Genomic DNA, 143,192 nt, shown 5'->3' with positions numbered 1-143,192 from the left:
ACGTACCGTATTGCTATTGCTCCATAATATGAATTGACATTTAATTCAACAAGGTGAACTGAAACTGTACACAAATAGGCTCTAAATGTACAACAAAGTATGTTTTACTCTCTCTCAGGGGACTCATTACTTCTAACTAAATGCGTGCCACTGGCAGAGGAAATCTCCTTAAACATACTCTGTATCCTATAAAAGAGTGCAGTGTTGCAGCTGCAGCACACTGATCTATAGTATATATATATATATATATATATATATATATATATATATATATATATATATATATATATATATATATATGTATATATATATATATCACATATCACGTAGCTACTCGCTGTGGGCTACTACCCCCACACACAATTATTTCACATATTTAGCTGAATGCATTACCCTCAACATGGATTGGACAGGATTTTTAGGAACACATGGAAGAGAAATGCAAGGAGCCATTCTGACTCTATCTCAGACTTCTTTCTCACACACAATACAAAACAGTATCATTGTGCGACCTACTGCAGGTTGTGAAAATATTGACACTCAGTGACACACCGATTATGAATTAATCATTAAACAAATTTAGTAATTAATTATTTGATAAAATGGGACATAAATTGACTTTTAAGTTTTAAAATGTAGTTATTTAATCTAGCATTTATGTTTTGTTTATTTTACATTTATTTTTAAATGTATTTCTTTTTAAATGTATTTATTCATGTATTATGTTCCCCTTGCATTTTTTTTTTCTGTATGGATTTGTTTTCATCCATTTTGGCAGCATCTGTCGTCCGTATCATTAGAGCTGCTAAGGTCTCACATCATCAAAATGAGCCATTATTAAATGATTGGTTAATTCTACAGGTCTGTAAATTCTCAATACCGTAATTTCCTAGGAGTTTCCTGGAAAGAACTATGTAATTTGGTACTAATTACTTACCTGGCATGGTAGCTGGATTCTCGCGATATCACAAGATCACGCGACAATCACAGGATCACATATTACACAAAAATCCATCTTTTCAAGCTCCAACTTAATGAGTTTGTGTCTGAACAACCAGCGTGCCACACCAATCAGCGTCCGTTGAGGAACTACTGGCTGCTGTGGGCGTGGTTTACCATGCCTGATCGTTAAAAACAACAATGGCGGATGTGATAGACAGATGGTTTATCCATTCACCTGGCAGGTATTTTTTTAAAGTGCCTGCCCTTTCCCAAACTGTTTCCAATGACGGCTTCTCAGAAGGTTCTGTGTTAACAGAGCATCTGGCATGTCAGATTAACTAATTACAGGGAAATGAGACAAAATCTCTTTTAGTTTTTTTAATTATTACTGATGTTTCAGATAAAAATTTTAAATCAGATTTTAATGTCATGACTAAAAGAGTTGTCTTTCAAGACAAGGATTTAAATAACGATGCAAACTTTAATTTTGATCATAAAGCAGGTAATGTGGGTAAAACATGCTCTATACATTTTAACAGAGTTTTTCCCTCCAGTGCATAACTCGCAGTCTCAATGTGATGAGCTACTTTTTTAAATTGCACTTTGTTGTAACTAAGAATTGGCCAAAAACGATGATCTGTAGTCAGCACCCATAAGGTTTTAATGAGGAAAGCTAGCACTGCTAACAAGACACTTTTACAATGATAGCTGAAGGACAAATGTGAAAAATTAATTTGCATGGACTGTGTGTATGTGAAGATTTAAGTATACCCAGGCTAAAATAGGAAAGTCAAATACACGCACGCACATCATATATCATACAGTGCATACATACATGTACTTGCATACAGTGTGATGCTTATCCATAAATTAAACACCTTCTATTTTGCTCCTACCACCTAATTTAATTATCATCTCTGGTGCTCAAAATAAACTTATAACATGTCCTCAGCGCTAATGTGTGTGTGTGTGTGTGTGTGTGTGTGTGTGTGTGTGTGTGTGTGTGTGTGTGTGTGTGTGTGTGTGTGTGTGTGTGTGTGTGTGTGTGTGTAGCATCATGCATATCCCCACACTCAGTCCCATCACCACAGAAGTTTACTGCTTCTGTGTTTATTTTTCATCAAATCTTACCCTTCTCTTCCACTGGTTTCTCTGAATGAGGGGAAACGCACATTATTTTGTGGATGAGGATGATAATGACAGTGATGATGATGATGATGACGACAGTGATGATGATGATGAGGATGATGAGCTATAGACAGTCATAGACACACAAACATACAAACACTGAATGCAGTGTTTTCCTTACCCTTTTTGTCTGAAAAAGAGAGAAAGAAGAACCATTTATTAGAACATTAAACACTCTTTATAAGAAGCTTTTATTAAAGTATTAGTATTTCAGTGGTTATTGTAGTTCAACTGTATAATAGCTGATTACTCTATGCGTAACTCAAGATTAAATTGGATTTCTGGAGCACAGCTTGTGGGCTCAGATTAGATGTCATGAAAGCACTTACCAGCAGGGGCTGCTGCAGCCTTATCGCCCTTGGCTGCTGCAATTAAACAACAATTATGTAAAATAATTTGTACATCCTCATTATTTCATATCATACAACACCAGCAGCACAGTGTTTGGATAGTCACGGCTTCCAGAGCTGAGACTTGGTAAACTGTTTGAAGATGATTGTGATCTGAATCCTCAGGAGACAATAACTAATAATAATTTTTATACATAACTGAGGGCACTTGTTCATCACTCTATTTATCTGCATATATATATATATATATATAATCTGAGGAAGCACACAACATATAGACACTCTGCATTTCTACAAATAGAAATCCGGCACCTTTATAAATATACAAAACTGTACAAAATACAAAACTGCACTAAATATACATTTTATAATGAACAGGTCCATTTCAGTAACATAAACACACATTGACAAGTACCCACACAGGGAAACTACATTAAGGCAACCTTGTTTATGCATCTCTTCTTGATTTCTGTAGGGTTTGCCTCTGGCAAAAGAGAGAATACTGGATTTCAGCAGGGGAATAGTGCATGATTCAAATGAGGCAAGGTTTACAGAAACAGTGAGGCTGAGATAAATATAAGTACGTTTTTCAGAGATCATGAGGAATAATTGGGCTTAAAAAAATTCTGAAAGGGGCGGCCTCAAGACAAAAATGCTTTTGATAGGATAAGTACATCAAAGTTCCAGGATCCCAGATCTAGGTTACTTTAGAAGCTCAAGGGTGTCTAATGAGATGGTAGATTAGGCATGACTTTCTGTCTGCCAGACAAACTAAAGCACACAGCTGTTGAGTAATAATTGTACTTTGGCAGCATTCACATCTTAACCATCTAATTCAATAATTTCACAGGTCTGTGACCTCTTTAGGGCTGCCGTTTAAATGTTGAAGTAGGTTTTAGTGCCTTTATCCCTCCCTTTTTTGGGACGTTCTGTAGAGGAAAGCAAAACGTACATCAAAGGGCTGAGCCACATAAATAATAATTTTTTAGCTATCATCTCTCCAAACCACAGACAACAAGCCACAACTGCAGAGCAAGTGTCCCATGAGACTACTTAACAGTGGGTCTAAGATATCAAGGCCCGGCCTTGGCACTCTGCATGGGTTCCAGGCTGGCACACTGTCTGGCATACTGGCGGGGGGGGGCAACACTTCTATTTTGGATAAGGTTTGTTTTTCAGGGCGCAATCTGTTAATGCCTCTGTCAGCACTTCAATCCAAGAGGGGATTCGTGACGCACCAGGCAATAAAACCTTTCTTTAGGTTCTTGCTGAAGCATCGATCCCACCCCTCTACTGAAAACATCCCTCACCCTAAGACAACTGGGCTAATGTCACAAACTGGTTCTATAAAGCTTTTTCAATTTAAAAGTCCCAACTGTCATGAATACCCAGTCAGGGCCTTATGTATTGTCAGTGGAGCGGCTGCACATCAATATAAGATCTCAAATGAGAGTTTTGGTTTGTCAGTGTCAAGATTTGAGAGAAAGTTATTGACGCTCAGAAACTCTTATTTGACTGTCTTCAACCTTAGGAATGGTGTATATGGTGTGTGATATTTTAAACTATTTTAACAGTGCTGATTTAAGCGGTCACTGTGTCTGATGCCAAAATCCTGCAGTCTCAAAAAACTGTGCAAGCTCTCCTAAACAATACATGAATAAATATTTTGTTCCCACGAAAAACTAGAAAAACACCTTAAAGAGTTAATAGGAGATTAGATGTGCTAATTTCTGAGAGATGGTAAAAAAGCTTAATTCATATTCCAACTGACAACCTTTTTCTTTACATCCTAACTTAAAAATAATAACATATATGATGAGAAAACATCACAAACATAAGATGCAAGATCTGTCTACCATGCCTCAGGGTGCTGTCTCATTGTAAAGAGGTAAGATAAATAAGGCAATAAGGCAAAAAAATCTCGGCAATCACTGTGCAGTACTTCCAGCAATATTTTGTGTGCAGTAAATTGAGTTTCCACAAAATACTTTTTAGAACGTCAATGTTGCTGCTACCTCCTCTGCAGATGATAACACATGGATTTTATAGATGTTATCAGGATCATCCTTTCATATCTAATTTATAAGATTTCCACTGCAGAGTCTTGTCTATTTTTTCTGGTTTAAATAGTTTACAGCGTGAGGTTCTGTATGTCCCAGGTGAAAGATGTTATGCAGATGACAAGAGAAAATAAAATGCAAATTAATAAGCAACATCAAAAATACCACACAGAGAAAATATTTAAAGTCGTTCAAGGCACATTTTATGTTGGCAGTTCAAAGTGTGTGGCAAAAAAAAACACACTTTTCACAAAAGTGAATTTAAATATCCAGAAATAACAAGGACGAGATGTGATGTAAAATGCACACAAAACACTTGTATTTACAAAAGGATGGTGAGTCCGTCTCGTTTTCTGCTGTGTACGAGAAAGTTTGCATTTGTGCTCATTAGTTAATATGTTGAAAATGACATGCTTTGGCTGCTGTTGGTTTTTGAACTTTGGACAGTGTGTTTGTGTTATGCTAACATGCTCACATTGGCAATGTCAACGTGCTGATGTAAAACAGGTATAACATTTACCATGTTCACCATCGTAGCTTAGCAAGCAAAACTCAACATTGACTTATTTTAACTTACGTTTGTTACGTAACTTACGTAGCCTACTTAACTTACGTGAGTTAACAAACGTACTTACTTGAACCCAAACCACAATCTTTTCCTAAATAGAAAAAAGCCGTTTTGTTGCCTAAACGGGTTCTGGGCTTGCGAAGGCACCCTGATCCCTCATGTTGCTGGACATTCGTAGGATACAGTAATGCATGGAAAATTGTGCATAACTTTTCGTAAGATGGCATACAAACCACTGTATGAAGATACGTTGGGTATGTTAGTATGCTAACAATGGATATCTGTACAGAATTTCATGCCAATCCATCCAAATTTCTGCACGATATTTCACTCATAATCACAAATGTTAACCTGCTGGTGGTGCTAGAGGACAGGTTGTGGGATCACCAATGTCAGTAGGATTCATCCTCTGGGGAACATGAATCTGTGTAGAAAACTTCATCACGATCCACCCAATAGCTGTCAAGATAATTAAGTAAGTTGGACCAAAGTGATGGACCAATAGGAAAGGAAATGATAGAAAGTTTTGATCCGGATCACAAAAGGGCTGAAAGTTTTGTTTTAAGTTTCATCAGTTCCATACTCAACGCTCATATTTAATTTGGGCAGATAGGGCAAATCTACAGCATCTCAATTAGTGAAGGTTGTTCTCTACTGAAGCTCCACTTGATAAGATGTATTTCAAAAATGTATTTTTTCCTGTAATTATCCACAAGTGACCTGCTTCTCCTTCAGCCCACTTTATGAGGTCCTCTTTCTAAAATCTTCCTCTATCACAGGCCTGTCTGTCTGTCCTGCTTTGTGAGAAAAGCTGTAAGCAGCCGCTAAGTCACAACCAGGACAACTGTGCCCCTTCAACCCTTGGCGCTAATGCTGAAGGTAATGCACAGCTGATGAACACGGCGTCTGAGCGGATCCATCTCCTTTCTTATTACTGTCCACGCTTCAACGACGGTCCTCCCTGGCCTAGATCATTTCACTCTTCAGCCGTCTGTCTCCCTGTCTTCTAGGTATCTGTTAAATGGATAATGTCGCTTGCAGTCTCCATTCCTTCTTCCTATTCACTTAATGCAAATCCCTACTCTCAGCACTTTTTTGACCCACCGCTTCTTTGTCCTACTTTAATCTGATTCCACTTACTTCTGAAGAGAAGAAAGAAGAAAAAAAAGGAGTTAAGCAAGATGGTGAGCCAAGAGGTGGGAACTAAAAAGGGGGAGACAGAAGAAGAATGAGCCAGGCCAACAGGGGTCAAGGATGGTGTGAGGTCTCACGTTAAGAGCCTGAGGATTGGGTTCTTAAGTGGGCAAGATGAGACAGTTTATATTTAACAAATATGTGAGATGAATTTATTTACTCAGTTTTCGCTGACCCCGCCACTGTTGATACTTAAATACACATATTACTTGATGCTCTCTGCATCGTAATTATAGACCGTTTTTTATTTCCAAAAGCTTATCACTAATATGATTTTAAAGTTGAGGGTTTTAATGCCTTGCAACATGACTCTGGCCATAAACTGATTAAGATAAAGTAAAAATACCAAAGTAGAGACATAGGGGGAATTTTCTTTTGTGAAATAAGTATGTGTTGGTTTTTAAAACACTACCTGGGTTGAGGATTTGTTTCTGACCTATAGCTGAAAGACCTTATACAAAGCTGCGTAGATTTGTTGATTATAGCCGCTTTAGGAATCCCTGACATTCGCTGAGCCGTTATTATAGTTGGTACACTTGGAAACCAACATAGCCTCCGTTATTTATGATGCTATAATAGTGTTTGACAGAATGCATTTTTCATTCTAACCATATTCTCTAAAATGTTTTCTAATTATAGTGTGTAACTGTCAAAAATATGGAAATAGATTGAAGTTACTTCCAGCTTTGGCCACCACATAAAAACCCATCACCCCAAAACCAACATATTTAAGTGCTGTTCAGTGTTCATTGCTTCCCAAAATGCATCTGTCAGGACCAGGCACAACGTCTCTCCAGCCAACTTTCATTTATCACTATTTCTTTCATGTTATATTCATATACACATCATATCATATACTGTACAGCTCTACAGACATTTATTCATGAATTAACATGCCAGAGATTATTACAATAAGAACGACAACCTGTATTGTGTTTCTTTTGGACTATCTTACCGGAAAACAAACATCAGCAACACAAATACTGAAAAACAAAGAGTAGATTTACATTTGTGTGCTCATCGTCGCCACAGTCTCTCCCTCTCTCCCTCTCTCCCTCTCTCTCCCTCTCTTGCTCTCTCTTCAGTTTGCTTTTGAAGGGTAACCTCTGTGGAATGTGCTTCGTTAATCTCTCTTGACATTTCCCAGTCTTCCTTTGCTGCGTACGTCTCCTGCTTGTTCAGTCGGTTAAGCCAAAGGAGTCAGGCCAAGCCAAACATTAGAAACTTGAAATCTTTCCCTCTCATCGCTGAATGAGGCCAAAAAAGGGTACAATATCCGCATATGCATTTGTTTGAATCTGTGTTTTGATACCGAGCACCTGTGTCTTTAAAGGACGTCTAATGCTGCTGCTGAGGAATGCACCACTTAAGTGGTTTTGTTTCTGCTGGAGCTTGATGTTGGAGTAGCTACTGCTGAATAAATTAAGTCACTTAAGCGTGTCTACAACCGTAAGCTATGGCAGCAGCAGACGTGTTAACTAGAGAGTGGGGCCAGCACGGCCTCCTATCTGGCTGAGCACAACACCAATTGGTGGTAACATATTCGCACGGCTCACACTCTGTTAATGTAGCCCGCAGGGTGCCATTTTACAGAGCAACCCAGTTGCACCCCTCTAAACTGAACTGAAGTGTGACAGTCACAGGTGAAACTATAAGCTCATGTTACCATGTGTAGCTGTATACATGCATACCCAACAAGTAGCAGGTCGCAGTTTGAAGTTACTTCTAGGAGTCCAATCTGCTCCGGAGGCAAAATGTTTGAGGTAAACCTCAAAGTGCAGAGCCAAAGAACCAATATTAATATTTCCTTTAGATGCTAAAAGTTTATTTGTCGGCAGATGGCGACTCAGAAAAGCCGAATGAAGAGAAGCCCCGAGGTAAAGCAGAAAAAAAGGTTTGTCTTTTTCAACCACGCAAGAACATCTGTGCATCTTGACTGATCACACAACATCAAGCTGAAACCATCTCACATACACATGCGCTTATGTTCTATAAAAGTTAGTTCTCTCCAAGACCGTTTTCCACCAAGACACAGAATCAGCTTTTGAGAATCGATATCCAGCTGCTCTTTTTCTTTTTCACATTAAAGTAAACTGAAGCCCAATGAAAAAGAATAAATTGTAAGAGAGGATTATTTTTAAAGGGGCACGCCACAAATCAAGATTAACAGCTCGTATAAAATGGTTATAAAATAGCTTTGATTTCTCTGGAGCAGGCATTCAAAAGTTAGTAAAAATAACCCCAATGGTATCATCAGGATCATGTTAACTTGGAGCCTGCTATCAAGTTGCATTGTGGGAGGTGTAAGGTCCAGCATTTTTTGGAGCTTAACTAGGGACTGCATTGGTTTTAATAGTTCTATCTCTTACGAGTCCCCAAACTTTACGGAAGTACAATACTAAATTGCTGGAAAGCCCCTTTCAGCCTAGCTGTCTTGGTACACATAATTTAGCCATTAACTGGTTACATTTCAGAATTTGATTTCAAACTTAATAATGAACTTCAGAGCTGAAAACTGTCTCCACCTACTTAGGTTGAACTCAACCAATCAGATTGCTCCGCATTAAGAGCAGCTCTGCTTCTGAGTGATTATAATTTCTACGCACATTTAGCAGTGCTATTCAACAGGGAATCCCTCAATGCCTTAAAAGCACCTTAATCCCACTTTAAAAGCAACTCATTTTATTATTATGCCCCATGATCACATGTGGCCAAGCTGCTGCTGCTGCTGCTGCTACTGTACTTAAACCAGGCGATGACTGAGATGTGTTTTTGTATTTGCATAACATTTAAATATACATAAAAATGAGGAATATTGGCAGTGGAGCATAAAGAGAAGATTAATATTCAAACAATCTATTTATAAGGCAGAGTGTGTGGATGAGTATCAATGGTATTATTGGCACTTGGCTGGCATCCATTCTGGGGGCATGCATGACTGATGGAGTTTCACCATTTTATGATGAGGATGAAGAGCGGTGCTGTCGGCAGAATCGGGTACACTTAAGCCTCTGCCCTCTCCATCACTCAATCATTTGCCAAGTTAATTTGACAGTCTTGATGATCTGACTTGCATCATATCACTGCCTGCAGGAGGAGGAGGTAAGGGGATACATTCAGAGTCACGATTAAATATAGCTTGACATGCAGATTTGTAATGGTTGTTGTAAAACCAGATATTTCAGTAATTCCTTACTATAAAAAATAAAAGTGTAAAAGTGTCAGGGAGCTGCTTACAGTGTAAGAGCTCCCGGTTTTAAACACACTGACCAGGAATGGAACAGGAGAAGTGTTTGCATAGTTGGATGTGAAGGGGGTGGGGGGGGCACGTAATATTTTTCCTTTCCCAACCTCCATTAAAACTTGTTGGTTAAGTTGGACAAATGTAGAACACTCTGATCCAAATTGTCTATTCTATCCTGCATGGATTAAACCGTTTTGTATTGACAATAGAATTAACAGAGATATTGTTTATACAGTTTATAATTATAATTTCTTTCATGACAAATGACAGCTTAAAAAGTTTCAGTGACTGGTCAAATTTGTCATTTTATACCACTTTTTTGAAGGATTTATTTGGTTGAGAAGCTCAAATGTGAGGAACTGCCAGACAGACAAGCTCATATCATAATTGCTGTTTATGAAAATGCTTTGAATTTCTTCAGTCTGCCTCCAAATGTGACAAATGGGACTATTTGCTGTTTCTTCAAGCCTTCTATGGTAGCAAACTGAGTATCTGTAGACTTTGACTAGACTAGACTGTTGGTCGAACATAACAAGCATTCTGAAGACATTTTGTAGACCAAACGATACATCAATTAATCCAGAACATAATCGGCAGATTAATTAATAATAGAAAAATGTGTTTGTTGCAGCCCTTACACTGAAGGACACCAAACTGCCAAGATTTAATTGGAGATTCAGTCTTCAGATGATTGTTCTGCTGTCTTATCTTACTGATATTTTGTGTTTATTTTATTGTTACAGGAGGGATAGAATCCAAAACATATATGATACTATACTACTCTGTTTCATGTTGATCTCAGAAGAATACACTGAGCTCTGCAGATACCTCTCAAAGAAAAAGGTAATTAATAAAGTTTGTCCCACTGAGACAAGTTGATAAACCTTTAAAGGTGTTGACATTGCTGTTATTTAATGTATACTGTTACTGTCATGCAATAATAAACCTGTTGTGGCTGAGGACTGAGGGATTAGACACGCGCGCCCATGGAGGGAATGTGAGGGATTGGACGGCTGTATATAACACTGGTTATAGTGATGATGATAAGAATTATGGCTTGTTTGGATTCCACCAGTGATGTCTCTTTCCCCTCCCCTCCCCTCCCTCTCTCTGCCACACGTGAGGAGGAAGATTTATGGATGAACCAGGGAGGAGAAAAGAAAAGGATTTGGTAATAGGGTTGGTAAAAGGGTTGCCAAACTGAAGATTAGATTGTATGGCACTGCTGTAAACTTTCCTGGCGATTTGAATGAATTGTTATTATGTGAATAGAGCAGGCTCAACATGAGAAAAACAATTGCTAAATGCAACTCTAATTTAGGGATGAGGAAACTGTGGTGTTCAGTAAACAAAGGTGGCTTTAAATACCGTATTAAGCTGTCATTCACTTCAGCTTTCCATTCATTTCTTATGGTCTTCCAACTCGCATTAACGTAGCCTGCACTCCAAATAGGCCAAGGCCTCTCTCAAATCACAGAGGAAGCTTTTGGAATAAGGAATTCACTCTGGCTGTGTATCTGCTGCACAACATGCTACTTGGGCTGTGTTTAGAGAGACTTTGTTAATGATATATCAGGGCTCACTTTTCACCCTCTCTTTGTGGGACCTCATAGCGCATTCGCTTGACTCTGCATCTGTCTGTAATCCATCAAGTAGCGGGTGCATACTGTACCTGTGGGAACTTGATGATAGCCTCGTTATAAGGTAATGCAACACTGGACCAGTTGTGAGATGGTGGTTGTTGTTTTTTTTTTATAGGATGTCTCTTTCTAGTCTGCAGCCAATATGGTGACGGGACAGGAGGTTTAACCTTCCACTGGACGACTGCTACTCTCCAAAAACAAGATGATAGACTCGTAGATGTTTCACAGTGGGCTCAGTTTTACAAACATATTTTAGACGGGTCTATAGTGTGTCACAGAGATAGATTCACTCCAGATAGATGTCTAGATTCATCTGTTGGAAACTGTCTTGTTCTTCTAGATCTCATGTGGGACTAATTTGCCATAAATTCTGTGTAAATGAAGTCTCTTTTTAAACAAAAAAACATTGCTGACGGAGTAACCGCGTCAAGCCACTCAGCTCTGTTCACTCCAGCAGAAAATGTTACAAGACTTACACTTACAAGAACATTTTACTGGTAAAACTCATTGAAGACTGTGACAATACAAAAAAACATCTGGTAGTATAAAATCTCAGAGCAGTGCAGACGCGTAGCAGACCTGCTGTTGCTTCCTAATGTGGCAGGACTTCTGTTAACTCCTCACACTCAAATGACTGACGATGTCCCCGCTGCTGTATATTTCTAACAGGTTACTGTGGCCTCTAAAAACTCTCTCCCTTCTGATTACTCCACAACATTGTTCGAAAACCACAAATTTTGTCATTTGGTGCAGCTGGTCAGCAGGTGTTTCTGACACAGGTGTCTCTGATTGTTGATTGTTCAAAATGATGAGTAGTTGTTAATTAGAAGGTTATCTAACCCAAGTCCACTGCCAGCAGGTCAGTAAATCCTCTGTATCTCCGCTCGTGGAAAACGAAAGCTATGTATTAATCCAAATCATCATAGATATCCAAGGTGTGTAATCTATCCCGGAGAACGCAAAACAGCCGGTCACTCATCCTTTTCTAAAACGATGTGCCATGGAAACCATTTCAGCTGGTGCAACCCTGAACATGTTAGTAGCGCTTAAACTCCGACCTAAGTTAGAACTTACGTTCAAACTAGTTGAACTTACACAGCTGGTGCTGATTCAACCCATCTAATCTAAGGGAAAAGACTGGTCTAACACTACAGACCAGTCCATATTAAACTGGGCCTACAATAATGTGTAGGGCGGCCTAAAGCCTTTACACATACCTTTTTACGGTGCCCTACAATACTAAGCTATTAAAATAATAATTATTGACATATTCATATATATTTATACATCATGTTTTAATGCTAATCATACATATAGCACAGTGAATCCTTGAAGCTTGACTGTATCTGTGGATGGCTACCTTAACTACAGGCTAGTAAGCCTGTCATCAATACTGTGTAAATAAAAATAAATCACATTAGGCCGATTTAGCTTTGCTTTTAATATGTTGGACTTATGTTTATGTAGCCTATATTTTCAGACATATTTTAAGTTTGGACAACAAAAACAAAAAATGATTTAAAAAAAACACCTGCAGTAACTCTGAAGACCCACTAGGGGTCCCGGACCCCCTGTTGAACATCTCTGGTGTAGACAAACAATACTGACTTATTTTAAGCCTTAGAAGTTAGCCAACCTCAGAACTAAGAGCCATGCTTTCATGGTAACAATTAGTGATAATATACTTTAACTACATTTTCCTAATTACACACTTTACATTTTCAATGCAGGACTTTTACTTGTAGTGGAGTATTTTCACAGAGTGGTAGTACCAGGATCTGAGTACTTCCATCACTGCCTGCTGACCAGCGGCACCAAACGACAAAAAAAAATAGAAAAACATGCTCATAATTTGTGGTTTGCCAACATGTTGTCTAAAGCAATGTCTTAAGTTTCACTGTTTGATCTGAGCCATAGTTAAAGTCTGTCTTTGTGCAACTGGCTCCTGCTCCGCCCCGTCCTAAGAGGGGAGTGAGGGAGGGCGGTGTGTTTTGGATAGACATGCTGGCCTCTAGCAGTATTACTGGTAATTAAAAATTGGGTTGTTATTTCTGCACACGCTCAGCAATGGAGCCACCCTGGCACCCTGCAACTATCAGCATCAACACTGGTGCATGAGGTCTAATTATTGTACATCTGGCTCGTTCAAAGGAGCCCACTGGTTCATCACAAAAAACAAGTCAATAATCCATAGCTGTTTTGAGAAACAATGATTTTGCTGCGCTGTTTGTTTTCTGTTTTATTGGGTCAACTTGCCACTAACCAAGACACACACCCTCATACCCAGAGGCGTCTTTTCCTTCGTGGATCCAAAAGGCCACAGCCCCTACACTTGAGAACTATTCTTGTGACTGTTTATTTGGGATGCGTGCTTCTTCTTGATCCTCACGTCCCAGGGCGGCCTTAACCATGGAGAGCAAGACGCCATGGGGGGGGAGTCACATGAGACTGTAACCAGCTGATAGACAGGGGCAGAGGGGCTCCAAAGTGTGATGAAGTTCAAGAGAGGGGCAACGATTTGGGATGGGTGGAAACACAAGAACAAGAGGAGCCTGAGAGAAGGTACTAATGTGCTGTTGGAAATATGATATGTGTGATGTCAGGATGCTGGATTGGCGACACATTGGTAAGATATAATGAAATGTAGGGATGGAATTACTGCATGATGGAGAATAAAAAGGCAAAGGGTATAAAGTGTTCTGGAGGGGAAAGATTTCAGGTCTATCAAATGAACGTCTTTTATCACACGTCAAAAATGACGTGTGTCTCCAACGTGAAGGTTTAACTAAGAAAGACACCTTTTTGTTTTCAGCCAAATATACTTTTGATTTTATCCGGTGGAGTTTGAAATTGTTCCCTAAGCAGAAAAAGATGACTGCATTTCTTTTAGCCTATGACAGAGAATGTGATACCTTGACTGAAATTCACAAGAAAAAAAAAAGTTCTGACTTTTTCCACACAATAACAGTGATACAGTAAACTTCCTGCAGATTGGCAAGGGGAGATGGATGCCAGCGGAGGAGACAGCGTAACAGAATGAGGGAGGCAATCGGGGTCAGATAGATTAGGTGTCTGAGGTGCAGAGATACGACGCAAGGTAGTTACACCTGACTTGGCAGAGGTCCCTCTAACAAATCATGCTGCTCATCTCTCCGCTTTTATCTGTTACCTCCTCTCTGCCTTCATTCCCACCTCTCCTCATGCATGCATTTGTTTCTCGGGTTTCAAGCGAACAGCTGATTTACGGTGCTTTGAGGTCAGTGTTGACAAAGGCAGCAGAGCATATTTCAGACTGACACAAACATTACGACATGCACTACAGCCTGTACAGTTTAATGCCACATATTACGTTGTTGTATTAATGGCACATACAGTATATGGTTAGGTTATTAGGCTATGCTGCTGGAATCTCACATGTGTAGTTTACAGCGCAATGACGCAAGGGCGTATTAATGATGAAACAAGGCGTTTACTTACTTGTATACCCCTGTTTTTCATTTTATCAAATTGGAATCCTCCAATTTCATTCAATTGAACTGTTCCATCACTTTAGGTTAACAGGAAACTAAAAACTACATGCATAAATCAGCAATATGGCTTTTTCCGCACAACACATTTTGCAACTGTTGGGTCATTGGGTTCTTTTTGCAGCATTGGGTTATTCATACATGTTCAGGCCTTTGTACAAGATATAAACACAAATAATAACTAGGTTTCTCTATAAAACTTCACATAACTTAAAATCACATACAGCTACTTAATTTCTTCAGTTATAACCCTAACTTTACGTCAGACATTACAGAAGGCATGCCGACTTTTGCCCCTTCACCATTCCTGCTTTCCTCAGCTTAATGAACCACGAGGACCTGAGAGGATTCCCCCTCACACAACACATTTGTCCCTATATGAGCCTAAAAGATCCATTATCGTTACCATTAGTGGCTCCCTTTCTGAGCGATCCATACTTTTTGATGAACATTTAATTAAATGAAACAAATACAGAGTAAATACTAAAACCAATCACATCATCTTTTTACTCTCTTAATGTAATAAATAAATATTCATTTGTTCACACGCTGCTATCATCCTTTTGCATTTATGTCTTCATTACTTGAAAGACAGGAGTCTTTCAAGTAATGAAGAGTTTACGAAGACATGAGCTTGTCACTAACTACTGAAAGCTAAAACTCATACCACAGAGTAACGCTCATGCTTGACAGCTTTGATTCACATGCCAACTAATTAATTTTATATAAGACATATCTTGACTATAGTAGAGGTAGTAAAAGTCAAATGGTATCTTGGTTTTATGTCTGTATTACAAGTGAACTATAAACTAAATAATTACTAATGATCTTATAAATACTTGTTTAAAGCATAATGATGCAATTTTAGTCAAATTTGTCTACATTTCAAGCATTTCTTATCAAGAATAAGTTAAAATTATGGATTCAAATTGCTTTGTTGTTTTCTTTTTGACTCATCTGAACGTTTCACAGCATCGTCAGCTTCCACTTTTGTTTTTTGCTCACTGGGTTTTCGGTTATAATCCTACAGGTTGGACCATCTTACCTGGCTTCTGGGGCTCAGGCATGTCTTTGTCTGTATATAGCGATTCCTCTGATAGCGTCTTCCTCCCTCTTTGTCTGTGGATCTGCCTGCATTTCCTCCTTCATCCCTTTTTATCACTGCAACACCCCCCACACACACACACAAAAACCCCCAACACACACACACTACCACTGTCAGTGACTTCATCCTCCCCTCCAACCAGTGGAACAAGGAAGGAAGAGAGTGGCAGAATGACTGTCATTTGAAACCTTGGCAGGAGCTGCAGAGCTTTGAGGAGCAGAAGGAAGACACCATGACGGGTAAAAGCGGTCCACAGCCATAAAAAAAAGTCCAGCCCTCAAGGAAACCTGCCAACTGATTAACTAATTTGGCCCCGGGGCCGGAACATTAACAAACTGACTGATGCTAATCACCACTGACTGACAATTTGATGGAGTGATGCAGCAGCGGCTGAAAGTGCTCTGATATGTTTCGCGTTTAACTGACATGTTAAATTTCAATCTCTTTAGTGGACTGCACAGAAAGAAAGGAAAGTGGCCTCAGAGTTACTGTGGGTATTTTTGTTGTTGCTGAAGGGACGGTAATCAGATTTTTTTTGGGAGAGCAGAGGAGGTTCTTTTATTTATCCTTTTCTAGGGCTGAAGGGTTGAATAGATGCATTGACATTTTTGTGCATCGTGGATCAGATGCAGAGGAAACAATCATGTATCTGCATTAGGGCTTTATTTCCTTGTTTGTAGTCAAGCCCATACACTGAACATGTAGGCATGTGTTGGCAATTCATTAATGTGCATTGTCCTCATAAATAAATAATTCTTAAAAATAAATATTGAAATATATATATTAAAATATGAAGCTTGAAATCAGGGTTGAGTAGAGAAACTGGTGGAAATTGTGTTGCAACAATTTTTTCATGTCCAAACCAACTATCCATAACCCTGAGGAGGGTAAAAGTAAAAGTTAAATAAGGTCCCAACCCCAATAACTTTGTACAGTCCATTTCTGAAGATGATGAGATAGAAAAAAAACTCAGAAATAAAAATGAGAGCAAAGCAGCAGCAGCAGCAGCAGCCTTGCGTTCCATTAGGCTCTGACAATCCCATTTGTTCTCCAGAAGCCATAGCTGTCAACAGGGAGTATTTTATATGGGACCCAAAGCCCTCTGCAGCAATGTGAGGAACACCGTCAAAGACAGTAGAAGGTGGTCGCTGACCTTATGAATTCCTGGAGAGGTACAATACAAACTCCGTAACCCACAGACATGACTAGACACACACATGCATGCTTATTTGCCATATATTTCACGTGTTGTGGAATAGCCTAAATAAACAGTATAATTAGTATCGTAAAACAAGTGATAGATGGACGACTATGGCCTTTATCCTCCTTCTTTTGATTCCAAATGACAAGGCAGACCCAAAATAGGTATTATAAGCATCAGTGTTAAATTATGCATTTAAGCAGCTTTTTACTTTCCATTCATTCATCTGTATACAGCCGTCCCTATTTTTTAATTCTGCGCTCGTTTTCTTGCGGCACAATTTGCCTGGACTGCCATAACCTTGGCGACAACAATAAACATTCTTTGAGACTTTAATTTGGCAGAGAGAAGTTAAGTCAGAAAGAGAGGCAGAGATTGAAGAACGGCTATTTAAGGCAAGTGCAACTTGAGATTCAGATGTTCAAGGAGAACAAAATACCCTCAAGGATGATTATGGATGGCTTTTTGAATAGGACGTAAAAGGTCCTTGAGTCTGTTAGACCTACTGTATATCCTGACTTTACATTACACTGAATTGTCTTTAATAACTATTTTTGATGCAATCACAGTCATCATCTGTGGTGATGTATACTGTGACTCTTTGGAAATGTTAAAAATCTTGCATATTGAGTGGCTTTAAAGTGGATATAGGAGACTAACTATAGGTGTCCTACATGATCCAGTGATCCGCTGTCCGATGACACCAGTTATTTAACGCTTGCATTGGTTAAGCTTCACTGCAGTACACGTTAAGACAACTGAAGCAGGTCCTCTCCATCACATCGCTTTGACTTACGCACCAGTTTAGAGATGAAAGCAGTCAGTCTACAGTATTTTGTGTCGATATCCAACATTTTAAAGCATTTTTAGACTTAATTAAATTCAGCATTCAAACTGATTTGTTTTTATAGATTGTGGTTGTTAAAAGGAAGATAACAAATCGAAATGGTGCATGAACTTTTGTGCAAAAACCGAGGAAAACTTTTTCAATAATAGGCCTGATTTGGGACAGCTCCATGCAACAGTAAAGTTTATTTATGTAGCACTTTCCTCAATAAGACGTTACACAGTGCTTCACAATAAAAGATTAAAAAAAAGACGAAAAATAGAGACACAGTCAGAAAGTTATAAATAAAAAATAAATGAAGTCTAAACAGGTGGGTCTTGAGTTGCTTTTTAAAAGGTGTCCACCGATCTTAAGTTCAAGAGAGTCCCAAAGGAGCCACGACTTCAAAAGTACAGTCTCCTTAAGTCTGGATCGAAGAACAAGCACCGTGATCATAGGACCTTAGAGACTTGTGGTAGGTGCCAGACCATGCAGAGCTCTAAAACTGGTCTTCAATAGGATTCTGAATTAGATGTGGAAGCAGTTTAAAGGGATCAAGATTAGGGTTGTCCTGCTAAAGCCCGAGACACACCAAGCCGATAATCGGCCGTGGCTCGAGTCTGTTCGGTGTGTTCCGTGCCGTCGTCCGTCCAAGGGGCCGTCGGCCTTCATTTTGGCCGATTTGACATGTATAATTGGCAGGGCGGGCACTGCCGGCAGTCGGACTCAAATGACCCATCTGATTGGTAGAGTGCTAACCCGGAAACGGGGAGCGGAATGACAGTGACTAGAGTCTCTCAAAATCTGACAAAAATCTTTTAAACTGACCTTTTTCGATCTGAAATGAAGACAGATTCAGCAACTGCATGGCCTATTTCTCGCTTAAAATGTTTTCAGAAACACGTTTCGGTGAACTATTTTAGTACAATATGAGATCATATTCTGAACAAGCCGCCATGTCAGTTTGTCTTTGAATTTCCGGAGAAACCAGACCCACGTGACGCGTTCGTCCAATCAGCTGCCAGTTTTCATTTTTGGGCGACAATACAGATTAGCGCCGCCTGCTGTTATGGCGATGTATTACGTCTCGTCGCTTTGGTGTGTTCTGAGGCCCTTTTTTTACCAACTCAGGGCGACTGATCAGTCCAACTGCCTTTTCTGCCGAGGGTCGACCGTCTGGTCTGTGTCTGCAGCTTAAGACAGGTGAAGAGGGAGTTACAATATGGGATGAAATTAAAGAATGAATTATCATCTCCATCTCTGCTTAATACACAACAGGCCTGAGGTCAGTAATATTCCTCAGCTGGGAAAAAGAAAAAACAGGAGCAAATTAAACAATTTACTTGTCAAGAGATAGCGCCTGGTCAAAAGTGACACATACATTGCAGAGATTAATTTAACAGATGAGGCTAAGGAACCAAGACTTTTCTGCACCTTGGGGACCGCTGTAGTAGGTAGAAAGCAAAGAAACGAAAAGGATTTAAAGTAGAGTGAGACCTCTTCCTGCAGCTCTTCCTCTCCCCTCTTTGTTGCACGGGCGTATGCATGCACTGAACTCCTAAAGGAACACACTCTAGCTGTGTTCGAAACCGTTCCCTATCACAGAAATAGTGCACCATGTAGTGTGTAGTGTTTGCCATTTTGTAGTGATGTTCGAATTCTCCGTGGTAAATTTAATTCACTATCTAGTCACTATAAAATACCCACAATGCACAGCTAATTTGAGTGTACACACGATCAAAGATCCTTTATACTAAAGATAGCGCATTTCAAGCAGCACCAATGGTATGAAACGGTACACACTTCCTGTCTCCTAAAGAGGCGTGGCCTCGTTTGAACGTGTAGTGAACGTCATATGAATGAAAAGTTATATTTGAATAATTCATTAATATGTTCTTTTGCTAACGTTAGATATATATTATATATATTTAGCATCACAGAGATTAGTTTTGTTAGGGCGTTCAGGAACGTTAGCTGACGTTTAGCTTCTCTGCGTTGCCGAATCTCGGGAGAGTTTGGTCCTTAGACAGAAACAGGTCTCAAACTAAATAAATTTTCTCTTGATGTGTCTGTCTGAAAATGCCATTTTAGTGTCAGAATGTTCTGGAGATATGTGGCTTGTGAGAAATGGGTTCAAGATCTACTTTGGTGACTCACAATCTGTGTTCACTTCTCCCGTTGGAATCAATACACTCAGGACCTGCCGCTAGTCTCCTAAAGAGGTGTGGCAGCGGCGGTGCCCACGTGACACAGATACCGAAGGATGAGCCATTTTTGCACTTTGGTAAAATATTTCAAATAATTTCTTGTGAATTCCAGTAATTGGTTGACTCGTCTGATCAGTTATCAACACTACAGCATGAAATGTATTAACAAAGACATCTGTCTATACAGGCTGAGGAGAAAATGATTTTTCAGTGATTAACCCCAAACTTATTTAAACTTCAGGACATGAACGTTTGAAAATATGTTGTTGACTTTCTGTCTCATTTTTCAGAATGCTCCATTTTAAACAGCACACAAGCAGACATGACATGACAGTGTCTTCCTTCAAAGTGAAAGTCCTGTTGCCGATTCACATAAATATACATGCTTTCATATTTGACTAAGAATAGTAAGTTGACACCGTTGTTTAGGGCGGTGACAGAGAGTAATGGCCTGTCCCAGTAAGAGGGACTAGATACTGTATAGGCCTGCATATAGTTTCAAAGGCAGTGCCCCAGGGAATCGCATGCCACAGTCACCATATGCTCCATGCAGAGCACCCCCACCTTCAAGAGAGACACATTGTTTAATACAGACAGTATCATGATTACAATGATGCACATCCAAAAGATATATCCATGCAAGTGTAATTGAATGTTTAAAATAAGAGAAGAAACTGGTGTTTTTTGCTGATATCATTAGTTATTGTCTTATTTTAGTTTCTAATTTGTTTTATTATTGTTGACAGGGTTTCAAGAGGAGATTGGAAACTACTTTTTGTAGTTTAAAGGGACAGTTCACCCCAAAATCAAAAATACATATTTTTCCTTTTGCCTGTTTTTCCCTTTTTACCTGCTATTTATCAATCTAGATTGTTTTGGTGTGAGTTGTCTAGTGTTGGAGATATCGGACTTAGAGATGTCTGCCTTCTCTCAAATATGATGAAACTAGATGGCATTCAGTTGTGGTGCTTCTGGTCTATATCCATAATGTTCCACTTCCGGGAATTCCCCCGTATTTCACTCTTTTCGGCCGTATGTACGGTACCTTCCGCTTTCTTTGTGTTGGAATTCTAAACTCCGGTCGAGGACTATGGTTAACTGCTCCTCAGATCTCTGCAGGGTAAATCCAGACAGCTAGCTAGACTATCTGTCCAATCCGAGTTTTCTCTCGCACGACTAAAACAACTTTTTAATGTACACATGTTCCACCAAAACAAGTTCCTTCCCGAGCCTATTTTGCATTTTGCACCATGGCTCCGCCCATGCAGATTGTAATTGGTTTAAAGAAATTCCAATAAACCAGAGCACGTTTTTCTCCCAACCACGGAATGCTGTGTGGACTAGCCAGACCCTCCTCTGCAGCGCTGTGGAGGAAGGTCTGGCAATTCGAGACTATGGTGCTCCAAGCGCCAACAAATACATCAAACTCAACAACAATGTCTCTTTCCAGAAATCATGACCCAATTACTTATTCATGACCTGGTTAGATAATTCACAGACCTGGTTCTGAGCAGTTTCATGTAGGAACTACTTTCTTTCTACCAAACTACACCCACCAACCGTACAACGCCACAGAAGGGAGTGTAATCATGGCCAAGAAGCTTGTGATTTTGGGGTGAACTGTCTCTTTAAGCTAGATCTAGTCAAGCAAGAACTTTAGGACATGTGAAAAGGTGTATTTGTGCACATTTTTTTTAACTCATTGAGGACATTCCTCATTGCCAAATATGTTTAATATGTTGTCAGTGATTCTAATGTGAGCCAGATTGACATTAAATGTTGGGAAAGAAGTTAGTGGAGAAGGTGCAACACCCTCCAACAAAGTAGTTTTGCACATTGCACAAGTCTTGACTTCTTGATACTCTAAACTTTAAAGGATTAAAACTGGATTCAAAATTTCTTTTCAGCACTTTGATGGATAAATGTTCAAGTTTAAAATGATGGATGCCTTTCACTTGTATCCACAGAGGTTTTCTTGCATGTCAGCAGATCTCCTCAGCCAGGAATAAGCATTGAGAAATAAATCACATCAATCACATTTGGCAGAAACCTGCAGCTGCTGCTTCTCTTTTCTCTCTCAGTTGATACGTCTAAGTTTTGGGGCTCTTCTGGGCACAACCCCAGATAAGTGGAGTCATAGACGTTCTGCCCCTTAGTTGACCCTTGGACCGTTAACGGATTTGGCGCCTGGAAACTTAGCTAAATTAGTAACTGGAGCCAGGATCCATTGCACACAGGCCCAGAGAAACAACGATCCATAGATTCTGGTCTGGAGGTGCAAAATATTGGAGCCATGTTCACTGAACCTGTTGAGCTCAGGGAACGCTGCAAACAAACAAGGCCTGAGTCGTTGCCATATAACGAGGAGAAAACGTGTCTGTGCAACCCAGAGTTCTGAATGCTATACCCATTCTAACAATATTTTGGTACATTTACATTGTCAAAACGGATTGTCTAGTTTAGTACTAAAATGCATCTTGATCTGACCACATGTAGGCAGCTCTAAATACCCCCAAACCACTGGGAACACATTGGGTTCCCTGCCTTTAATTTTGACAGGACAGCTAAGTAAGAGAGGGGAAAGACATGCAGGAAATCGTCACAGGTCAGATTCGAACCCCGGACCGCTGCGTCGAGGCATAATACCTCTCAGTATATGTACGCCTGCTCTACCCACTGACCCAACCCAGCCACAGTTTTTTTTCTTTTTCTACTATTTTTTATTTAACTTGGATAGCAGGAAAACAAGAAACGAGCAGAGAGGCCCTGGCTGGATTCAAACTGGAAAATTGTAATTACATGGTCAGCATCTAAAGCCCTAGGCCACCAGGAGGTTCCTGTGTACATTACAAGCTTCTCGGACACACTGGGTTACAGTAGATGTGCCTCTGTGAAACAACTCAGACAAGTTTTTTTAAAGTCAGAAGCAAGAGATCAAACAGCCACTGCAATCCTCCTCTCCAGTTTTACAGCCTGTACTAACCGAGTATTTTCTCTGCTCAGTAGCGGCCACAGTTTTCCACAGACAACAAACAGCATTTGAGCAGGAAAGTCAAATCTGATCACAAGAGGTCATCTTTGTAGCGACAGTGCATCCCAGCTGGATGAAGACACAAAATAAATATAAGACGCTGATCTTGTGAGAAGTGCAACTGCAGTTTTTTTGCTCTGTGTGACTCAGTACAGATTTAGGACATTTAGGTAAATAAACGCAGACTAAGGTAGAACATAGAATGCTGACTTTAAGAGTTTAAAAACACAAACAATCCTTCTAAATATGTATTATTCAGCTAATAAAAGGCACTTTTAGAGGCCTTTGGAGAGGGGTGGGTGGAGAGGAAGGTTGAGGGTCTTTTCTGGTCTGTTAGCAGCCTCTGCTGGCCCTGGATTTGACAGTGCATCCATCAAGAGGAGATCCGTAGATATTCACAACTGGTCTGCATTATGTTCAGTTCAACTTCAGCTTGTAATGTCCAGAGGGCTGTTTCACAAAACCTAGATAGCGGATTAAGCCGGGATTTCCCAGTTATCCTGGCTCAATTTAGCCTTGAATGTGTTTATCAAAAGCAGAGGCACCTACAGTAAATTACCATCAGCTAGCACTAGCAGCTAGATTTATTAATCCTGGAGCCTTTTCTGTTCACTCAGCAGTGGTTTCACCTTATTATTATCAGTCTGCATAAAATAGGTGCATGTTGCTGTTCAGTATTGCTGTTCAGTTAAGTACTATTATTATTTAAAGTTGACCATTATTTTTTTTACAATTATTCATTTGACAGTCATCGTTACTGTTATATTGCTGTATGAAAACTGCTGTTCACATGTTGTTAGAAGTTTGATGAATATATTACGGCAGCTGTTGAGATAATTAGAAAAGGCTGATGATGTTGCAAATGTGTTTTAAATGAAGTCTGTTACTAAGGGCAATACATAAAATTATGTACATGTGTGTTTCTATAGCGGACCAATGCACCGTAAATTAATTTTTTTGTATTCTTTAACAATGAAGGATCATGTATGTTCCTCTTCCATGTGCATTGTATTTGGTATTCTTAGCACACAGTTTGTGTTGTCCAGTAAACTGGGACTATAATTTTGGAGGATTTTACAATTTTAAGAACATATCCTAATTGTCCAATGGCTTTTGACCTTATATTTTGCTGGGGGGAAATAACTGATGAATATACTCTGTTACATTCATGTTTATAGTGTGCATGGAATTTATCACTTAATTATCTTGATAGTTTCTAGATTTCTTCAGTGTCTTTCTTTCCTAGGTCCAGAGATACAGTCGGTTTGCGATCGTCTGCCACGCTTTCTCTTGCTGTTTCATTACAGCGGCCGTGTTTCTTTTTTCTTTTCTTTTCTTTTTTTTCTTTTTTTTTTTTTTTATTTACAAATAATGTGTTTCACGTTATCATACTTACACAATAAGCTGCTGATCACTCTGTATAAAGTATGAACAATGCATATTCTCCATTTTAGCATCAGTAAATCCAGTATCGACCTTTCGGTCTGTTAAGGAAAGCCGTGAACGCTCATCTATCTGAATTACTTCAGCCTGGCTCAACCTAGTCGCTCCTCCTCAGCCTGGCTTGGCCTTCGTGTAACGCACCAAGCCAGGCTGCACAGATTAGACTAGGTCAAGCCTCACTTTATCGGTTATCCTGGATTTATAAATTCTGCTTTTGTGAAACAGGAAATGTGTGAAATGGTGTGTTTGACGTATTTTGTTTTGGCTGACTGATATTAAACCAACAATACTGATCTATAAATCCTATACTTACATATTGCTCTAAAAATAAAGGGATAGTTAAATAGCTGTCCAAAAACAAAATGATCATATTAGCACATAGTTGTGTGGACTCAACAACTCATTATGTGTTTTTAACATACTTTGCTATGGCTAAAATTTAGAGCAACACTAAGCTGAAATTAAGACAGCCCAAATTAGATATTAGAAGCTCTTCAATCCACCAAGAAAAAATACACAAGACATTGCTGCTGACAGGTTACAAGACAGCAGCACACATACATACGCATACAGACCTGGTTCATTAGTTACATTCTGTCAACCGACAAGGAAACTAATGTAAACCCCAAAATGCTAAAAATACTAATTCAAGGACTAAATATGGTTCCTGTGTAGAAGCACTGGCAATAGCAGATGACATGTTCAGAAACAGACAGAAGTGAAAAGTAAAGTAAGCTGATAGATATTGAGAGGTATGCATAAACAACGCACACAAGTAGGTCAGCACATACCTTAAATAGCTCAGGATGCACATATTAACTGCGTATGTGCGTGTGTGTGTGTGTGTGTGTGTGTGTGTGTGTGTGTGTGTGTGTGTGTGTGTGTGTGTGTGTGTGTGTGGTGTGTGCGCGTGCGCGTGTGTGACTTTTAGCTTAAAATAAAAATGTTTGTTCAAACTCTAAAACTTATGAGGCATATCTTAACATTTTAACATTTGTAAGGGAAATTAATAATCAATAATAATTTGTAATAATTTGGTGTTGTACTACCTAAAAAGCTCCCGAATGAGCATTTTGAAAGAAAAGAAAAGACGATTTGCATGTCATGTATTTTAGAGACTTTTGAGCCTTTTGTTGTGAAAATACTCCGGAAGTGCTAATGTTGTTGTAGAACGCTTGACTGTCTTCTGGTGTCTATTTCTGTCAAAATGGCTCGTCCACTACCATTTAAAATTGCCGTTGTTTCCAGTGTTTTGTTTATCGTATGCACGAATTTTGTATGTTGTAATAACGGCAGAAAAGTAAGTGGGAAATTGTATTAAATTAACCCTACCATTTGACTGCGGTAAAGCAGAAGCTGCACCTGTTAGCCAAGCAATTAGCATTAGCTTTGACTCGGTGAAGGCTAACAATATGTTTTCTATTCAATTCCTATTCTTTTTGTTGTCAGGTTGGCGATGTCATGGACACTGAATTCAGTGGTTTCTCCATACCTCTTGAACACTCATTTGAAGTCGGTGAGGAAGTGTTATTATTATTTTATTATGTTGTAAGACACAGTATTGCTAAGCTAGCTAACTAAGCAGGCTTGTGCTTCCAGCGCTAACGCCATATCCGAATGGAGAAACCTACACACCAAACTTCATTCAAAAATCTGTCCGTTTAATCTTTTTGAGTATATCGATAAGTTAATTTACCTGTTTCAACATTAAGTGGAGATCTTCAGAACTGCCAACGTGTTCTTTGATACTCGGCATGTAGAGTAAACGGCAACATTATTTAATTTACATTATATCAGTCATTCATTCCGGCTATCTGGTCTGTTCTGTCTATTGTCCTCCTTGTTTCAGATGATGTAGCAAAGTTTCGAGTGCGCGGAACACTGGTGTTAAAAGCTGGAAGGGAGCCCAGCGTCTCGCTAACTCAGAGCCAGCTATCAGAGGAAGACAGAACCAAACTGAAGGCAAGATGATATGATACAGTTTACAGGATGTGGACTGACGAGTACTGTAGTGTAGGGCTGGGCAATATATCGATATTATATCGACATTGATATATGAGACTAGATATCGTCTTAATTTTTGGATATCGTGATATGACACAAGTGGTCTTTTCCTGGTTTTAGAGGCTGCATTACAGTAAAGTGATGTCATTTTCTGAACTTGCTAGACTGTTCTAGCTTTTCTATTATTTGCCTTTACCCACTTAGTCATTGTATCCACATTATTGGTGATTATTTATCAAAACTCATTGTGTTAATATTTTGTGAAAGCATCAATAGTCACACTACACACTACAATATCGCCACAATATCGACATTGAGGTATTTTGTCAAAAATATCGTGATATTTGATTTTTTTCCATATTGCCCAGCTCTAGTAGTTACCATTAGTTGTGTCCAAAATAAATACTACCAAAACCACACAGAGATGGTGTGTTTCCTCCTTTTTCAACAACAAATGTAAGCTCTTTTTGGACATGTTTTGCTCTCGGACAACCACAGACCAAAAGGCTGCAGCAAAACGTTGTTTCCAATTTTGAAATGACCACTGATAAGCAGATTTGAATAACAGACATAAAATCCTTGGTCCGAGAGCCAGAGGATTCAAGTGTGATCAGCATGGTATTATGGTATGGTGTGATCCAACCTGCATGTCTAACATCAGTTTGTTTTGAACCTTAGGAAGTGGCTGCAGTGGACGGTCTGTACAGAGTCAGAGTGCCTCGTGTTTTCCTGCAGGCAGACCGACAGACAGAGCGGCAGATGGAAGGTTACCTCACAGCATTTGTCAGAGCCGTATGTACAGTATTTCACTTACCTTCGCCATGAAATAATGTCCCCAAAAATACTGACTTAAAATTGCTCAATCAGACTGTATTAGGGAACTGAGAGAGTATTAGTACATGAAGAGTTTCATCAGTATTTTAGAAATCTATCCGCTCTGTGTAAGATGTGTGCCATCAATGGGACTAATTGAAACTGATAAAAAAAAAGGGTCCCGAGCTGCCTTGGCCTGTTATGTCAAGTAAAAGAAAGTTTAGCCTGCAGGTTGGTTTAACAGTTGGTTCTCGTTTTGTGATTGTGTTTTGATTTACACTGCATTTTTTATGTATTTTGTTTTGACTTTAAATTTAAAATTTAATATTAAATGAATAGTGTTGGGGTTTTTTTGTGTTAGTTTCCAAGTTTGTATTTGTCTTAGTAACTATACAATTATTGGTTATTACAAAACCAAGTGACTTATTGTTAAAGACAGTTCTTTAAATGACTGGATCCTCTACATTTTTCAGCTATTAAAGCAGAACTTTAGGCCTCTAGAGTTCATAGAGGGGACATTTTAAATTGTTCTCTTGTTTATGAACAATAGAATGATTGAACGATGAACATTTCTTTAAATGAAGCTACCAGCTTTTATGTTTTGGTAAACCAAAGACAATAAAGTTGTATTCTATTATATAGCCAGCCAATTATTATTTTGTGTTACCTTTTTCAATTTTATATATATATATATATATATATATATATATATATATATATATATATATATATATATATATATATATATATATATACACTCCACTTAAATTACGGTGATTTAAGAATAAAAATCATTCAGATTTGTGTGAAATCTGAAATATCTAGTTAATATTTTGAATTAATTCAGATTAAGCTGCATCATATCCATCATGTAATATGAATGTGTGTGATGCTAACTGGCTAATAGTGGTGTAACTCTAACATGAACCTTTATTCTGCTGTGATTCTCAGTGTGCCATGGTTGAGTCCCATCTGAGCGATGTCATCTCCCTCCACACTGACGTCTCTGGCTACCTCATTGGTGTCTCCATAGTGACGTTACCTGGAGCCTGCAGGGGCATTGAGGTTGAGGATGAAGTTGATCTTGAGGTTTTCAACACCACACTCAGCATCATGGCTCCTGTCAATGCACCAGGGTTGGTCCTAAATCTAGATTAGATATTATTATTATTTATTTTTTTCATTCTTCTTGGTACTTTTCAGTTTCTCGTTTTGGTTTTCTTCCTTCCAATCTCAACTGCTTGATAAAGCCTTATGGTAGCATATTGCTACCATCCATATCTGTAGCTGTCTGTGCATTAGTGAAATCCTCTTGGGTAGTTTTTTCAGATGTCTTTGATTCAGTTCTATTTGCCTTGGCGTAGCAGCTTTACATAATTTCCCCATAGGTAGAACAAGTCTCTCTGCACTGTTCTGCCTTTCAGATACACTTTTTTAGGGGTTTGTTTGAATACTAATTGCCAACTTTCTTTCAGACCTGAGACCGCTCTGTTCCTTGAGCGAATGGAAATGGAATCTGAGAAGAAAGGGAAGAATCCACAAGAGCAGAAATCTTTCTTTGCTAAATATGTAAGTACTCATACGGATACGGCCAGCAGGCTGTGTCTAAACTAAGATATACTCTCTCTGCTTTCGGTAATTGGGCTCTGATGTTGCAGTGGCCCATATACTTAATGGATACATGAAAATGCATATTAAACTCATCATTTTCTTTTGCTCCACCAGACCCACCTTAACTTTTTCTATGCTTGCAGCACGTTTTAAAATATAGTGTACAGGGCACATCAACACTGTGGTGCAAATGTATTTTTTTTCCCCTTCTATTTCATTTGCCAATATTTTTGGCAGAAAAGGAAGAATGTCTCCAAAAAAGTCAAAACGGTTGCATTTTTTTGGTTTGTTTTCACCCTTTTCACTTTCTGGTTTATTAGGGAAAATCCCCACACTCATGTGTGTAGTGTATATGTTACCGTGGTTACCAAATAATCTTGTAGTAATACAGGCTATACGTCGCTTATACAGATCGGGAGATCGCTTACAATTCATGTTAAAATCATATATATATATTCTCACACAGTCCAGTGGTTGGTCTGCTTTGCTTTCACACCATAAACCAATTGCATCAGAGTCTGTTTGGAACTGGTGCCAGACCACCCTTTTTAAGGTAGCCTTGGGCTCAAAAAGGGGGGCCCACACCAGAGTTAGTTTGACAGGTGTCACAGCAGCCCAAGCCCAGCTCTGTACTGCCATGCTGTCATAGTCCTCCAAGATTATTCTGCCCACAAAGTAAAACTTGAAAATCAGCCCTCTTTTAAAAGCAGCGGTGAGATTTTGTTTGTCTTCTGACATTTGGAGCAAGCTCCATGTTCTGAAATATTCCCACAGAGAACCCTGGGCTTTAGTCCGATCGCTTGGCTCGTCTGAGCTCGTTTTTATGATCTCTGTGTATCTTGCTGTGTTCAGTGACCTGTGGTGACTGTGCTGTGCTGCATCCAGTGACAGTGTGTTGACTTGGTGCTGTGCTGTGTTCCAGTGGTATTTGATTCTGGGAGGTGCAATCTTCCTCATGGTCACCAACTCAGCACAGCCCCCAGCAGGGGGAGGCAGAGAGCAGAGCTGATTCCCGCTGAAGTACTGTTTTCTTACTTGTGGCTTGTTCTGTCCTTCCTCCTCTGTCAACTTATTTGGTTAACTTCTAAGCAACATGACTAACTGAAATCCACCGCCTTGTTTCCCTCTTGTTCCTTTTTATCCAGTCTTTGATGTTTTTTATTCCCAGGTTCAATGCCAAATACATTTCAGACTGATAAATGACTGTCAAAGCTCGAGTTTTCTGAATTCAAAGTACTTTGTATGAGAAAGCCTCCATGCTAAACCATCAATCAATCCTAAATCTTAAGTCTTGGTGTGGTCATGTTGAGCATGTGTTTGGTGTTGACCCTGAGATTTCTTCTGTATTTACCCTCTTACCCACTTTTAACTTTTCTTCTCTTCTGTTCAGAAAATAAATATAACATAATTTGGATAAGCAATCTGGGACTCATCTCTGTGATTTGTTGTCTAATTTAGTAGTCTTGTAAATCAAATATTGTCGTATTTACTTCCATTGTTTTTCTTGTCCTCTCCAGTGGATGTACATCGTGCCTCTGGTTCTCTTCCTCATGATGTCTGGGGCTCAGGACCAATCAGGTGGAGGAGCCGGGGGCGGAGCAGCCAATGGAGGCGGCCGATGATCAACACGCAACAGCTTCTTTTTCGGTGAACATTTCCTGGACAATAATTCTCTTGAACAGATTTTAATTGCTGTACATAATGCTATTTAAGTAGTATACATGTCTGACACACACACACACACACACACGCTTAACTTAAACTTGTACATCATAAAGGAGATATTGTGCCCCGCAGATGACTGCATTTTTAATACTAATGTGAAAATAAAGTATTTATTACTTGAACTGCCTTTTTTGTATGTCATCAGACTGAAGAGTTTCAGACTCTTTAGTTCTCAGTCACAGTTCCTGTTGTACTTTGATGCTCTGATTTAGTTGTAACACCAGTACAGTAATCTAAAACTCTAAATGAAATATACTGTACATACCCATTCCACCCAGGACTCCTTCATGTGTGCAAAAGTCTTTTCTCCTTGGAAAAACAAACGAAATGAGTAGATTTGCTTATATTGCAAATGGAAAAAGTATGAAGACAAAATTTTAAAACGACAGGTAGTCATTATTCATACAATTAATTGGTGTTAACAGGTTAATAATGATGGCACATTTTTAGAGAGGTGAACCAACTCAAGGAAGTCTGTGATACAAACATATTTATTATGATTATATCAGATATTTATTTTAAGAACATTTCATGTAATTCAAGTCAAATGAAATAAAAAGGCCTCTTCCGGACTCCCTGATGAAGGAAACCTGAACCACTTCTGTGTCAGTTTGTCACAGTTGAACTGGAAAGACTCCACTCAGCTGTTTAATCCTTTTTAATACAGCCACAAGGTTTTCCCCGTTGGGGTAAGAGCAGCTGCTGCGGCCCCCCCAACAAGTGTCAACTGCTGTGGCAGTCAGTATTCAGTAAATACTGTTTATATCAACAGAAACGTCCTAATATTCCTCCAAATGCTTCATATCATCATGTATATAGATTGTTTCTACTTTCCGGTTCTAAAGCGCTGTGGTCTCTCCCATCCTTCCTTTATTCAGCATTCTCTAATGGTTTTGGAATTCCTTGAATACAATAATGATATTTTGAAAGAGTGTATTCAATATGTACTTTATTATACATAAATTATTTAAATGTATATGTATTTGATTTTGTAAAATTACTTGGAGAAAATATAAGAGAATTATAGAAACACAGTAGACTAGATCACAGTGTCAAGGGGAAATCTGTTGCTGCTTTACTTTTTTGTTGCATGTAATTTTAATTTTTTTTTCAAGCCAGGAGCCACTCAGGACCACACCATCTGCTTGTCGGCAATTTCATCGCTGTCTTTACTCTTTTAGGTTTCTGTGCAGAAAAAAAGCACCGTCTTTAACACGGGAATGCACATATACAAGTAAAAACAAAGAAGAAAAAATAGCATTGAGCTTCATACCTTTTAAGACGACAACCGTTATATATGTAATATAATATTGGTGATTTAAATGCAAGGTCATAAAGGCAAACACTAACATTTTAAATCCTACAAAGGCAAGCTAACAGTCCAAACTAAAGGGCAGCCACCGGCCTGCCTGGGATCCTGACTACAGCCATTTTGGGGAGCCAATGTGAACATCCGTGTCTCCGCTGCATCCTCCTGCCACCTATCTGTATATTTATAATCATGAGTCAGGAAGAGAGATCACTGATTCAAAACAGCACGGCTTTAGAAACAGAATGTCCCGAAGTCCCTGTGTCAACATCGCCTATCCTCTTCCTCATGTCAGTCAGTCAGTCTGGCTGTTTGTAGTCGCCGTGTCAAACTGTGAGGAAAATCCTCTTATTTTAGGAGGCTCAGCATTGAGCTTCAACACTTGAGTGCCCTCTGGCCCCGTCCAATCATCAGCCAGGCCTTTCTCAGAATGACCCACCGAGTCCCACGCTCTGTGACTGCTCTTCAATTGCCTCCTCTTGCTGCTTCGCTGTACAATGTGAGAAATAAGGTGATAACAACAGCTGAGGCAAACAGGAGAGTTGGACTGAAGTGAGCTGGACGACAAAAGTCATCAGTTTGTAAAGAGATCTGCTTCTGTCGCGTGGGGGCAGAAGTTAGGCCGCGAGAGGAGTCTGTGTGTTTTCATGTGTATCATCAGAGTAACACGATGAGCCATGAGAACATGTTTTAAAAGGTTTCCTACTAAAAGAAACCAGCTCCTTAGTCCACTTGACAAACCTCAACAATCAGCTATTCTACCTTCAGCGCAAACTGTGAGTCATGGGAGGCCTCTCAGCAGAGAATGTGATGGATGTTCTTCTACCAGGAAGCCGGAGGACACTGACACTGGAATCATGTGTGTCGTGCAGTTACACCGAGGCCCCACATACAGTGAACACATGCTGCTTTTAACAAGTGTATAACAGACTGCAGGCTAAAATTATCATTCACCTAAAAAATAACAAAGTTATAGCCAAGTAAAATGGACCCAATGACAAATTATAGTATTAGAATGGCATGCAATTTGAGTTAAAAAAAACAAACAGTTTTTACCAGCATGTTACAATTATAAGGTGCAGTGCTGGAGGTTAAATGTCTTAACATGAATCCAACATATTATTAGCAAATATAAATCCCCACTGATGATCGGCTTACTATAGGTAGTCACTAAGGTAGCCATTCACAGATACAGTTAATCCTAAGGATTCACTGTGCTACATGTATGTTTACATTAAAACATGATTTATAAAATCAAGCCAACAATTATTTTAATAGCTTAGTATTCTATGCAAAGAAACGGTATGTATAAAGACTTTAGGCCGCCCTACACGTTATTGTAGGCCCAGTTTAATATGAAACTTCATTTTATACATATGTAGTAGGGGGTCCCTGCTCCGTCTCTCTTTCAGTTGGGGTCCTTGGCTTAAAAAATGTTAAAGACCCCTGTTCTAATGGACAGGATTGCTGTTTTTTTTTAAATGTTGTTTTATATCATTTAGGAAGAACCTCTCCAGTATTGAGAATCCTACCACTCTGCCACAGCTTGTGCTTTAACACTTGACATGTCTGTTCTACAGAAAATAGAGGATGAAAACCGTGCTATCTATGCAGGTTTACTGACTTTACTTCATTTATTCATTCAGTCATTTACACATCGATTGGAATTCTGTATTTTAACATCCTGATGAACATGAGGTATGAAAGGTAGACTATGCCCCAACCAAAGTTCCCGTCTTCACGGATGGTCGTACACCCCCTCCCCACACCTTTTCTAGCATACCCCTGCCTTGAGTCAAATATTCAGTCTTCTTTAAAGTATTCATCTCAGAGATTTTTATTTCAATAAATGTGTGTTAATGTAAGTCACTATCGCTGAATGAAATAACAAAAAGGTGAGTGAGCCTGTGGCCCCCTAATTAAAGCCCTTGCATTTTCAGTATTATGAACTAGGTCTCCAACCCTAACCACTGTTTGGATCTCTGGGAAATGTGATCCAAAAACACACCTGCAATTACTGCTTATCGCCATAGGTGCTGCCAAAGAGAACCAAACGGAGATCTTCGAGATTGTAACTTGGAGATCGGTTTTGGTAACAACCAACTAGCTTTTAGAAATAGAATGAGAGTAGAACTGACATTCCCATTCAAATCAACATAGCAGGATGGTCAGAGCGGCGGCCATTTTTATGTGTAGTCTACTGTAGAACCAACCAACTTCCACATAAACTTCCATGTAAACCAACTTGTGGCAAGTCAAGGACTCACTGAGGTGAGATTTTGCTACAAGTAGTAGAAGTACGAAGCATGGAGAGGCATATTTTGTGCACTATGTCTGTTGGCTTGCTGCTAGAGAGGAATTGAGGATTGCTGAGTTTAATTGCTTCATACTTCTATTGATATGTCATCAAACCCTGTTCCTTAAATAATAGGCCAAAACACAGTTCTCAAACTAGTGACTGTGGCTGTGACACACTTTGTAGCCCACCGACGTGTGTTGTTACCATAACAACATACATTTTCTCCTGAGCTAGTCAAATGACCATGGCCGACAGTTCAGTGTCTGTTCTACTCACATTCTTCATTGTTCTAGCCTCTTTAGACACTAAATGTTCCTCTTTCTTCATCAGTCTGCAGAGATGGCTGTTGCTTCTCAGTGGGTTCAGTACTATGGAACTAACTGAAAACCTTTACCTTCACCAGAACACATTTTAATTCACTGTGGATGTAAACAAGAAAAAAGAAAAGTCATTTCATTTGGCTTTAAGTCATTGTGGAACCGTTTAATCACTGTAAATAAATTACATTGTGGTTAAAGTAGCTGGTAGCCTTGCTCATACCAGCAGAATTATTATTGGTGAGTCTTTTTCCTCCTCTTACAAAGTGAATTAAACTGTCTCTCCTTCCTGCCATTGCATCCTTGGCTTTACTGAAGAAAATAAACGTTAAATGATGCGTTGCCCTTCACTCCTGCCACACACCAGCAGTAGGTAGGCTACACCAGTGTCTTTAGAACACACCTTCCTGTGTCATAAAGGAATGCAGAAAGTGTGATAGACAAATGCAGAAGAGCCCAGCAGAGGCTATGAATCATTTCAAATGTAATGCACATCATTTGAAATGATTTATTGATATGATGCTATGTATCACCTGTCACAGTTAATTGACAAGAAATCCAAGTGCTCACATGGTTTTAACAACACGGAGAGAGGATAAAAGGTAAATGATGTAATGCAGAGAAATATTGCAGAAGAAAACATGATGGCAGAGAGTGGAGGGGGCTGAGGAGAAGAGAGAAACAGGCTTCCGCTTGCATAGCAGCAGTTACTCATAAATCTCATGGCTCTCTGTCACTTGGAAACCAATGTCATGGCATGACACCCTGATAGGCAGGACACCCCCCCATGACATCTCGTGATTTAGGAGTAGTTACAAGGTTTATGTTGCACTAAAGCTGTGGGGGCCCAGTTGATTTTAGCCTGTCGTTATCACACTGTAAATCTGGACACTTTAACTGCGCACGCTTTATTAAAGATGATTTATAACATAAATCAGTCATTTGCTTTATGAAATTAACGAATCCAAATGACAAATGCTGCTTCTTAGAGCTGCTGTGGTTTAATAAAGAGAGGAACTAAGAACATTTACTCAAGTACAATTTTGAGGTACTTGTACTTTACTTTAGTATCTCCATTTTCTGCTTTCTACTTCGACTCCACTACAATTCAGAGGGAAGTATTGCACTTTTTACTCCATTACATTTATTTTACAGTCATAGTTATTTACGTTCACATGATAAGCTTCTAAAATACAACACATTGTTAAAGATTAAATCATTGGTTCCCAACATTTTTGACTTATGACCAGTGGTGGAATGTAACTAAGTACATTTACTCAAGTACTGTACTGAAGTACAAATGTGAGGAATTATTAGGGCCCGAGCACGAAAGTGCAAGGCCCCAACGGTGCCTTGCACTGAAAGTACAAAGGAACCTATTGTTTTTCATCAGATTATTTTTCCGAGTCCTTCGTCGCATTTTTGAGGGGGTTAGAATGCACGAAAACTCAAATAAATTTGCACACGTCACAACTGGTGAAAATTGCAACGATTCAAAATAATTACTCATATGCACCACTAGGTGGCGCTATTGCAGAAAAAATAGCCCTATAACTCCCAAGCCGTACATCGCACATTCAAAAACCATATATCTTCGCATTCCCTGGATCCAGCTGAATCTCCTGATATAGGCCCCGCCCATTTCTGCCTAGACTTTTATGCGTGAAAAATCGCAATTTATCGAAAACCTACTTTGCCAAACTCCTCCTAGACCGTGCGACCGATCTGCACGAAACGATCTGCAGGTAGCATCTCCAGATGGACCTGACAAAAAGTTATCCAAAGAATTTTTATAGGATAAAAATTGCACATATTACGCACAAACAAATTTGTGTAGCTAAGTATGAAAACACCAACTTTGCCATATCTCGACCAAAATTATTGCTATCAACGCAAAACTTAAGATTCTTGTTTGCCATGACCCTCTGGAGATGCCCCACACATTTTACGAAAATTGGCCACTAGGGGGCGCTACAAGTACATAATGTTTATAGTTCATGAACGGCTCATCTGATTTTTACAAAATTTTAAGGGTACCATTTAGGGCCACTCATGAGGCCACCGCTACAGTAAGGTACTGATTGGTCAAAGTGGGCGTGGCCTATGGGACCCTAATTGGTTTTAGCCATTGGGCACATTTTTGACGGCCTCAATATATACGAAAACTCACAAAAATTGGCGCCCACATAAACACCTGGGAGCTTTGCGAGACTGTACAGCGATTTGGCCCAAACCTTTAAGTGGGCTCTGTAGCACCCCCTAATGCCTGGAAGGCCTTAACTTGGACATAGTTGCTCCGATCTTCACCATATTTAATGCCCATATTGCTCTAATCATTGCAGACATATTTCCCATTTACCTTCATTAGCTACGCCCAACCGGAAGGCGGCCATTTTTAATAAACGAAAAACCTTTCGTCAAACGGTGTGGGTGTGGCGTGGCGGTCATTTTGAGTGTTTAGCGATGAACGACAAAGTGTCTGTAATTACAGTGTACATTGTCATATCTGCTTGAAATTTCCCACAATCAACAAGAGTCCAGGCCTGAGGACATATACAGGATAAAATTGACTTTTGGTCATAGCGCCCCCTGCTGGCAACAGGAAATCAGCCTTATATGACCAGTGGCGGCGCCAGAGATGCTCTTTTGCTGGTGCTTTGGGGTTGCTGGACGTTTCAGTGAGAGTGCTCTGAAATTTTGAGTTTCCCTTGACACAAATAGGCTAACATTACACACACTCGCGCACCTCCGCCGCGGTTTACTAAGCGAGCGAATGAGAGAGATTGATTTAAAGTTACCGATACAACAGCACTATAGAACTCTGATTAGCCCACCAAACATATTTCAAATACCAGCCAACAAGCCAGTTTCAAACAATCATTACTGCAGCTCTCATACAGTGGCTCAGAAGATTAATGCAGCAGGCCAAATACACCACCCATAGCCAAGCACACACATAAACACACACGCGCATGTATCCTCACACAGTTTTCACACTTGCACGTATGGTCAAAATAATGTAGTCATATCTGTAGTGACTTAATATATCTAAATAAGCCACTGAGGGCGAACGCGTTTTCCGGGCTAAAAATAAACCGATGTCCAGTGCGCTGTATAACTTTAGATTCGGTGATCCATTTATTCACATTTCTGTAAAACACATGTTCACTGTAATGCTCTTCTGCAAGACAGAGATAAGAGTAAAGTTCTTGCATGGACCCCTTTCAGTTGACTCACCCACCGTGGCCTGGCTGTGCGATCCCCTGGTCTAATGTCATGTACAGCAGGGTGACGTTATAAGCATCCCCAGCAGCAATCACAGCCATGGTCAGATCACCTTCCTCCGGTCGCTTTTCTTCATCCCGGTTGTTGACAAGTTCACCATATCTCTCAGTCTCATTTACAGATTTTGATAAAGTCTCCACACCTTGACGTTTAGGGAGTAAAAAACTATCCATTGCTAGCGTTAGACTCACTTCTCTAATCCTAACGGCTCCAAATATTGAGCTCTTCTTCTTTGTGAATACGTTACTGCGGAAGTAAGGTCAAAAGTTCAATGTGTGCTGCACCCTTTGGTCGGTGGGTGGGTTTTTGTTACGTTACACACAAAGCTAACTGGCTATAGTTAGCCTGTATGTATGCTAGCAGAATTAGCTAACGTTGCGTAGCCAGCCAGCAGCTTCAGCAGTAGTTTCGGCGAGCTAACTACGACAGCTAACACATCCACGTGTCTCCATTTCAAACATCACTGCAGATTGACTGCTTTTAGCAGCAGAGGTTGATTGTGAGCGACAATACTGCCAATTGCCGAAGTTGCTGGCTGGCTACGCAACGTTAGCTAATTCCACTAGCATATGTATAAGCTAACTATAGCCAGTTAGCTTTGTTTGTAACGTAACAAAAAACCACTTATCTCGTAGGAGCTAAGCTTAACATTTAATTCAATAAAATTATGGTACAAAAGGAGCACTAACACCACAGGTCTTATGTTGAAAACATGGACGCAGATATAATCAACTCCGAAGGCAGTCTTAATATTTACCTAGCTAGCAGTCTAGGCTAACGCTGTTGCGCTAACGTTAGCAAACGTCGGCGTAGCTAGCTGTCTAAACTTGTGAAAAGCCCCCGTCCATGCTGTGTTTCACTTTCCCTCAGATATTATTATACACATAATAAAGACACATGGACTCAGTCGAGACCAAAAGCCATATTTTGCAAGACCATTGGCACAGACCATGACCATAGACAGTGAACAGAGACGGGTCTTTCGTCTGTCGTCTCCCCAACGTGACGTAATGCAATGCATTGTGGGGGAAAGGAGAATCATTGCAAACCGCTGTAAAATAGTACTACTTTTGCGTATTTTATTCCGTTTTGTGATATCCATTGTATTTGATGTTGTTGGGTAACAGTTTAAATGTTTATTACCAACAAGTAAATTGCGTAAATTCGTTAGAAAATAAACCCTGCAAGATGGGCTTTAAGGTAGAGTCTTATGTGAGTTATCAATGAACTCAGCAGAGACTTCCTTTTTTATTGGTAAAGGTTTGCCCCAACCCCTATGCTTTGGCCACGCCCCCTGTCACAGCTAATGAACTGTATGACGTAGAGTCTTGAGTGAGGTATCATTGAACTCAGCAGAGAGTTACCTTTTCATTGGTGTTGATTTGCAGTGTCTGAGCGCAAAAGTCCCCAACGTCTCCTCCCAGGCAGCGCGGCAATGGTTATGTTTAGGGTTAAGGTTAGGGTTAGCTGCCTGGAAGGCACCGTTGGAGGCAAAAAACTCCATTGAGCGCCGCACAAATGCACGGTCGTAAGGAGCGGCGACTGCCAGTGCCAGAGGCACAAGGGCCCGTCCATCGCTGCTTGCAGCTTTAATACTTTACTTGAGTCTTTTCTTTTCATGCCACTTTTCTACTTCTCCATTTCAGAAAGAAATATTGTTTTCTTTTTACTCCACTACATTAATCTGACAGCTTTAGTTACTAGTTACTTTACAAATTAAGATTTTTGCACACAAAACACATGTAGTTTATAAAATATGATGTTTTAATATAAATTAAACTACCCAATAATATACAAGCCTACAAGTCCAGCTGAAAAGATTAGACGATTAATCACTTAATTGATTGACAGAACTGTTTGGATCGTTTCCAGTTTCTAAAATGTGAGGATTTTTCTACACCTAGTACTTTTACTTGTAATACTTTAACTACATTTTCCTGATGATACTTACATACTTTTACTTAAGTAACATTTTCAATGCAGGACTTTTACTTGTAAAGGAGTATTTTTACAGTATGGTATTAGTACTTTTTACTTAAGTAAAGGATCTGAATACTTCTTCCATCGCTGCTTGTGATACTTTACAAGAAGTAAGTCTAGTTGTGTCTCCTTGGCACATTTCACCTTTCCCCTCTATACTTCTGCATTTAGAGGCCCATAAATGACAAATTATTGTTTAAATGTTATTTTCTTCCTTTCTCTCCCATTAATCATCTCACAACCCCTCAGATATATCTGGTGACTCTTTGGAGGGGCCCAACCCCTAGGTTGGGAACCACTGGACTAAACTAACTGTATGTAAAATGATTGAAACTAGCTCAACCTCGAGCAGCAACAACAATAAAAGGCTGCTGTGTAATAATATATATCAGTTAGGGACCGTTCGGTATTTATGGAATGGACCACCGGAGGAAAATAGGGGAGGGTCGTTTCTTTTTATTCTTTGCTGAGGGGAGGATCATCCAACATTTTTCAGTCCGGGGGGGGGGATCACCCAACTTTTGTATTCATGAAACAGCAAAAATTCAAAGTGGTTTGTTTGGTGCATATTTTTCCATGTAGCTCCATGTAGCTCTCTCAGTCTCTGCCCTCCTTCGCTACCAAATGGGTCTGACCCATGAGTTTGAGAGCAGCAGGACGCAAAAAACGAAAATGACTGTTGTACTATGTCTGGACATCTTACCGTGCCAAGGCTGCAATAAAGGTTTCCTAAATGCCACATTTGATGTCAGCTTACTAATTGATTGCGGGTTTTGTGTAGCTTTGGACTTGTATACGTTTATTCCACTTTGTTTAAACGGCGAAGTGGAGGAAGCCTAGTGACGAGTCCCAACCAGTTTGTGTGTTGAATATTACCCAGAGTGCTTTGCTGAATGGTCTCAATATTTTATTGTTTTATTTCATGTGAATACTAGTTTACTAGAGGAGTAACTTAGTATTTGAAGTAATGCAGTAATGCAGGAATTGTATTATTGTATTATAGGAATTATTTTGTTTCCACAACAATGTTAGTGAGTAAATCTACTGAAATGGCCACCACACCATAACAGAGGAGTGTGATGCGTCAGATCAGAATGTAGAGGTTTAGTCTAGTACATTATAGCTGTAAAAAAAACAAAAAACAAAGGAATGCTTTATGTATTTGCTTAAAAGCAAACCAGAACAGAATGTATTGATAAATTGTTAGTTGAGGATAATTTTTTTTTTCCAAATTGTTTTGGAGGGGGTCATTGAAATTATTTTACTGGCAACGGGAGGGTCAAGTCTTTTTTGGCTAAAGGTCTCAAAACTCCTCCAGTGGCCCCTTAAATAAATTATGAACAGTCCCTTATGGAACATTTTTATTGCAGTTATTTTTACTTTTAATAAAGTACATTTAGTTGAAATACTTTTACTTGATTTTAGATACAGGACTTTTACTTGTAATATAAAAATGTTTACATTGCTGCATGGGTTCTTTTACTGAAGTAAAGGATCTGAATTCTTCCACCACTGCATTGTTCACAATAAGTAAAAAACAACAGTTGTTTCCAAGACTTGAGTCACTCTGGAATAAATGTCAGAATGTGACTTTAGGCAGCTTTTCATTTTTGATCCCAACTTTGTATGTTTTGGTTATTGCCCAGTTTGAGTTGTAGTGGTGTGTGTATTTTGCATTTGGTTTTATTGATCGATGTGTTGCATGTTTTAATAGTTATTATTTGCATGGTTTTGTGGATTTGCTGTATTTTCTTAATGTTTGTTGGACTGGGAATCAAGGTTATGAGGATCAGCTGTGATTACCTGGACCGCACCCCCTCTACAGCTCAGGATTGGCCACAGGACAGTATGATGTGTTTGTTAAAGATGGATGTGAAACAGGTGCAGAGGAGAGGGAGGACAAAGAAAAAGAATCACGGGTGTGACCGGCTGGAGAACAGTTTTGTTTTTAGTATTTTTTATGCTGTGCAGAAGTAACCTGTTTTATTTCAAATCAAGTATTTAAGAATCATCCTGTGGAACGTTCGAACAGTGGAAACACTTTTTTGTTGGTATAAGAGGACCTAACACAACCGTGTGACATAAACACACTCCACAGTGTTCATACTGAGAGCCACTGAATAGGACAAAAACAGTGAGAGGGGAGTGAGAAGGAGGAAGCACCTGCCTTGTCAATCAGAGGAGAGCCCAGCAAACTCTAAGGAGAAGTCCCTGAAAAGCATCACAGCAGGCCTTCACGGATTACAGACTCACACCTATTGTATCCCCCACGACCAATCATGCTATACATGTCACCATAGCACCACCATGTTAACATGTAATGAAGTAACACAATAGGACATCTGATGGCCAAACTGGGAGGTAATGTACACTGGAATATTACATAGAGATAGTTGACTGTATAATGATATGCATAGCGCCCCTAAACACATCCAAAGGTCAGGCTACAATACTATTTAAGCCCTCTCACTGACAGCAGTAAGCAGCAGGTGTTGAAATGTGTTTCATGCCTCACACAGAGCATATCTGGTATTATAAGAGCCAACGCTAAGCAGGTAGTTACACTTCATTGAAATTCTTCTTCTAATAGCAGTGAGACAGTGTCTCGTGACAGCCAGTTATTTTTCTATTAACTTGTATCAATTAAGACGCGCCAGTAAAGGAAATCGTCCAAACGTTATCTGATTCTTTATTGCTTTTCATTTGGTGAACATGTATTACTGCCTGTGGTTGCTAATAACAAGGGAACGAGACATTTATTCAAGTACCGTACTTGAGTACAATGTTGACATATTTGTACATTATTTGAGCACTTCCGCTTTTTATTTCTGCTCCACTCTGACTATAGGCAAGGTAAGACAGCTATGTTTGTCTAGCACATTTCAACAGGCAATTCAAAGTGCTTTACATAAAACATCAAAGAGTGGTTAAAAACAATAATAAATGTCAAATTATTGTTTAAATGTTATTTTCTTCCTTTCTCTCCCATTAATCATCTCACAACCCCTCAGATATATCTGGTGACTCTTTGGAGGGGCCCCAACCCCTAGGTTGGGAACCACTGGACTAAACTAACTGTATGTAAAATGATTGGAACTAGGTCCACCTCGAGCAGCAACAACTATAAAAGGCTGCTGTGTAATAATATATATCAGTTAGGGGACATTTTACTGTAAAACAAGTATAAATACAGGACTTTTACTTGTGATATAACATTTTTTTACATTGCTGCATGGGTTCTTTTACTGAAGTAAAGGATCACATTTCAGCAGCAAGCAATTCAAAGTGCTTTACATAGAACATCAAAGAGTGGTTAAAAACAATTAAAATCATGTGTTAAAGGGAATATAAAAACAGCTAAAAAAGAATAAGACAGGTATGAAATACAAGAATAAATGTTACAGTGTGCTATACCAAACAGTATATAAAGTAGTTACAATTAAACAACCACCTACAACATTAAAATGCAACTTACAGATCATACTTATGTTGTCACAAAGTCCACTTCAGTTGTCTGATCTCTGTTCCTCCTGGTAGTAATCCAATAATATAAATGATGTAATACGAAAGTTTGAAAGGTTTCATTCTGGTTCATGAATACTGTCAGGGTTTTGGTATTGTTCTGTCTTATTGTGGTAGTCTTGTTTTTCTGTTATGTTCTGTTTCCTGTTTTTATTTTGTAGTCTGTCTTGTCTCCCTTGTCTTGTCTAGCTTTCTTCCTGTCTTTGTTTGTTTCCCGCCTTTTTGATTGTTCGGCCGACCCTGATTTGTTTCACCTGTTGTGTCACCTGTCCAGTGTTAGTCCTCGTTACCTGGTGTATTTAGTTCCTGTTCTGTGTTTGTCTCTTGTTGGATCATTGTATTTTGTTGCGTTCTGTTTGTGTATGTCGGATTCTGTGTTTCGTTTGTTTCCTGCCTGGCTACCTTCCGGAGGACATTTTGTGTAAGACTGTTTTTGTTTTAATAAATTACTTCCAAACTGCATTTGGGTCCAAGCCTCGCCACACACTTGACAGATCGTGACAAATACTTTTACTTTTGAGTTCCTTTATTGATAATACTTTTAGATCCATTTCATTGAGAGCGAGAGAAATGTCATCAACACCACCTGATAGCAGATGTTTAACATCCAAAAGAGTTGTTTTATGTCTGATTACCTGGGGTTCTGTTTTCCATTTTATCCTTAAGGCCTAACTGTGTTTTTCTTAGGTTTGCAATTGTTTAAGTAATTGCAAATTCATGCTTTTGTTGGACATTTGATTATATTTTTGAATGTGGTGCACACACGATATGGATCGTGTAGTAAGCAGTCCAACCAGATCTTGCTACAATCTCTCTTATCCAATCATATCCTTGCCGTCATCCTTTAAAATCAGTTCTCCTCACCGCTGCTGTCAGTTGTTATTTCCGCACAGACTGATGCCCTCCTCCATCCTTTCACCTCCAGTCTTCATCATATCAGCGACCAGTGCTGCTCCACATTCCATCATCCAGGTCTTCAGGAACTCTCTTCAACCCTCACCCCCCACTATGTCTAGACCCCAGGGGGAAATATCCTGAACTAATCACTACCCCCCTAGATCTATCAAGTCACGATGGGGGTCTAACCGCCATAAGACTCTTCTCTAATTTGTTTTGTCATGCAGTTGAATAAAAATTGATTGTTCACTCTAAATGAATGTCCTGAATTAAACGCATACAAAGGAAAGAATAGTGAACCACAACAATGCATTATAAGACATAAATTAAACTATTGACATGTATAACTGTTTTCCAACAAGATTTAAGAATTGCTCTTTTTTTTTTTTAATGCAAGTATGAAATGTGGGATGTGAAAGCCAAAATAATGACGTGCTCATTAAAAATGAATCTGTGCTCAATTAAAAAGTAGTTACTTGAGATGACTGAAAATGTCAGCAACATCTGCGCACACAGACTGGTTACAGGCTGTTATTTTCATGCTCTGACCACACCAGCACTTCGGTACACTTTGCCTCAACTTCTCTGCCAGAGTGCACTCCCAGCACTTGCTGATTGATGGGATCTGAGATTGACGACAGCTCTCTGGTGTGTAGCTAGTCGCCATCTTAAATACTGACCGCGCTCCCCACACAGACACAAACACCTATAGCTTGTGTCAGGGTCACTTTAAGCTGCGGTTTTAAAATCAGTGGCCGTTCATTCTTGGAGAGGGTCGTCAAGTACATGTACTGCACATATGTGAATTCAGTCGCCAAAATGTATGAATTTAAATATTCCACGCATGTGGGCACCAACTTCGACCCCCCCAATGCCTGCAAAATCATCTTTCCCTTAATGACTCAAATTAGTTTGTCATTTCACATGAATGTGTTGCTCAGATCTGGGGTGTGTGCATCAGGCACATGCTCAGTCCATGTGTATGCAAATGAGCATGCATACTTGGGATATACCGGGTATTTGCTTGTCTCCAACTATCTGATCCTTAGAAAGGAACTGGAGTGTTATGTGACAGGACCATCCCTTTGGGTGGCCGTTGCATCCAACCAAAACATATGTAAACCCCCGCCCCCCCCCCCGGGTTAGAGAGAGTCCATAAGAGAGAGCCTCCAGAGACGCACAGGCACACTATCACCTCCCCGTTTGATGCCAATCAGACCCGTGATCACCAAGGGAATCATGCCTGTGCCCAAGAAAGCAGGTAAGAAACCACTCACCTGAGTCTCTATGGGGACCTGTTACATATGACCATTGCATCATGTGCCATGAGAGTGAAAGCATCACCTGTTTGTCATTTATCATTGAAACTATACTATAATTTTCCTTTGCTACTATATTAAACAAAGTACAGCTAAGTTGTACTGATATTTCTTGGCAAATATAGAAGTACAAATCTATTACACTTTGTTAAAATTTAAAGATATATGTGTTGTTTTTTTATAATTCTGTGATTCAAATTTGGCAATTTCAATCTGAGAAAAATAAGTGCTATTTTCTGCCTTTGATTGCTCAGCACCATGTGGCCTCTAAACTTAGCTCAGTTTTTAATTTTAGTCGCCTTTCAGAGCTTTTTCTCCTTTTCTTCTGCACTGAAATGCATTTACAAATTAGAACTCTTTTCTCACTATTAGCAGCATTAAAGCATTAGGGTTTTGATATTCAAAATCACAATCATTATTTATTTTGTTCTCTATTTTGTCCAAATGTCACATTAAGATCACATCAATCGTGCAATAACTACAGGGCGCAGAGACGTACCATACTGTTATTTTAGCCATTTTTACTGTATTTAAAGTGTGTCACCACTTAAGCAGATACAAGTGATGTATTGCTTGTCACATTGTTTTATAATCAATTTATTCTATGTTACACGTCGTTGATTTGATGTTTTTAAGTTACCTCATGCTGACCATCTCTGTAAGTCAGCACCGAGCCAAACATCTGTCCTCACCTTGGATTCTGCCAGTTTTCTCTGGATCATTACTCATGTCAACAAAGTGCATGACTGATCATCTCCCGGGGTGGTTATGGTTTCTTCTGCACTTGTGCCGTCGCTTACGGAATTCCTCTTAATGTCAAAGCCAGCTGCAGTTTCAGAGCTCGGATTTCTGTCTGTCCACTCAACATGACACACCTGCCTCAGCTCTGTCACTACTGCAGGTAGTTCTTCATATGAACATCTATCATCCCTCTCCTGCTTCTTTTGGATATTTCTAATCTACGCTCAGTATTTCCTATTCCATAAAAGCTTCTACAACTCAGACCCCCCTCCCCCCATTCCCAGCCCAAATTATATTAATCCCTCGTCTGGCAGTCACAGTAATGAAGTGTGAAATGCTGCACAGCAATTCAAGTCACAAAATGCAAAAGCCCTGGCTGTTTGATTCCGCCATTATGTAACATACGGCACTGGTCCTCTGCACTTTGATGTCTCAAAAGTTTACTCTGTCACCATAACTGAAAGATAGTCTAATAAACTAATGTGATTAGCTAGTTGCACAAAATACACTAAACATTATTGAATAACGTTAATTTAATGTGGCGACTCTGTGCAGAAGCCCACAGGAGAGTTCACATTTTATAAATCGTACCAGGCCCTTTAAAAGGCTTTTCCTCTTGAATTCTTCCTTTTGCCAAGAATCCTTCATCCATCGGTCTATCTATGTGTTTTATTCCCTTCCCATCTACAACCTCAAATGTGCGCAGGGCTTCCAGCCAGGGAATCCTGACAGGAACCAGAGGGATGAGCCTGGGCCTATGCCAACTGTGCTCATCTCTCCCCCTCCACCTCCTCTCACTGTCTTTTGATCTTGCTGTCTCAGTGGGATGTTTCGAACCTGATCTGCAGATACTGTAGCTCTGTCCCACTGTGTGTGGAATCTGGGAAGGGAAAAAGTCTTAAATGGCCATCCAAAACAAACAGATCCAACGTTGACCTTTCAACAGGGTACTGCTGAGCTGTTGACTCCTTCAAACATGTGCTCAGGAGGACAAAACTCATGTTTTGTGTCTTGTCATTGGTGTGATTCCATACCAAAATCTAACCCACTTTCCTCCTTTTGAAATTAAACACAACTCAAGCTCAGTTACTTGACAGTTTTTGCTCAAACTCCAACAGCTTCATCACAAAAATGCATCCAATATTCCTGACTTGATTCATGAGGTGTGTTTTTTATGGTCCATCTGCCCTGACATATTTCAATGCCTCACACTTCACTCTTGCATCCCCATCCGTCTACTCCATGTCTCTATTGCAGTGATGTCAAGTCATCAATCTTTTTGACTCTTCTGTTTATCTCTGCGGGGCTTTCCTGTTGATCCCACTGAGCGTGGACCGAGGTTTAACCTCCACAGAGCAGCCGCAGAGCTCGCATATTCTCCAATCACCCACCACGCTTACTGCCAGCCTGATAGCTCACTCCGAGGTTACCCGAGGTGTTCGCCTCATTTCCCTTCAAAAAACATCCTAAAGATTTGAAGATGATATATAATATGTCTGTCTTCTAATCTATCCTCAGTAATTCCTCTTAATGCCTGGCTGAAACCAGCACTATTCCACAAGGCTTTTCTTTCATCGCGTCTCACCTGCTGTGCTCCTTAATGCACATGCTCAGAGAAGGAAGGGGAAGAAAGACAAATGAAGTGATCTGTCACCAGCGTCTTTTCTGCTCCACCAATTTCAAAAAGACGACCACGTGACCTTCACTCTACCCCTCTCTGTCCTGCCAAATCTGTCCTCCTCACACAGCTCGAGCAGGCTTGTTGCTGAAGTCTGTAAGGACACAGGAACAATATCCAAACTCAAATCTGCTCAAATCAGTAGGGTCCAATTAATATTCCTGCATGCCCAGTCAATTATCAAATTGCCAGGTCTTAGTGGCTTCAGTCAGGTAATTGTGTTTGACATAATGGTCTCCTGCACAACAGTAATACTGTATATATTTAGATTTTCAATCACAGCACAGTATTTAAGACTCTAAAGGAGGAGCCAAGGATCTCTGCCTTCAAAGCCAACAGTTTGAAAGTTGGCCCTCTCACAACACATTAGCCACACAGCAGGCCATCACAATTCAGGGAAGGCAATGCCACCCCTTCAATCACATCCGATGACTGCAGATGTTATACCAGACTCCAAGTTTATCCTCCTGGTCGTAATGTTGCTGCCATCCCCAGCGTAGGGGCCATGCAGGTCAGGGAGGTTATGTTTCCTCGGGCTCAGACATGTTCAGGCACATGAGCACAAGCAGTGCTGTGATCAAAGGCCAGCCGTCACGTTTAAAAAGTGCATTCAGTGCAATAACATCCATATTAATAATCCAATAGCACCATATAAAGGCCACACTTTACATACTGCATGTAAACACCTTAACATAAAGATGTCACATAACACTAAAAAAAAAAGAACAAAAAAAATGCAGAAACACAAAATACATTAAATAATAATAATAAAACTGCTTTCACATAAATGCATTAGTAATGATAATTAAATTGTAATAACATTTTTTAGTACATTTTACTAATAACACTTGTGTACTTTTACTTATGTAACATTTACAATTTACAATTACAGCTTTTAATTGTAACAGATTATTTTTACAATGTGGTAGTTCAGTTTTACTGAAGTAAATTATCTGAATGCTTCCTCCACAGTCAGATGAAGGTAAATGGAGTAGGCATGCCCATTAATACACTTGGCTTGCTTCTAAAGCTTTAAAGTTACTGTGATGTGTTCAGTATAAACTGCAAGATGTTTTTTGGTGTTTTACAAGAACATAGTAAAAATGATCTTCCCTCCATTATGTTGATCTATAAATTCAACTTTAATGTCTATTTCTTTATCTCCCTTCTGTTAGGGATATGGTTTTCTGTAGGGGACCATATTACTGCCAGTTCTCTGCAGCATGTAATTGCTTTGATTGGACTGTACAATAATATGGATTTTCACAAAAATGTAAATGTTGTGTAGTGGTTGGTGTTGCAGGGTTATCGTAGGTCATATAGCTTTTTAAAGTCTGTGATTTTTTCTTCCCATCTGCTCTTCCTGAGAGGACGAAAAGCTTTATATGATGGTATTTTATCCTGATTATCATTTGCTTCCATTCTGCTCAAACTGTAGTTACCAAATCACTAGTCTCGCATTGCCAGACCTTCCTCCACAGCGCTGCGGAGGAGGGTCTGGCGAGTCCACACAGCATTCCGGGATGGGAGAAAAACGTGCTCTAGTTTATTGGCATTTCTTTAAACCAATCACAATCCCCTTGTGCGGTACTAAGCTCTGCACGGAGCCGCTGCAAAATAGCCTCTGGAAGGAATTTGTTTTGGTGGAAGGTGTACGTTCAAAGGTTGTTTTAGTCGTGCAACAGAAAACTCAGATTGGACAATAAGTCTATCTAGCTGTCTGGATTTACCCTGCAGAGATCTGAGGAGCAGTTAACCATAGTCCTCAGAAATCCACCGGAAAGACATGCATCCTGCGGAATTTCCTGCGGCACCGGAGCAATCCTGGTAGTGGAACATTGTGGATATAGACTACCAAATCACTGACAAAGCAAACTGTAAGCAACCATAGTTATTGTTCCATTAACAACCCTGAACCATGTGGCAGTCCAGCATTGCGCCAGCAAATGGCCCAAACACTTTTTAAACCCCCAAATCATTATATACATTTCAAAGTTCAGAAATATATCAATTCTGTCCAACTGAAGTAGAGAGACGTGTATAAAATGACAAGCAAATGTAGAATATTCATATTTGCTGTTGTGATGTAGCCATAAAAATATGCAATTTTTGGTTCAAATATTTCTCTCAACTGAATCGACACATATCTTCAATGAGACTTTAATGAGTTTGAACATGCTGATACAGAATATATGTGTGGAATGTTCTCGAACTTAGTGGGAAAATGCTATTTTTAACATTAAAGGGAAAACGTATGGGAAACACTGGAGGTAAATACGTCACATAAAGCCTGTTACTACACAGCCATGAGCTATATGAAAATCATACTTTCAAACGCCCTTATATGGAATCAGGAAAATTGAGGCTGTTCTGTCTAATTTGGGCAAAGGACACTTGAAATGTGCTAATGTGGTGATGTAACGGTCTGATATGTGAGTAAGAACGATGAGGTCTGTGTGAAATGTGAGGAACAGTAACTTGAGCACGGATGACTTACGTACGCAGAGGGGGGACAGATGAAATGACTGGCCAGGATTGGATAGCAGTTCTCTCCGAATGTCAAAAGACTCACACACTGAAGGAGGAATAAACGAACAGAGATTATACACCAGCCCACAACATGACAAACAGCATGTAACAGCATCATTCTTAGAATGGGACACCCTGCTGTCAGTGGCCATGATGTGTGTCCTCAGATGTATGCGCTGGCCTTCGGATTCCTTATGTTAAAATCTAAAACCTAAATGAATCAGTGCTGAGCCGACATAGCACACATAAGTCTGGGTAATCTACTGTATGTTGAGAGTAGCAGGTGATTTACTGTCAATGCCTGACAGAAGCCTTATTGATGAAGGGAGAGGCTACAGAGGAAAATGGGAAGGTTTAAAGTAGCTGGCTACAGTTTCTTTTGTCGATGCCACCCTGAAGTCGGTGGCATTGAGAAGAACCTGTAACCTGTAAGAAGAGGCCATGAAACATATTCTATGTATATAGTGGTGGAAGAAGTACTCAGATCCTTGAGGACCCACAGAATGTTTTCTTTTTATACCCATATGAGCTTTATTCTATCGATGTGTTCTAGAGTGTGGTCTAGACCTACTCTATCTGTAAAGTGTCCTGAGATACCTTCTGCTATGATTTGACACTATAAATAAATTTGAATTGATTTAAATTTAAATTGTTCTCTGTTCTGAAACAGAAAATGTAACCATATATTCAGAACACACTCCTTGTGTCATCTAAAACATCTTTCCCAATTAATTGTCTATAGAGCAGTTTGAGTTTTAGCACTCTAGTTTTGGATTTGGGAGAGTTGTTCATGTTCACTAAATGTTGGACTGTCTAAGACCATAGCAATAACATGTTACCCTTTAAGTAAAAGTTAACATCTAAAAACACCTTGTTACAAATAAAAGTCCTGCATTAACATGTTACTTTAGGGATATTTTGCTGATTTGAATCCAGCTCTGTGTCATGGCAGTGTGTGCAGATGAACAGCAGAGGATGAATGAGCTCCCAGCTGAGCAGCTCTCAGCAGACCTCTGTGATGCGTTTTGCATTATTCTGCGGAGCTCGTCCGAGCGCTGTGCACTGGCATCACGGAGGGAAGTTAAACACCTTTCATCTGCACACACTGCCCACACAAAGATGGCACAGACCTGGATAAAAATAGGCAAAGTATCCCTTAAGTAAAACTGCAGAAGTATCAAAAGTAGAAGCACTTGTAATGCAGAACACTCCTGTAAGAGTAGTAATAGTAGTAGTAATGTTGTACATTGTCAATGTGTAGCCAATTTTAGATAACTTATGCACGACTGGTGAGTTTATAAGTAAAGCACTGTATCATATTTTATAAGCTCCATATATGATTTGTTTGTAAGAAGTTTTTCTGCAAAGTACCTAAAGCTATCAAATAAATGTAGTGGAGTAAAAAGTTTCTTTTCTCTCTGAAATTGACGTAAGTATACAGTAGAAATATCTCAGAATTGTGCTTAAGCACAGTACTTGAGTAAACATACTTAGTTACTTTTCACCACTGTATATATATATATATATATATATAGTATGTCTTTGTCTTATACATTATATTATTGCAGTGAAATGACAGACTACCTTTTTCTTTTGCAGGAAGAAAAAACAGTGCTGGGGAAGGTAAAGACCTATACATGCTGTATTACTGTTGGGAAGTCTCATTCATTAAATTAAATAGATGGTGCTAATTCTCTGGTTATCTCTCCCGTCTGTCACCTCAGTGAAGCCACTGCCATATGAGCCAAATATCCCTGAACCCACCACCAGAGCTGACTTCATGAAATGTGAGGCTTTTTTTAATTTGTTTAAATGTCTCACGTAAAAGAAAAAGAAAACAGTTTTGACACAAATTAATGCAACACGATATAAGTTCAAACTATAAATGGAAACTTGAGTGTGGAGTCTTTTAGTGTGCAAAGATAAATATACATTAAGCAAAATTCATTAAAACAATTTAGAAAGTAAACATTTAAATTCCGGTTTAAAGCCACAATTAATAAAAAGATAAATAAAACAATTAAATACAAATTGAGATAACTGTAATATCCCTTTTGTTTCTTGGGTCACTTAAACACAAATTGAAGAAGCCTAGTTAAATGTAAATATAATGTTCAATATATCTATTTATTATATATAAATATATAATTAACCAGTAAATAACATAACAATAATATTATCTATGATAATTAGACGACATGCTACAGAAGTGTGTTTTGGACTAAACTTCTTTTTCTTTTTAGAATAAATACATTAAGGCAGAATAAAAGTCTGCAGGATGATTAGTACAGTACATATTTTTGTAAATAACAAAGACATGAACACTGTGATACCTGTAACAAAGCAAACGTCACCAATACCACTAATTAATCTGTCTTCAATCAGTTTGGTCATACAGCGCTATGATGATAAGTCTGGCAATGCGAGACTACTACACTGAATTTTCAATGTATTCCTTTTTTACTTGATTATTCCCATCCTTTTGGCTTTCTACTCTTCAGATCCCATCCTCATGTAAACAATTTCTTCACTTTTAGTCTCCCATTTTCTGCTTGCTTTTCTCTTAGATTGGCTCCCGCTCACTCTGGATGATAAAACTGCACAGAAACTGTTGTGGATTTCAGAAGGTGGGTCGAAAGTGGCCCGTACGTCAGACGCTGTCTGCCCATATCCCAACAGGCCTGAGAGATATGAACACTCACCACAGGTAGGCCTGGCCTGAGTTTGGGGAGTAATCACAACTACAGTGTTGCTGTCACTGTCTTGATCGTATAAAAAAGTTATCTTTGTTGTATGTGTATTTCTTTTAAGTCACACAAAACAAAACAGCACAATTAATTTTACTTTAAATTTAGCTAAACACAATAGACTATTCAAGCATGAGAAACTCCTTCAGTGGTGGAAGAAGTACTCAGGTCCTTAAAGTACCAATACAATCATGTAAAAAAAAAAATAATACTCCCATTACAATAGTGACTACACCTGTTAAATAAGTGAAGTACAGTATTTCCCTTTGATATGTACTGGAGTAGAAGTAAAAAGTATCGTAAAATGGAAATACTCAAGTAAAGGATCTCAAAATGGTACTTAATTACAGTACTTTCCACCACTGGTCTCCTTATAAATACTTTTGGTATGGGTTTGGGTCGTTTCCTGCAGTTATTTGAGAATACATTTTCACTCCTCAACAATCTGCATTACACCTCAATGCAGATGTTTGGCATCCCATTACCAGTGGTGGAAGAAGTATTCAGATCCTTTACTTAAGTAAAAAGTACTAATACCACACTGTAAAAATACTCTATTACAAGTAAACGTCCCGCATTGAAAATGTTACTCAAGTCAAAGTATGTATCTTCAGGAAAATGTACTTGAAGTATTAAAAGTAAAAGTAGGCTACCTAATGTAGAAAACTCCTCACATTTTAGAAACTGGAAACGATCCAAACTGTTCTGTCAAGTGTTTAATCGGCTCATCATTTCAGCTGGACCTGTAGGCCGTTCTATTGTTGGGTAGTTTAATTTATAATAAAACCTTGAATTGTATAAACTACATGTGTTTTGTGTGCAAAAATATTAATTTGTAAAGTAACTAAAGCTGATTAATGTAGTGGAGTAAAAAGTACAATATTTCTCTCTGAAATGGAGAAGTAGAAAGTGGCATGAAAAGAAAAGACTCAAGTAAAGTACAAGTACCTCACATTTGTACTTAAGTACAGTAGTGGAGTAAATATACTTAGTTACATTCCACCACTGCACATTACTAATTAATACCGACTACTTCATCAATACATCGTTTTGGCTGTAAAATATACTAAACTATATTTAGTGTACTATCATATTTGCATACAAGGAAAAGCAACCAACCCTCACATTTTAGAAGATGGAACAAGGGAATCTTTTGCCTGAAAAATAATCAATCAATCATTTTAGCTGCAGATTAATTTCATGTCATCAATCAGTAATCAATAAATCCACTTGTGTGCCTCCTCCCTTCTTTAGGTGCTGTGTAAGGAGGCTGTGATGGGCTACCGGGGGTACTGGGAGGTGGACTACGATGGCTGGGTGGTGGTCGGGGTGGTCTTGGAGAGCGCACCCAGGAAGGGGAACGAAGGGCGCGGACCCTGCGGCCTCGGGGAGAACAGTGGCTCCTGGGGCGCAGGCTGGTCTGGCTCCTGCTACCAAGTCTGGCACAACAGCGAGAACGTGGACGTCCAGCTCCCCCTGTCCTCCACTATGGGCATCTACGTGGACCAGCCCGCTGGCATCATCAAGTTCCTCTCGGTGGAGGGAGAGGACACGAAGGAGGTGCGGCTGATTCACAAGTTCAAAGCAAACACCCAGGAGAAGATTTTCCCCGGGTTCTGGGTTGGCACAAATTCCTACTGCATTATTCGGAAAAAGGATCAGTGACAAAGTGGAGGGTTGAGCATGCGGGGAGAGGGGGGAGGGGGGGTATAGTGTAAATCTAAGGTGTTAGGGAGCGGGACTTGGGAGTTGGAGAGCTTGTGATGTTTGGGGATTGGAGTTGTTGTGACATCTTTGTAGATTGTGTTTGCTTTTTCTGGTTGCATGAATTACACATATTCATATCATATTATATCCAAAGATGGCTACTTATTTTATTTATGGTGTATCTATTTATGTATTTTATTTAACTTAGAATTTAATTTTAGGTGCAGTCTTGTGTATGTTTTTGTAACACGCAGGACTTTGCATATACCAGAGTGCTTGTTTAACTTAAGAGCCTGCATCTTTTTTTTATGTGCTAAATGTAGTCAATAAATTCAACTATTGTGTAATAACACTGATGTCGCATTATTGTTTTGCAATGTTGCATACAAGGGCTGAGCAGAAATCAGACCTTCACTTCAGTAGAGTGCTGAGGCCCTCCAGAGGCCTTCATTATATTACATCCTCGGGACACAAATATCACAAATACACGAGTCTTTTTTCTCTTGGTGTTGCTCCTTTATTTGAAACATAAAAGTACATAACGGAATATTTATCTGTTTTTTAAATGTCAGAGATGGACATTTGTTTCTTTTAAATCAACCCATTTCTCTTTCTCACACACACACACACTGTCATTCATTCAGTCATTTCAACAAGATATCTAAAGCAAAAAGAAAAAGAAAACACTATAACTCAGTATTGATTTACAATCATTCATTGGCAAAAGTAAAAGTACAAGTAGGCAGATTGTGAGGAGGGGCTGGTGTCCTCTGCTCACATTTTGAAAAGCCACAAGCTTCATGTTAAGTCAACCATTTCTGTGGTTTCTACCCCATTAAGGAATAGATTGGTGTGTTTTTTTGCGAGGGGTGGACAATGTCAACAACTGGCTTGTTGGTCATCTTAACCTGTAAACGATAGGAGCATGCAGGGAAAACATCCATGTGGTCCTGGGAGATGGCTGGCTCTTGTGCTTCATGCTAAAACGTAAGCATGTACTGAGCTAAATGACGGCAGGGCAATGAGCTATACCTTTGTGATGGTTAGCTTAGCTTAGCATAAAGACTGGAAGCAAGAGGAAAACAGCTGGCCTGGCTCTCTCTGAAGTTCAGAAATACACCTACCCACACTTTTAACGCTCACTAATTAAGAAGTTGTATTTCTTTTCTTTTTAAAAAAAAAAAGGAGCTATACACCGTTTGTATCTAATATAACTTGTTAAAAAGTATGTAACTTCGCAATAGTAGCTTCTCTGGGGTATTTAAATGATGTGACTATGAGGCTATCAGTTGTGGCAGCTGTTTTAAAGTCAGAATAACGGGTGGTTTTCTTGTTCTTACCAGTTTGTCCAACATTTTGTGAATGCAGCGTGTAGCAGGAGATGCTGGGTGGATAAACTGCCGATTGTCAAGAAAGAGTTACAGCTTAACTTGTTATTTTACATTTCTGCTTGTGTACCAAAACATGATGCAACATGTTAATTGGTGAGCTTTAGAGTTGTTGGCAGGTGTATTTTTGAGCTCCAGAGAGAGCCAGCATATCCGTTTTGCCTCCATTCTATGCTTAGCTAACCGTCTCCCAGGTCGAGCTCCAAACTTCACACGCAGACATAAGAGAGTAAAAGGTTAAACTATTTCCGTTAAGCTAATTTTATACCATGTTTCAGAATAGGAACCAAACTGCCACTCTTAGCCATATATCGTCTAGGGTAACTTAGCATTTAGTTTTAGAGCTACATTAAGGTTGATCAAAACGGTCTCTGCTAAGGCATTAGCATGCAGCACAGGAGCCAACAATCAACCAGGTACAGATGGCTGCTCCCCAAGTTCTCATCACTTCTCGGTAATTATACCAAAGGGCAAACTCTCCAAACCTTTTATCAGCAGCACACAAGGTGCGCAACAATTAGCCGTGCCAGTTCGACTACTATACACCCTGTTTTAGTTTCCTTGTTGGTCAGTGCAGCAGGGCACTACACACACATCTTGAGGTCCAAATCTAACGTAGTGTTCTGTGATGTGTAGTAGCTGGTATTGTGACATGTGTAGTGACAAGGTGTGTGTGTGTGTGTGTGTGGGGGGGGGGGGTATAGTGTTGAAAATGTTAGTGTTCATAACAACTTTTGTTTTCTCCTCAAAGCATGTGCCGTTAATTTCCGTTAGTGAGAAATAAATGGAGGTACTAGCTTTTACACCGTTTCACATACTGCACACCACATCTGCCAGCCAGTCCATCAGGACAACATTTATCTCTCCCTCTATCCCTTTCTCTTACTCCCCACTCGCCTCACTCTCTCTCAGTGCTTGAGGGAGAAATCCCCCGTGTTGAGACGGGGCCGAGGCAGGGCCCCAAACATTTCCGTCCCATCATTGGCTCCAGGAGCCAGCAGGGCCTTCATACTGGCAGCGATGTGCTCCAGGTCAGCACAGCCCACCTGAAGAACAAACACACAGGGGTCGTATGTTAGCATTGCACAGGAGGGAAAACATAAGCCCTGGTATTGTTTACACCCAAGCACTTTTATATACAAGGTGTAATCTGGACAAAAACGGAAATTGATGCCAACTTCTTGTAGGATTGTTTTTCATTCTCTAAGAAAATGGTGTTTGACATTCTGGAAAAAGTTATTTGTAAAATATTTGCCTGGCACAACCTCACACAATTGTCACACACACTTTCACGGTCACATGAACTGATGGAGCCGTTGTGGTCATTAGTTGGCGCATCAGAATACTGAGACTTGAATAGTTCCTTTGTTCGGTCTTCAGACAGCATGAAATATTGTCAACTGACATCCAAAAACAAAAAAACAACAGCTTTTTTTTTTTTTCTTCTAACTTTCAGGATGTCTGCTTTTGAATTTAAAATCAGGCTGATGGAACCTGGTTATATATATATATATATATATATTATATATATATATATATATATATATATATATATATATATATATATTATATATATATATTATATTATACTTTATTTCAGTGATCTGATTGGTCAATAGTCAGGCTGTTAACTTCTAAAGATACCCTGCTCCGGAGTAGGTTAGCCATGCAGAACAGGTTACCATGGTGTTCTACAACCGTTTCAAGTAAGCCAGCTTCTGAAATCTGAAAACTTGAGTTGACCCCAAAGATAGCTGCCTAACCCACAAATCTCCAAGAACATTTTAATCTCTGCAAGCAAACCAGCAGCTCTGTCCAATTGTACAATTATGTGTGCTCACCCGCTCTCCACTGTTGCTGTCTTGAGCTCGGTTTCCTCTGCAGCCCCACACAGGCACAGATACAGGTAGCGAGCGGGCCAGAGCCATGGGGTGGGGGTGGGCGTGACGAGCAGAGTAAGCAGCCTGGCCCATAGCCATGCCACGCGTCGGCGGAGGAGCATCCTCGCTTAAAGAGCCTAGGACAGGTAGAACAAAATCTATGTGGATGATGCACTAATGTGGAGGAGTGCTCATATGTGACTACTTTCAGTCGGCATAGCAAACTCTTACCATCAGTACTCTCCTCCTCCCCGTCGGACTCAAAGAATGGCTCGCAGTCCCGAGACAGAGAGTCCTCGTCCATGGAGAATACACCTGAGGCACAATGATGATAAATATTCTGAATGAATCGATTGCACATCAAAGCATATAGATACACAGATTAACTGCGTCGCGCCTCACCAGCACTTTCATTCCCATAGGGTCTCCTCTCATCCATGTCCTCCTCCTCTTCCTCCTCGTCCTCACACTCTTCTTCCAAGTCCTCAATCCTAGACCTCTGTCTCTCCTGCTCGGCCTCCAGTGCACACTTCTCCCGTTCCCTCTCTCCGTTGTCGTTCTGCCCGCCTCCCTGCCCGGTCACAGCTCCTGAGCTGTAGATTGACGGGTAGCTTTGGGAATACAGTCTGCTATTGGGACTGACTCCGCCCACCCCGCCGTCTCCTGTTAAGCTCTGGAACAACAACAAAATCCACCGTGTTATGGATGTGGACATTTTGAATGAGTATGATGAGAATGAGCAGTATGCAGCACGTTCAGGCCACTCACCGCCCTGTTTCCGGGGTCAGAGGTCAGGTCACCCACCAGCTTGGTTCCTCCCTCTCCCCCCACCTGGCGTGTGTGCTTTTGGGCTGTTAGCATGGTCGTGGAGTGCAGCACGCCGATGTCGTCCATGTAGCGACGCGCCGACTCGGCCAGAAACCCTTGGCCCCATACATTGTAGGAGAAATCACACTCCTTTGGAAAGGCACTGCTGCTCTCCAGTTTCCTCATCCCGTCTCCGCCTCCAGCCGATGACCGGAACTTCTTACACGCCGTAAGTATGGCCAGGTCGCAGCCAGACTTTTGGCAATACTTTTCCGCGGCAGAAAGTAGCGCCAGCCAGCTCTCTTTGTGGTTGTCTGGGATCTCAGGCTCGGACGACTTGGTGACGGAGGCCATAATGGTGCTTAGTAGTGTTTACAGCGTTATAATATGGACTGACCTGATGAGAGAACTGAGTAATGCTGATGTATGATGAAGAGTTTGGAAGTTTAGACTTTTAAGAAGCTTTGTTGGATTTTGGGGGCACCGAACTTAATACAGTATTAACAGGTAACTTTGGTAGCTGCGGTGTACCTGACTTTGCTCAAAAATGTTGAAAAAACTCTTAACTTGTGTTTCCTTTGTCCTGCTGGTGTAAGTTTTAGCACTGGTGAAGATACAGGGTAAAATAATGATCCATCGGGTGGAGAGGCACTGGGTGACTTTATGATATGATACACTGAGCGGTGTCCTTACACACTGGAGAGCCAGGGGAGAGAAGAGATGTTGCCAAGTTGCTGGTGATACCTGTAAAACATTGAAAATAAAAACAAAATCAAATTTAGCTGTAGACATTTTGAAAATGGCACTACATATCACTTATTGTAAATGGGTGCAAATATTTACGAGTTGAGAGACATTGCAAATTTAAATAAATACTTAGCCTTCACCACCTTCATGAGCTGCTTGACACCAATCTATGCTAAATAATGCTACAGCAGCTAACGTTACTGTAACGTTAGCTGCTGTAGCTTTAGAATGACTCTGCTCTCTATTGATCCCCTTTACTGCCATCTTTGCAATCGTTTCTGTCTCGTTTTTAAATGCATTCTACGGACTTCCCTGCACGGCTACTGTCGCTGCTGCAGCTGTTGTTTGTTGATCTTGTTGTTTATTCAGTGTTGTGTGCAACCTCCTTATGATGGAACCACATTTCACCTCCATTTTTCAGGCTTTAGCAAGAGCCGAGACGCGCAAGTATAAATTACAGAAACGAGGAAAGACGTTCACCTACCTTTTCAGTTTCTTTTTTCCACGTTGCCGGATGTTTATCAATCCTAAACTTTACTTCTTTTTGTCATAACGTAATCTACATTCTCCCACGGTTTCTCTCCCCTAGCTAAACTCGACACAGCACAGCAAACTAGCAAGGATTAATAACGGCTTTTCTTCCGGCTAGGAATTTCAAAATAAAAGCCGTGTCCATAAACGCGTTTTTGTGTTGCACGAATGCTGTGGAGTAACACAAAGTGTAGGGCAAAGCTATAATTGAAGAAAAGTATAACATTCAAATGAGAATTATGTCGTAGTTAGTTGAATATAAATTAAGATTCGTTTTATGTCTGAAGCAACAGTTAAATATGATGATAATATGTTCTGCTCTCAGCAGAAAATAAATCAGAAATTATACATATATAAATAAGACCTATTACCTAATGTTTTATAGATGTATAGACATTAGGTAATAGGTCTTATTTATATATGTATAATTTCTGATTTATTTTCTAAAAACTTCCAGAAAGTTTTCTTGAAAGAATTATGTAGTTGACTAATATTTTTGCAATAATGTGAGCAGGAATCAATTATTGTATTCCAGGTAGCATAATCTAGAGAGTAGGCCTATAGTCATAGCACAGGTCAGCTGAATATGCAATTGTAAAATATCTTCAGACAACCATACAATCCAACACATATAAAAAGTAAAGTTTTTTTAATTGGTTTAAAATGAGCTTTTTTGGCAAGAAAATCCTGTGTTCCATTTAATTAGAACCAAATTGATTAAATAGTTGTATTATTTAAATTTGAAGGCTAATGACATCTATTCTTATCCGGTTGCAGCTCTGACGTCACATGTTACTGACTTCCAATCGGACGCACGTCGTACACGCACTACACGCACTACACTGTTATATCCATAAACAGTATGGTTATATCACAACCTTTACGATGGAACTAACGCACATAAAGTGTAACAATAAGCATATTCGCCGAATTATTCAGAGACACAATACATGCCAACGGGCAAGTTTTTGTAGAGATCTAAAATTGAGAACATAAATTGGAGAAGGGCTTGCCTTCTATCGTATAAGTACTGTGTTTCTAATAAAGCTAAGGAAGTACACTTCAAAATGTTACATAACATATACCCTACTAATCATCTTGTTGCTAAATTTGCCGACATTGACTCTTCCTGTACATTTTGTAAACAGAATATTGAAACAATCTCACACAATTTTGGACAGATTTGGAGTTTTACTTTTTTGAACCCACCAACTTCGTCTACACCTTTAACCTTAAAGATATCATCAGTTTCTATTCAGGAAATGGTGCTCTCGAGTATCTAATTAATTTCATCATTCTGTATGCCACATGTTATATTCACAAGCAGACATTTTCTAATGAATCCCCTAATTGTGTACCTTTTCTCATAAAATGTAAATTTCTACTGATTTTTGTTCTATCTAATGATTCTGTTATCTCATCGTTTGTATTGCTTCGTATGTGTTTTATTTTTAATCTTCATAAGTTTGTACACTTGATATTCATGTGCTATTACTGTTTACCTGATTCTCTGCATAATAACAAAAAATTTAACACGTGACTTAGCTCCATGTGCGGGCTCTGACTCGCCTTGTTCTCCTACACGTGTACACCCCACCTACTTCTGCACACCAATCATAGACATACATATATATGAGCCCACCTGCTCACAAGTCATATGAGAATGGTATTAATAGTCATTTTAATAATAATAGTCGTCCTATGATATTAATTGTATACACTTTGTTTTCAAACGATTTGAACCCCTGCTCAATGTAATTCATTCAAAAACACTACATACAACAGCCCTGCAATACATACTGTGAAATGCTGTTTCATTAGGCTATTATTTTGAAAGTTTCTCACTAATTCTATTCCAGTAGTGAGAAAACCTCATTCAAAACACCATTGACATCCTTAGCTATATTCTAATAACTAAAAATCCAGCATATAGAGCATTTCGCAACGTGATGTAGCTCGCTCAATAAAAACCCGAGATAAAAAAAACCCGATCTAATATTGTTTCTGTTTAGTATTTATGTTTTAGCCATCATACTGGGCCCTATTGTGTAATCTCTGTTATCTATTGTTGTATTATTTCTATACATGATGTACACATATCCTTTATACTTCATACTGCGGACTTTTGCACATCCCCTGGTCAATATATATATATATATATATGTGTGTGTGTGTGTGTGTGTGTGTGTGTGTGTGTGTGTGTGTGTGTGTGTGTGTGTGTGTGTGTGTAGTCTCGCATTGCCAGACCTATCTCCACAGTGCTGTGGAAAAATCTGTACAGCACATAACACTCTCTGTCCTTCGACCCTCCATTCAGATAAGGAAAACCTCAGAACCACCGAATAACAAGCATAATGAAGCTATAGTCAAGACCATCAGGATGACTAAATTATAGATACATTGTAAACACATTTAGACTATGTTTATTGTTAAGCACCAAAACACAAAGGCAAATGTATTATATGTATAAAACAAATTCAGATTCTTAACTAACACCATTTCCTGTATAGTATATAAACTAAATACCTACGCTGTAATCTTGTGATATGCTTCTGTCAAATTAAATGTGGCTAAACTGAAGCAACAGAAACTAATATTCCTATTTTTTTTTATTTATTTTTTTTAGAAAATATACTATACATGTAAATATACTATGCTGACATTAAGCGGGTTTGAGTGTCTTTTAAAATGGTATTATAATAACAAAAACAAAGCAGTATATGCAGTCTGATTGGCTCGCGGTCCTGCCTTGGCGTCTCTTGTAGGGGCGGGGCTATCCAGAAGCAGGAAGTCTGACGTAGCTTATTTTGGTAAAACGAAGTCGAGACAGAGGTGACGGGAATAATGGAGCAAAACGTTGAGGATTACAAGGTATTTACAGGTTGTTGTTTTTTTTTTACAATATCTTACTGTCAGTTTTTTAATTTGTGGATGTTGACATTTTCTCCTGTATCTCGACTGTGACATTGTGGGTGAAACCACTCGAGCTTGCTGTCAGTGATAGCTTGTTGTAAATACTTGAAGCTAGCTATCGGTTCTCAATAACGCTCGATGAAGTAAAGCACACTGTCAGCTATGTGTTTTCATCTGGCTGGATACAAGATGTCGGACTCTGTTGTGTAGCTCGACGATAGCGGTATCTATAACCATACAGACATTAAAACTTGCCATACTGGGTCATCATACCTATGTTTTCGTATCTGTTTGGCTTTTCACCGACTGACCGGACGCACCGAAATCACATGATATGCTTCAGGCATTTACAAGCTCTTTGTTATCTGATTTCACTAGCCTGCCACAGGTTATAGCTGATGTGCCACTTTAGGCCTAGGCGTATTCTTTTGTTTTATGTGATCAGTAATGTTACATATACAGATGACCTGATTTATTTTCACCATATTCAGATGGTAGTTAAGCCATATAATATCAAGCCAGGGTCAATCTGGCCAGAGACCATCCCATAAATGAGCTTCACACGTGTGAGAATTTGTTGCTTTTCTTTGTCATATAGTATACTGAATATATTTGGTCAGACAAAACAAGCGATTTGAAGATCTCATCTAAAGCTGTGCGGTGGAAAAAATAGGATTTCAGAAAGTCATCAGCAGATTAATAGTTGATGAAAATAATCATCACTTACCAAACATGTTGTGAGCCATCCTATCTTTATTTTATTTGATATTCTGGAACTCTTGTTGAAGATTCTCTTGAAGATATGTATTTATCTATACATCTTTATTTAATCTTACATTTTATGATTGATTTGGATGCATTTATGTGGGGTTTTCTTTCTCCTCCCTCAGCTGATATTTGAGAAGGAGGGAGTGTACCTCCACACAAATGCCAAGAGGAGCAACCAGGACACCACCATCCCAGGGTTCATCCGAATTGTAGAGCGGGTAAGCAAATCTGTGTGAGTTGTTCAGATACAAAGAGGGGAAATCAAACCATATTAACCATGCGCTTGTTTTAGGCTGGTGTGCCAGCTTTAGAGTGGAGCCCACTTGAGGATGAGGGTCGCAGTGCCCCCGCTGTACTCTACACCAAAAAGGTCAGTCATCATCTGCTACACATGAAAACCATAATTAGTAGTTAGTATTTTCTTTCTACCTTAAATATAATTTCCATGAAACCACTTCATCCTAATTAGGATGGAGAAGGAGGGGAGGAGGATACAAACTTTGATCCTGGGTATGAGCCAGACTGGGCAGTCATCAGCACGGTGAAGAAAGATCGAGAACACGTCCCAGTAAAAGACTCAGGTGCCGTTTACATGTCTGTCACTTTGGGCAAATAGTTACCTCCACAAAGGGTGCATGAAACCAAATGTCGCCTATTTCTCCTGCAGGTCAGTGGTCGTTCTCTCTGCCTCTGTCAGAGTTATACTCTCTTCGGAGGGCTCGGTTCTCCTTGGGCCGAAACTTCCTAGTGCTGACTAGTAGAGGGGGCCACCCACTGCCTGCTCTGCACTTCCACAGAGGAGGAACCAGGGAGCTGTTTAGGGCCCTACAACGTTACATCATCCTGGACCAGTATGTATCATCACCCTAATTTCTAGCAGCAGTTTCCGTCTTGTTGTTACTGTGTAACATGTTAGAATTCATCCAGTGGCTGTTCTTGAAACAGCTGATGTACAGTCTCCTGACAGAGCTGTTTACATCTTTATTGACAAATCACATGAGCATGGAAAACATCACGCGGTTTCTGTTGGTATCGCCAGGTCGCCGGTTGAAGGGCGGCTCTTCCTCGCCTACCCTCATGACTCCGGCGCTCTCTCTCAGTCCTTCGATAAGCTGCAGCTCTTCGATGATGGAAGCTCGGATCTTGTTTCGGTAATTTGCTTTTATTTTTAATCATAAAATCTTTATTATTAGCTTGTTGATCAATACCAATGACTCACTGATCAAAGTCCCACTCCAGCCCATACTCTGTATTGGATTGCAAACGTACAATCTAATCACTGAAGTTTCCACTCCTAACCTCCACTCACAATCACTGGGAGTAGATGAAATCTATCAAGCTTGTTGCAATTCTCACTCGGTGTAAAAAAAAAAAAAAAAAAAGTGATCCTGTCCTCTCTCTACCTGCACAGAGATTTATTCAGGACCCATATGCCACTACATTTGGTGGATTCTCCAAAGTCACCAATTTCTTCAGGGCGGCACTTCGGCCTCCAGGGTCCCCCACTCACCTGCGAACTGCTCAGGATCCAAGTTTGCCCCCGCAGTCTGATGAAGAGCCCGGCTTCGAACTCATCAACTGTGTAAGAAAAGGAAACAAAAAAAGAACAATTTAAAGCACACAGTCATGTCTAATACATAAAGACTACGGATTGTTAAAATGTTAAGAGACATGATAATTTTTCATTAAGGGGGTAGAGCTTGGTCCCAGACCAGACGTAACCAGGGGAGAACCCCTGGACAAATGGGAAGAGTTTCTGGACCCAGAGGGGCGAGTGAAAAACCCAGAGAGGATCAAAGAGCTCATATTCAGAGGGGTGAGACAGTAAATACAGTGACAGTATACCTCATATGTGAAAGGCATACTTTGTTTCCCTTTTCAACCCTCTATCTACCTGATGTGTGTTTTTACGCCATTCTTGTCCATTGCAGGGTGTCACACCATCCCTGAGGAAGGAGGTATGGAAGTTCCTCCTTGGCTTTTATCCATGGAACAGCACTTTCAAGGAAAGAGAGGACATTCTGCGGGCCAAGACGTTAGTGGTTTTATTACTGCACATCTCCTTCTAACGCTTTTTGATGGTTAAAGGAATAGGCTGACATTTTGGGAAATATGCTTATTTGTTTTCTTGCAGAGAGTTAGCACTCTCATGTCTGAGAGTGGTATCGATCTTCTCATCTAACTCTGTATAATGTCCCAACTATTCCTTTAACGCAGTCAGCTACTTAAACTCCTTTCTGTGTCTGCAGGGACGAGTACTTTAGAATGAAGGTGCAGTGGAAGTCCGTCAGTGAAGAGCAGGAGATGAGGAACTCCCTCCTCAGAGGATACAGAAGCCTGATAGGTCAGCCCTCCAATCTGTCATAAAACAGAAGATGTGTTCATGGTATCAGGCAGCTGCCTGTGACAGCCGCTATAGAGGTTGAACTTTAAAGTGTCTTTGTTCTGTTGTGACAGAGAGAGACGTCAGCAGGACAGACAGACACAATACGTTCTTCTCTGGGAACGACAATCCAGGACTGACTCTGCTGCATGATGTGCTGATGACATACTGCATGTACAACTTTGATCTTGGTATGTTGGCAAACAGGTGCACCAATACTGAAAAAAAAAAAAAAGTAAGAGTCTGTGTCATGAGGGGTCCCGGGCCTTGCTAATGAGGCCCCCACTTGGGAAGAAATTGTTTTTGTGGCATGAGGTTTTGGTCCTGATGATTGTTGATGATCAACAATTAAGCCAAGATAGTGGTTTTGGTTATACTCGCGCGTGCCCGGGCCTCCGTAGATTGCACACGCGCTACGAGCATGCACATTTATGCTCAACCTAGTCTCGCATTGCCAGACCTTCCTCCACAGTGCTGCAGAGGAGGGTCTGGCTAGTCCACACAGCATTCTGGGATGGGAGAAAAACGTGCTCTGGTTTATTTGCATTTCTTTAAACCCATCACAATCGTCTTGGGCGGCGCTAAGCGCCCAAAAGGACCACGGTGCCGCTGCAAAATAGCCTCGGGAAGGAACTTGTTTTGGTGGAACATGTGTACGTTCAAAAGTTGTTTTGGTTGTGCAACAGAAAACTCAGATTGGACAGATAGTCTGGCTAGCTGTCTGGATTTACCCTGCAGAGATCTGAGGAGCAGTTAACCATCGTCCACATGAATCCACCGGAGTTTAAAATGCCAATGCAAAGAAAGCGGAAGGTGACGGACATCCTGCCGAAATAAGGGACATCCGGCGGAATTTCTGGCGGCACCGGAGCAAACCTGGAAATGAAACGTCGTTAGGGCTAAACCCATCGATCTTGGCAGTATTCTCCTAAACACGAGGGGGCCTACAAACAAAATCATCTGAGAATAAGCAAGAACTAGTAAAGAAGAAGAAGAGAGTGGAAGTAAAGGAATGCAGGCTGCCTGGCAACAGCAGTAAACACATCCACGTTTAGCACAGACGCCCCGCCAAACATTACATTTATCTACTCCAATTATTAACATGACTGTCGTTTGTCTCCAAATCGAAATGACTGTCTGCCTCTTACACTGCAAGAACACTCTTTCCATGAAGCCGTTTTTTTAGCTTTGACAAAGATCTCTCTCATGTTTTTCCACACTCTCCAGCAAAATGCTTCTTCTTTTCCCAGTGTGGTGTCTCTCTCTCTCTCTCTCTCTCTCTCTCTCTCTCTCTCTCTCTCTCTCTGAACGCATGTGGTTGGTACATGAAGAATCATACAGATGTTTTTAGAGGCGAACCTGCTCGCCACGACGAGTTGCAGAGCCTTCGCGCTGGAAACGACAACCGTGGGGACGTCCTTTTATGGCTCGCACACCTCATGCCGGCAACACCGGGGCGACTATAAACTATATATATATAGTTTATACTATAAACCTGGCTGTTTGACATAACTTTAAACTATACCAAATACATTTCTTTTTGTCCTAAGGCATTAATTAGTTTCTACATCTGGGAAAGTGGGAAAACTGTAAAATTCCCCAAACTACTGTATCTTTGAACTAGCTCTATAACAAAATCACACAGATTTAGGCCAATTTATGTGTCTGTGTATCTTCTTTTGATAACTTATGGACTATTTTTTTCACTTCCATTCACTGAGCCTCCCATGAAGCCGTTTGATGCCCCCCTGGGAAAACCTCTGTTTCAGATCATCTGAGTAGCTGATGATCATTCAGGCAGATATATCCATGTCACCCTGACATCTGTTTCCATCTGTCCAGGTTATGTCCAGGGGATGAGTGATCTCCTTTCTCCTCTCCTGTTCGTCACCCAGAACGAGGTGGAGTCCTTCTGGTGTCTGACCGGCTTCATGGAGCTGGTGGTGAGTAGAAAGAATGCTCTTTTTCTAAGGATCTTTGAATTTCAGTCAGAAACAAGTTTAGTTTGGGTTGCTCCTTTCTCTACCTACATTCAGGCTGTACAGCTGTGATAAGCGTGATTTATGCTTCTGCGTTAAATCTACGCCCTGGCTTTGTGTGTAGATACGTGGAGACACGGACCCTACGCCGTAGCCTGACGTGCACATCTCGAAAAATGTAGCTACACGTCACTCGGCTGTGGCTTGGTAGCGTTGCATTTCCCCCGACTCATTTCCTGGTTCTCCTTCTCCATAAACAACATGAACTCAAGAGGAGGGTTAACTTTTCCTGCTACAATATTTCCCACCGTGGTCAGAAAGCACAGGGGAGACACTTTGTTTCTCTCACTATGACTCTAGAGTTGGCACTCACTCCGGAGCTAATCACCGTCACTCTCTCACTCGCACTACCACACACACACACACACACACACACACTCACACTCATGCCGGCCCGGCTATTCTCTTAAAAGGTGCTGTAGGTAGGATTGTGAAGATCCAGGACTTAGCCAAAACATTTAACATTAACAACTCAGTCCCTCCCCCCCTTTCTGCTAAAGCCCAAACGGTCTCCTAAGCTCCTCCCCCCACGAGGGAGAATGAATGTGTCTGCCTGAGCAGTGATTGACATGCAGTTAGACACCCCCCTGGCCCTGATTGGTGGATCTGAACAGGGAGCTGTGGATTTTTGCAAAACGCACTACAGGCTGTAGGTGGTGCCAGATGAGCCAGATTTTTTTTAAATGACCTGCTTCATGTAGTTCTACTGGAACATAGGGTCAGTTTCAGCAAATATGACAGAAAGTTAGTTTAAGGCTTACCTACTGCACCTTTTTAAAAAGAGATCTACGCACATACCAACGCACAAGTATAAACTTCAGGCCACTTACATAGGCTACGGCGAAAGGTCTGCGTGGAGTCTCCGCAGGACCATAAACCACGCTTTACTGTGGACAGGTACAGCTGGTTACAGCTCAGCAGTGACACAAACCAAAACAAAAAGGTGTGACTCAGACGTTTGATGTGCACAGTGACTTTACAAGTCTTTTCTTTTCCTCTGCAGCACCAGAACTTTGAAGAGTCTCAGGAGGCCATGAAGAAACAGCTCCTTCAGCTCAGTATCCTGCTGAAGGCTCTGGACCCGGAGCTGTGTGACTTCCTGGGTTAGTCAGCTAATGCTCACGCAGTCCGACTGGTTTAGATTCAAATAAAGTCCTGAGGCAAAGCTGCACACAAATTCTTGAGGATAACGCAACAAAAAGTAGGGCAGAAACTAAAATAAAGCAAATTAGATATTTCACATGATGTGGCCTCAAGGACATACATTAGAATCTATTAATGATGACGTATAGACGTTTACAAATTTATAACTTCTGCAGATAGGGTGCACATCAGGTGGATATGCACGATAAGCATGAAAATGCATGCTAAATGAGAGACAATTCATGAATTTCCAGGATACAGGGCATGCAAAATATGCTTAAAGCCTCTAAACCATCCACACAGGTGATTTCAGTTATTGTGACTGAATAGACCTCGGCTCAGGTTGAAGCCAGAGCTTATGCTACGTTTACACGTGGCCGGCTATTTTCATAAATGGACATTTTAACCTCTCTGCTTTCAAAAATAACATCGTGCACAGCTATCAGTTTTCAGAAAAGTGTTTGTTTACATGTACCCGTGTATATATGCCGTCAATTCCGTCGAGAGCATGCCAGACCTGTAGGTGGCAGTGTAACGAGAAGCTCAAGCCCACGTTGGCCAATCAGAATCCCGAAAATAGCAATAACAGCAACGAATCGCAACAAATCACTTCCTCTCGCTTCTCTTCCTCACTTCCTCGGCTACCTAAACCTCCGTTTGTCTCAGTTTACACGCAAACGTGCAAACAAAGTTTTCCAAAATCTCCACTCTGGCCGGAGGTTTTTAGAAAGACTCGTTTTCAGAGGTGAATTCTCCGTTTGCGTGTAAACGAAGGGCACAAACGAAGGGAAATGTCTCCGTTTTTCAAAATAACCATGTACGTGTAAACAGGGCCTTAGATGGGAACTTATTATGTCACATATCTTTTCTACCAATAAGAATGGTAAAGCTGTCATTTGTCCTGCCCTAACTGATGCAACACAGCTCACAAGAGGCTCAGGAAGATGTCAGTCAATCAGTTTAAACACACCCACACAGTCATGGGAAGGGGTCTATTCAGCCAGATTCACTTAAAACACCTGTGTGGGTGTTCAGGTCCTTTTTAAGATGTAACTCTCGATATTAATTATTTAAAAGCAGCTCATTCTTTTTCTCTTGGTCACTAAACTAAATTAAAAAAAGAAAAATTTCTTTTGTCCATCAGACTCTCAGGACAGCGGCTCTCTTTGCTTCTGTTTCCGTTGGCTGCTCATCTGGTTCAAAAGAGAGTTTTCCTTCGAGGACATCCTAATCATGTGGGAGGTGAGTGCACTACAGCTGCATTTACTATATATATATATATATTGTCATATTCAGAATAGTGGAATAATGGTGTGCATGTAAATGTACTCCGTGTCAATAGTAAAAACACTCAAATGACACCACAGGGGCATTACAGGTGTCTTCTTGATTTTAAAAGTGTTTTTTTTGTGAAACTTAAACCTAGCTGCAACATGTCTGAAGAAAAGAAGAGGTTTGTTTTTAGATATCATACTATTGAGAACATAGAATGTAATAGAAAGCCTTTATTGTCATTGTACCAAATACAGCGAGATTAAGAGCGCTACCCCTGATCAGTGCAATAAAAAGACACAGGAAAACACCACAAAACAAACTTAACTAGCAAACCAACATCGAAAATAGTTAAGTTCAATAAATGAATCCACAAGATCCAATAAAGCACAAGATCCAGTAGGTTTTCCCTCTGTGCGTAACATAGTTTTTCCTGCGTGTCACTACGACGTGTAACGTTAGACAGCCAATCCCAAACATGATTAGATCTTGGTAGAAGCATGCTGCATGCTGATTGGCTCACTGACGCTGATGAGATTTACCCCTTACGGTATTGAAATTGGGTATTGAATGGCGAGGCATTTTTCGATACTTTAGAGGCAATTCGGTCGGTGCCTAACAAGTATTTCATTTCGGTACCCAGCCATACTACCAGGGAGGTGTTTCTGTGCGGTGTTAATGACTCTCTGAAGCCGGCGTACCACACTGAGACAGATTAAACATGACAGTGTGTCTTATCTAGCTAAATGGGTTCACAAATAATGTTTTGTAACTTCCTTTTTTTCCTTCCTTTTTTCCCTTCCTCAGGTCCTCTGGACTCGTCTGCCATGTGACAACTTCCACCTGCTGATCGCCTGTTCAATCCTCAAGTCCCAGAGAGGAGAGCTGATTGGCTCAGACCACGACTTTAACACTATTCTAAAAGTGGGTACTGTATACGTGTGTATTTGAGCCAGAATTTGAGTTACTTTGTCTGTAACTTTACACTCATCTGTGCAACTCCTCAGCACATTAATGAGCTGACGATGAAGTTGGACCTGCAGACTGTTCTCCAAGGAGCGGAGGCCATCTACCTACAGCTGACTGCGTGCAAGGTGAGACGTGCTTCATAAGCCAATAAGATTCAGTGTGGAGTCCATGGAGTGTCTCAGTGGTTGTAATGAAGAGCAAAGATGAGGCAAATGCTTAGAACTACACATGTATTTTAAAAAGCAAAATCTAAAAAAAAAAAAGAAGCATTTCTAGAAGCTGTAGGGTCAGTGACACCTCTACACCAGTGGTTCCCAGTGTTAGGAAGGTTACTTTGGAAATGTAACAGGTTACCGATTACAAGTAACCCTATTTAAAATGTAATAGCAGTGTAACTATTCCCATTACTTCATCAAAGTAATGTAACTTATTACATTTCATTAATTTTTGATTACTTTTCTAAATTTCTAATGAAAGTTTTCAACAGTTAAACCTGCCAGTATTACCTTACAGTAGTACGCAACACTGACTACCGTCAAACTCTTTTTAAGATCCTTTATCACATGAATTAGGATTATAATAATTACATTTTGAAGAACAGCCACCACAAAGTCAGACTTCAGCACCTCTTTTCAATGCACCAAGTAAAATATGGTGTTACAATATGTCTTCAATACGCATAAGAAGCCCGGTGAGTCACACAGAAGGTAGGCATGTCTTCCCTACTTTATTTAATTTGAGTGCTTGCAGTTACTGTAAGCTATCTTAATTTTCATACCGGCAGATGTTTCCTGAGGTTGGACATCGACATATTTTTGACATCGATAGTATTTTGATCGCTTTTTTTTTTTTCCCAAACTGTGGCTGGAAATGGCAAAAGAAGACATTGTTCATATGCAAAGCAGCAACATTAATATTATTTAACATACAGCCTAGCTTTTTACAGATACAATTCAGATGTAACCCCCAATGTAATCATGAATGTTTTCAGAGGTAACTGTACGTAATTAAAAAACATTCCCCAGTAACTGTAATGGATTACAGTTACCTTTATTTTGTAATTAAATTATGTAACACTGTTACATGTAACTAGTTACTCCCCAACACTGGTGGTTCCTAACCCCCTTCCCCCCTCCCTTTCAGGAGATTCCCATGAAGGTGCAGCAGGTCCTGGGTCTCTACACCCCCTCCAGTTCTGAGGAGGACAGCCCAGACTCCCAGGCCAGCGAGACCCAACGCCTCCTCAGCCAGTCCCAGGCAGGAGCAGCTGCTTCATCTAACTCAGCATGCGCTCCCACCTATCCTTAAATCTGCACTGTTGCTCTGGACTGTTAGTCATCAGGAAGTGTATGGACAAACTTTATATATGAACAAAACAAAAGAGCTATATGAACTCTATATGATCCAATGAGAAGGAATGAAGACTGTTGTTACTATTTGTCAGAGGCAGGGGGCGTTGTTGAGGCTTGTTTTTCTTTTAAAGTACCCATCAATGTTACAATTTAAGATGTTTAAACACTATAGCAGCCTACTTGCAGTGCTCCTTTTCTTTGTGTATGTTGTCATCCTCCTTTTCCATGACAGCTTGTCATTTGTTTACATGTCCTGTGTCTTTGCTGAAGAGTATTGCCCCCCTTTCTACTCTCCATCCTCCTCTTTTACCTTTTCCCAAGTTATTTAATATCTACCTGTGCTTGCCACTTGTGAAACTGTACTTTCAGTGCATTTTGTCTTGCGTCCCCTCGCCACTGTTCCATAAGAAGGGAAGAAGATGAAGGATAAACTCACTTGCAGCACCTTGTTACTACAGTATGATGCCATTCCAGCCCTATGCAAACTCTATTGCATGCCTTATAGTTTCCACATGTGGCGTGGTAGTATTTTAATCCTTGTTATTATCGACACAATGTCATAACATTTTCATCCGCTGATTATTTCCAAATAAATGTTAAAAAAACGAAGCAGGGTATTCAAACTTTATATTTTTTCCTTGCACTTACTAGTTTGTAGTTAACCTCACCGCCAGGATCTGATGTATTTATGTACATAGCACAGACCAGTGTCACATACCACTACATTTAAACTCACCAATCTACAATCTACCCTCATTGATATCAACGGGGTGAACAAAATATTAGAAACACCTCTCTGTGTAATGCAATACAGTTCAACAACACCACAAACTACATCTTTCAAAACTACCATGAAGTTGACTCAACACCGGTTTTAAACTGAACATTAGTTAAACCTAGTCCTTAGATGGGGTCCCTTATACAAAAACATGCAACTCACCAAGAAAATACATAGAAAACAACACAAAGTCAAGAAACACTTACAAAACAGCATAAAACAAAACAAAAAACCCCCACAAAAATCAACAAGGAAACACCTACAAAACAGCCCTAAACACAAAACTCAAGAAAATGTAACAAACAAGACAAACTGCACAAGTCAACTTGAAAATGCACATAAAACATAAACAATGATTCAAGAAAATTACCATAAAACTCAATGACGAGCACCAGATCATTCATTTAAAATGATCCCAGTAATGGTCTATTTCGAGGTGGATAAGGAGTCATCGTATCATTCCTCCGAACTGAGAAAGTCGTCTGTCCAAACGGGCCTGAGCCAGAAGCACCGTGTCACTGAGCACTGAAGGAGCCTGGGTATTAAAACATGAATGTATGAGTTTAATATAAGCAACGTTTAATGAAATGATCAAAACTCATTAAGGGAAACACTTAATTTTACCTTCCCTTTTAAGCAAAGTTTTAATAATAACACACTATATTGTAGTTGTAAGCAGCTATAAGGTTTACTGTATATCATTGTTGAAAATATTGTACATTAATAATCACTTACAATGTCCTTATATCAGCTTAAAACTACATTATAATGTGTTTAAAAAAAAACAATTATACTGCTTAGATGATGGAGACTCTGAAAAATTATGATTCCAGTGTAACAGACCAACTGTTTGTTTATGTAGTGTCTTAACTTGTGAACTGGTTAAACTTTGGCCTCTCCCCCCTCCTCCCCCACTGGACAGCAGGTGTCTGTGCGAGGTGAATGGCTGAGGGGAAAATAGGACCTCTGTTCTCCACTGTCCCGGGAAATGAGCTGGAAAATGAGGGGCGGGGAACCACACCCCTTTCTCAGGACCTCTTTCTGCTCGCCGCTGTCTCTTTCCCCCTCCGTCCGTGTTGTTTGAATACAGCTGGGACGTATGAATTTAGCAGGGTGCTTAAACAGGCCGCCGATCTGTCACCCTGTGTCTCCTGGCCCCCTCACTCACGTCCACCCCAACCTGACCTCACTTGACTGGCAGAGCCAAACTTACTCAGCCCTTCATTCAAACTCAATCTGCTTTCAGCCCCTCTCAAAGCCTGTTTTATTGGCGACGGCCTTGTCCACAACTTTAAACCCCATATTCTCTCACTAATGCTACAATCAACTAAGTGTTAGAGGATTAGGGCCTCTTCATGTTGTCATTATGCTGGGTGTCTTAGAAAAGCTGTTATCTGCAGTAAATGATGTTGCTGAAGCCCTGCCCCATGGGTTTGTTTACAAAAATATGTATGACACTTTATATTTCTCGTGGTGTGTTATTATGTGGTGCGTTTTACAGGTTTTGTTATTATTTAGTCACTAGTTTCACTCCTGCTTCATACTGTCTTTTATTTAAATGAACTTAAACACTCTCACAAGAGTTATGAAGACAAGTATTATAAATGACGTGCTCTGTTTCCACACATTTTAATGTGCAGTTCACCATCTTTTCAGGCTGATTTACACCTTTATAAGAGTATTTTAAAGGAGAAACATTTAGCTATGCAGTGAGATTATCGGTGAGCATCCTCTCAGCACTGTCAGACAAATAATAATAATATATAATAATTCTTCTTGCAGAAGGTAAACAGATACCTGCCACCTCTCTAATAAAGAGTTGCGCTGCTTCCTTTAGGGCGACAAGTGTAAACCAGGATAAATAAGTTTAAACATTAACAATAAAATCTCTTAATTTGCATGTCCACCCCTAATGTTGTACCCTTTGTAGTTACCAAAAGACTGTGTCCTTGTCTAATTGGATTGATTTGTTTTTATTTACTGGTTTTACCTGTTTTAGTTTTTTATGGTATTTATTGTTATGTGTGTTCCTCTTTCTAAGTCCTATTTCTTTTTTAAATCGGTTTAACTGATAGATGAGTCTGTTGTTGCTGCAAGACAAATTTACCATGTGGGACAATAAAGACTGAATTAAACTGAACTGCTGCTGTAAGTCAATATCTGCACATAAACATCAGATCAGACCATTAAGACATGAATTCATAATGTCTTCAGGTGGCACTTGTTGGAATTTGTCTTTATGCTAACGGAGTTTTTGTTTTACTGAACCCATGTGTTTGTAAATCAAGCAGGAATCCCAGCTATGCATCACAAAGTGTGCCCATATGGCAGTCTGTTCTGTTATTCCGTGTTCAGTGCTACTCTTTATTACTATTATAATTAAATCATTTTCTTTTAGTGTGCATTTTCCATTTGTAAAATGTGAAATATAGTTAATGTTGTTAACCCAGCTCCACTGACTGCTCACTGTTACCTTGATATATTTATGTCTGCAGTGGAATGTAAGTATATTTGTAAGTACTGTGCTTATGTACAAATGTGAGGTACTTGTACTGTACTTTAAATGTTTCCATTACCATCCACTTTATATTTCTTCTTCTTGACATTTCAGAGGGAAATACTGCACTTTTTACTAAGATATGATGGGTTGTTATAGATTAAACAACAGAATGTAAGATATGTTATATTATAATGGTAACAGCTTCAGTCCTATAAATGACAGTTAAAGCAAAGTAATGTAATCATCTTTCTATTACATGCTTAACCATGTTTTGCTTAAATATTATGTCCAATTAAATGTATTCATTTAGTTACAAATAAGTTGAAATAACTTTTCCCTCTATGTATATGAACCTGAATCTCCTCGTAGTCATAGTTAGTGAAAACGGCCACCAGCTCTACTTTGAATAGAATGAATAATTGATGCTGAGCTGAAATCATGCTGTCAGTGTGGTCATCCATTTAACTCCAATCTGAAACATGAGCTGCCATTAAAGCCCTAATGTCTGAAGAGCCACCTGTAATGACTGTCAAATACAATCTGTATTCTCCACTGGGGAGTGCGACCCCTTTGTGACCACCAGAGGAGTCCCCAGAGAGTGTGTGAAAAGTGTGTCTACCCCATGAATGTGTGAAGTGTGTGAGGAGCCAGCAGCAGGCAGAAGGCCAGGGGCTGTTGTCTGACACTGATTTGTAAAGGGAGACAATACGGCTCATTGACCTGCCCGGCTCCACTGTCTGTTGCACATACCTCGCCCAGCCCTCCCCGGTGGCTTCGCTGCTCTTTAAACGAGCAGCAGATTGCCCCAGGCGCAGGCGGGGAGGGGAGGGGAGGGGAGGGGGGCAGCGGGCCACAGGTTGCTTTGACAATGAGAATCCTCAGAGAACAGAGGGGGGGGGGGGGAGGCAGAGCCAAAACTTTGATAAACACATTCATATTCTACAAATCTTACCTTCAGATGCTCGCAGAATCAGTGACATCTTTAAATCACTTTCTTTTTTAATTCTAGCATACAGATTTATTTCTAACATGTCTTATCTGTTTTATTATGGTTTTTATCTTTATTTTATTGTTGGGTATTTTATTCCATTAGAGTTTTGTATTATTTCAACTGTCTGATTTCATTTGTCTCATTGCTTTCCTGAAATGTTTTAATCTTGGTTCAACCATGTAAAACACTTTGTACCTTTATTTTGAAAAGTGCTGTATAAATAAAGTGTATTATTATTATTATTGTTGTTATTATTATTATTACTATCTTTCCTTATCTAGCCTTATCCTATGGTAAGAAATATATAGGATGAATACAGTATTAGAGGCCAGCTCATATAGTGTTTCCACTTGTGGTTCCCAAACTTTTACAATCCTACAACTCATGATTATTTTCATTATCGACTGCCAATCCACTTGATCAATTGATTCATTGTTTGGTTTATATTTGTGGGGTTTTTTTTGCAGGTTTTGAGGTTGTGTGCTGCACTTTTGGAAAGTTTTGCTATTGTTTGGGTTATGAAAAGTCAGAAAACGGTGAAAGAATGTCTGACATAATTTTCCAAAGCATAAGGTGATGTCTTCAAATTGTCTAGAAAACATTCATTTACTTAACTGCCCTATAAGAAAAACTGAAAAGAATTTAATTCGAGAACCAGAAATGTGGGTAATTTTTCTTAATAATTAATCAATGATCAGAATTGTTGCTGATTAATTTTCTATTTGATTGAATAATCGATTACTAATTATTTCAACTCTTTTTACCGTAACAGATTGTTGTTAATTTCAATAATTTGGTCTGAAGAGGTAAAACTATCCAGTATTTCATAGGAAAAAAAGTCAAGATTGGCGAAATGTTTAAAATAATATGTAGAAAATTGTCATGCCGACCCTGACGAAGTTTGAAAAACCATGATTTGGAACATTAGTAGACACTAAAGTAGTGGAATTATTAAAGTAGTAAAGAGTAGTTGATTATCTCTTAAAGACAAATTAATAATAAATGGTAAATGTAATAAATATCAGTACTTGAGGATCTTTATCTAACCACAGCAGACGTTGACATATTTCCTCTGGTGCTCACGTTGTAAACAAACCCTCCTCCTTTTGTCATCCATTCCCATTGTCAGAATCTGTATATGACCTTTTCTCTCCCCTCTCTGCCTCTCACCCCTCGTAGCCTTTTCTTTTCCTTCCTTCTCTCTTTCACTGTCGAAGACAAGCTGTTGCTCTGTCCCTGCGGGCCACTCCCTCAGTTGTCTGCTCCTCTCTCTCCCCCCACCCCCCCCCCCCCCCCGCCTCCCTCTCTCCCCTGCTCTCCTTCTTTCTCCCTCTCCCCACCTGTTGAAGCAATTGTTGCACAGACCATATTGTTGTCTTCTTATTATTTTATGTCACTCACGAGGGTCCACGCCCCTTTTTTTACACTGTGCCACTCCCTCTCTCTCTCTCTCTCTCTCTCTCTCTCTCTCTCTCTCTCTCTGTCTTTGCTGGGTATAAAAGTCAGAGACGAGAGTTGAGCAGTGATATTCAACAGATCACCACAGGAAGCCCAAACTACTTCAACAAGGAAAAAGGATTTCCCAGCTTCTGTTTACCTGCAGAACACCCAGCTTCCTCAGGTGACAGAGGGACATTAGCTGCCGCCTTTCTTTCCCATTTGGACGTAAACGCGTCGATATTTTACCCAGCAGGCTGTGCAGATGGACAGAGGCATGTCTGTGTCTCTGTGGTGTGAGGAGGTGGAGGACCAGAGTCAGGACCAGAACCAGACTGAGGCCCAAACCCAGGGCCACATCGTGGGCTCGTCTCAGCTGCGAGCCGCCTGGGACCCCACCGTGTCCGGCCATCGTGTGATCCAGAGGCTGCTTCATGTGGAGGAGAGGTACATGCCCTCCATGCTCTACATCACCCTCATCCAGCGGGAGCCAGAGCGCAGGGAGGAGCTCGCCAAATGGGCCCTGGAGGTATGAAACTCTTTCACGCTCCAGTTTCCCCTCGTGGTGCAGGATGAGTTATGTCATCACGGCAGCTGTGATGCTGATGCCTCACATCTTTCTCCTTCTCTCCAGGTGTGCTGTGAGTGTGGCTGTGATGAGGCAGTGTTCCCCCTGTCTGTCTCTCTGATGGATAGGTTCCTGTCAGACTCTTTGGCTCTACCTGTGTCACCATACTGCCTGGCTGCTGGCTGCATCCTCATCGCCTCCAAACTCACAGAGTGTGACAACGTCACCGCAGACACTCTCTGTGCTGCAGCTGAATACAGCTTCCAGCCTTCAGACCTGAGGGTGAGTCAGTCACACAGCATCCACACGTGGGTACAAATGGGTTTCTTTGAGACCTCACAGTCAGGGCGGTAGTGGAGTCTGAGCAGAGGTTGGGTCGTTTCCAGCTGTGGGTCCCTAATATCATCACCGCTTTTAACCCCACTTACAGTTGCATTGAGCATAGGTCTTAAGGGTTAAACTCAGTTAAACTCAGTTACACCTTGGTTTTAAAAGTAGAATACCTTTCACCTTTTTACAGTGTTCTTACTCTAAAGATTTGTAGCAACCATACTTTATCAAACTAATGCAAAGATAGGATGTTAAAGTCGTGAGGGAATTTATCTACTATTTGTGATTAACTTAAAACCTTAATTTACAATCCAATAGGGCAACAAATAACTTTTTTTAATTAGGCCTACTGGTTTTTCTATCACTTATATTTAACTGATTAATTAAATACTTTAAACTGTAAATTAGATGAAATGACAACAGATGCCTCATAAGTTACAAGAGCCCCAAATGATGCATGTGGATGACAATGACAAAACAATTAGGGCTGTAACCAATGACTATTTTCATCATCAATCGATCTGCCAATTATTATTTTTGATTTATCGATTATTCGTTTGGTCTATGAAATGTCAGAATATAGTGAAAAAAAGTCCAATCACAACTTCCCAGAGTCCAGGGTGATGTCTTTATACAGTATGTCTTGATTTGTCTGACAAAAAGTCCTAAACCCAAAGGACTTCAGTTTATTATGATGTATGGTGAAGAGAAGCAGCAGATATTCCATTTGAGGAGTTGGAACCTGAGAAATTCAGAAAGAAAATCTAAATTTTTGCTTAATGAATGAAACAATGAATTAATTATCAGCATATTGCCATCAATCGACTAATCGACTAACCATTTCAGCTAATTTTTAATCAATACAATCCAGTATTGGTGCTTTCATCTCATGCCCTGCCCATCCCATTTAGAATTTAAAATTGGGGCAACTGACTAATTGTTATTACTGAACTCACTGAAGTCGAATGCATGACTTCAACACCATATTTAAGATCTATCACAATGTAACAATAACTAAATCCTCTATAATATCTCACATCACAATTTCTGTATTATAACAATGTTACACAATTATGTCTGACTGCTACATGCACCCATCTTCCCTTCATCAGGAGATGGAGCGTGTCATCCTCTCCACCCTCCGATGGGACACAGCAGCAGTGACTCCGCAGGACTTCCTCCCACACTTTCTTGCCTCCGTGGAGGAGAGAGGAGATGGAGACAGTGGTGACTGTGTGGAGGGGGTGCTCTCCACCCTGCGGCGGCACAGCGACACGCTGGCTGCCATGTGTGCCTGTGACTGCCGCTTTCTGGGAGCTCCACCGTCACTTGTTGCTGCGGCATCACTGAACTGTGCTCTGAGGGGTCTGGGCAACAAGGGCCCCGCTCAGCTGGCTGTAATGAGTGATGCACTGGCCGAGCTCTGCCAGGCTGATCTGGTGAGTACACCTGCAAAGTCTGAGGCTGCACATAGGCCTATTTATCTGATTTTTTTTGTGATTAACAATTTCTATTTTATTTTTCAAACAACACACAAAACATACAATTCGCCACATGAACATATCCCCTCTCCTTCGTCATCACCACCCACCCGGACAAAAATCAAGAAAAGATGACACAGTCACTACAATATTCCAGACAATTCAACAAAATAGTAACAAAATAGACAATAAACCAAATAAACATTTGTATAAATGACAACACCATAAGCCAATCATACACGTCTCTCCCCAGCACAAAGCTTCTCAGGAGTCCTACAGAAAGCTCAGGTACTTTCCCCATTTTCTAGTGTAGACATCCAATCTGGCAAACCGTTTACTTGACATTTTTTCAAACGCCGCCACCCTAGCCATCTCACAAGCCAACTGCTGGAGTAACCCTTCATTCTTCCATCCTTTTAAAATAATCTGTCTGGCTATCATTAAACTAGTCTGGAGCCAGCTTCTTATGTGCTTATCCATCCCGCTTAAGATAGACCCATCTCCCAGAACAAATAATATTGGGCTGAATGGAACCTGGCTCCCTGCTATCCAACATAGGTCATCATGTATCTATTTATCTGATTTGATTATTCAGGGTTTTTTTTGTTTTTTTTGCAGGAGTGAGAGTTGCAAAAAGAATCAGTTTTAAGCAACAGACTCAGTACACTTGTGTTTTGAGGGACATGTTTGTTTTACAGGCATGCCATCATTTATATATTATTATATTTATATTGATATTTATTCTCTCTGTGCCTTGCATCCCAGGTAGTGCTGCAGTGCTACAGTGACATGATCGAATATGCCCTCCGACAGCGGCTGAGGAGTGGGCTTCAGCAGGGCCCCATGGAGAAGGATGAAGAGGTGGAGAACGAAAGACCCGGGACACCTACTGACATGAGAGAGATTGATTTCTAAACACTGAATCAACTGTTGCATTGAAAGTGTGAATCAATCAAAACCTTTCATCAAAGTTCATCAGTCAAACTGATTATATATATATATTGATTATGACCTCAAAATGATCTGACATGTTTTTATATTTTTAAATTATTTTATTGAGTGACTGTTAATTTATTTTTTTATCTTTATTTATTAGTGAACAATTTTTGCAATTATGTGTTTCGCATGTGCCATATTTTATTATCTATTTCTATCAATTTTATTGTAGGCCTAGATGTTATTTTGATGCATAATATTTATACTTTTTATTTATTATCACGTGCAATTGTTGACTCTTTCGATGTTAATTTATTTCAACTTGCCATGACTTTGTGTTTGTGTACTGAATTAAATATACAACAAATCTATTTTTCAAAGCAATTAAACGTTTAAAACGTTTGTACATATTTTGCATCTGTGTGTTATTTACCAATGGGATAATGCTGCGTTCACTTAGTATTCATAGGCTAGTACTTACGAAATATAAGCTTGTGTTACAATTCATTCTACTTTTGGTAGGATATAATTACCCCCTTAAAGTACAGCTACAAGAGCAAATGTGTTAATGGCTGATTTATCTCTTTAAATCGTGGGTTTCTGACCTATTTTAGGCTGTTGTACGAAAAAATAAACATGAATAAACTATTTCCGACAGATCATGAAGGCAGCATGTTGGAACCAAAGCTGCAATCTCATGACGTCAAATTTATCCGACGCGAATACAGACCGCTCTGAGCATCCGATCCGATCGGATCAGATAGCTAATATAAATACACATGCGGTAAGAGAGCAGCTATTAAAAGATATTGTGTTTTATAACACATTTTAATTGTCGTTTTTTTATCGGCGGAGTTTAAAGGAACAATTTATAGAACATCGTGACATACTAAGAGCTACAACGCAGGTAGAAGACGTCTCTACAGCTCACGGTAAGGGATACTCAGGTTCTGTTATATCACCTCTAAAATGACCTTTTAAAAAACGAATAAGGTTTAAATGTTATTAAAACCAAAACGTAATTCACTCAAGCTATATGTTTAATCTCACAGGTGGTTCCACGTATGCAAATATGTTTTTTTGTGTTGAGACCTCCTCTCATCCGCCTCCGTGTTGTCCCTGTTTTAAGATAGCTAGTTAGCTAACGTTAACCAGCTGCAGACACGAAGGATACCTAACTTATAATAGTAATGTGCTATTTAAACCGTCTTATTTTAACCGTGTTAAGTAACACTTCTGGTGTTAAAAACTAAATGTATGTTGTTAATTCAGCTCGCCAACTAGCTAAGTGTTCCTGCTCAAAATGTATCGTTTGGCCAAGCAATCCACCTAAGAAATCTGATATTATGTTTTCCTCTTCTCGGTGAAGGCGTCTACAGAAATAAAATAAAAAAATCAGAGTTTTTACAACTCTCTAAAGTCTCCTGGTAAATTCGGCATGCAATGTTTACTCCAGAGACAAACTAATTAGACTTAAATCCGAAAATGTTATCAATGACTCTGTTACTCTGTTAGCGTTATCCAGGGTCGGAGTTAATTTACTATCTTTCCAGGTGTGTTTCGGACTTGAGTCATGTAGTAGTTAGGGAAACATATTGTGATTAACACGGTCTGCACCTTTAAATGCAAGTCAGACACTGGTCATGTCGAGGATAAATTAAGCGGCCGTCCCGTGTTGCCCTCGTCTACCGTTACATTGAAGATATCTACATAATAAATGCAGTAGTGTTCAAGTAACTATAAACCAAACTTGGTGCAATACTATACTGCTCAGTTACAGAATTGTTTTATAGTTTGCATGTGAACATAATTTAAAACTTCACACGAAAAATGCATCTTGTTTAGTTTTTTTTATGGTCTAAATGTGTATAGTATGGACTGTGGCAAATAAAAGAGGGAAGTGGATTATTTTTGAAGAAAGCTTTGCACACCTGTTACAACACGTTACAACACATCGATCGCACGAGATCTGGTGTCAGCTATTATGTTGGAGAACAACTGACACTCACTCGAAGACATTTATCTTGGTTTTTATTTTTCACACACCCTTGCCTCTTGTTCTTTTCTGTGCTAAAATTGTAACCTTTCAGTCAAAGCTTTGCATGCAGTATTGTAACATACGTTGTTGTTTATTTTGAAGGAGGATGACCTTAAAACCTAGCTGGCTGCTGCTTCTATCCATCTCTGCTGGGGTCTGGTCAGTGCCTATCGATCGCAATGGAGACAACCAGGAAGCAAAAGAGGACGTCCCGGAGGAGAACACGGTAATGACCTTAGTAGTCTCAGTCATGTAGCCTACTGTAGTTTAGATTCAGTTTGTTGCCAATAACCCGTCCTTTACAACACACCCTTGCAGGACACAGGCCTGTACTACGACAGGTATCTCAGAGAGGTGATTGAGGTTTTGGAGACAGACCCTCACTTCAGAGAGAAACTGCAAACCGCCAACACAGAGGACATCAAGGTCAGCGTCCATTTCTCCTTCATTCATGCCCGATACCGGGAAACACTGCAAAAGGTTTCTGGTATACCTTTTACAGGTGCCATTTAATCTGTTCCTCTCACCTGTATGTCTTGTGTTGTCCGTCAGAATGGCCGTCTCAGTAAAGAGCTGGACCTGGTTGGTCACCATGTGAGGACGCGCCTGGATGAGCTGAAGCGTCAGGAAGTTTCTCGCCTCAGGATGCTGCTCAAGGCCAAACTGGATAGCACCAACACACAGAGTGAGTGGACTCATTCTCCTGTTGACCACTGCAGAGGGAGAGGGAGAGTCTTTGGATTTACATACCTCTGTAGATAGATTGTATCAGATTTAATTTAAAGATCTCCGCTGGAAAAGTGGATGGTTGGTGTATCAAAGAAAGACAAATGACAAATACTAATGTTTAAGGTGGTATTGTCTTTTTTTATAAGTAGTTTATTATGTACTAAATTATAAAATTATAATGTATGTTATTTCCTGCCTAAAATGTCATATGTTGAAAATGATCTGTCTTCAAATCTTACTAGTAAATAATAAATACCACATTTGATCTACATTCTGTACTGTGTGAAGCAATAGGTTTGCATTTGTGACAACTGTAACCGTCAAGTTTTGTTACTTGAAAACTAACTAGAGTTATTAATTTAAAAGATTGACTTTACTTACTTACTTTAATTACTTGTTTGGTCCTTCAACTAATCAACAGCTATACTAATTGCCACATGCCAGTAACCGTTTCAGACAGGTTTTAGCAGTGTAAGCGTTGATAGATGTTCATGTAAAATATTGGCTAAAAATATACACATGAATAGAAATTAGTAAGGTGTGTATTGAGAGAGAAATGTAGCCCCTCGGGCACAGAGATGTGTTCAGTGTGTGCAGGACATAATGGAAGTCATGTGTGTCAAAAGTCCAGCATGTGTCTGTTAATTGCTGTGTCTGCTGTGAAGGCCTGCAGATGGACCACGCCTCCCTGCTGAAGCAGTTTGAACATCTGGATCCCCACAATCAAAACACCTTTGAGGCCAAAGACCTCGAGCTGCTAATCTCGACGGTAAGATCCTCCAGAGATACTCAAAAACTGGATTTTTTTTTTTGTTGACCCCAGAGACTGAAAAATCAGTCGGTTGGTTTTATGTTCTGACAAGATTTGAATTGGACACGTGTAAGTGACGAATCCTGTCACAGTCCAACAGAATCAGAATTACACTGATCAGACTCGAGGGTGCTACAATTACAGGTCCAAACGTGATGGCAGACCTGCTGGTAATTGTTCCAGACACCATATGTGACCCCTCTTTGATTTCAAGATGACAGCCCCCGTCTGGCGCTTTGTTCTAGGCCACCAAGGACCTGGAGAACTACGACGCCGAGAGACATGAGGAGTTCAAGCGCTATGAGATGCTGAAGGAGCACGAGAGACGCGAGTACCTGAAGGGCCTGGACCAGGAGAAGAGGGAGACGGAGGAGAAGAGACTGCAGGAGCTTAAGGACAAACACCACCAGCACCCTAAAGTCAATGCTCCGGTACGCACAAACGCACCCACATTGGTTATTCGGTGGAAAGAAGTGGAAGTGAATCAGAATCAGTTTTATTGGCCAAGTATACTTGCATACACAAGGAAGAGTGTAGAGAGTTTTTCAATACATTCAACAAATAGACATGTAGTAGTAAACACTCAGTAGACAAATAGTAATATAGACACATAATGTACAATAGAGACAACAATATACATATAGGCACATATCAACATAATATACAAAATACAAATAAGACATACTATCAAGACAAGTACACATGGAGTGGGATGTAAAGTGCAAAAGGTAATAGTGCAAAGTAGTGTGCAAGATGCATATTGCAGTGATAAGTATCGAAGTATAGAATGTTCTCTTACATGTTTTGCTGCATTTTTCCCATATACAGGGTAGTGTCGCTCAACTACGGGAAGTTTGGGAGGAGACAGATGGACTGGATCCTCAAGAGTTTAACCCCAAAACATTTTTTAAACTGCATGGTGAGTGACGCCTCTTGTTTTAACCCCTGTCCTTTATTCGTATCACGCCAATAAGTTCAACATGAATAAACTTCTTCTCTGCCCTGTTTAGATACAAATGAAGATGGTGTTTTAGATGAACAAGAATTGGAGGCTCTCTTCACCAAAGAGGTAAGGAACCCTACATTATATCGTAGCTTTAAAAACAAGATTTGGTTTTACAATGAAACTGCTTAAAATGACATGACAGAATATCAAAAAATGGATGATCATCTATTTGAAAACACAGCTGTTTTGTCTGTGTATCGCAGACTTTTTAAAAGCAGAAGTTTTCAACCTGACCGCAGTGATATGCACAGCAGCCCTGTAACATCTGTTTCATTTCTCTTCCTCCAGCTGGAGAAGGTCTACGACCCGAAGAATGAGGAAGACGACATGATGGAGATGGAGGAAGAAAGGCTTCGGATGAGGGAGCATGTCATGAAGAATGTGAGTCTTAATCATTTACTCTTATCTGCTCTTGTTTGACTCATATGCCGTGAGTCACTCTCCACTTTTCTCTCTGCTTTGCTGCGACTGATGCAGCGTACGTTTCTGTGTTAAAAGGTGGACGCAAATAAAGATCGTCTCGTCAGCCTGGAGGAGTTCCTGAAATCCACCGAGAAGAAGGAGTTCAGTAATCCCAAAGAGTGGGAGGTAAAGAGGCCAGAGGTGGTCTGAAAATCTGCAAAGTGGGCGGGTGATTGGAGGGGCTGTGGTTCAAATTCCAGGACAAGCTGGGGAAATGTGTATGTGGGGAAGTTAAATGGGTAACGCAAATCTAATCCCTTATCAACTCGCAGACCTGAAGTGGCTGCTGGGAATAGATGTAATGTAGTGTAATGTTGCATTTAGTTAAAAGACCAATTTAGCACTGCGCCGCTACAACACCGTCAGATTTAGGATGGGCAGTTTAGAAAAAAGATTTAAAAAACAATTCAGCAGAACCAGAAAGATTTTCATTTTTATTTCACACGTTACTCTTTCTTTTCAAAACATGGCGCCTACAATACCCACAATGCTGTGTTATGCTAGTAGCGGCTAATGTAGCCTTGAGCTTCTAGCATTAAGAAGAGATAAGGAGGTGTGTGTGTGTGTGTGTGTGTGTGTGTGTGTGTGTGTGTGTGTGTGGAGTTTGAAAATATAAATAAAGTATAATATTTGTAGTTTTTATAATATGGAGCTAGCAGTACGTCTTGTATGACTAACGTAGCTTTCTCCTCCAGTAAGGCAGGGGGGTAATAATTCTGTGACATAAAGAGCATCTGCAAAGCCTACAACAGTGGACTATATGCCTTCCTTTTAGTCTAAAGCATGTTTGTATAATATATACATTTGCATGCAAAGTAAAGATCCAGACAGAAGCAGAACCAACTCGTGAGTTTATGTGCATGAGTATGGTGAAGCCTTTACAAAACCATACAGTTTCAGTAGTGGTATGAATACATTGCATTACATCGGTTCCCACTGCTGTCTCTGTAGACTCTGGAAACCAGACCGGTGTACACCGAGGAAGAGCTGCAGCGATTTGAGGTTGAACTCCGGGACAAAGAGGAGGAGCTGAAGAGGAAGGCAGAGAATCTGCGTCAGCAGCAGGACCTGCTGAAGGAGAGAGGCAAAGCCCTGGAGGCCCAGAGGAGAGAGTACCAGCAGGTAACTGTTCCGCCACGTCAGTCACGGCTTTACGTATGTCGTCTGCAACGGGGTTAAAGAATGGATCCCATGACATCATCATATAGCGGTCAAACTTGAATTATACTAACCCAACAGCCAGTTTTCAGCCTGTAATAACACTGAAGCATGTTCGAATGATAATTCAATTGCAATGTTTCAATTTCAGGCAGTATTAGAGATGTCCCAGAGACAGAAGGAACAGCAGGCAGCAGGCGGGCAGCCTCCTGCAGGTCCTCATGGAGAACTACAGTTCCAATCAGAGATACAACAAGTGGAAGATAAAGGTAAGCAATTTCAGATATGGTAAATGTCTTATTGGTATGGATTTATTTTGTCGTGGATCTTTGTTCTCACTCACTCTCCCTCTCCCTCCCTCCCTCCCTCCCTCCCTCCCTCTCCCCCTCCCAGAGGCAAAAGTCCCAGCTGAGCACCAAGCCGAGCCCCCGAATAATCTGCCTGCAGAGCCTCCACAGAATCTGCCTTTACACACTTGATGCAGCACGCTCTGACAGCCTTAACACACACACACGCGCACACACACACTCTGATTTGCACTGACACAGATATCCAGATGGGTTCCTCAACCTAAATTACGTGAACTGTATGTATAAATTGAGACAGACTTGGCTCGTGAGCCGTGACCTATCGTACTGTGTGTTCATCTTTGTGGTCTACGTTACATTTAAAGACCTTAAATGGCCTTCAGTGTAAAATTATAAACATCTTCAAATAAAGTCTTAATCAAACCAAACTTCTTGAAATCAATCTATTTTGGGGGCCAGTGGCCGGGATAAATTTCCACTGTATACACTCCAGCTTCCTCTTCTCACTGCTACCTGTCATTTCACATGCTGCGTGAGATTGTATTTCTGGAGAACGGCATCGTCCTCCATGCAGGTCAGTCAGAAAGCAGCTACCTTTCTTGAAATTCTGAGTACTGGGTGACACTCATTAGATGCAGCTTGCTAAATCTGAAATGCAACCTTTTTAGAGAATCAAATGATTATAAAAAAGACTGTAGAAAAATCTAAAAGTGAAAAAACTAAAATGACATTAGTGGGCTGGTTGTAACAATAAATTCTGTACATGTTGGGGGGGCTTATTAATTGTCTCGCCAAATCTGGCACATGAGCCAGCAGATGGTATATGTATATGCTGTAATGTAATATTGTATTTATATGTAAGAGCGGTTAGATACAAACTACTATAATAACAGCATACATTACAATAAAATAATATAAGTAATAATACAGTATGGAGAGAAGTGGGTAAGAATGGAAGGTGGTTGTGTGTGTGTCATCCTGTTTGGAAGTGTTTTTGTGCCTCCACCCGCACCCCACCCCCCTCCTCTGGGTGTCACTGCAGACCTGGGCCTGTTGTCCACTGTCATGGCTCCCCAGGGACCTGCTGATGCTTGTTGTTGTCCAGCTGATGAGATGCCGCCACTCAGGGCATTCCTATCAGCATTCCTCTAACCCGCTGACCTCCCGTGACCCGCAGGGCCCCTCCTCTCCTGTTGTCCATGCAGCTGCCTGCTGTCAGTCACCGCTGTCATATTGGCCAAATAAAGACGTCTTCAGGAAGCTGCCTGGATCATCAAGTCAGTGTTTATCATGATGCAATCACTAAAGTTCAGACACAGTAGATTTGTTTTGGAATGCTCAGTCCTGTGGATATAGAAGCAAATACAGTGTGTTATTGAGCGTAACCGTGACCTTTTTAGATGCACAAACCTTTTATTTTTGGATATTTTCCAGCCTATATCAATACATAAAATACACTTGTGTTGTAGTTTTAGCACAAATACATAATGCAAAACAGGTAGACCAATATAGATGTATTCTGTATTCTCAACTCTTAATTCATAATTAAGTGTTGTATTAAAGGACAAACTCACAGTGAAAAAGTGCCAATTCTGCAATCAGTCCAATGTTATTTGATCTTTGCACTATTCTTCTTCAGTGTGGTTACGTTCGTGTACTGCTGCTATAACAGAACATTCCCCTCTGGGGATAAATAATGTATCTATATATCTTTGTCAGCAGTAGAATAATACTGGAAGATACCAACATTGTATTTTAAAGCTGATGTTGACGGATACAAATAGCATACCGAGATACATAATTAATGTGTCTGTAATGCAAAAGTGAGAGTATGGCAATACATCTGTTTGATGCTTTAAAAAAATTTACCTCCTTAATTTAAAACATTCCAACAAGAGTATTATAAACTAAAATTAGGATGGAAACTCGCTGTTAAACCCAATTTTGTACGCTAAAATAAAAACACAATTAAGACTAACTTTAAAATGCCTTTCAGAACTGAAAGAAATCACGAAAAACTAAGCTGAAGTTGAGGTATGTACCTATACGTCAATAAAAGCATAAAGAAAGAATTAGACATAGGGATTTATTAAATTGTGCCTGTGTTCTATTAGCCAGTTTCCTTCGAGATGGGATTTCCTGTGAAACTTTGAGCTCTGTAGTTGAGCTCCCTGTGGGAACTTTAACAGGTCAGTGTTGTGTCTGTTGGTCCGCGGAGGGCATCATCCACAGCAGCAGCAGCAGCTCTGACATTTCATCCAGCTGTTTGCAAGCAGAGGTGGCACTGAAGCTGTCAACACACTGTCAGTGGGTCTGTTAAGGCGTCATGGCAGGAGGCCGTGATGCAGTGTGATCTTGTGAGTGAGTATACTGCATTAAGGGGAGTTTTTAAGGTGCCTTTGTTCAGATACTAAGAGATCCTGATACTTTACTGGATAACTTCCCAGATTGTGAGACTTTTTTTCTCCCCTACTTTGTTCTTGAAATGGCACTTACTGGTAATTTGGCTGGCCAGTTTTAAATTACGCCTATGCATTTACGTGTTCAACAATAAGCAATAAGTTGCAGTAACATTTACGTGTCATTTAGCTGACGCTTTTATCCAAAGTGACTTACAATTGCTATATATGTCAGAGGTCACACGTCTCTGGAGCAACTAGGGGTCAAGTGTCTTGCTCAGGTAACGCAGTGAAAAGGAAAAGTCTTCACTAAGAGACATTTTACTTTGATATTTAAGATTTTACTGCAACGACACTTCAACTTAAGTAAAAATGTAAAAGCAGAGTTTTAGTTTTAATGGGGTATTTTTCCATTATAGGGATATTAATACTTGAAGTATTAAAAGATAAAGGATACAACTCATTGACTGTGGCCTCTGTGACTTGTGCAATCCCTCAAAGAGGACCAGACAAACACTGTCGTTCTGTAAATGGTGCGTCGTCCTCCTCCTTTTGGCTGTTTCAGTAGTGACGTCTTTCAGCTGCTTTTTCCAAATCACGCTGTGTCTGTGTTGGTCCGTTCCTTACTGGTCTCTTTGTGTTTTCACAATCTTAGATGAAGTTGCTGTTTGAGGCTGACTTGTCTTCAGGTATTTGCTGATTGTGTTAAATATTTGTGAGGCAGTTAATCAAGTCTGTGAGTCTGCTTATTCACTGACCCTTGTCTGTCATTTCACTTTTACAGGCATTGTTCTCAGACGTGGTCAATATGACATAAAAAATATAGTACAATAAATAAACAGAGCACAAGAAGTAACATTTAATAAAAAAAGTAGCCGTAGAATCAGCACCATGATCAATTAGCAGCACTTTCAGGTGATTTTAAAGGGCATATTTACAATTTTAGACTATTTGATTCTAACTGATTAGTATTATAAGTAACATTCAAACTAATTGTATGAACTGGTTCAGTGTCAGACAGGACGTTGACAAGTACTTTAATGTACTTGTACTGTTTCGATGTTTTAGATTTTTAAGCTGCTTTGCTGAGAAAAGAATAACTGAACTGTAAATGATCAGATTCCGAGACAGATGCAGATATCGAGTTGTTTTCTTAAAAATAGTCCCAATGTTTCTCAGTAAAACCATAACCTGCAGCCAAAAAGAGTGTGTAAGTATTAGAACTTGTCCAGCCAGCTTTGATCTGCTGTTTGTCATCCCAGACTTTCTTCCTTCTGTTCGTCTCTAAAATGTTTGATTTTTGAAGTTAAATTTGGATGCACTTTGAATCTCACTGTACATCACCCTCTCTGAAGAGGACATTACGTCACCTCCACCCTCCCTCCACCGCTACTGACACCCGCCTCTCCTGCGATCTGATTGGCTGACAGACCAAGCCTTTCAGGACTGGTGATGGTGACAAAGTTTTACTGACATAAGTAACGGGTGATTTAATTATAATGGTAAAAAAACATGTTATTCAATTTGTTTGAATAGAATAATCCCTAATACATCCCCCAAATGACTCACCTTATGAACTTGCAACAGCAGTTCTGGTTATTTTAAAGTTGTTTATTGCTGGTTGACCTTTTTAAAGTTCCTCAAACTGTTCAGTTTCACACAAAAAAACTGCGAATCCATGATGGTTGTTTAAAATCTAGACTTTTGGGCTAAAAAAACAAAACCCTGTGATGGCAGTGCATTGCAGTTCCCGTATCGAGCCGCTAGAGGGTACAATTATTTAATTATTTTGGCAAGTTCCATGCCACTCACTGTGAGGATAATTGAGGAAATAATTCTCATTCTAATGATGTCAATTGGTTTTGTTTTTAAAGGTATAAAACTGCAATAAAGTGCAGTTAGAAGTAAGTTGTGAGCATAGACTGTAAACATAAGCTTGTGAGGCTGTGAGGAGTTTACGTGGTGATGTGTTTCTTTAAGACCCAGCATCTTTACCGAAGAGGAGAGATGAGGGAAGATGAACGATGGGAGGTCGTCAAGGTACACAGAAACACACAGAAACACGCAGACAGGGAAGCGGAAGCACTGTTATTTCTCTTCAGAATTAAGTTTCAACTTGTTTGTCTTTATGTTTTGGGTTATATAAAGAAGTGATTTATCAGTCATTACCGTAGACTGTAAATATGACCCTGATATTTACAGTCTATGGTCATTACTCTTTTTTTTTTTTCAACAAAAGATACACATCCACAAGGCTTGTGTATTTATTAAAGATTTTAACAAGATTCACGGGTTTTATTTGTTGCGTCATGCTCATACAAAATGTGCAGTCAAAGACAGGTTAGCATACCCTTAAGGCAACAAGCTAGTGCAATAAATAATAATTGTTTAATTACTTTTGCTTCATTTATCTGCTATTATTGACTTGTGAAGTAGCCTACTTTGTTACATCTTTTTTATTTATTTATTTATTATTATTATAAATTATATATTAAATGATAATTTGAATAAAGGGAACGATAAAGGATATAATTTCAATTATAAAACATTTAAAAATATGTAATTCAATCCATGTACTGTATCTTTATGGTTCTCAAGCGTTTTATAGACGTGCATGTTTTATTCTGAAAAGTCCTGACCGGATGTTAGCTGTGTTTTCTGCGTGTAACTTGCTTGGCGCCGCGGCTGAGCCGAACCGTCGCTCCCTCAGCTGAGAGAGGGAGGGGATGGGGCAGGCTGGTAACCGGGCTGGAACGGGGAGAAGCTGCAGCCTCCGTCTCTCAGGTGCTCTGATGGAGTGAGCCGGGCAACGATGCGCCTTTACTTCCTTTCTCTGTCGACCATGGAGAGGGTAAGACACACAAACCCGTTGGTGGCGGCTGAAATCCACCGTGATGTTCGGTACACAGATCTAGCTGTGCGTTCGACCGTCCAGCTGTTTTTATGGGTGGGGGGAGTGGGGTGGTGCGGGGAGGGGGGCAGTGGGGTGTTGATAGGAAATAGACGCCTTGCAGTCGGAATAAAGCCAAGGCGGCGCTCCGTTTTCCGACGTTTAGGTTTATCACAGCACTAAAAATAATCCAATTGAATGATATCTTCTGATTGAATGTGTTAATTAGGCCTACATCATTTACAGCATGATTGGCACCTCCTGCCATGATGCCGGTGTGAGGCTATATATCCTGCACAGCCCTACATGCATTAAATGCATGTGTTTCGCCTATTTAGGTCATTTATTATGTTAAGACGGCAATTCATTTCCCGTCCTGACACCCTGAGGATAATAAGCCTCCTGAATCACCCAGAGTATTTCTACAGATGGGTTCCGGAGCCGTAGAAAGGAACCCATTTCCGCACGTAATTACAATTCATGATGACACCCTTTTTTCTCACATGAATGTATGAAACAGCGCCGCATCTTTCTGCTACCTACAGGCCTGATAATTGTTCTGTGTTTCCGTAACGACTGCTGAGGGAAAGGTACCATTCACGACTCATTTCCGTTTATCATCCGCATTCATTTTCACCATTATGACTATGGACGTTCGGCTACATAGAGCCAAGACATGCACTGATGGGTGAATTAGCCAATACGTTGAGTATCGCGATGCCAGTCAGTGGAAGAGAGAGAGAGAACGCTGCTGCAATAGCAATGGCTATTCTTTCTTTCTTTGAGGTCTGGAGAAACGCCTGAGAAAGGTATGCGTGTGTGTGTGTGTGTGTGTGTGTGTGTGTGTGTGTCAGGATGGATCATATATGTGTTATGTTATGAGACAACCTGGTGGGAAATACAGTCTTTATTATATTTCTATCATCATCTTGTGTCCCTCCATTATTTTTGTAATATCAGATTTAACTCACATTTGCCTAAAAATATCCTCTCCCTTTTTTTCTTCTTCTCTTTGCAGGTTCATCTCTCATCTCAGTGAAGCCTGGGCCGGGGGGTCAGAGGTCATCCACCAAACCTGCACTTCTCCCTCTTACCCCTGCACCCCCACCCCACCCTTCCACCAGACCCTCAGCACCTGTCACCCTACATTGTATCCCCAAAAACCACACTTTTCTCTCACGTGCACATTCACAGAGCTGCCCTGTTGGTCTCACCCCCTGCACTTGCCTCTTTGCCTGCCACCCAATTGGCTTGCGAGGAAATTCCCCCTAACCAACGAAGCAGCTGTTGGCCGTTTCATGACGAGTCAGTGGCTCCTCAGACGCTGTGCTCAAGTGTCCTAGACAGCCTCTCAGATAACGCCTCTCACACCCAGGCCTCAAGATGATGTGCGAGGTGATGCCCACCATCTCGGAGGACGGGCGCAGCGGCGGAGGAGGCGGCTCGTCTTCCCCGGCGGGGGTCGGAGGAGGGGCGGGCGGAGGGATTGGAAGCATCGGCGGCTACGGCAGCAGGGATTCCCGCGGTAGTGCCGGTAGTGGTGGCGGCAGCGATGAGGGGGGCAGCACTGGCAACCTGGAGTCGCTGATGGTGAACATGCTGACGGAGAGGGAGAGGCTGCTGGAGAGCCTGAGAGAGACCCAGGACAGTCTGGGGACAGCACACCTACGCCTCAGAGATCTGGGCCACGAGAAGGAGTCACTCCAGAGGCAGCTGTCCATCGCCCTGCCACAGGTACGATGACTCAGGGGGTCAGGAGGTGGAGCTGCTCACACACCGCAAACAATCTCACCAGTTTGGATATCACATAATGCTGTTTCAGTACTGTACTGTACGGCACATCTCTCAGCTTTACTGCTTATAATCCAGCCTTATTATTATTGCACTATATACCTAAATTTGGAACAGGTCATATTTTAGTGTTGCCTTGTCAATGTCCAGTTGGAGGTGTGAATGAAGGAAGGTTTCATCAAAAAGGTATCTGTGCAACTGGCTTGAAATGCTATTGCATGTAAGGCTGTAGACAAGTTCAGTATATGTGCATTCAGTTTTTACTCTGCATGTTTGACTTAAAGAAACACTTCACCCCCATAATTAAGACTCAGTCAGAGTAAAATGTCTTTTAGATTTTGTATCCAAATGCAGTGCATGGTGGATTGAGTACAAGTGCAATATTTCCCTCATTATCTCCGTTTGTTACTCAAAGTGCTGACAGACGCATCATGCACATCCTACAGTAGCATGCTGGGATACATTGCGCTGCACGCATGACTGAAGCATTATCATTGAGGAAAATAGAGGAGCTGATTCAGTGAATATTGGATACCTGGACACGTTTTTTTATTTGTATATTTACAAAACATGCAATGTTTTGTTAAGAAGCTGTTTTAAGAAAGTTGCTTGGTATTTTATGCTTTCATTAGAGCCGGAAATATACTATTAGCTGTTAGCTTTGGGTGACCGTTCAGATGGAAGTATTGGTAAGTATTTGCTGTATGTTTTGTGGGTATGTATGCTGACTTCAGTGGAGTGTTGACACGTGGGTGTGTAGTTAGGGTGAACTGCACCTTTAAAATCAGGTACTAAATTAAATTGGGGATGTGCATACAATATAATATAATATAATGAAGTTAGGCATGTTATTATGAAAAGGGGAAAACAGGCATGCTCAGCTCAAATATTTTACCTTTTAGGTACCAACTAAGAAAATGGTGTACATTCACATAATATATAATATATATATGCTTTATAGCAGCAACAAAGGTACATGTTTCAGCACTTAGACAGAGCATCAGTGTTACTGCATAGTGGTAGTGAGTGAGACATGGTTGTTGACAGCCTAGTTCGATATTTTAAATCAGCCGACAAGTGCACTCAAGTCATCTAAAAAAAGAAAATGTAGCAATCATATTAACAGTATATGTATGGTAGTTCCAAATGATGCTATTTTTGTTGTTTTGTTGTTATTTTAAACGAACATCTAAATGCAGTAAAAGAAAAAAAGAATACAAAAAGAACTTGAACTTGAAGATTCATCGTTGTGAGCAGCAGAGTTGGACGAGTACTAAAATAAAGACCTTAGTGTATGTAAAAACACCAAAATCAAAATGGTAAAAAAAAATAAAATACTCCATCACAAGTAGATATCCTGCATTCAAAGTATAATCTTGTTCTGTATCAAAAGTACTGGTAGTGAAAATGGTTCCTTTCACAGTGTTGAATTATTGATGCTAACCTGTTAGCAGGGTTATAATGTTGTAGCCTCTCCAGGTGGCGCTGAGTCTGACTCCTTCATTGTTCTGCTGCGGAGTTTAAAGTACAGCAACAGTCAAATGTCCGACATTAACATCATTCTTTCTTTTCTTGCATTAAAGCTCTTTAGATGATGCTACAAATATGACATTAAAATAAGGCTGTAGTGTAAAGTCGTCAAGAGAAATAACAGTGGTTAGTTAATGAGCTCTATAAGATTTTATTCTGCAAAGTAACTACAACCAGAGTCCCCAAATAGAAATACTTAAGTAACGATACCTCAAAACTGTACTTAACTGTAGTACAATTCTTTACATAATTATGCTGGATGATCAGTCAGTAACCATGACTACTGAGTGTAGTTGGTATGTTGTTTTTAATGTATATTTAAACAAGCTGCTTAAAACGTAGCCCCAGTTTGTGCCCCTTTGTATTACTGTTTGTATTCAGAGCTCATCTGATTTTCTGAAAGACATGGCTATCTCGATCTTTCTGCTGTTGGACAGGTTCTTCTGTTTCAGTTGTACAAATTGAGCAAGGAGATATGTCATTTAGGAAATGCAGTCACAACGTGAGAAATGAGCTAAAAATCGTATTTATCGTTCAGCTGTTGGAATATTTTTTCATCCAGGATGTTAGAAGAGCCTTTGAGGATTGTGGAAATACTTTCAGAGCAGCGGTAAGAGCTGTTAAACAAAGATTGTTATCATTTTTGGATACTTTGTGATTAGAATGTGATGGGAGAGGTACAAACTGATGATTGCACAATGTTGCATTTGCCCCTGTAGTGCAGGAGCCATTTATTATATTCTCCCACATCCCAGTGCCCGAGAGCTAATCATTTTGTAATTCCACTCAACATACAAGGGCTCCATCTCTATTTTCAGGCAGGAGTCATTGTAGGATGCCTTGGGCGGCGTTGATGCCTCCCTCATTGTTAGTGCACTATTTCTCTATGGCGCAACGCCTGAACGATCAAAATGAAATAACAGATGTAGCGGCGCTGCACATTCTAACAGTGACTGGACATTAAAGGGCCATATTACCTCACTGAGAGGAGATCAATATGGTGCACACATCTACAGAAACACACACACACACACACACACACACACACACACACACACACACACACACACACACACACACACACACACACACACACACACACACACACATACAGCCAAAGGGACACATGGAGGGCTATGAAACATTCTACAGTAGATGAGTTCACAGAGTTTGCCTGTGTTCGACGTTGCCAAGAGAGAAAAATAGGAGAGAGGATGGAGAGAGTGACAACATGGCACACACACACACACACACACACACACACACACACACACAGAAAAAAACCTGGTGATATGAAACACACAGAGACTAACAAATCAAGGCCATTTGCATATTGCTGCATGCTAATGAGGTGGCTTCTAGAGTCTGTTTTAGATGTGGTGTATCATGACAGGGGGAGATTGAAATGGATGAAGGGGGAGCGTGGCAGAGATGGGAGAGAGTAAAAGAGGGGAATGCCAGAGCAGAATGATTTGCATCGACCAAAATGACGGCGCCCGAAAGAGACAGAGGAATCTAGAAAGTGATTGGTACCTGCGGTCCATCTCTTGCACTCCATTTTTTACATGAAATAATCACAGAAATATGATATCCTTTAGGCCCAGAACATGCCATCTGTACACAGCATTTCCTCCTACTTCCATCTTTTTAAATAAGCTTCTTCCTTTCACGTTTTTTTCCCCCTCATCCTCCCAGTCAGCTCATGAGCCTAAAACCTTGTTACAGACTGTACATGCTGTACTTTTTAAACACATTTTGGCTGGGAGAGGGTGTGAGGTAAGGCACTTGTTTGCTGCCGTGTGGGTGAACTGATCAGTGTTAACACCGAGCAAAGATAACAGCAGCATGCATCGGTGCCCTTAAATGTCTTGTTTGCATTTTTTTTTTTTTTTAAACACGATTCGGCGCACGCACACGTGGTCGAGGACAGTGTCGTGTGTGCATCATCACGTCGCCATCACACATGAGCAGAGTGGACAATCAGTGCATGGACGAGTGCTCATGCTATAGTATGTGTGCATAATGTGTTCAGTGGAGGTTACAGCTGGATTTTTGATAATAAAGAGGTGTAGTTTACTTCATAGGCTGTGTACTTGTGTTATTACATTATCTGGGTCACATAACAGTGATATAACCAAAAGGCGTATCCTGGAATTCATTCATAACTTTAATTTGTTTAAAAAAAATAATACATAAATAAATATTTTTAAATTTGACTGAGAGACTATTCTATTCTAATTCTATTGTAAATCGCAATTATTTCTGAGACAATGAATTGTGCAGCAACATTTGGAATTGTCACAGCTCTAGTGGAGGGTTGTGATGACAGAAACTAAGACATCTCTGCTGAAAGTTCTGCTGAAAGTGCTTTATGACGTCGCTCATCCTCTCTTTGTTGATTTGTTGTCATAGATACCGTTTAGTTTGACTAAAGGCAACAGATATTTCTTCATAACTATCATGTAGCTAACCTCCCATTATACATAATCGGATTAAATTACACAAAATCACAACAATTCAACTGGACACTGCTGTCAGTTGGAAATATTAGACATTATACTGCGCTGGCCTCATTCCAGCTTCTCTCATGCTTGTTTAAGCTCCAGGCATTTGTTTTAATGACAGGCATATGCACAGCCAGTCCTGGTTATTGAGCAATTAAACCAATTTCAGGTGCAACACGTGCAATAAAGCTGGTTGTTATATTTTACATCGAGGCCTGGTTTAAGACTCCCAGTGGCCATTAACTGTGAGCGCTGTGGTAGATATGGCAAAGATTATACTGTATGTGCTGTGTGGAGCGGTTTCCTCTTTCAGCCATAGCTGCCTGTCTGTGCATGTTAAATTCTGTGAGGTTGATTGTGTGAGTTTGCTAATGAAATCAACATTTGTCCAATTGTTCACTGTAATTAAGTGTGCTGTGTGGGTTAACGGAAAATATTGGCAGTACACATTAAACGTTTGCAGTTTTTTTCTTTGTTCTTATGTTTAATAGTATATGGTTCTTTGGGATAACTGGCCAGAGTCAGAAGAGGTAACCTCATGCTGAGATGGTACCATAGAGTTTGGGGAAAACAATGTGTTGACTGATTTTCATTTGTTGGTTTCAGACCCTCTGACTCAACATTTATCAGTCATACGAGGCAGTAATCCATTAAGGAAGCAACAGAGCAACAGAATAAAAATGTTTTACTGACAGTGCAGATTCAATGCAACACAGCCATAAGCCATAGGACCTGGAAAACTTCACTCCCTAGTAGGGCTGAACCATTAATCCTTTTCAAATCGAGATTTAAGAGAAGGGGATTCGTTTAGATCGTGAAGATTGCGATTAATCGAATGTGCAATATTTAGTCAAATGTTTATTGTAACATTTGGTTTAGCATTTTTTATTCCTAATGCTGGAATAATGTTACATATCACAGATTGTTTACAGAAATGTCATATTTTCAGGGGATTTTATTTTTTATTTCTTTATTTGACATGATAGAAGGTACCATATGTAAATGCTGCTATTAAACTGAGGCAGATCAGACATTTCAGTTTACAGGAGAGTACTGATATTTTCTATTGGAATTGTGTTTTATTATTATAACTTTAGCTTTTGTGTGAATGCTCTGTGTGTTACTGTTCAATGTTCCATGTTTATTAAAAGAAAAACACGTATTGCTGGTTTTATCTGTTACACACTTCAGCTAAACATTTTTTTTTAAATCGCACATCGAATCGGAATCGTAATATTTGGCAGAAATTTGATTTTTTTCCCCAGATCGTTGAGCCCTATTCTCTAGCCACAGCAGGTTTGGGGAAAGTGAGAAAGAACAGCGCTTCATTCTAAAATAGTCTCACTTTGCCAGACCCAGGGTCTGGCGAGTCCACACAGAAATCCAGGATGGGAGAAAAACGTGCTCTGTTTTATTGGCATTTCTTTAAACCAATCACAATCGTCTTGGGCGGTGCTCGCGGCAAAATAGCCTCGAAAAGGAACTTGTTTCGGTGGAACGTGTGTATGTTCAAAGGTTGTTTTAGTCGTGCAACAGAAAACTCAGATTGGACAGATAGTCTAGCTAGCTGTCTGGATTTACCCTGCAGAGATCTGAGGAGCAGTTAACCATAGTCCTCATGAATCCACCAGAGTTTAGAATGCCAACACAACGGCAACGGAGCAATCCCGGAAGTGGAACGTAAAGGATATAGACTATTCTAAAATAATGTGTTGCTACAGTTTGCGGAGTGTGTGTGATCCTGACCTCATGCAGCAGCATGGAGTCAATAACAGCTCCCTCTTGTGACCCTGCAGGAGTTTGCAGTGCTGACCAAAGAGCTGAACCTCTGCCGGGAACAGCTGCTGGAGAGAGAGGAGGAGATAGCCGAGCTGAAGGCAGAGAGGAACAACACACGAGTCAGTACACTTATGTCTGTTTAACATTATCTTCTTTTGTTATTTGGTTAATTAAAGTTCTGGTCTGATTCTTTTGGCATGAGTTTGTATCTGTTCTGAAAGAATTCCCAGCGAAATGTGAACTCTAATCATCTGAGACCGTTTATAACCGATACGAGGTGCACCGTGGGGAGGCTTTATTGTACAGTATGTGAACCACATGTGTTTCCAGCTGCTGCTGGAACATCTGGAGTGCCTGGTGTCCCGTCATGAGCGCAGCCTAAGGATGACCGTGGTGAAGAGGCAGGCCCAGTCCCCAGCCGGGGTCTCCAGCGAGGTGGAGGTCCTAAAAGCCCTCAAGTCCCTGTTTGAGCACCACAAAGCTCTGGATGAGAAGGTCAGGGAAAGGCTCCGGGTGGCTTTGGAGCGAGTGGCGTCCCTGGAGGAAGAGCTGCAGTCCTCCTCTCAAGAGGTGGGTCCACGTTTCGGTGCTTGTTTCTCACAGGTGTCAGTGAATGAGTCTCTCCTGACCTTTCTCCTCTGCATTGTTTCAGGTTCTGTCTTTAAGGGAACAAATCAAGCGACGGCAGCAGGGACTAGACAACGGTAAAGAGGTAATGGGATGCATTTCTTATACAATTTCAGAAATGTAAATGCCTCATAAAGAACTTTGACATCCATGATGGACCTGTAGTGCTATCAGAGTGACAGTAGAAACCCAGAAAGGTGAACTTCCCACCTACCTAACATGAGAAAAGAGTCAGTGTAAAGTAACATCAAGAGGTCTCTGAGGCTGTAGACATAGCGGTGCTTTGAGATGAATGCTAACCATCAGCATGCTAATGTGTCAAACCATTCTGAATTAAGTATTGTGTTGCTGCAGAGACGTCCCAGCCTACAAATCATATCCTACAGACTAGATCCTCGCTAAAATCACATTATAATCATGTGAATTTTAATATTTTTCAATGAAAATGAGAATAATGATACCAAAATGAACATTCCATCCGTTATCGGGAACTATAAAGCAATCGCAAAATCACTCAATTAGATGTCTTCCTCATTTCGTGCAGCCCCTACCATTAATTTAAGGAAATCTTTTCTCTTCATTCAGAAGCTTCCCAACGGACCTTCCTCCATCCTGGATGACGCAGACATCGACAGGCAGCGAGAGGGCGAGATAGAGCGACAGAGGTCCGAGCTGGGACAGCTGAAAGAGAGACTGGCCCTCATGTGTAGACAGGTACCCGATTCGGAGGCAGTCTTATGGTCTAGTGCTTACTCCAAAACAAACCAAATATCACAAGCCAGGAGATGCTAACAAACAGAAAATGACGTGTGCTCGCTCAGCCTTGTATCCCCACACTCTGGCTTCCCGTCAGGTCGGGGAGATCGAGGAGCAGCTGACGTCCGCCAGGAGGGAGCTGGCCCGATCGGAGGTGGCCAACCAGAAACTACAGAGGGATGTGAAAGAGGTGAGACTCGCCGAGCTGTTGACAGACAATAAACCACCACTATGTGTGTCTGTCACAGTGGCACAAAGAATCTATTTTGCTCATACTCACAGAAATATTTACCAGTTTGCTATGGTAACAAAGCCATTTGCCTACTTGGCAGCTGTTACTGTACGCACCAGAGCCTCTACCCTGTAGCCATGGTGACAGTGCCATCGGTAATCAGTCAATGTAGCTGTTTGAAAGGTGTGTGGGGGGCATTTTCAAACGAGAGCTAGTCGAAAACAGTTTACTCAGCAAACCTTCTTCCCTTTATGTCTACCCCCGGTCTAACTGCTTCTCCTCACTCGCTGTTCTTTTATCTTCCCACTGTCTCCCCCCTGCTCTCCCCTCTCTGTCTCTCTTTGACTTGTGCAACTGCATAAGTGGGTGCTTCTGAAAGCTGTCAACACCAACTATTAACCAGTCATTATCATTCTTCAGCTAATAGCTGTTCGAGCCCAGTGAATTCCCTTTGATCAACACCTACTTGTAAACTTGACATTTGCCTGATCCCACTTTCTCTGTCTGGTCTTCTTCGATTTCTATTTCTACATCCGAATCTTTACATACACTCAACAATGTTTTCTTCACTTTAATTCTTCCAGGCACTCTGTCAAAGGGAAGACATGGAAGAGAGAATCACCACGTTAGAACGCAGGTTTGTGTTTCTGTCCTTCCGTGAACTCTCATTACCTTCTTCCCCAAGCGTGCTCCGCTCACTGCTCCGTCTGTCTGCCGCTTTTGTTCCATTATGCAGGTACCTGAGTGCCCAGAGGGAGGCGACGTCTCTCCACGACACAAAAGATAAACTGGAGAACGAGTTGGCCAGCAAAGACTCGCTCTACAGACAGGTGGGGGAAGTCCATGCTTCTGCTGTTGACTCGCATCTTGGCCACGTTTCACGTTGGCACACAGAGCGTGCCATTAATGTATTTTCTTTTTCTCCCCCGGTGGCTTTAATGATGTCTGCGGCCCTCAGCAATCTTGCGCTCCGAGTTTCACCTCCACTCCCTCTCATCCTTGTTTTCTTACAGAGCGAGGAGAAGAACCGGCAGCTCCAGGAGCGTCTGGATGATGCCAAACAGAAGCTGCAGCAAACTCTGCAGAGGGCCGAGACACTACCTGAGATCGAGGCCCAGCTTGCACAGAGAGTGGCAGCACTCAACAAGGTGTGTGTGTGTGTGTGTGTGTGTGTGTGTGTGTGTGTGTGTGTGTGTGTGTGTGTGCACATGTGTGTGCACGTGTGTGTGTGTGTGTGTGTGTGTGTGTGTGTGTGTGAGTGTGTGTGAGTGAATCGGAACACAAGATATCAAATGACTTGATGAATACCAATTGTTTTCATCAAGCGGTGCCAGTAATTCATAATCAAACGATCTGAAGATGAAAGCCAGCTCATGACACACAGCCAGCTCAGCTATTTGATCCTTGGGCGCTCAACATGTCAAGAACTGCATGCGCATAAATTCTTCATGACTGACTGATTTAATTGCTTGAATGTTAACCTCCAGCATTCCTGTAAACACAATACTCACTCAATGCCAAAAAATAACTTAATTCACTCTCCTCCAGGTAGCCAAACCTATTCAATGGCTACACTTACTTATTGCATGTTCAGCCAAGATGACTTCCTCGGAAGGATAAGATGAATGGACACAAGCAAACAAAGTGTTTTGTTACGCTGTGATCTGTACAGGCATGTAACTAATTGGTAAACTCGGTCAACAAGCTGTTTCCTTTGTGTTAATTTGTATTAGGCTCTAACCTCTTCCTTCCTCTCCAATCACTCAGGCAGAGGAGCGTCATGGTAACTTTGAAGAGCGACTGCGACAGATGGAGGCGCAACTGGAGGAGAAGAACCAGGAGCTACAGAGGGTGAGTCATGCTTGCTTTTCCATCTCTCTTTCTCCTCCTCTGTTTTCATCCTCCCCCTCTTTAATGCCGTTCCTTTTGTCAGCCCTTACAAAGGCACACTAAACCATCTATTTAACCGTCCACATTCAGATAGAAATCTTTGCCTCTCACTCTCAGTCAAGCAGAATGCTTGTTCTTAACTCCCCCCCCTTCCTCACACTTGATTTTTTTTCTTCTCGCTCTCTCCCCCTCAGGCGAGGCAGAGGGAGAGGATGAACGATGAACACAACAAGCGTCTCTCCGACACGGTGGACAAGCTGCTCTCTGAGTCCAACGAGCGGCTGCAGCTCCATCTGAAGGAGAGGATGGCCGCCCTGGAAGAAAAGGTGACCTGCTCAGACTCAAACCACAAATCACAGCCTCTCTTCATTTTGATCTAGACCTCCTAAATCTGCAACAGAAAATGTCTCAATCCCCCCCTCCCAATCAAGACCCTAAAGGTGCATCTCTTTAACCCAAAATAAACTCTCGGTGTCAGGTATGTTCACCTGGCAGCACCTCCCTGCCCTCCAGGAAGTGAATTCCCAAAGTGTCTCAGAGCAGCTGTGAATCCTACATCCAGAACAGTGGTGGAAAGTAACTTTACTTACTTTAAGTACAGTACTTAAGTACAGGTTCGAGGTACTTTTACTAGACTTGAGTATTTCCATTTCAGACTACTTTATACTTCTACTCCACTATATTTCAGAGGGAAGTGTTGTACTTTTTACTGCACTGCATTAGTCTGACAGCTACAGTATAGTTGCTTTAAATACAAAACATATAATCACATTATACAATCTAATGCATCAATACAGATTAAACTTCCCAGCAGTATGTCAAATATTTAGAATAAGTTCCACCTTGACCAACTGTAAAAATGCTACTTACACATTAATGCTATGATAATAATAATAATAATAATTATTAATCTCATCGCTGGTTCCATTTTTTTCTTTACCTACTTCCTACACTTTATTAACAACTTCCACCTATTTTCTTTCTCTTGTATTTACCGGAAGCATTTTCTGAGCAGTCAGCATCTCAAAAGGAGCATGTTTACTGTAAATCACAGAGATTAGTGTCTATTTGCAGCAGGAAAACCTAATTTTGAAGGCACAGGGACATAACATATGGGTGAAACTAGGCTTAAACCACTCTGTTCCATTTGAACAGTCTGGGTTAAAAACCGAAAACTGGCTGGCTTATTAAACATTGCAGTGCTGTGTGTAGGTAACTGATGTCCTCTTACAGGATTTCTGGGTGTTTCCCAGTTCTCCTGTGTATAATCCCACTGTAAGACCACTTCACTAACCCTGCTGTCCAGTTTCTCATTCAGAATATACTGTTATTTTCCAGTAATAAACTTCTCATTCTTCCACCTCCAGAATGCCCTGTCTGAGGAACTATCCAACATGAAGAAACTCCAGGATGATCTCTTGGCAAACAAGGTGCCTGTGCCTCTCAGCTTCACTCTTAGTTAAAGCTAAAGATGTTCTGGTACCATTTTTTCCTTCCCCATACCGATTCCGATACCTGAACTTGCGTATCGGCAGATGCCGCGTACCCATCAGATACCAGTGTGTAAAAAAAATACATATATTTATGTATATATTATTATGTTTTAACAGCAGTATACTACTATCCCTGTATGAATGTGATATGATTGCTATCTTTGTTGTTAAACTCTTTGTGAAACATGAACAAACACAAACAATAAATGCCACAGAACTTTCTTTTAAAATCCAGTTTGGCAGTCAGTCGTAACGGAAACAAAGAACATGAATAAACTACTAAAAGTAGATTTTCTTCTGGGCTAAATTTTGTTGTATGGGATCGGTGCATAAACTCAAGTACTTTGCGATACCTGCATTTTAGGCAATATCGGAGGCTTTTCCATTGCTGGTATCGGAACATCTCTAGTTAAAGCTAGTAGACATATGTGTTTTTTTTCCCGCCAACTCTGTCTGTTTCCCACCCTCAGGACCAGCTGATAGCGGAGCTGGAGCGGATTCAGCTGGAGTTAGATCAGCTGAGAGCGAGGCCCGGGGGCTCTTATTCCAGGTTTGTTACTGTTTAGACACAGAAAGAGTGAAACTATAGACTGTACTGTATGGACAGCGCATGTGTGACATCATCCATTGGTTTGAGATCTGCTATCTGTTGTCGAGTTTGCCGTTACGGGCGCAGCCATCCTGGTTGCGGATGTGACGATTTTAGACGAGAGGGAGGAGTGAGGGAGGAGCTGCTTACACTCTACGTTACGTTACACACTTTCACTGGCAATCACATCATAGCCACGCCCTAAAACACCTCCTGCTTTATCGCCGATTTTAAAATCAACGAGACCATAATTAAAAAAATTAATGCAGAATTGCAGAAGACTTAAAACTAGCGATTGAGACCATAAACTCATTAAATAAATAATAAATAAATAAATATTGATAATATTGATTGAATATTGATAAATAAATCAAGTGAGAAGTGGGTCACTTTCTCATAGACTTCTACAGAAACCGAACTCCTTTTGCAACCGCGTGTGTCGCCCCCTGCTGGAATTCAGATAGAATGCAGGTTTAAGGCACTTCCGCATTTGCAGCACTTCGCCGAACCGGATGGGTTGTCCATTAATATTAACAGTCTATGAGTGAAACTCTAAACATGATGAAGAGTCTCCAGCGTTGTCTGGCTGTAAAGACGCCAGTGTTGTGTCGTGTCTCTTATCTTGTCAGACATTGTAGAGAAATCACTCCACGTTGGAGGCGTTGAACACTGTGAGCTCTCACAGGGCTAAAAACAGTGTTGATATGTACAAACACTCATTGACTGGGTTCCCACACACACATACATGATCCAACACTTCTAATTAGCACATTGTCGTCTGCACATCTCAACACTTGTAGCCTTCTGTAAACCTGTTCATGGGAATGTGATGCACTAAAATCACCAGTTTTCTTCATATTTTATATTCTTTTAGTTTTGTTATGACCAGATGTGTTACGTTTGTGTTTTTCCGTGTTCCGCCACAATCTTATCCACCCTGCAGGGATAATTACCATTTCCTCTTATCTTGCATCATCTTCTTTTTCCCCCCGTCTCTCCAGTCGCTCTCTGCCAGGTAGCGCTCTGGAGTTGAGGTATTCCCACGGGAGTGGTTCGCTCCCAGCAGGCTCGACCACTCACCTGGATCCCTTCGGTAACGCCTCGGCTGGGGGCGTGGTCAGGCGAAGTCACCGGGCCCGTTGGAGCTCTGCCAGAGAGGACTCTACCAAGGTGAGAATCCAACAAACCCAGATTCATTCTCATCCATTTGCATCTTGTTGCAATTGTTTCCTCTTAGAAGCATCAGTTACACAGTTACTTTTCTGTTCAACAACAAAACATGGTAAAATATGCGACATTATCGTGTATACATATAAGTGTAGTGCTGCCACGCCTGAAAAAGAGAAACATATCAGTATAACATTATTATGTGAAGTTGATGGTAGTAACAAGATGTTTTCATGTTTTAACAAGATATTTTCACGATATATCAAGATATTTTCACGTTGCGTTATAACAAGATATTTTCACGTTGCGTTATAACAAGATATTTTCACATTGCGTTATAACAAGATATTTTCACGATATAACAAGATATTTTCACGTAATAACAAGATGTTTTTCCGTTTTAACAAGATAATTTCACGATATTTTCACGTTTTAACAAGATATTTTCACGTTTTAACAACATTTAAACTTATCAAGTTATAACAAGAAAATGTTCTTGTTATTACAATATACTATTAATCACTACCATTTATCAATAATGTGAAAAGTTTCACGTTATAACAGTAAATTATTCACATGATAATTTATTGTTATAATGTGGAAATATCTTGTTAAAACGTGAAAATATCTTCTTATAACGTGTAAAACATCTTGTTATTACAATAAACTTTTCTCGTAATAACGTGATACTGATAGGTTTTAGTTTTTCAGGCGTGGCAGCACTATGCTTCTGTATCTAATACCTTTACATCAGGAATTGGGAAAAATGTGTTCCATCTGAAGCGTCGTAAAGCCCTAATTTTCTCATCATTCTTTCTCGCAACAAAATCAGTTTTTTGTTCTTTCCACTTGAAAAGAAGAGCTTTTCTTGCATTTCTTATGTAAGCTAGTTAAGTGTGAGAGAAGTTGAGTAATAAAGTCTAAAATCAAAATGAGGTCTAATTTTTGGATTATTTAACTGCATCCGTTACCTGCAAGTTCATATTACATTTATCCTGATCTTCTATGACTTTCTTATTTCAATGAAAAAAAAAAAAAACATAAACTAATGTAACATTTTGTTTTTTCACTGAAGAACTACAGTAGTACTCTCTGTGTACAGTACCCAGACTGGGAGAGCGGGGCTCTACTGGGGACCGGGTTCGAGCCGGGCTTGGATGTGGGCTGCTCCGACGATGAGGACGACGGGGACCCTCGATTTGGCTCAGAGCTGCTGTCCCCCAGCGGACAGACGGACGTGCAGACCCTGGCCATCATGCTGCAGGAACAGCTGGAGGCCATCAATAAGGAGATCAAGTAAGGAAGCTTGGAGGGATGTTAGAAATACCTCGTCTGATGACAGCAACACATAACTACAGCCTCAAAAACATACGTATCAACACCTCTCTGACACTGTTTGAAGAAAAACTGCAGTGGTGGAAGAAGTACTCCGATCCATTAGGAACATTATTGATAAAACTAGAAGCCCTGCATTTAAATCTCTATTTAAGTAAAAGTACAAAAGTATTATTAGCAAATTTGATTTAAAGTACCAAAAGTAAAAGTACTCGTTCTCCAGTGACTGATATATACTATTATATCTGACATTAATACATTGTTAATACTGGTGCATCAATGTGTAAGCAGCATTTTTAACTTTAACTTTGGGCAGAGCAAGCTAGTTTCCAGTTTCTAGGATAAACTAAGCTAAGCTAACTAACCGACTTCTTGCCATAGCTTCATATTTATCGTACAGAAATCTGAGTCTGAATCTAACTCTCAGCAAGAAAAAGAACGTGCTTATTTTCCAAAATGAAGAACTATTCCTTTAGCTCTATCCTGATCTGTTCAGTGTTGCATGAACTTCACACCAGTACAGTATTTTAACTTCATCATATCGTCCAAATGTTTCAGTCCCTCTTATTCTACTCACCCTCCACTTTCCAACCCAGGCTGATCCAGGAGGAGAAGGAGAACACAGAGTTACGGGCCGAAGAGATCGAGAGTCGGGTCAGCGTGGCTTTGGACAGTCCGCCCATTCCTCCGTCCTCCCTGGGGAGAGACGGCACAGGACGGGGCTTCATCCCCTCGTCCATCACATCTTCAACCCTGGCCTCCCCCTCTCCCCCCAGCTCTGGACACTCCACCCCTCGCCTGCCTCACTCCCCGGCCCGCGAGACTGATAGACAGGTACGGCTGCTATTCCCGTCCCTTTTTTTTTTTTATCTCGCCTCTGTATTTCACCTCCCTGTTTATGCAAACAGCTCCTCCAGACAGTGAGTCGTGTAAATCATGCAGACAGGGTCAGAGGAGTGCAGTTATTCTAACTAACAGCTTGTTAGGTTGGGTGAGGTTGATTCAAATAACTTGTAGGATGGTATGACGGTTGGTGCCAGACACGCTTTTGGTTCCAGCATTTCTGAAACGGGCGGATGGATTACAAAAGATGGTGATTTAAACACCAAACATGCAGTCAGCGGTGATTGTGAAAGTAATAATGTTAACGTGGGAGTTTAGAACAGAATAGTTCAAGTGATGAAGCAGGAAAACAAAAAACAGCTTAGGACAGAAATTGAGCTTAAAAGAAAAATAGCTCTTGAGGTCGCTGATCATCCATGCTGCACACTACATGAAATATTAGTTTTTGAATATCCCTCTTTTCCCATTTCGTTCTTCAGAACAGCAAAGACGATGACCGTTCTCTCGCTCTTCTTGACTCAACGCCTCCTTCCACTCCTCGTGCACTGCGACTGGACAGGATGACCCTCACCCATCCAGGAGCGATGCTTGACGACCCCCGGGAGTTTCGCAGGTATAGAAGCCGCACATTAAATACAAACACAACCATCCTTTTTTATTTTCCCTCAGTGATTTCCCTTTGTCCCTTTCCAGTCTCTCGGCAGATGGCAGCAGCTCCAACAGCAGCCAAGATTCTCTCCACAAGTCCAGTAAGAAGAAAAGCATCAAGTCTTCCATCGGTCGGCTTTTTGGGAAGAAGGAGAAAGGAAGGATGGGCCAACCTGGGCGGGATGGATCTGCTTCTCTCGGTAAACAGATGGAGGATAACACTGACTTTTTATCAGTCATCCACGCTGTCAGCATTTTCATTTAAACATGTTTGCTCTGGCTCACTGATTCGAGGTATTCATCTCTATATTAGTCTATATCGACGACATTTCACTTCCGGGATTGTTCAGGTGCTCCCCAGAAATTCCGCCAGTTGTCCCTCATTTAAGCCAGGATGTCCGTCACCTTTTGCTTTCTTTGTGTCTTTGTGTCTTTGTAAACTCTGGTGGATTTCTGAGGACTATGGTTAACTGCTCCTCAGATCTCTGCAGGATAAATTCAGACAGCTAGCTAGACTATCTGTCCAATCTGAGTTTTCTGATGAACGACTAAAACAGCTTTTGAACGTACATAGGTTCCACCAAAACAAGTTCTTTCCCGAGGCTATTTTGCAGCGGCACCATTGCTCTGTCCGGGGCTTAGCGTCGCCCATGACGATTGTGATTGGTTTAAAGAAATGGCAATAAACCAGAGCACGTTTTTCTCCCAACCACGGAATGCTGTGTGGACTAGCCAGACCCTCCTCCGCAGCGCTGTGGAGGAAGGTCTAGCAATGCGAAACTATCTCTATATTATCTTTCATTCTTGTGACCTTTGACCCCACTGTGTCTCTTCCAGCATCTACACCCTCTGAAGACATTGCCTCTGGAGACCCAATGGGGATGAACAAGACTGGGACTCTGGGTCCAGCAGATAAAGACCGCCGCAGCAAGAAGAAGTTCGTGAATTATGTCTCCTCTTTTGTTTGGTTGTCAGAATAATATTTTGATCTTTCTCTTGAACGGCACCAAATATGAAACTCTTCCTCTTCTTATCAGGCATGAGCTACTGGAGGAAGCATGTCGCCAAGGACTTCCCTTTGCATCCTGGGACGGACCCACTGTTGTATCTTGGTTGGAGGTACTGTGCAATCACAGAGTCCTAAGGAACGGGAGATAATAACTAAAGAACACAATTTGGATCCATCTAACATTCTTTCCTCATATGTCCTCTTTTATTTAATCTGTTGTCTGCCTCCTTCCAGCTGTGGGTGGGAATGCCGGCCTGGTATGTCGCAGCCTGTCGCGCCAACGTGAAGAGCGGCGCCATCATGGCCAACCTGTCGGACACAGAGATCCAGAGGGAGATCGGCATCAGTAACCCGCTTCACCGCCTCAAACTGCGGCTTGCCATCCAGGAGATGGTGTCCCTCACAAGCCCCTCTGCCCCGGCCAGCACCCGCTCGGTGAGACTCGACTACATTTAACATTCTCATTCAAAGAAAAGTGAAGGAGTTCAAATACCTTGGGGTCTTGTTCGCGAGTAAGGGGACAATGGTGCGGGAGATTGGTCGGCGATTCAATTCAAGTTATCGCACCGTTGTGACGAAAAGAGAGCTGAGCCAGAAGGCAAAGCTCTCGATCAACCGGTCAGTTTTCGTTCCCTCCCTCACCTATGGTCATGAAGGGTGGGTCATGACCGAAAGAACAAGATCCAGGGTACAAGCGGCAGAAATGGGTTTCCTCAGGAGGGTGGCTGGCGTCTCCCTTAGAGATAGGGTGAGAAGCTCAGTCATCCGTGAGGAGCTCGGAGTAGAGCCGCTGCTCCTTCACGTCGAAAGGAGCCAGTTGAGGTGGTTCGGGCATCTGGTAAGGATGCTCCCTGGGCGCCTCCCTAGGGAGGTGTTCCAGGCATGTCCAGCTGGGAGGAGGCCTCGGGGAAGACCCAGGACTAGGTGGAGGGATTATATCTCCAACCTGGCCTGGGAACGCCTCGGGATCCCCCAGTCAGAGCTGTTTAATGTGGCTCGGGAAAGGGAAGTTTGGGGTCCCCTGCTGGAGCAGCTGCCCCCGCGACCCGACCCCGGATAAGCGGACGAAGATGGATGGATGGATGGATTCAAAGAAAAGAGAAATGATATCCACAAATGGTCTTGTGTCATAACCCAGGCAGCTTCTCTATAGGTTCAAAGGTAAAGAAGCCTTTAATTTGAGAACGCTAAGATCTTAAACACCTTCTTAATAAGGCCGGAGGTATTCGCCATGCTGAGCATAGACTCTGTGCTGATAATACACAAATGCTGCATTCATATTATCAGTATGAGGTACAGTACATGCTGAACCAGGTGTTTGTAGTTTTGAGATCAGTTAAAATGTTAATGATCCCTGGGAGATTTGCAGCAGAAACTACAAAACGGATACAGAAATAATAATAAAATGTAATTGACAGTATATAATATGAAATAGGGATGATGTCAAATGAAAAGCAGATTTTGTTAAATGGAATATAGGACATGTAACGTATCCTGCATGTGATAAATGTCAAAGATAATAAAAATATGAGTGTATTTTCCATAGGAGGACAGTAAACTGCGCTGGTGCTGATAAAGTTCCACCTATTTCACCTCAAAACAAAACTTGGCAACAAAAGCCTCACTTTCCCAAATTTTGTGTTCTCACACAGTGTCAAAGCCAAACCACATGTTGAAAAATGTCTTAAAACTGTTGCACGCACATGCGTTTGTGCTCCTGCGTTTTAATGTCTTCCTGTTCCAAGAAAGATAAAGTTGCAAATAACCAAAGACTCGATTTTGGGAGTTTGGAACAAATGCCAAGTTTTGGTTTGCCTTGGCTTTCCAAATCCTTTGCTTGGCTTGGTATTTATTTACACCATGAATCATATTAATGAGATGAAATGTTTAAAAAATGATCACTCACACACAATTTTACCAGATTTCACTTCACGTAAACCGGTTGAACCTCTTCTTCATCCCAATCACCATGGCGACGAGAAAGCAGTCTGCTGTTGTGGTTGGCCGACGTCTCGTAATGTGGCAGCATTAATGTACAAGCGTTGAGTCAGGGCTTTAGGCATGCGAGGCAATATGTGGTTTCGTCTCACCGCTTCATTTTTCCTCTCGTTCACAGTCGACCAGTAACGTGTGGATGACCCACGCAGAGATGGAGTCCCTAAACGCAGCCACCAAGCCTCCGGTTAGTGCCCCTGCTGTCCTGTCTCTGTCTGACCCTCTTTTTCTTTTCTTTTTTTCATTATTATTTTTGAATGATTTTAAGCATCTCGTCCGGTCTGAATCATGTTGACAAGTCTCTCCCCTCCCTCCCCTTCCCCTTCCTCTCTCTTTGTTTCTCTTTTTGAATTTCTACCTTTTTATTATCTCTTTCTTTGTGTGCCCAGGACATAGTGTTGAGCATCTTCTTCTCTTCCTCTGGTTGCTGTTTCAGTGTGAACTGCTTCCAACTAATTACCCGTTCACTAACACACTATTCCTTCCTTTTGTCCTCTTTTCCTGCTGCTGCTGCTGCTCCCTCCTCACCTGCTTCTCCTCCATCATCTCTCCATCCGTCCACCCTGCTCTTGACCCCTGCTCCTCTTTCCCTCGCCACCTCCACATCACTCTCTCCGGCTCTCTCTCTCTCTCTCTCTCTCTCTCTCTCTCTCTCTCTGTCTCTCTCTCTCTCTCTCTCTCTCTCTCTCTCTCTCTCTCTCTCTCTCTCTCTCTCTCTCTCTCTCTCTCTCTCTCTCTCTCTCTCTCTCTCTGTTTCTCTGTCTCTCTCTCTCTCTCTCTCTCTCTCTCTCTCTCTCTCTCTCTCTCTCTCTCTCTCTCTCTCTCTCTCTCTCTCTCTCTCTCTCTCTCTCTCTCTCTCTGTCTGCCTCTTCTCTCGGTGCTGCAGGAGCTCAAAGAGTTCAGCTGGGATCAGGTAAGGATCAACTGACAAGTCAGAATTAGCACAACACGATGCATATTTGTCCTCATTTTCTATCTCTAGTGAAACCAACCGTGAGTCATGAGCTGCTGATTTGCGCTACCATCAGATGTGAAGCCGAGCGTGAATCAGCGTTGATCATCTGTGGTTGTCCCCTCCAGATACTGGCCTATGGCGATATGAATCATGAGTGGGTGGGCAACGACTGGCTGCCCAGCCTGGGCCTGCCACAGTACCGCAGCTATTTCATGGAGTCCCTGGTGGATGCCCGCATGTTGGACCACCTCACCAAGAAGGAGCTGAGAGGACAGCTGAAAATGGTGGACAGCTTCCACAGGTAGAGCTCGGCTTCGACGTGGCCGCTCCCGCCTTTTTTTTCCTTTTCTTTTCACAGCCATAACTCACGCTCTTTTGTCACTTCTCGTGTTTTCACTCTCATTCTTTTCTGTTGACTATGTGCTTGTGTGTGGCGAGGGAAATTAGGGCTGCTCGATTACGGGGAAAAATCATAATCCCAATTATTTTGGTCAATATTGAAATCACGATGTTTTACCACGAGTACTCATTGGCTTTTGGAAAGATCTTGCATTTAAGAGATGTTATTAGAACATATGGAACTTAAAAAACAGTGAAACAGTTAAACAGATCAACAGTGAAAACACTTTGAGCTGTGAAATTTCCCTTAAAGTGCTCATATTATGCTTTTTGGCTTTTTCCCTTTCCTTTATTGTGTTATATATCTTTTTTTGTGCATGTTATAGGTTTACAAAGTGAAAAAAGCCAAAGTCCACCCCAAAGGGACTTACCATCTCCAACAGAAAACACTGTTCACCAACTGCTCCAAACAGCTCTATTGTAGTCCAGCCTTTACTTCGTGATGAACGTGCGTCACTTTGTAACTAAAACAGAGAGCTCAACACACAGGGTGAAACTAGGAGCTGCAGCAATGTGTAGTACATCAAAAATATGGTGTTTTTTTAAAATTAAACCATGTTAACCTATTCTGATATAACCTCTAAATACAATTATGAACCTGAAAATGAGCATAATATGAGCATTTAAATACTCCATTTTTAAATTCCCCTTCAGAACATGAGACAAAATAAGAGTTTACTTGCAGAATTACATTGTTTTTGTGATTGTTTGGAGCCAAAAAAGGGAAATATGAAGGCGTTAAAAGACGTGTAGGGAGAGTTCCTGTTGTTGTGAGGCCAGGCCCTCTTTTGAGAGGGTCACAGGCGTTGGATTGTGTTAATGCTTTCTGAGTAGAGGTGAGAGTGGAAACACGCTCTCAGTTAACCTGCTTCCAACCCTCTGGCACTTTGACCTCTCCCAGGGTCAGTTTGCATTACGGCATCATGTGCCTGAAGCGTCTGAACTACGATCGCAAGGAGCTGGAGAGGAGGAGGGAGGAGAGCGTCCACCACAACAAAGGTGAGCTCTTGTTTTACTGCCATTATCTCATTACTCATTAATTATTTACACAATTATTGCTGTTGGGATTTTAACCCTGTGTAAGCTGGATAATGTGTATCGGCCGCTTAAGAAAATCTATCAGAAAACACCAGTCATAAGAATGGAAAACATTTAGTACTCATCATTAAAGACTGAAAACAACTTAAGAATAGCTTAATCTGATGCAACAATAGCTAAATATAAAGAGTCACAAATTAACATTGTCTGACTTCTGTACAGGCAACCGCCGTAATGAAAAGAACACGAGAGGGTCATGATTTCTTGCGTAACTTACGTAATTAGCAACCGTATTCGCGTAGCTGGTAACTATACACTTTAATCTGCACAGTCTCACAATAAGGAATTCACAACAATTGCAAAGTTTTTCTTCTTCTTATTATTATTATTATTATTATTATTACACATTAATACTGTATCTTGCTCTGTCCCTTTTATTTATTTGTATATCTGTTATCAGTTAGTAATGTTATTTATTGAACCATGTGCATACAAGTACCCTGCTCACATGGACTTAAAAGACACCAACATATCAGATATGATCATAACTCTTATCGCTCTCTTCAAAGCCACCAGACTCCCCCAACAGTCATTTTTACCTCGCTAGTTCTCTCCTGTAAACTTAAACAGGGCAGTCTGACGGCAAGGTAAAGCAGTACATTGCTTAGCTCCCGTGTCGGTATTCCTGCTTCTCCAAAAATGCCGTCCGCCATCTACTGTAACACACTGCCTATGGATAAGTACCTCATAAAACCCCACTTCAAAATATCTGAACTATCCCTTAAATATTGGCAAACAAAACAAACATTTCCTTTGATTTCTGCAGTCGTCCCCATTGCTGGAAGATGTTTGGACCGCCCCTTGGTTATTGCTCCCCCTCTCCTCATACTTGGAAGAGATTATAAACCACAGCTTTCTAGTGCAATTTGGCTGTTATAACGATTACATAACTGTCAACAGCCTCAGTCATTAGACAAACCCAAACCACTCGCTCTCCCACCTCTTCGCCTTGGGATACACATGTTGTACATTTACAGTCAGTTCATCTTGGCTGATTTCTTCACAGAAGAATTTCCTGAGGGAGTAAATCTGTGAGTTTTTGTGAGTGTCTCATGTTTATCTTGACCTGCGCAGTCCATGTCAGAGAATAAATCGGTAAAGTGGGAAGATTTCACTATTTCTCCTGATCACTCATCAGTACTTAACAGGTAATTTAACCCCCTCAGAAGACCATTAATAAGCCTGCATGTTTCATCCAGCTTCAGGAAGTGAGCAGAATATTCAGAAACCTTATCTGGCTTTTAAAAAACAGCGAACGGACAGCTTGCTGTTTGCAGATGGATGCCTTCTCTCCCTCCCTTCACCTTCTCCTTCTCTCCTGCCAGATGTGATGGTGTGGTCCAATGAGCGTGTGATGTGCTGGGTGCAGACTATCGGTCTGAAGGAGTATGGCGACAACCTGCGTGAGAGCGGCGTCCACGGGGCTCTCCTGGCTTTGGACGACACCTTTGACTACACTGACCTGGCCCTGCTGCTGCAGATCCCCAATCAGAACACACAGGTAATCCACTTATGAAGAGGAAGTACAATAGCGAGAGAAGAGTTGGTTTTAAGGGCAAATATTTTTACCCCCTCCAAGCATGTTTTTTAGATTATATTTTTTTGTGTGGCATTTTTTCTTTTTTAATATATTTGAGAGCCGACAGCAAAAATGGAGAGTGAATCCGGAGGGGAATCATCAACATTGTAGTTATGTGGTATGAACCCTAACTGCTGAACACAAGATGTCTCCAAGCTCACTGGAAATGTGAGCTGGAGGCTTCGAGTTTCTTCATCACACTCGTTTAAGTCTAAGTTGCGTACCGGCTCACGATTGGCTACCAAACTAGTTCTGAGATTTAAAGTAAAGGCAGAGAAACTTTCCCTCTTTCAAAACACACTTCTAGTGTCAAACTCTGCACATGCATCGTGCATCACTCTGCACAGTGATCAAACATGAGGACTTTAAGTTACCGCTAAACAATATCTTGACAATCTATTTCACAATTTTCCATGCAGAACAAAGCCTTTTTTACTCCCCTTCAGGTTTTCTTTTCAGTTTAAAAAGCGTATTTAATAGCATTTCATTTTTGAATACAATTCACAATCATGATTAGTCTTTATTTACTTCAGCGGGGAAAAAATGGCTTTTGTCAAGCAAGGGCTTTATCGATGTTGACGATAATAGGTGGGGGGTTTTGTAGGTGTTTTTTTGTAGAATACATAACTTGCTAACTACTTTATTTCTCTGACATTATCTCATTACTCATGCTATTATTTCTCTGACCCTGTCCACCCAACTAATTCCTCTATTCACACTGTGCTGTTGTCTCTTTCAAAGCATACCTCAGTGGTTACTATATAAACACTTGCATTTATGTCCAGGTTAATTTACACAATTATCGCTATGTTTTCTTCTTCTTCTTCTTCTTCTTCTTATTATTATTATTATTATGACACATTATTATTGTATCTTGCTCTGTCGCTTTATTTATTTGTATACCTATTATTTGTATTAGTTAGTTAGTAATGTTATTTATTAACCATGCATGTACAAGTACCCTGTTCTTTTTGTAGAATACATAAGTCAAATTCCCTTTGATTCTATATGTACTATATGTGTCCATAACCTTTCAAAGTAACACGCCGGTGACCTTTGTTGCATCTCTCTTCATCGCTTCCTGTCTCCTGTCTGCTGTCTATTATAAAGGCTTGAAATGCCTTAACTCTTAACAATACCAAGTCACACCTGATATTTTAGAGTTTCAACTGTTCTGGTTTGAAGCAGGCATGATATTTCAACATAAACTAATGAATAGCAGCAGAAAATGTGCTATCTGCAGAGTCTCAAAGCTCTTGGTCGCCTCTCTCCTGCAGGCCAGACAGCTCCTGGAGCAAGAGTACAACTCCCTTATCTCCATGGGAACCGAGAGACGACCTGAAGAGGTCAGCATGCTAAATCATCTCGAAGTAATAAGTACATATTTGACTAAGTGATGGATTGTCTGAGCGGCCATCTTTCTGTTCACACGCTCTGTCTCTGTAGCAGGACGGAGCGAAGACGTTCACCCGCTCGCCCTCCTGGAGGAAGATGTTTCGAGAGAAAGACCTTCGGGGCGTGACGTCCGACTCCGCCGAGACCCTGCCTGCTAACTTCCGTGCCTCAGCCATCTCCACGCCCTCCGTTACCCTGAGAAAGGTTCAGAGTGATGGTGAGTACCACACGTGACCTCTGACACCTCCGCTCTCATATTCACATTTTTTTCCGGCTCCTCTGAGCCCTCGAGGCGCGTCTCCATTTAGACGATATGTGAAGACCTGTTACTCTATATGGCATTACTCACATGAAAAGCATGACAGGAATCAGGACACAAGTTCTGTCATAGCTGATCAGGTATTCTGCACGTAATAAAGGTGTTAACATCTTGGTTTGAAATGAACCTTGAACAGAAACATTAGTTTTCAGCCAGCAGTGGAGGAATGTAACTAAGCACATTTACTTAAGTACTGTTCAAATTCAAGGTACTTGTACTTTACTTGAGTATTTCCATTTTAAGCAACTTACTCCACTACATCTCAGAGGTAAGTAGTGTATTTTTTACTTGTCTGACAGCTTTAGTTCCTTTCAGTTGACAGTTTTCCATCCCCTTCCTGTCCAGTGAAAACCACAGATCTCAAGATGTGTTGATGTTGATCGTGTTCGTGTTCTTTTTTGTGTTGAGAAAATTCTCCTACTTTTTAAGCTAAATAAAACCTTTAAAAAAGCCTCTTGGATCAGCGGGAAAATGCATCGTCACAAAGCTGGAAACGGCTGTTTTTCTGACACCATGAACAGTTGACTTTTTAGAGATACGTGGTTCTCACTGGACAGCCACGCTACAAACATATGATGATCTCATAGAATATGATGCACTGCTGTAGATTAATCTACCCAACAGCATATTAAGGAGTTCAAATTAGCACGACGTCAAACATCTACAGCAGTAAAAACATACACATTAATGCAGCAGTAATGTTAATCAAGAAACATCTGATATAATAGGAAAACACTGACAGGGAACATTTTACTGCACAATGAGTACTTTCACTTTTCATACATAAGTACATTTTGCTGATTATACTTACATACTTTTACTTGATTAAGGTTTGACTGCAGGACTTTTACTTGTAGTGGAGTATTTTCACAGTGTGGTATTAGGACTTTTACTTAAGTAAAGGATCTGAATACTTCTTCCACCACTGTCAGCCATGTTATATAAGCCGCTGCACATGCACAGACAACTGGTTTGTTTTCATGCAACGTAATGACTTTTTCCTTTAGCAAAGGAACTGGCAATAACAAGGAGCAGACACTTCAAAGTACAGAGAAGGCCTATTATCCCTCATTCCACTTCTTAATAGCAATGCCTGTGGAAGGTCAGTGCTGTTTAAGGAATAGCAGTTAGGATAATGACCCGTCTGTGTCTGTTTCCCGGTCTCCAACACAGCCAGCTCTGGTGCCCGGGGTGAATCTGCCTCAGTGAGGACGTACTCCTGTTGAGGCGCTGAGGTGAGAACACTCATAAATGAAACTGTCTAGTAGTGTTGTTGGGTTTTATCTGTGTGGTGAGACAAAACTCTTCCGAGATGCCGTTCACATGTGCTGAGCACATTTCTTTGAACTTGGATGTTTTATGTATTTGTTTGTCGAGTTGGATTGGCTTGAGCCTGGGATTTTAGGTATTTAAGTGGTGGGTTTTGTTGGTGGGGATTTAGGCAGAGTTGAATTAAGGCCATGGAAGCAATGACATGCGAATAATGCTGTTTCTCTCCTCAGGGTGCTGACTGGATTGGGGCTAGAAAACCCTCTCGCTGATCCACGGGGAAAGAAGCAATGAATATAACCATTTAACTTAAAAATAAATCTATCGGTCTGACCATTCTGCAATAACAGAAGCAAAAGGAATAAAGGGGAAAATGACATGAAGAATGTATGGATGCATTTTCCGATCAGACTGGGAAGATTGAGTGGGATCAGCTGTTTTCTCTCTGTGTCTCTCGCTTCCTGTCGCTCTGTCTTTGCTTTTCCTCCCTCAGTGCGGCTGCGCCGCGGAGTTAATGAAGGGGCAACACCGGTGTTGGTCGCGCGGGTTCCCCCCCCCCACCTCTCTCTCTTCATTCCTGTCAGAGTCTGCACACAGTCAGCAGAGTTGGCAATATCAGGGCTCATTTCCCTACCTACAGAGGAAACCACTACTCGCTGCCATTTATTCTCTTACAGTTTGAAAACAACTAAACGTGTCGCCTTATAACTTCTGCTTGACAACAGGTGTTTTTAATGAGAGCCGGGGCAGAAGTTAACCTCACCGTAAAGTTTAGATTTGAAACACAAGAGGAATGACTGGAAGGCTGTTAAATTGTAAAGTGATTGTGGATAATGGCCAGGTTATAACAAACCGGTTATAATAGACAACACCGGTGTTCTCCTTTGTGCTCATGGTGTCCGGTGTCAGCCATCATGGCTCTATTGTCTGCTTCTGTGGTCCCATCAGGGGTGTCTTTAGTGTCCCCGGTTGGTTGGAGTGGTGTAGTAAAACAGATCCGAGTTCCGACCACTGTTTGGCTCCGAGCAGATCAGAGGGACCCTCCTCAGGCTTTGTCTATTGGCACCTTGAAAGCCGATAGGCTGGGTAATCTCTTTTGGAGGGACCCTATTATAGAGATCAAAGGCCCAGAGGTGGATGGGACAGGGTGAGCGAGGCCATAGAGGCATTGTGTTCAGGATGTCCATGGCAGGAAATCCATAAAGGTAGTGTTGGTACCACTTTCTCAAACGTTTATAACTTTTAAAGCGGCACTCTGCTGTCTGTTTTTTTCACATGAAGTTCAGTTTGCTTGTTTACATGAGAAGAACTACTCGGCCTGTAAAAACCGTTGTATAGTGTCTTCTCTGGTGCTGGATGAGCTTTCTAAAAATAAACTACTGAGTTGCATTATGGGAAATGTAGGATTCAGCGGGGGGGTTTGCGCTTCATTATTCTGGGAACTAAAAAGTCAGGATATCTCCATTTATAAGTTAGTAAAAAAAAAGAGCTGCTAATAAAGACAAGTTTTGGGTTGCCACGTTGTGAAAAATCCATTTAGATGGTGTCAAATTTGTGTCCACTAATGGACAGCTTTAACACATACGTTACCTCCTGGAAGAAAGGTTTTCATTATCCACTTATCAACATCATTAATAACTGCAGCATTTGGTAGATAAGTACGAGGAACTTCATTTAAAAAAAAGTCAAATGTTTTCTGTCTTAATAATGAGCCATTAGAGCTGTTGTCCAAAATGCAGTTATAAAGGCTTTTTCTACTACAGAAACTGTGTGGAGTTTAAAAAGTTATTGTTAATAAATGGATTAAAGAGCTAGCTAAAAAGATAAGGCAACAGTCAAATGGATTTTTCACAACATTGCAACCCAAAGGTTATTTTTAATAAAACAGTATCTTATTACTGGCCGATAAATACATACAACATGAAATGAGTTCATAACGTAGGGGATAGTAAAGTATGTCCTATTAGAAAGTGGTACCAAAGTGTTATATATGTATATACTTAGGAAGGCATGACATTATCGTCAGACTTGGAACTCCTCACCAACCGTCTACGATGTGACGTGTACAGTAATCATCAGCTCAGGATCTTGGGTAATCCTGATGATGGGAGACGGGGCGGAGAGACAAAACAGCGACTCACAGGTAGGAGAGAAAAAACTGAAAGGATGGACAGAAGCCGGTCATTTTACTGCACAGACAAGCCATAACAGAAATCAAGAGCTCTCTGGGGGGAGGGGTGAGATCAGAGAGAGGCAGGGAGAGAGGGTGAGCCCGAGGAAGTCCAGGAAACAAAACCTTTAGCCTCTGTGTTTACGATGCATGTCAAACAAACGACAATGACCTACAAACATTTTTTTGGTGGTGAAGATGATATGAGGTGTCTTTAAAAAAAAATATATATATATATATGTATGATAAACCTACAGGGGTTGGGGGCCTGGGGATCAATTTGTAAAATGTGTGTATTTTTTTCAGTTGTATTTTTTATTTTTTACGATATCTATTTATTTTCTTTAGGTATGTATTGGATAAATGTATGTACGTGTTTTGTTCCTTCTTGACTTCTTTTGAACTAGTTTTAAAGTAAATATGAAACATTGAAAATGGTCATTGAAATACACTACTGTATGTGTACATTTTGAGAACAAATTGTGCAATGATTTAACAGATTTCCATGATTTAAAGTGATAGTAATACAAATTGAAAATATCATCTGGAAAATAAACAACAATGATGACGATGATGATGACAATGGTGATGTTAAATAAGAACAAAAAAATAAAGAGATCCAGGTGGATCTGCTGATCATCGCAAACTTTCTTCTTTATTTTCTTTTCCCCCTTGATTTGTTCTATTCTTTCCCTTCTGCAGAGTCACATGTGTGCAGAGGTAAGTGTAACTAAGTACATTTACTCAAGTACTGTTCCTAATTACAATTTAAAGATACTTGTACTTGAATATTTTAGGCGTCTTTATACTTCTACTGCACCTAATTTATGAGGCAAATATTGTTCTTTATGCTCCACTTTATTTGATAGCTATAGCCACAAATTACTTTGCAAAGTAAGATTTTGAAGACAAAATATGCAGGACTTTTACTTGTAATGGAGTCTTTTTAAGGTGAGACATCGTTTTTTCATGCACTGGTCAATTTTGAAATTCCAGGCTATTTCGCTTCCATAACATGTTTTTTTTCAGACTAGAAAACTACAGAAGAACTGAAGAACTAAAGAAAACATCCAAAATACATATTTGGGTGTTTATTTTACTACACTGTCTATTGTATCTGTAGATTCCTCTTAAATTCACCAAAAGTTAGCGTTACATAATGCCTCATTTGCATATTTAAACATACATTTTCAGAAAAGTTAATACAATACAATTAAAACAATTGTCTTAATGTAAGTAATCAACTAGGGAAGTTTCATGGTGATATGTATAATATATAATACATATTGTTAAAGGCTGTTTGTTTTTCCTCATACTCTGAGCCAGTATGTAACACTTACATACACCAAACTTTCCACTTTCATTCCTATCTATATTCTGAAGGTTTTTACAGAGGAGGTTGTTCATATATCATTCATAGCCTGATTTATAGAACATTGTATTCCTAAAAGTATGGCGTAAATTGATCTTTTTATGTCTGTTTTTCAGATTCATGAAATGATACAAGAGATATCCAAAATCCCCTCTGTAAAAACCTTTGACTCTAATATGTCAACCAGATTAAACAAGAATTTTGAACCTGGCTTTATCCAATGTTCAGATTTCTGTTCTGGAGATGTATGCAAATTAGCACATATTTAAAAAGAATGCATCATTTGCATATTTAAACTTAAAAAAATTTAATTTCAAAAAAATTTAATCCAAAAAAATATTCTCTTAAGTAAGTAATCAACAGGGGAAGTTTCATGGTGATCTCTACGAGTTAAAATATTTACCCTGTTCACCTGTAGGGTCTCCCCTTAAATTATGGTATTGTTACTTATGTGAAAGTAACAAATACTTCTAACGTTGACTGTGTTTTATGAAGCTCTATTTTGAGGAAACTGAATCTAATCAGCAGATTGCAGCAGTAAAAAAATCGAAAATGTACTACTTATACTACTGATAACTTATCTTTTCCAAAATAAATCCCAGAGTGCTTTGAGAATTCAATTCTGCATGTTTACATCAGTTACGTTCTGTGGAAAAGAAATAGCTGAGTACAAAGATCCTTTATTACCACGTTTTGGCAGGCCAACTGAACAAACCAGGAGATGGTAACATTAGCTTGTTTAGGTGTCATATAATTCACATTCATGAACCACATTGAACAAGTTCCACACTCTGTGATGTTTCCTGTCACATCATCAGCCTGAGTGAAACCATGCTAAAGTGTGCCCATGTTGTAGTTTTGGTATCCAACACTAAACGCACTGTCACATTCATGGTAATAATCCATATGGGAACAGTGTGGAGCAGTAAAACGGAGCCTCAGTAGGTGGCGCTCCTTCCTCTTAAAAAAAAGAGCGGCCCAGAGGCTGGAATTATCATCAGACACTGGAGAGACCTAACACTCCATGAAAACGTCTTCTATAAATACACACAGATATACATAGCTTCATACAAGAAAGGTATACTGGTGTCATATTGTACACATATATAAAGGAATATATTAATATCAAAGACATACACATGCTTACATACTAATCAAAAATAACTTAGATTATGAAAGATAAACCATACAAAAACAGAACAGTACTTTTGAAAGTAAAATATCTATATATATATATATGACAATTTTCCCTAAGATCTAGTATTGAGGTCTTCTTGTTTTTTTCAAAAGTCATTTGAAATTGTGGTGGAGGGAGGGAGGAAGAAAGGGAGGGATGGAAGAGAGAGAAATAACCAAATCCATCATGTTTAAGGAAGTGCACACAGAAGAATGTCACAGCTGCTCTGCTCTGTGTCACTTTCTACTTCTTGCCATCTCTCTTCTCTCTATCTCCCCCCTCCTCTCTCTCTCTCTCTCTCTCTCTCTCTCTCTCTCTCTCTCTCTCTCTCTCTCTCTCTCTCTCTCAGCCTCTCCCCTTCCTCGTCAAGACCTCCCTCCCCAGCGCCTGGTTGACTCTGGACAGCAGCACGCACACGCAGGACGAGTCGATGCGGATCCACCTCCATCCGGTTCTGTTGTTAACGTCTTTGGTGAGCGCTCGGACGTACGACTGCTTGGCTTTGCACTCGCTCAACCACTGTTTTGTATCCACGCCAAAGCAGCCGGCACCGGCTACGCCTGTCCCGACAGATTTCGGAGGCGCGCCGGCCCTCGGCGTGCCAGCCCTCGGCGCACCGGCCCTCGGCCTGCCGGCGTTGCTGAGCTGCTCGGCCTCGCGACAGCGAGTCTCATAGAAGTACTGTTTGAGCGGTCCCGTCTGGGTCTGGATCTCCTGCAAGATGGTGACCTTCTGACCGTGGGAGTCGATGGCGGTCTTCTTGTCGGTAACCCAAACACTTTCCGCCTCGCACACCGACTTCTCCCCTCTCCTTCTATCAATCAAGTGCGAGCGTTTATCCCTTTTAACAGGATGGGCGACCTCAGCCCAGCTCAGAGTGGTGCTCCTGTCGATGGCCCGGTCCCCGTGACCCTCGATGTGTCCGTCCACGTCGTCCTGATCCTCCCTGTCCCTGTCCTCCTCCAGCAGGCCGCTCTCCAACATGAGCAGGAGAGGCGGGTGTTCTGGAGGCGACGGCGAGGGAGAGAACAGGACTCGCGGATGCGCGTCCAGAAACATCTCGTCTCCTTCTAAGATAGTGTCCAGCCCGGTCTCCAGACCCAGCCCTGCCTCCAGGTCCAAGCTCACAGCCCCCGGTGTCCACGTGCTTCCTGTCCCGACTGTAGGCGCATCTCTCAGCTTCTCCGAGGGAACAGTTGGTTCTGGTCCTCTATGACCCCTTAGATTAGCAGTAGGACTGACGGCAATAAGGGTTTCCGCTGTAGGAACCTGCAACAGTCTTTCTGTGGAGTCCTGATTATTGTCCTTCTTGGAAAAGTCCACAAAACTGGAGTAATCTCGCCTGCTGCTGCTGTCAGCTTTGTAGTCCTTTGGTAGAGAATTATCCTGGGAAATATCCTCGGTCCTGAGCGTTCCTCCTTCCGTGGGAGCATCCACACTGACGCTGCTTTTGTCATCGCTGCCTGAGTTGCTATTTGATTGGTAGGTTCCTTGATTCTCCACTTTGAACGTGGAAGTCTCTTCATCTGCGGAGGATTTCACATAATCCCTATGGTACTGGAGGGGTTGTCGGTTGCTGTGTTGGCTAAGAGCAGCAGCCATGTTGTAGTCCGTTTGTGAGGCATTTCCGTGGAAGTTGTAGTCCACAGGGGGAGCTGCGAGGCGAGCAGCCGGGTGCTCTCTGCGGTCGTCAAAGCCCGGCTCTGTCGTCGCGGCAGCAATCCTGGACACGGGGTTGTGAGGGAAGGGCAGGGCCGAGGCAATCACCATGGCAACCAGGGGAAGCCAGTGCATCACTCCCAAGACGTATCAGCTGGTAGATGAAACAGAGGTAATAGATGGGAGAGACCGAGAGAACAGAGAGACAATGTTATTTTATACAATGCAAATTGTGGCTTATGCAGTTAACCTAAGAACCTCAATTAAGATGTAAAATGAGAGGTTTTACTAGTGGCCCGCAGCTTTATGATCCTGGTGCTTTAACCGCTGAGGTATGGCTTTAAAAACTTGGCAGAACTCGTGGAAAAATAGGATGAAGTGCAACAAGATCGACCTTTTCATGTGGGAAGATGGAGTTCAGCTACGGACGCTGTAGAGTCGGAGGGGCTGCCCTTCATATAGAGACACTGACAACCCGGTATGTATGCAAGTCAGAAACTTTACAGCCAGAGGAAATAGATTCAAAAGACATCTGCAACCAGAGAAAACAAGCCTCCCCTTTCAGCTTTTAAGGGCATGACTTTTTCCTCTCTTTTTTTTTTTTTGTTTGGTTGTTAAAGCTTTTTTTCTAGGATCCAAGAATCTGGGAATCTGTTCAACAAACATATGGTTTACCTCAGGTCTACTTGCAAAAACAGACAAATTAGAAGAAAAGCATCCCAGTACTGCTGAGGTAAACCTCAGATATTCTACCCAATCACACCTGGACTGTGGGGGGGGGTTTGTTTCCTTTGAAAAGAGGATGCCTCAACATGATACAATACAACTGCTGCTTTCAATTGAAAGATTTATGCAATCCATTGTAAACACCCTGTCTGCCATAACCTGCATTATTTTAACTTTGTGCAGCTTGTTATAACAAAAGGATTAGTAGTTGATTTGTGTAGCAAAACTATGGAACCAATACTGCAGGAATCTTTGTAATAAATCCTCTTAGGGCTGGAGTCATACAGCAGAAGGTGACCGTTAAAACAGTACGTTATTAGAAAGTGTTGAGCATGTTACTGAGATGTTATTCAAAATTTATTTTAGAGCTGCAACGTTTAGTCATTCGACAGAAAATGAATGGCTGTTAACTATTTTGATAATCGGTTAATCATTTGTAAGCAGGAACGCCAAACATTGAATACTCAAATTTTTCTTGTCTTATGTTATAATAAATTAAATATTTTGGGGTTTTGGACTGTTGGCCGGACAAAACGTGACATTTAATGACATAACTTTGGGCACTTTTCATTGTTATTTGATGTTCTCTGACCAAACAAATCATTTTTATTAATCGAGAAAATAATGAGCAAAATAATCGATAATGAAAGAAATCGGTAGTTGCAGCCCTAGTGTATTTGATTCATTAAATTAAATGATAGAACATTTGACATTTGAGTCATTCGAATAATTTAACTGAATTAATATTTGAATACAAAAATGTTAGTGACACAAAACAAATTCAAAAAGTACGCAATTAAATAAAAATGATAACATTGATGTCATCGGAGTGAATGACAATCACATTTTTGCCAGATTTGTCAAATTTGTGTTATTCATAACTTGAAGATACATTATGTTTAATGGTGACACAAAGAAAAGTCATAATAAGAACGGTTAACCAACAAAACTGTACAAAACTCAGAACAAGCACTCCCTCGTGTAAGCCAAATGTAAACACATCATGTCTGACACCATCATGAATCACAAGTCCGGTAGAGGTGATTCATTTGTATTTTAAAGTAGGGTTCACCTGTGACTTACTGGGAAAAAAAGATTCCAGTCACCCACCCATGTGGCGTGTGCAGTGGGATAGCATTCAACCAGCACGCCGAAGAGGTGAGCGTCAGTTTAGTCGTTTGTTTGAAAGCAGGGAGGAGGTCACTTGGAAAGAGTTAAAATAGGTGGAATGATCAGAATGTGAGTGATGCGGCTTTACTGGCACGGCTCCTTCACGGTTTCTTCAGGCAGCCAAGAGGAGGGGAACAAAACACGTAAAAAAAAAAAGAAGTGGGAAGGAGTGGGTGTCACCACTGTTTGTGTGTTTGTTTGCTTGTGAGGGTGACTGAACGGACGTATCAGCGGCCATCAGTGATTGTGTGTGAGCATGTGAATGAGACATGACAAAAGTAAAACCCTGTCGGTGACAGGACATGTCCTCAGCACGGCCACACCCTGCATACAATGCAGAAGCAACAAGGTTTGGTCGACGCATCACTCAAGCAGTCACCTCGGGCGCTCAAAGTGTCTGCTTGCCATGCTGACAATAAATAACATCAAAGTGTGCTGCGCTTCCTGTTTGCTATGGCTACTGATCCAGGCACTGGGCCTGCCAAAAAAAAACCAGGTGCTTAGAGTGATGAAAGCCAGTTAAACAGTAAACGGACACGGAGAGGCCAGCCAACAGCAGCTAAAGCTGGAAACAGAGTGTGCAGCAAAGGTGAACACTAGCAGGTGTATGTATCATGATTTTTAATTTCTTAACCCAGAATCCATATATTTTATTAATTTTTTTTACCAATGATTCACCTAAATATTTTCCGTTTATGCGGTACCGCCGACGGCGACTACATCACATCCGTTTCCAGCAAAACAAAGCGAAAGCAGAACATGCAGAAAATCCATGTTATGTACTTCTTTACAAATGAAATAAATGTCAGACTTACATGTGATGTGCATTTTACTTTTTGTTGAAAATAATTAGTTTTTAGAAATGTCTCATGATATATTGTCTCCGGAAGTGTATTATTCAACTTTTGTTTTTGTTCGAGAAAGAAAATGAAAATCGCAATACTCAATATAATTGAATCGCAATACTTCTGGAATCGCAATAAATGAAAATCGCAATACAAATCCAATCGGCACCCATGTATCCTGAAAGAATCGAATGGGGAGAAATGCACATCGTCCCAGCCTTAGTGAACGCAATCTCTAATAGAAGATCAATTGAAATGAGCCGCTGTGGAGAGGAGGAGGTACAGGATGAATATCCAGGAAGAATCTGTAGAATTAGTATTATGTTGCAGGAGAGCTATATGCATCTTTAGGCTTTCTTGGAGCACTCAGGCACCACACCGAAGGCAGGCGAGCACACTCTAAGTGGTTTCTTTGTAAAACAGCAGCAACAGCAGCACCTCATCACCATGCTCCATTTGCTACAATGACACGCATCATTTGCGCTCCCTGCGAGGCTAGACGAAGACCACATCGTTCTTCTGCCCTCTGGACCAGACCCAGGCACTCTGAATCCCCCCCCCAGACGAACACATAGACACACACACACACACACACACACACACACACACACACACACACACACACACACACACACACTCTCTCTAAATCAAAAATCTCACTTGGCAAATAAAACCCCACTCAACACATACACTTGTATGGTAATCCTAATCTCCGTAGCCTGAAGTTCTTCCAAAAGAGCACAGGGAGAATACCCTGAAACCACAGGACTAGGGCCTAAACAAACAGAAAGCAACCACGTCAACGAGCAAAACTCCATGAATAAACAGACTAAACTATGACATTAACTGCGAGGCCTCCGTCAGTCACAGTGGCACACTGAATTATTCAGCATTGGTTATGACTAATGAAGCGGCGGAGAAGCGGCCTGTTTCTCCTGGTTCCATGTGCCTTTATGTTTACTCAGATCCTCCGGTGTCAGTCAGAAGAAACTGTTAATACTGTAGAATTCAACAGGATATCAGGGAGGCCACCTCAGAGAACATCTTTGAGCGAATGCTTCAGACACATTTATTTCACTTTGCTTTCAACTAGTTTCCTTCACTCTGGATCACTATTTAGTATTTTAGTATTCAGAATATTTACATTAGATTCTTCTATTTATTATTTGACTATGATTATTGCTTGTTTCCGTTTACCCATGTCACAGGTTTTTCTAGTTTCTCGTCTTGCGCTACATTTTTCTATAAATGAAAGGGTATTTAATAAATATTATTACTTATTATTATTATTATTATTAGCTGCAACTAATTATCATTTCCTTGTAATTGACTAATCTACTTTTTTTGATAAATGCATTAATTGTATGGTGGAAAAAATACCATGTCCATGTCCAAGGGGATGTTTTTGTTCCATCCACTGTCCAAAACCCAAATAGATTACACCTACTATAATGTACGATGATGGAAAGCAGAAAATGATCACATTTTAGAAGCTTGAACCAGAGAAAATGTTTTTTTTTTATTTATTTTTTTGCTTTAAAATTGACCACAACGATTAATCAATTTTCAGAAAAGTTGACGATTATTTTCTGTTTATTATTAGTATGACTATTTTGTTTTATTACTAAGCCACTTTCAAAAAACATGAAACACATGAATCAAACGATGTGTTGACAGCTACTACAGACGCCTCGCTCTAAAACAGGCAGACAAACCTGAACATACGGAAAAACAATAAAGAAAAGTACATTAATTATACTGTATATATATATTTTCATAAGTGACGTGACATAATGCATGAATAGGTATCATTTTTTAAACGATTTCCATAAAACATTTGGGAGCAGTGTTTCTCTACAAAATCTGGCACCTGGCAAATTGGTCTGACTTGTGTTTTGAGTGCTACCAGTGTGAACCGCTGGGCTTAAATCCACATGAGACAGCATGAGTGAAGGCAGAGGGCAGAGAGCAGTTTAGTACAGAGGGCCTCTGGGCTGTGAGACCCTCCCCAGGAAATAGATGCCATAAAACAGCCATCACACCTGGCAGTAGCTACTGTGCTATTAGCCTGTAAACAAACCAATGCCCCCCTCATGCGTGGCTAATGTCAGACACTTCCATCTGACAGAGTTAATGCACTCTGTGTTAGTATTAGGACCAGGCCCCGTCCTAACCTAATCCTGCCTACTTTGAAGTCAACAGGGGTGGAAGATAGCTTGAGCGTGGCTGATTGGAGGACAGTTTGCACATCACATCACATCTTTCAGCAGTTTTTTGTGCAAAGTTCCTTTTGTCTAAGCTGTCTGAAAAGCATCCGAGTGTGGCCGTCAAAAACAGTGAAAACAGGAGTAGCTGCAAAACACATGCAGGTACATTCTCTCTCTCTCTCTCTCTCTCTCTCTCTCTCTCTCTCTCTCTCTCTCTGTGTGTGTCAGGGTAGAGTAAAACCGTTGGCCTTCCATGTGGTCATTTGCAATGCCTTGCTGTCCCACTGTGCAAACAGCCCATTATTCCAGGGCTGTGATTGTTTCATACCACTCTCAGCCTGCATTGATCTAGCCTCCTCTCTAACCTCAGCTCATACTGTATGAAACACCTCTATCAGTCACATCTCTCTCCCAAGCACGATCACACGCGCGCGCGCACACACACAAATTAATTAATGAATGTATCATTGAAGTGAATAATTGCCACATGCACATTGAAAGAGGTTATTTACCCAGAAAAAGATGCAAAAGAGCAGGGAGAGATGTGTGCTGACTGAGCAGAGATAACATTAAATGAGAAGTTGATCTGCAGGCGGATAAATATTTGAGAGCCTTAGTGCATTGTATTATTATGTTTTTAGATTTTGAATTGTCACCTATGTTTCCTTTACATAAATAATGATATTTTCACCATAAATTGGTGTATATATTGTCGTAAATTCCATATCATTTTTTTATTATTAAATACTGGTTATTTGTAATTGATTAGACTGACTTTTGTGTTTATGGTCAAGTATGCTTAAGATTATGTTATGTTATGTTATTGTGTATTATGTTAAAAGATCAGCTCCTGATGTTTTGGCAATATCAAAGACATGAGCATCGTGTTTGTTTTATATTAGACTACAACCTGGGTGATCTACCTGCGGGCTGGGATTGGGACTCGGTAGCTGTCTCACCTCACCTGACTGACTGCCGACGAAAACTAAACAGGCTACAACTGCAGGACTGCCAAAGAAAATAACATGTTAAGTGGGATTGGGACTGTGTTCAAAATGCCTAAATGTTGTTCAAAGAGTTCATAAATGCATGAAATAAGTACACTCAAGAAATACATTTAAAAAGCAGTATGCCCGTTGTGTCTGCATTCATGGATGTAAGTAAAACAAAAAGTGAACCGATAAATAAATAATGAAATACAATGCCAAATGATAAGGTTGATAAACTAACCTTGTTAAATAACGTAGGGGTATGTAACTAGTAGTGTATCCAACTGACGGAATACATCAATAAATATGTAGGCATATGATTTCATACACACTGTAACAGACTTTACATGATGTGTTTCAGGCCTACGTGTATGATTTAAAGCCATACCGTTTAGGTGAGATCCGGACCCCGCGTCCTTCCAGCTGACACCACATTGATTATAGAGTCCTGTCGCCAGTTGCTCAACTGGTTTAAACAAATAAACTAATCAAACACCTTAGTACGGAAAACACACAACTAAACACAAACATTTCTTTCTTCTTTTAATAGTCCGTGACATCGCATGTGCCCTCCAAAAATCCGACGAGGAACAAAAAAAAAAATAAAGTTACAAACCAGAAAACTCTCCTGTCCTGGGAGCGCTTCAACTGAGGGGGGGAAGGCTTGTTAATAAGCCCAGAAAATGTCAAAAATGTAAACGTGCCACAACGTTTAGATATTCCATGAGTTGTTACTTCTCCAAGGCAGACCGGGGAAAAAGGTATCTCAGTTCAAATATGTGAACGAAGAAGTGAAGAGGTAAAGAAGTTGGCCAAATGTTCAAGACCTGAACTCCGCTTGAAACGTGTAAAGTCGGACAAACAGTTAAGCTAGCACGAGTTGGACTTATAACTTCTGGTCTTGACTTTCAAAGTAAAAAACAGCTTTGCGGTATCCGTGTTGCAATGGAACGTTCGAGTAGCGGCTATGCTTTTATTCCGAACACAAAAATAGCCACTTCCGGCGCAACTTCTTCCCCTCCGCTGCTAGCTTGATATATAGCTAACGACTCCGGTTTCTCTTGGGAAGCGCAAAGACAAATCGAAGTTTTTTTTGTTTTTTCCCTCAGGAGGTAAGTATATTGAAAAGAAACCTACAGCATTACAACGAGTAACATCTGTGAGAGCAGATGTGTTTAAAACTCGTTTCCTAAACATGTGCATAGCTACATTATGAAACAGCAATCCAATGTTTAATGAGCAGAATTTGCCAAAAAGTCACATTTCATGCTAGCTAGATTTGATACAGTCAAACATAACGTTACATCGTGCAAGTCTTCACTTCACATGTGCGTGACTGTGTGACTTCGTTTGACCCCCCCTTATTTTTTTCCCTCCCCGGCCCACAGTTCCCAAGAAAACAATTTGATGAATTACCAGCAGTGTTGTGTTGGCACGGGTCCACGCAATTCGAGTTCATTATAGGTTGGTAACAGTGCAAATTATTACAAACAAGTTGTTGTGAAGCTGGATGGCGCAAGTTGTCAAGTCTTCTCGTCTGCAAGTGCAGGGTGCAACGTGATCTCATTTGGCTCAATCAGACCTGAGGATGTAACGTTATGTTTAAATGCCAAATCCGAGTCTGTTTTCAGATTGCTTCCTGTTTGCTTGTAACGTTACCAGATCTTTTTTTCGGCTATGTGCCAGCCTCTTTGGCAGGTGAGTGTCTTGCTGAAGGGCATTTTGACAGGATAATTTGGATCTTACTGACCTCATTGGCTGTAATAAGTACTTTCATACTTCATGGACACACAGGACACTATATCCAAAATACACTGGTTTACAAAAGTAAAAAATACAGATGGCACACAAACACCGCAGATACATTTTCAGCATGGAAATAGGCCAAAGTCCTTAATTCCTAAATTCCATGCATATATTTTAACAGGGGTGGTCTTGCTGATTTTGGGGCCTCCTGAGTCCACGTCGCAGTCCAAAAAACCAAATGATTAGTTTCTGGTGCGCCTTCAAATCTGGAGATCTTTTGAAAGTTTTGCAACACACTATGTATCAACTCTTTATGCATTTTTCAACATTTTTATTTATTATACCGACAGAATTACATTATTATGCAAGCTCAGTACATATATGTGTTTTCTAGATGTAGTATTGTCCCACTTTGTAAATGTAAGTTATATATATATGTTGTCCCATATATGCGTGCACTCAGATATTTCTTATATGAAAGCTTCATGAATGGTTACGGTGAAATGCGGCAGTTAGTTGGTGTAATTACACGTTTTTTTTCTTTCTGTATATGTTGGTTGTGTGAGTGCAGGCGGCTTCGGGATTCCTGTAAAGTTGAAAGGATGGAAACAGGAGCTGGTGACTGGCTGCTCTGTCCACTCACAGGTCTTTGGGGGAAAGTCGGCGAAAGCCCAGCGGAGACACAATGGAGGTCTATGGAGGACACACAGGCCGACAGACAGTTCAGCGGGTCCTCTGAGTAGATAAGTTGTCCCCATACAAACCAGACAGGGGTTCACTGCTATTGACCCGAGAGAACAGCGCGTCCACTGAGCCTCCCCACCTTGAATGGCCCTGTTGAAAAGGAGAGCACTAAATTGGCGGATGAGCGGGGGGGGGGGGGGTGGAGGGACTCTGCCTACTCCCACCTTCCCCTCTCTCACATGCTATCTCATTCTTTCCTTTACCAAGTAGGGGTTTCCATCTCACCAAACCCCTTTCCCCTGAATGTTTAAAAAGATGAAAGGATAAGGAAAAGAATGGAAACAAAAGAGGGGAGGGTTCTGTTACAACCCTGCCCCTGAGAGACTGCTCATGAAAGAGTTAGGGGATGGGAGAGATAGGTACCGGAGAGGAGACACAGAAAGAGAAGGGGGATCATGAAAAGAGGTTTTTCAAACTCAAAGCCGCTAAAACGGGTCACTTCTGTATAGAGGGGCAGACTAAAGTGCAGTCTTCACTCAGGGACGGAGACATTTAACACTGTCAAAACCCTCTGATGGAAGGGAGTGTTGATGTACTTGCACCCATTGACTGATTGCTCGAACACACGTGATCACACACACACATACACACTCTGCCTATCTCAATTCTTTCTGTTTCTCTTAACCGTACCCACCGTACAGTAGCACTCCATTTGTTGTCTTTACCATTAACACACATACACACTGCCTGTTGTCTCCCTTGCGGTGTTCCTCCCTCACGGCATTTAGTGTCAGTCACTCAAAATCCTTGCAACCCTCCCACCATTCTCTCTATCTCCCTCTTTGCCTGAACTTGCCCTGCATGCACTTAGATATTTCCACCTCAGGGTGCATCAGTGAGAGTTGGAGTAAGAGAGAGAGAGCAAGAGAAAGTTGTTAGTTAAGTGTGGACAGGAGTGGCGGTGACACAAAGATGGTTATTGAAAGGGCTCTCTCTTTCTCTCTCTCACACACACACACACACACACACACACACACACACACACACACACACACACACACCCATTCAGACATGCAAAACTAACCACAACCATTTCACAATCGGGGATATATAGAGATTTATTTAAATTTCATTTACAAAACAAGTTTTCCTTCATACTGTAACATGTCACATTCAAATATTTCCTAAATCCCTGTGTCGACAAAAGCCTTTAACGTTAGTCGCAATATATTGCAGGGAATAACACAAAACTCTTTCTGTTTTTTGTTCGCCAACCAACATTTTTCATGACCCAAACAGATTTTCAGACTGCACAAAAAAAACGATCCTTTTTCTGAACCTGCCTTGTATGTGAGGAACTTGCAAAGCCTTTGGCAACATCACTCACTGTGTCTCATAGCCGTGATATCATTTTCACTAGAATCATTTTCTACTCATTTTCTTCTGCTCATCATCCACCTTTTTCAGTTCTGACAACCGATTCTCAGTTCCAGATGTCTTACTACCTTAGACTGCTTCGACATAATCTTTCCCACACACAGCGCCATCACACATCAACTTATTGCTTTCGCGTTGGACATCCTCCTTCATTTGAAACTCGGATCTGACTGAGCGTAATTGGAAGGTAGTTATTATGGCAATTATTGCAAATAGCAGAGCTGTCAGGGCGAGGTTAACAGTCTGTCTGTCCACGACTGAGCCACCGAGTCAGACTTCAATTACGGACCCTAAACCTCCCAGAGGTACCCAGTGTCAGTCCTTCTTCATTTCCTCTTCCATCTTTACACACTTTGATCCTCTCTCACTGATTTATTTTACATTTCAATCCTTTTCATAGTTCATCCTTCCATCGTTTACCTCACTTACTGCGCTGCACTCCCTCCTCGTCCTTTCCCCTAAATTCAAACCTCTCTAGTAGGAGCTTCACCACCATCGCTACCATTACTACACACACACACACACACACATACACACACACACGTACACACTGAGGTATAGCATATGTTTCCAATTTCAGACTTAATGCTCCTCTCTGTGCAATCTGACCCAATTAGCCGAATCCTCCTGGAAATGCCCCAGTCGGCAGCAATGGTGGTAAAGAGGTAAAGGGTCAAAGGTGAGGCCATTCACAGGGGCTTCAGACTCTGATGATTGCGTCACCTCCTGTCTGTCTGTCTGTGTGTCTGTCTGGCTCACAGTCTGTCTTGGCGTCAGCGGTTTAGCTGCTGTGCAACTTCCCCACGGACACATTTGGCACAGGTGTAGGATCGTGCAGAAAAGGCAACCCAAGCCTGAAATTAAATTTCACAGCTTCCTAAAGGTCAAAGGGGATGAGTGACAGGGTCTGGAGCCAGACCACACGTAAACATACACACATGCACACGCACGCACGCACACGCACACACACACACACACGCTCTGAAAAACAAACAACACATGCTCCTACAAGTCTTTCTTGCGTGAAACTGAAATTAGTGTATGGAATGCTCACCTTCTGGAAACAGATTTGGAGGGAGAGGGAATGTGAGAGCATCGGAGCTGAAAACCCTCATTAAGGGGAATGGAGGACTTAGTTAGGTAATTCAGTTGTATGCTTAATGAGAAACAGGTTTGAATGGGTGCAAACTGCAGACTGGCGCTGCGTTGCATTACCTGGCAGTCTGCCCCGTCCCAAGTCTGTCTGTTTAGATTTTCTGCTACGTGTGGTGTTGGTGCAGAAGCCGGGTCACTGTCAGTTTATAGAAGGGCTTCAGATGCCGCCATGCAGCCGGCGTTGAACGCACACACTCTGCTCGTCTTGTTTACACCGCCTGCCCCGCCAATCCCTCTCCTATTACAGCACCTCTCGCTCTCTCGCTCTCACTCTCTCTCTCTCTCTCTCTCTCTCTCTCTCTCTCTCTCGCTCTCTCTGCAGATCACCTCTCAATCACTCGTCCTTGCCTCCTTATCTGTCCCTCCTCAGTGTCTTCTTACAGGACTCCATCCACCTACAGCGGCTACACTTTCATTCACTTGTCACAGAGTCGTTGCAGTCTGGAACGCCCCCGCATCAGACATGCAGCCTAAATAGTGAAATATCGATTTACAGTTACGTCTTCCTTCCTCACCAACACAATCCACACAACTCCCTGTGTTTTGCACTTATCCACCCCACCGTCCTCTCTCTCCCCCTCCTCCGCATCCCCTCACCCCTCTCTTCCATAAGCCATGTTTTGTCCCTTTTCTTGCCAGAGGAAAAATGTAACACATTGTAAACTTTACTCACTGTACAACACCCCGCAGGATTGGATTTCAGAGGCAGACTTTGTGTTTGAACTGCTCTGGCAATTAGTAGAGTATAGACTTACAGTGCACCTACTGCACAATGGAGGCACCGGCCCAGTTGTACAAGCCCCTGGTCCCACCCTGCCCCTCTCCATCTGTCACTCCTGTGCGACTGTTACAGTGTGTGTGGCTCTGCATGTGCACGGAGGTATATGTTTGAATTGTTGTACGTATGTGTGCATGTACGTTTGTTAGTGTTGGTGCTGAATAATAAATCAAATTCAGTAAATGGCAACACTTCACTTTAAATCCCCCTATTGAGCATTTATAAGCAGTATTTAAACATTTAAAAACACTTATAACACACTATTATGTGGTTATAAGTAGATACAAGTTTAATTAATATATTTGTCAGCAACTATAACTCCTCCTATAAGTGCATGCTGGTGCATAAACCTATAATGAATGGCAATATCGTAAGTTGTGCCATCATAATTTTGATTGATGATTGATTTTAGGTCAGATCTGGTTTGCATATGTCTGCCATGCCAGTAAGGAAGAGGCTGTGCAGGTTTACTACCATAACAAGGAGTCTTTGCATATTAATGACATGTCAAGTCAAATTTAATTACATAGCTCAATATCACAAATTTGCACAATCTGTACAGTATACAACACCTTCTGTTCTTAGATCCTTGCTTCAGAAAAGGAAAAAAAAAACCAAAACCTTCAACAGGGATAAGTATGGAAGAAACTTCAGGAAGAGCAACTGTGGAGGGATTCCTATCCCTGGATGGACTGACAGCAATAAATGCCATGTGTACAGAATAACCAACAAAATAACATTACAGTATGGACAATCAGGGTGACAAAAATATAGATAGATTGTAAACATATATGAAAAATATGGATCTAGGAGGAAGTCGGTTCCTGAGCCACACAACCTCCTCCCCATCATGGACTCTAGGGGTGTGAATCTTCACTGGTCTCACGATTCAATTTGATTATGGTTATTCTGTCAACGATTCAAATCGATTCAATATCCCAATGCATCACGATGCGTCACCTCCTCACTATTATTATATATTACTACACATGGTTTTCATCAACAAATTCAAGCAGTCAGATCTAAATGAACTCCCCTTTTTATTGTTTCTGCTCTTAAAAAAGACACTTCCTGAATGTAGTGGAGTCTAAGCACAGCAGACAACAGACAAAAGGCAAAAACAAAAAAAAAGCAGCGTCTGGAAAATCAACAAGTTACATCAGTAGGCAATAACCGATGGTCTGTCACTGCATTGATGCAGAATCGTCTAGGTCCGCATCGCGACGCATCGATGCAATGATTCCTTTCAACACCCCTAATGGAAACCTGGAAAGAGAGGACAGACCACACAAACACACAAGAGGCCAAACTCAAGCAAAGAGTGAGAGAGAGAGGCTGAATATCCTAGAGGACAAAGATTCAGATCCAAACAATGTTCTCCTATAAGAACCTTAAGAGGTTCATTGAGACCGAGACCCAACAGGTACAAGGCCTGAAATAATGAAAGGGATCAGCAACTCACTGAAAGACGGGTTCGTATTTAAAGGCTATAACAGAGTCAGACTGTCGGAGGTCTGCAAAGTCACGTTGTTAAACAACATTGTATTTGATAGTTGAGAAGCTACACTTATAAATCAATCCTGGCCCCCTCATAAAGCCCAATCATAGGCCGACATTCTTCCTGCCACAGCACTGTGTGTCTCCGGTATGGCAAACCTGAAACTCAACTTCTTTTTTCAGTTTATTTCTAATTCTGTGTGTCACGATTCATGGAAAAAGCTCAACCTATGTATGTACAGTATGCAGCAGCTCCACCCATGGGCCTCCATGCTCTTTGAGGCCTCACTGACTGACACTGATATCTGTCAAAGGATCCCTCAGACGGAGGCTACTGTGCATGTTTCTCCACTCAGTGCAGAGTCATAGCGCCCTCTTGTGGAAGGGAGGGTAATCATGACCCCCCCCCCCCCACCACCACCACCACCACCACCGTGTCTGCTGACGGGCTGGATGTCCCAAACTCCCTCCCTGTTGAGAGGAGAGGAAAATAATTTGAGACTAGTTTTCTTATCTTTCTCCCATCCTGTCTGCGGTGATAAACACTGACAACAAACAAGGGAATCCTGTGATGGAGAGGACGTGAATTAGGAAAAAAGAAGGGAGGGAGGAGAGTGAGATGGGATGGGTTGGGGGGGGCTCAGAGCACCAAGCTGTTGTATTAATCTGCAAATTTTCTCAGATGACGCAAAGACTGTGACTTTGCCTCCCGTCCCCTCTCCCTCTTCATCTCCACATCCCTCCTCTCTTCCTTGTCTTCCCCGATGCCTCGCTCTTCTCGGATGGGAGATAACGACACACAGCAGGTAAGCCCGGTTGCCTCCTGGCTGTCATCCCCCCCCACCCTCAGCATGCTTCCATTCATTCACAGCTGACACATGCGGTGGGATGGACCATTCGTCACCTTTGACAGCAGTCATTTTGAATGAATGTTGATTTATTGGTGTTGTTTTGCAAAGTTAACATTTGATTTTTTGTTTTTAATTCTGCTGTTTGAACATGTTGGGCCTGTAATATGTTATCAGTTATCATCATCAGCGTTTCAGCACGCTGTCTGCTTTAATGAGTTTCCAAGGTGATGGAAGGCGAGAAGATGGATTTACTGTACTCAGTCCTGCTGGAGAAAGGAGCGTGAAATTGCGACGACAGATCAAAAAGGAAAATAGGGGAGAAAAGAGAGGGGGCCAGAGAGAGAGAGAGAGAAAGAAAAAGTTTATTAATAGCAGAGCTTTGCCAGGGTGAAGAGAGCAGATGTGATAGACAGTCTGTGCTTAAGGAGTTCAAACAACAGATTAATACGTACACAGATTATCGTCCGAAAGAGAGAGGGGAGGGGAGGGGAGGGAGGAGGGCGTGTGCCTGACATGTGTGGACACACACACGTAGAGTAAATCACATACACAGATGCAGAGTAAATCACTGAAAGTGTTTTCTCTCACTCACACTTCATGTCCACCCAATCTCAAATACTGACACACACACACACACACACACACACACACACACAAATCTGTTCCCTGAAGTTTTCTGGTTGCATCTATATTTCCTGCCAGACATCTTTTAGTGCTGAAATGTTGAAGTCAATTATTCAATTATGTAGTTGATTAAAAAAACGAAGATAATTCATTGATGGTTTCAGTCATTTATGAAGCAAAATTGCCAAAACATTTAACCTTTCCAGCTTCCTACAGTAAATTGGATGATTTGCACAACATTTTTTGCCATAGGTTTATGTATTTCCTTTCTATTTCTGTACATCTACCGTATCTACATCTATGTATTTAATCAAGATAAAAGTAAACAAAAAGTTTTTTGTTTTTTTTAATTAATGGTTACAGTCATGTATCAGCTTATCAAATGTCAGGATTTTCTTCTTGTGGGTTTTATATCATTGTAAAATAAATACCTTTGGGTTTTGGACTGCTCTTGGCGGTTGTGATGGGCATTTTTGACATTGTATAGACTAAATGATTAATTGAAAACAGTTCAGTCAATAATGAAAATAATTAGTTGCAGGTATTTCAGTATTCCTAAAACAAACAGGCAACCAGTGTAGTTCCACTACAAGTCTGTACAAGATCTGTTTTCCTGGTTTTAGAGTCGAGCAGCAAATACCTCGTAATGCGTTAACACGTGCCAAGTGAGGACATGTTTTGACTCACGTGTGGTCACATCCAACCACTGATGGACCGAGTGGAGTCCACATCTGAATGACTCTGACATTCACTGAGAGGGTTTATACACCGGTTTAACCTTTCTGCTGCAGCGATCTGGTAAAGCCATTCACCAGATACGTGTTTGATGGCAGTTGTGCATATGTTGAAGGAATTAGATGCCGTTCTGCTTTTGGAA

The 143,192-nt window shown here is 40.9% G+C and overlaps 8 protein-coding genes across 10 annotated transcripts; 6 read left to right on the top strand and 2 right to left on the bottom strand.

Moving 5' to 3' along the window:
• Positions 1-25,678: 25,678 nt before the first annotated feature.
• emc10 (ER membrane protein complex subunit 10) lies at positions 25,679-30,804 on the top strand. 2 transcript variants are annotated; one of them, XM_078270073.1, is made up of 8 exons: positions 25,679-25,829; positions 25,979-26,045; positions 26,379-26,491; positions 27,212-27,325; positions 28,298-28,482; positions 28,822-28,915; positions 29,880-29,977; positions 30,475-30,566. In XM_078270073.1, exons 1-7 carry the CDS (start codon positions 25,737-25,739, stop codon positions 29,964-29,966), a joined length of 753 nt encoding a protein of 250 aa, XP_078126199.1. In that variant the 5' UTR covers positions 25,679-25,736; the 3' UTR covers positions 29,967-29,977; positions 30,475-30,566. The 2 variants fall into 2 exon arrangements, with proteins under 2 accessions (XP_078126199.1, XP_078126198.1); XM_078270072.1 differs by lacking the exon at positions 29,880-29,977 and having other exon boundaries at positions 30,475-30,804.
• A 14,693-nt stretch (positions 30,805-45,497) lies between these two features.
• LOC144530014 (tripartite motif-containing protein 16) lies at positions 45,498-54,970 on the top strand. Its single transcript, XM_078269415.1, has 4 exons — positions 45,498-45,555; positions 52,283-52,345; positions 53,126-53,265; positions 54,560-54,970. The coding sequence occupies exons 1-4, from the start codon at positions 45,498-45,500 to the stop codon at positions 54,968-54,970; spliced, it is 672 nt and encodes a 223-aa protein (XP_078125541.1).
• Positions 54,971-55,506: 536 nt separating this feature from the next.
• akt1s1 (AKT1 substrate 1 (proline-rich)) lies at positions 55,507-60,468 on the bottom strand. The gene is made up of 6 exons (XM_078269664.1): positions 60,319-60,468; positions 59,049-59,831; positions 58,683-58,953; positions 58,512-58,595; positions 58,242-58,417; positions 55,507-57,446 (listed from the first exon to the last, which is right to left on the bottom strand). The coding sequence occupies exons 2-6, from the start codon at positions 59,439-59,441 to the stop codon at positions 57,309-57,311; spliced, it is 1,062 nt and encodes a 353-aa protein (XP_078125790.1). The 5' UTR covers positions 59,442-59,831; positions 60,319-60,468; the 3' UTR covers positions 55,507-57,308.
• Positions 60,469-63,143: 2,675 nt separating this feature from the next.
• Positions 63,144-73,813, top strand: tbc1d17 (TBC1 domain family, member 17). Its single transcript, XM_078269718.1, has 17 exons — positions 63,144-63,236; positions 64,169-64,264; positions 64,339-64,416; positions 64,516-64,627; positions 64,714-64,897; positions 65,086-65,197; positions 65,458-65,628; positions 65,737-65,862; positions 65,978-66,081; positions 66,296-66,390; positions 66,504-66,620; positions 68,272-68,372; positions 69,472-69,571; positions 70,756-70,853; positions 71,691-71,807; positions 71,891-71,977; positions 72,996-73,813. The coding sequence occupies exons 1-17, from the start codon at positions 63,210-63,212 to the stop codon at positions 73,158-73,160; spliced, it is 1,890 nt and encodes a 629-aa protein (XP_078125844.1). The 5' UTR covers positions 63,144-63,209; the 3' UTR covers positions 73,161-73,813.
• Positions 73,814-79,187: 5,374 nt separating this feature from the next.
• Positions 79,188-82,204, top strand: ccndx (cyclin Dx). Its single transcript, XM_078268855.1, has 4 exons — positions 79,188-79,439; positions 79,545-79,760; positions 80,921-81,251; positions 82,059-82,204. Exons 1-4 carry the CDS (start codon positions 79,188-79,190, stop codon positions 82,202-82,204), a joined length of 945 nt encoding a protein of 314 aa, XP_078124981.1.
• A 715-nt stretch (positions 82,205-82,919) lies between these two features.
• On the top strand, positions 82,920-89,165 carry nucb1 (nucleobindin 1). The gene is made up of 13 exons (XM_078269983.1): positions 82,920-83,157; positions 84,366-84,489; positions 84,582-84,689; positions 84,816-84,948; positions 85,658-85,761; positions 86,049-86,234; positions 86,632-86,722; positions 86,814-86,872; positions 87,098-87,190; positions 87,308-87,397; positions 88,223-88,393; positions 88,581-88,698; positions 88,823-89,165. The coding sequence occupies exons 2-13, from the start codon at positions 84,370-84,372 to the stop codon at positions 88,906-88,908; spliced, it is 1,359 nt and encodes a 452-aa protein (XP_078126109.1). The 5' UTR covers positions 82,920-83,157; positions 84,366-84,369; the 3' UTR covers positions 88,909-89,165.
• Positions 89,166-93,822: 4,657 nt separating this feature from the next.
• LOC144529581 (liprin-alpha-3-like) lies at positions 93,823-121,796 on the top strand. The gene is made up of 32 exons (XM_078268729.1): positions 93,823-93,987; positions 95,045-95,760; positions 101,648-101,749; positions 101,961-102,200; positions 102,283-102,342; positions 102,843-102,971; positions 103,111-103,203; positions 103,830-103,882; positions 103,982-104,075; positions 104,259-104,393; positions 105,013-105,096; positions 105,330-105,461; positions 106,503-106,565; positions 107,099-107,178; positions 108,219-108,387; positions 109,460-109,680; positions 110,316-110,553; positions 111,042-111,175; positions 111,256-111,410; positions 112,048-112,147; positions 112,248-112,329; positions 112,454-112,654; positions 114,336-114,401; positions 114,604-114,914; positions 115,058-115,127; positions 115,295-115,470; positions 116,470-116,567; positions 117,992-118,167; positions 119,523-119,591; positions 119,692-119,857; positions 121,133-121,194; positions 121,462-121,796. The coding sequence occupies exons 2-31, from the start codon at positions 95,410-95,412 to the stop codon at positions 121,183-121,185; spliced, it is 4,101 nt and encodes a 1,366-aa protein (XP_078124855.1). The 5' UTR covers positions 93,823-93,987; positions 95,045-95,409; the 3' UTR covers positions 121,186-121,194; positions 121,462-121,796.
• Positions 121,797-125,430: 3,634 nt separating this feature from the next.
• Positions 125,431-134,396, bottom strand: ntf4 (neurotrophin 4). Of its 2 annotated transcripts, none has more exons than XM_078268726.1 (2): positions 133,932-134,396; positions 125,431-127,760 (listed from the first exon to the last, which is right to left on the bottom strand). In XM_078268726.1, exon 2 carries the CDS (start codon positions 127,739-127,741, stop codon positions 126,293-126,295), a length of 1,449 nt encoding a protein of 482 aa, XP_078124852.1. In that variant the 5' UTR covers positions 127,742-127,760; positions 133,932-134,396; the 3' UTR covers positions 125,431-126,292. The 2 variants fall into 2 exon arrangements, with proteins under 2 accessions (XP_078124852.1, XP_078124853.1); XM_078268727.1 differs by having other exon boundaries at positions 134,160-134,396.
• Positions 134,397-143,192: the final 8,796 nt, after the last annotated feature.

This window comes from Sander vitreus, chromosome 15 (assembly GCF_031162955.1).
Source record: "Sander vitreus isolate 19-12246 chromosome 15, sanVit1, whole genome shotgun sequence".
NCBI lineage: Eukaryota > Metazoa > Chordata > Actinopteri > Perciformes > Percidae > Sander > Sander vitreus.
The sequence above is the reverse complement of the archived record's forward strand: the minus strand, read 5'-3'. Positions and strand labels throughout refer to the sequence as shown.

What these genes read in the sequence shown, in the direction of transcription:
- emc10 (XM_078270072.1), top strand. Translation starts at nt 25,737, where the DNA reads ATGGCTCGTCCACTACCATTTAAAATTGCCGTTGTTTCCAGTGTTTTG. An exon ending in AAGACAGAACCAAACTGAAG is followed by an intron (nt 26,492 to 27,211) that starts GCAAGATGATAT and finishes TTTGAACCTTAG; the next exon opens with GAAGTGGCTGCAGTGGACGG. An exon ending in AATCTTTCTTTGCTAAATAT is followed by an intron (nt 28,916 to 30,474) that starts GTAAGTACTCAT and finishes TGTCCTCTCCAG; the next exon opens with TGGATGTACATCGTGCCTCT.
- LOC144530014 (XM_078269415.1), top strand. Translation starts at nt 45,498, where the DNA reads ATGCCAATCAGACCCGTGATCACCAAGGGAATCATGCCTGTGCCCAAG. An exon ending in CAGAGCTGACTTCATGAAAT is followed by an intron (nt 52,346 to 53,125) that starts GTGAGGCTTTTT and finishes CTTTTCTCTTAG; the next exon opens with ATTGGCTCCCGCTCACTCTG. An exon ending in GATATGAACACTCACCACAG is followed by an intron (nt 53,266 to 54,559) that starts GTAGGCCTGGCC and finishes TCCCTTCTTTAG; the next exon opens with GTGCTGTGTAAGGAGGCTGT.
- akt1s1 (XM_078269664.1), bottom strand. Translation starts at nt 59,441, where the DNA reads ATGGCCTCCGTCACCAAGTCGTCCGAGCCTGAGATCCCAGACAACCAC. An exon ending in CTATGGGAATGAAAGTGCTG is followed by an intron (nt 58,596 to 58,682) that starts GTGAGGCGCGAC and finishes ATTGTGCCTCAG; the next exon opens with GTGTATTCTCCATGGACGAG. An exon ending in GGAGGAGGAGAGTACTGATG is followed by an intron (nt 58,418 to 58,511) that starts GTAAGAGTTTGC and finishes TACCTGTCCTAG; the next exon opens with GCTCTTTAAGCGAGGATGCT.
- tbc1d17 (XM_078269718.1), top strand. Translation starts at nt 63,210, where the DNA reads ATGGAGCAAAACGTTGAGGATTACAAG. An exon ending in CTGTACTCTACACCAAAAAG is followed by an intron (nt 64,417 to 64,515) that starts GTCAGTCATCAT and finishes CATCCTAATTAG; the next exon opens with GATGGAGAAGGAGGGGAGGA. An exon ending in TACAGCTGACTGCGTGCAAG is followed by an intron (nt 71,978 to 72,995) that starts GTGAGACGTGCT and finishes CCTCCCTTTCAG; the next exon opens with GAGATTCCCATGAAGGTGCA.
- ccndx (XM_078268855.1), top strand. Translation starts at nt 79,188, where the DNA reads ATGTCTGTGTCTCTGTGGTGTGAGGAGGTGGAGGACCAGAGTCAGGAC. An exon ending in TCCAGCCTTCAGACCTGAGG is followed by an intron (nt 79,761 to 80,920) that starts GTGAGTCAGTCA and finishes TCCCTTCATCAG; the next exon opens with GAGATGGAGCGTGTCATCCT. An exon ending in CTGCCAGGCTGATCTGGTGA is followed by an intron (nt 81,252 to 82,058) that starts GTACACCTGCAA and finishes CATCCCAGGTAG; the next exon opens with TGCTGCAGTGCTACAGTGAC.
- nucb1 (XM_078269983.1), top strand. Translation starts at nt 84,370, where the DNA reads ATGACCTTAAAACCTAGCTGGCTGCTGCTTCTATCCATCTCTGCTGGG. An exon ending in GGATAGCACCAACACACAGA is followed by an intron (nt 84,949 to 85,657) that starts GTGAGTGGACTC and finishes TCTGCTGTGAAG; the next exon opens with GCCTGCAGATGGACCACGCC. An exon ending in GTAATCCCAAAGAGTGGGAG is followed by an intron (nt 87,398 to 88,222) that starts GTAAAGAGGCCA and finishes CTGTCTCTGTAG; the next exon opens with ACTCTGGAAACCAGACCGGT.
- LOC144529581 (XM_078268729.1), top strand. Translation starts at nt 95,410, where the DNA reads ATGATGTGCGAGGTGATGCCCACCATCTCGGAGGACGGGCGCAGCGGC. An exon ending in ATCACCACGTTAGAACGCAG is followed by an intron (nt 103,883 to 103,981) that starts GTTTGTGTTTCT and finishes TCCATTATGCAG; the next exon opens with GTACCTGAGTGCCCAGAGGG. An exon ending in CCCCGGCCAGCACCCGCTCG is followed by an intron (nt 112,655 to 114,335) that starts GTGAGACTCGAC and finishes TCTCGTTCACAG; the next exon opens with TCGACCAGTAACGTGTGGAT.
- ntf4 (XM_078268726.1), bottom strand. Translation starts at nt 127,741, where the DNA reads ATGCACTGGCTTCCCCTGGTTGCCATGGTGATTGCCTCGGCCCTGCCC.